The sequence below is a fragment of the Adiantum capillus-veneris genome, chromosome 20 (genome assembly GCF_014529385.1).
Source record: "Adiantum capillus-veneris isolate H3 chromosome 20, ASM1452938v2, whole genome shotgun sequence".
NCBI classification, from domain to species: Eukaryota; Viridiplantae; Streptophyta; class Polypodiopsida; order Polypodiales; family Pteridaceae; genus Adiantum; species Adiantum capillus-veneris.
This window is the reverse complement of record NC_140950.1, coordinates 9,121,834-9,266,012: the sequence shown is the minus strand read 5'-3', so window position 1 is coordinate 9,266,012 and position 144,179 is coordinate 9,121,834. Positions and strand designations below refer to the sequence as shown.

At 44.3% G+C, this 144,179-nt stretch overlaps 1 protein-coding gene across 1 annotated transcript; it reads left to right on the top strand.

Annotated features, from left to right (window-relative positions):
• Positions 1–50,171: 50,171 nt before the first annotated feature.
• LOC147432067 (uncharacterized) lies at positions 50,172–131,163 on the top strand. The gene is made up of 7 exons (XM_086491999.1): positions 50,172–50,329; positions 50,399–51,040; positions 51,147–51,392; positions 51,477–51,554; positions 51,641–51,706; positions 51,792–51,857; positions 130,135–131,163. Exons 2-7 carry the CDS (start codon positions 50,459–50,461, stop codon positions 130,888–130,890), a joined length of 1,794 nt encoding a protein of 597 aa, XP_086348125.1. The 5' UTR covers positions 50,172–50,329; positions 50,399–50,458; the 3' UTR covers positions 130,891–131,163.
• The last annotated feature ends 13,016 nt before the right edge of the window (positions 131,164–144,179 follow it).

The window sequence follows — 144,179 nt, the reverse complement described above, 5'->3', positions numbered from 1 at the left end:
ACTTTTCTCCTTGAATCATTAAATTATCCTCCAGCTGGATCGCATTGTTGGTGACTGCTTCCCAAGTGGTGATACCTCTAATGACTAGGCCATTGTAGACATCCTCATGTCGTAATCCCCTAATGAATCTATCAAGCAATTGGTTATTATTGAAGTGCTCATTTGGATCACAACGAGAATTCAAATGCTTCAAGCAACTAATAAGGTCTCTCATGGACTCTCCTTCCTCTCGTTGGGCTTTCTTGAGCTGAGATGCTACACCCCAAAGCACTCCCTCTCATATGTATTTTTTCAAGAACAATCTCCTACGAGTAAGGGTAAATCATTTTTTCTTCCACCCTTAGGGTTCTATACCAATCCCCAGCTTTCCCTCTTAAGGTTAGGCTTAAAGTATTACTCTTATGTATGTCATTGTGTTCTCCTAGAGAATCGTATATTTGTTCAAACACTTCGATATGCTTGTTCTCCTAGAGAATCGCATATTTGTTCAAACACTTCGATATGCTTGCTCACATCCTCATCTCCACTAAATTTTTGTGTGAGCTTGGCTATTTGTATTACCGTAGGTAAAGGCGCTCCAGAGACTACATGTGGAGTAGGTATTGGCATTGGGCTTGGCACATAGGAAGTCCTTGGGTTCCAAGTTTGGTACGATGTTGTGCCATGTGGTGGCCCAAAGTTCATATGTGTGGCCCTAGGCATAGTAGACGTCGGATGTGATATGCTAATGCTAGCCACTATGGTTCCATTGAAATAAGATCTTGGGTGTTGTGGTTGTGGAGCATAATTTGTTGAACAATGGGAGGGGTAGGAGCTACATAAGCATGAGGACCACAAGTGTATATTATTGGTACACACTTGTAGGTACTGTTGCAGGCATTGGGCTACCAGGTAGCGGTGCTTTACTAACAAATGAGGTCCATGGCGTGTTCCTTGGCATGCCCATCACTGGGGTAGGCATGGTAGCTGTGGTGTCATCAAGAGAAAGATGAGCTAGACTTGGAAAGGTAAAGCTATCACTTGTGGGCTCAGATTGTACTGAGACCCCTGGCGAAAAAAACATATGGAGGATCCATTGGGCTTACCGAGGGAGTCTCCATTTGCAATAAAGTTGGTTGCTTAGACTTCCCTGCATCCAAGAATCTCATGAGACCCGTTGAAGGCATGTGGATCCCCTTGTTCCATCTCTCTAGCTCAATAACCCTATGGATGACCTCACAAACTCTTTGTTGTTGATCCTCTACACTAGTAGCACCCATTGTAGATTGTAGGACATCTAACCAACCCACATGATATGTGTGACCTGTGTATAGTTCAGTTAGAGTTTTCGTTTGTAGTTTGTACTCCCAGTTCTCATTTAGGAACGCTCCATCTAGGATTGAGGTGCTAGGGGTTTCCTTTGACCTTTAGTGGTCGCTAATTCAGGAGCACTCGATTTCTCGCCTAGCATGGATGTTGACATAGGGGCTTTTGATTTTAACTCTCTTTGTTGCTCTACCCTACGTAAGCTCTTGATTTCCTTTTTCCTAGCCGTAATAATATACCGCTCAACCTCTTGCATTTCAACAAGGTTTCTACCATCAGGTAATATAACCTCGGAGGGGAATAGCTCTGAAGAGTCATGGGGTGCAATGAATGGAGTATTCACGTGCACACTCTCCAGGAGCATGGGGTCTACGTTGGTCATGAATGGTGAATTTACTTCCCCACCCCCTCATTTACATCATTAGCCCCATGTTCAGAGCAAGTGGCTCTACTAAAGGTTTCCTTCAAGCGGCTAAGCACGCTCGGCCCGACAGACCGTGGACCCATGGCATGCATGTCATAGCTTGAGCTATCAAGATTTTACCCTCCATGATCTCCTAGTCAAAGGAAGAGTCACTAGACGCAATATGTGGGTCCTGAGTGGTATACCTTGGGTTCTTGCCGAGGGCCTAGAGCCTAAGGTAGAGGAATAATGAGTGCCCGCGTAAACGGAGACACTCTCTATGTGCTCGTCCTCTATCACACAACCAGAGTGTAGGTTCATGTGACCTCAACACTCTAGAAGTGTTGGTGAGTGTCTGTGAAGGTTGCTCACCTAGTTTTTCAAATGTTTACAACCAAATTTTTTTGCTATTTTTGGTCCCTTTTTTTAACCAAGCCACGGAATATGGTGTGTGATAGCTCAAAACGAGCATCTTGTCTAGGGAGACATGCCGTGATTTACAACCCCCGATTTGGTTACGTACAGCCCTCAGAATCCTAAAACTAGTCTTTTCCTAGGTGGGGAGAGGGCTAGATTTAGTTAGTCCAAAGGGTGAGTGTGAAGGGGATGATGGAGGACTTGAGGAACTTGTCCCACATGTCCTCCCTTCACTTAAGGTCCTAGTTTTTATATATAAAGTAGTGTGTATAATATATCATAAGACTGAGGATTGAGGACTGAGGGGTTCGAGTTCGGGTTCGGGTTCGTGTTCGAGGAATGGTCCCAATCCTTTCTTTTAAGATAAGGTTTTTTAAATTTTTATTTTGAGTTTTCTTTTTAGTTCCAAATATCTCGGGTGTTTTTTAAATTATTATTTTTCTTTATTTTTTTAAATTTTTTAAAAGGATAATGTGGCCGCGTGGATGCCGAGATCCCACGCGCACACTCCTACGAACTCTGTCTAGACTCTTTTCAACTAACACAGCTAATTAACAACTAATTAATGCTAACTACCTCTGCTAACACACTGTTAAACACAGTACACTGTACACGTACAAACAGTCAACTCTATTGCTTATTGTCTACTCTACTTCTCAGTGTCTACACTCACTAACAGACCTACTAACGCCGCTCATTATACAGATCTTGCAAAACTAACAAATACAGTACAATGCAGCACTAACAAAGCTTACAGCCACTTAATAAAAGCTGACAGAACTCTGCTAATCTTCCCTTTACGGTCACTTAATAGTAGCTAACAAAAACCTGCCGATCTGTCCATTGCAGACACTTAACAGTTCTCACACAACACATCAAAACACATAAAACATATGGAAGAAAGGCTTCCCGAGGTAGCATTGAGTGCTCCTCAAGCTTAATGCAAGGCATTCCCCGTTAGCGTCGTAAAAGATGTACGCTTTGCCGCACATGTCGAAGCTGGGAACTTGCCTGTGCACTATGTGCAAGCTCAAAGGGGTAGGGTGTGTCACTCACCACTCAATGCTTCCATCGTGAAGGATCTTGTGCTACGAAGAAGAAGGAGCCGCGTGCTCAACCGCCTCACCGCTGCCGATGCCGCCGCAATGCTCGATCACATACACACACCTATGATGAGTATACGAAGGAGAAGGAGACAGAGATGGACCAAGAGCACTTCTTAGTTTACACCTCAGAGAATGAGTATTTTTAGGTCAAATGGACCATTTATGAGAGTTTGGCCCATTTACACATGGGCGCCCACAGTGCTCCGTCGTTGCAAAACTACTGTAAAAATAAGATAAGTGGTGCGCGTCTCATCAGCAATCACTTGCACACCTATTGAACCGACAAGCCCGGTCCATGACTCGATCAAATAAATAATATGCCTCCGTTGAAGGTGATAGGGTGTCCGTGAGGGTTAACACCACCAAAGTCTCAAGTACTTCATGACGCAAACCAAGCTTTCTGACAAACAAATGAGGTGGGCATATTTTCTTTCGCAATTTTATTTTCATATTGTTCACATGGTAAGCATAATCAAGTGGCCGATGCACTTTCACGACGACCAAGATTCTAGACGATGTCTATTGCAACTTAGAATGATCTATCTTCTATGATAGATGAGTATGCTCTTGACCCTGACTTCAAAGACATAATGTCAGCCCTTGCATTGGGGAAGAAAGAAGAACCATTCACCTTGCAATATGGTTATCTTCTCCATGGCAATAGGCTATGTGTTACCCACTCCCTTCGTGAGAAAGTCATGTATGAATCCCATGCTCCTCTCTATGCGGAGCATAGAGGTATTTAACCTACTCTTCGAGGAGTAGAGAGGTCCTCCTATTGGCCTTCCATGAAAGTGGACATACAAGAGTATGTTTCAAAATTTGTGGTATGCCAAAAGACCAAGTATGATAGAGGGAAGCAACATGGATTACTCTTGCCATTGCCAATTCCTAATTCACATCATGCGAGAGTATATCCATGGATTTTATCTTTGGATTACCCAAGTATATCCATGGGAATACGGGAATATGGACAATAGTCAAAATGTTTAGCAAGCAAGCACACTTTATTTCTGTCAAAAAGACTATTAAGGCACACCAAATAACAACCCTCTTCATATCTTTGATTTTCAAACACCATGGATTGCCAATATCCATCCTTTCAGATAGAGATCCTAGAATGACCAGTAACTTCTAGAAAAGTCTCTTTGAAAATATAGGTACAAGATTGAATTTCTCTTCGGCCTATCATCCACAAACGGATGGCCTAAGTGAGATAGCCAATCCTTTGATACTCGATCTACTAAAGACTTATGTTACAAAGCAGAGCAAAGCTCACAATGGGAAAAGTACTTACCTCTTGTAGAGTATGCATACAATAATACTGTTCATACTACTACGGGAAGAGCACCTTTTGAGATCATAGAGGGAATACCGAAAATTCCCTTGCTACTTAAAGTACATGGGAAGATCTTCGATGTCGATGAATATAGCCGTGACCTACAAGAATCTTTCCAAAAGATTAAGGAGGGTATATCCATCTCTCAACAAAGGAAAAAAGCTACTGCTGATAAGCACATAAGGACCTTAACGTTCAAAGAAAATGATTGGGTCTTACTCAAGTTTCCCAAGGCTTGATTGAGGCAAACGATAGGCAAAAATCCAACGGGCCATCAAAAGTATTATACTAAACAAGCAAAAAGATACTATGGTCCTTTTCAAATCTTGAAGCTAATCAATGACATGGCTTATCAACTCAAGTTGCCCAACCATTGGCTCATACACAATGCTTTTCATGTGAGCCTACTTAAGCCCTACAAAGGAGAGCCACCAAGTGAACCAATTATTGACAAACCCTCAAAAATCGAAGACCAAGAAGAGGTGCTACAACCCAAAGCTATCTTTCGGCATGAGGACAAGGTACTACAGCATGGTAAGATTATCCGACAATATCTTATAAAGTTCAAAAATTATCCTTTTGAGGATGCTAGATGAATGCAAGGAATACCGCTTAAGGGTAGTATGAACCTTGTCAATGCTTACAATGCCACATTAGAGTAAGCAAATGTAAATGTTTCCTTTAAATGATCAATGTTGTCTTATATGACTAATTCTCTTTTTATTGTGCACAAATTTAAATATTATGCATGCTTAGAATCATGTTTGTGCTGACGACGTCTCTCAAACACCAATAGAATTTGTCAATCTACTTTGGGAGAATGAAATGGACTTAAGAGTAGACATGCTTGCAGCAGCTAAGTCTCCCAAGCCCCAAATGGATTAGTCATCCATCTTGGAATGATGTCGTAGGGTAAAAAGGGATCCTCTGCCCGCTAAGAAACATTGATTAATGACTAAGTCTTTATCTCTTCTACCTCATAGTCGAGGATGAGTATGATCTCAAGAGAGAGATAATGTTATAAAGTCTAATATCTAACCAACCTAAATGACTTTCTCATATTAAATTGATCATTTAATGTGGGAGAATAAACGGGAATAAGGGTTAGAATATAGACATGTGCTTATGGATCTATCTCAACATAGGGCCAAGGTTAAAGGGGTCCAAATGAAAGATGGTTTGTCAAATAGCAAGGCTAGCTAATGGATCTTTAGTACCTTAGGGTTAGCTTCATTAAAGACCTCCAAAGGTTAGTGCTAAAATACTTTTGGCCTTAGGCAAGCTAGGGTTGTGCTTGAGGTGGGAACCCGGCCCAAGCTTGAGGTGCTTGTCGTGCTTGCTGACTAAGGTGCTTGAGGTGCTTGTCGTGGCTTAATGACTAAGGTGCTAAGGTGCTCCATGCTAAGGTGCTTGAGGGACTTGAGGAGTTCCAAAAGTCAAACTAGATCCCTACTCAAGGGGGGGGCGAGCCCTCATTGTAGGGGCATGAGAAATAACACACACACCCTCACACAAGGCAAGCTTAGTCTAAAGAAGTAACAAGGACACTTGTCCATGTTGCCCTCATTGTGTGCCTAAAGCCTATTGGTTGGCATCTCAAGGGGTCCAATGATAATTTAGCTAATTCAATTAATTGTTTATGCATTTATCAAGTCCTCTCTCTCAAAGGGGAAAGGGATACACTTGTCCCAAGGCTAGCATGGTTGCTTGATTTAACTAAAGCATGTGATTGGCTAAGCTTGTAGGGGTCCAATCAAATTCTCTCATAAGCTACAAGGAGGGGTCGACCAAGTGAAGCTAGGGGTGTGCTCGGGGGGTATACTCTCTCTCTCTCTCTCTCTCTCTCTCTCTCTCTCTCTCTCTCTCTCTCTCTCTCTCTCTCTCTCTCACACACACACACACACACACACACACACACACACACAAGCTCATTTCTGCTTGGCAAAGTGCAAGAGCTCCATCTCCTTCTCCAAGCTTGTTGAGAAGTTGAGAGCCTACACCAACACTCTTGGCTATGGAATGCAAATCCAACCAAGAGCCATGCTCCAACACTTAAGCTTGCCATCTTTTTCATCATCATTATTATGCTATTATGCTATGCTTTGCAAGAATAGTGACCCATGCTCCAATGCTTAAGCTTACCATCTTCTTCATCATCATTATTATGTTATTATGCTATGCTATGCAAGAAGAGTGATGATAAGTGAGGAAATATCTCTTTCTTGTATGTTACTTCTTCTTCGTCTTCCCTACCCTCATTCCCCGCTAGCTCTCTCCACCTTTGAAGGTGTTTACGGCCTTGGGACTGAGGTCGGGGATGGTTACTGCTTTTCCAAAGTTTATGTAAGATCGTGATACATGAAGCTTTCCATCTTCATTGCATCACCTAGGTCACAAGGAACACAAAGATTTTATTGTACCAAGTCTCTCTTTAAAAAAGAATCTATAATACAAGAGACTATTGGAGGGGGGACCGGCTCCACATAAATCCGATCCTCAACTGTTTTCAAGTTCTCTAATTATCTCTCTTGAAAAAGTATTGTTCATGCCAAGTTAATTAAGTATAATGGTTATGTTTCTACCACTAAATAAATTCACCCTCTACGTTCTCAAAGTAGTCTCATGAAAATGCTCACTCTAATTCTCTTGATTTTGCTTTTCTCTAAGTTCATAGGCCATTTCCATTACATGATTATATTCGTCCCTTGAACAAGCGGGGGATTCATTCATTGCATCAAGTTTTGAACATCCTAGCTTAGGCGATCAAGACTTTTCTCCATTATGACATGTGACTTTTGACGTGTGTCTCCAAGGAGTTGTGTTATTTCTACATCCTTCTCTGCCAGTTGTGTTGTTAAAATGCCTTTTCCTTTTTTCAAATTTTTATTAGCACCTTTAACTATTTCTGCCAATTCCTCGCGTGTGACTGTCACATAACTCTCCCTTATGTCATGTGTGGCCACAGTTGTGTCCTTTGAGGAGAAGTCTACTAGATGTTTTCTAGACAAATTTTACATATTACATTTTCAAAAATACAACGCACAATCTACATTGTGTAACGGATGGCCAAAAAATTCCGAGTAGATTCTCTCAACGTTTTTCCTAATTTCTTGGTATTGGCACTTTGAAACTTTCCACCAACCTTTCGTGATCTCGGTATCTTCACATGGCCATATTGTTTTAACCACATCCTTTGTCACTTTTTTTTAATGTCTTTCCATTGTGCATGGTTTGGATTTGCCCATTTTTATAATGGACAAGTTGTGTGTATCGCTTATTGAGCATACATTCCATGTGCTAGAGACTTCATATGCTGGAAAGCATTAACAACCAATTGATGTTGATATGTTGACTGTGTTTGTGTTTCACATGCCTACTCTTCCTCAACCATGGTGTCTCACTCAGAACTGCAATTGCCAAATAGAGAAATATTAAATAACTTAAGCATATATTTTTTACTCGTTCCACTACTTTGTAACTTTTCAGTTCAAAGTGTTCATAAATCAAGACCACGTCAAACCAAAGATATCAGGATGATCCAAATATACTTCAACTCAAATACTTAAGTTGAGCAATAGAAAACTTGATTGATTGAAGACAATTGATCCAAATATACTTCAGCTTATGTTAACAACAATATCACGATCGATTATAGACAGATGGCTCTAATAAGAAACCCAGGTGGAAAATCATTTGCAATAATCAATAGCACCCTCCAAAATATTTTAAGCTGGATAAAAAGACGACGTAAGTTCAATGAGCAATCATTGAATAGGATTAGGGTTTGTCTTTAAATGTTCTTTAAAAAATAGAAAAATGTTAGAACCATTTCTTCGTCCTTCATGTTCTCTTAGCTTCATCTAAGTGTCCATATTTTGCCATGAGAGCATCTTGATTGGGGTGATAGAACACTTCATCTAGGAAATATACTTTTCTAGATACACTCAAGAAGTCTATCAGCATCTCGTACAGGAAGCCTAATGCATATATATTGCTAGCTTTTGTGTTACACTATGGATCATATATCTCTGGAGCAATCCATGGCCGCTTTTGCACTTCATGTACAAAAGTGTTGGACATCCGCTTGGTTGGGGTTCTAAGCATCATACCCCAATTGAATAATATCAAAGCAAGGTTTATCGGTGTGGGTACAATCTAACATTACATTATAGGGATGCAAAGCACTATGCCAACATAATGAGTGGTCGTAATGCCATCAATCAAGGCATGTAAAATAGGTGTCATTTGCTCAATCATTGCTTTGAGACACGTGCGATTTCTATCTCTAATAGTTGCTGACTTGCAGGTGGAAAATTCTCTTCCAGCCATATTGAAGCTGATGCATGCAACACTGAAACACGCCATGCGATAAGGACATTAGCATATCAGATCTCCCAATGAGCCCCCATTATAGTATGGGAAGAGTGTGATCCAGGGGAACTCTGTGTAGTAAAGCCGATACATCTAACAATAGAGAGGTGTAATCTTTGCATGCCCTAGTCTAGCTGGAAGCTATCAAACTTTGCTTCTACCCCTCCCTTGTAGCATTTCCTACGTAAGTGATGCGCTTTGGAAAGAATGATATGCTATGGTGTATTACCGCCGATATGGTACGTGGCCTTTGGGAGTTGACATACTCCGCCATTTCTTCGGTTAAGCCCGCACAAAATTGTTGCTTTTGCTCTCCAAAATCCAACTTTTTGAAGATAGTGGCTTTGAGTTGTAGGTCCCAAAACTTGTCTACATATTTGTGGATGGATTCATAGGGAGAGAGCTTTAAGCTTTGCCATTCGGTGAGTACTTTGTCTTTGGCATCGGTGGCCAAGAACTGCTTCATAATGGAAGCTCTTAAAGCTTTCCATGTTCGTGGAGCTTCACCATTGGCTCGTAGGCTAGACCACCATTGTCTGGCAGACTTTTGAAAGCGCATAGCTACATGGCATAGCTTAGAGGACTCCGTGAAGCCCTCATCTCCAAACGCCACATCGAACTGTTGGATAAAGGCCAAGACTTTGTCCGTAGCACCAAAGGTACCATCATAGGTAAGGAAAGAGATGCTCTTCCCTCCCTCTTTGAACTTCTTTAGCTTGGAGGACCTCTTCCATGTGGCATAGGATTTCCTATGGCCTCTTCTTTTTGATGGTTCAAAGGTTGCACCATCACTTTCTTCAGAAGGTGAAGAATTTGAAGAAGGTGGAGAAGAGGGTGACCTCTTTCTCGCCTTTTTCTTGTCTTGATCTTCATCGTCTTCACCATCACTTTCATAAGAGGAAGAGGATGAAGAAGATGGAGAGGAGGGTGTCCTCTTTCTCGCCTTTTTCTTCTCTTGCTTTTTATCATCCCTCTTTGAATTATGATGTGCAGAAGGGTGCGATGGTCTTCTCCGCTTTGGTGGTGATGGAGAGCGTTTAGCCCGCCGTCTTCGTGGAGCCATCTCCGTCGAGGTGGCGGGAGACTCACTTCTTTCTCGTTCCTTCGATGGAGGCTCTTGAGTTCTCCTTTGGGAAGGAGATGCATCATCAAGAAGTAAATTCTTGAGCCCTTCATATGGATTCTCTTCTTCTTCCCGAATCGGAGAGAGACCTATTTTGGGAGTCTCACAAGGAGGCTTCCTAGGTGTTCTCTCGTCATGGTGATGAGCTTGGAGAATCCCTTGAGCACGGAGCTGCCGTTGCACTTCACTTTGGAGAGATGGATTGCCCATGGCTTGTTGAAGCCTAGAAACAAGATAGTTAACAAGCATCGGAGCATCATTAGTAGCTTGCTCATTAGCAAAATCAAAGATATCAACATTAATTTCACTCTCTTTACTATTGTCAGCCATTCTAACAACTTTTAGGTGTAAACTTTTTAGGTGTACTTTGGCACTTCAAGCCCTAGTTGCTACTCCTCTTTACCCCTTTAGAAAAAGCACTCAAGTTACTGTACCCGTGGCTTGAATACCATTAATTTCAAGGAATAGAAGAGAGGGTCTTTCAACACCAAAACAGCACCGGCTCCTGTCAAGCTTCTAATAGCTCAATAGTGGTTAAGCCATAGGCAAGCCCTGTAGGACTCCACTATTAAGACCATAGCTCTCGACGGTGATGCCCCGTTAACTGCACGAAGGCAGGCGCACTGCAAGGCTGAAAAATCCCTATTCTACTTACTCATAGGCAATTAATAATACCAACCATTTATAGCTAGCTTGAGGACCTCCCTTCTTGAGCAAGAAAAGAGAAACCTTGTGCTCTGATACCAATGTAACATTTAATGGCCTAAAAACTTGTGTGTAGCGAAAATTAGCATGAACATAGTGGGCATTTCATTAGAATAGATTCCTAATGAGAATTACAAGAGTGCTTGGGTGGAGAGAGCAACAAAAAGCATAACACCTAGTTAGATAGCATAAACAATACTATCAAAAGAGAGAGAAATTAAGCTATTGACAACAATTGAGGACCGTATTTGCATGGAGCCGGTCCCCCCTCCAAAAGGCTTTGTAATATGGTTTCTCCCATCAAGAGAGACATTGTACAATACAATTCTTTGTGTTCCTTCAAGACTAGCTAGTGCAATGAAGATGAAAGCTTCATGCACTAAGCAAAACACTTAACAAACACAACATCAATTATCCCCGGTCTCAGACCCAAGACCTCACACACCTTCGAAGATGGTGAGAGCTAGCAGGGTATGAGAGTAGATTGAGAGGAAGAAGGAGTATCTTACGAGAAAGATGTACATCTCCTCACATAATCACTCATATTAGCATAGCTTAGCTTAGTAATTAGCTTGGTAGAGGAGATGAGCATGCATTGAAGCTTGGCTCTTGGTTCGATTTGCATCCACATGCCAAGAGTGTGTCGATGTAGGCTTCTATCTCACAAGCTTGGAGTAGGTGATGAGCTCTCCATTAAAGCTTGGGAAGAGATAGTCTTCTCTTTCTTCACACATGAGATTGTGTGAGTGTGTGTGTGATAATGCCTTGCAAAAATCAGCCCTCTCTCTCTCTTGGGCGAGCCGTCTTGCTATTTGCTCTTGCTATCTCCCCATTGGACCTCCCCAGGGCTAGCCAATGACTATTAAGCAACATAAGTGATAGCCTTCTGACATGTGTCCCCCTTTCCCCTTTTGTGAGAGCTTTAGGTAATTTAATAATTCAACTAAACTCTCATTGGACCCCTTTGCCTCCTGGCCAATAGGAATCAGGCAAGCCATTGGGCTCTTGAATGCTCATTGGACCCCTTGGGAGACTATCCAATAGTCTTCTAGAGGACTTAATTCTCATTGGTTCTTTTATTAAGTGTTTTTAAATTAATTAAACTAGATTTACTCTAGCCTAATTCTCATTGGTCCACCTCCAAGGCCATCCAATAGGAATTGGGTACACATTGTGGGCATCTGGGCTAGGGAGTTGACATGTGTCCCTCATTCCCTTTGTGTAAAGGGAGCTTGTGTGTGTGTGTGGCTTTCTCTCTCATCCCCTACAAGAAAGGCTCGCCCCCTCCTATGTAGGGATGTGCAAATACTTTTTTGGACACACATAAAGCATCCAATTCCCCTATGGTTGACCTTTGGACACAACCTTTGAATTTTGGAACCTTAGCATTTTGGAAGTCTTAATGGGCTGAACCTTAGGGTCTTTTTAGCCCATTGTTGCACATGGCTCTTTTGCAGATGGCCCCCCCTTTGGATCCCTATTTTCCCACCTTTGGATCCCTACTGTGGCCGGTCTGCTAGCTTAACCAATATTCTAGCTTTTTCTCCCCTGGCACTTCCCCATATTAAATGATCAGTTTAACATGAGAAAATCATTTAGGAGAATTAGATATTGATTATTATGACAGCTCGATTGCACTCTCTCTCTCTCTCTCATGCATACATACACACACAAGGAGATGAAGAAGAAGATGGAGATGGAGCAAGAGCACTCTTGAATTGCACAATGAAATAATGAGTGATTTTTAGGTTTAGGTGACTTTTATATGAGCTCTCGCCCATTCACACTTGGGCGCCTATGCTTAGCCAATTAACCCATGAATGTTCGAGTGCGCCTCTCATCGGTAATCACTATTACCCTTTTCCTATTGAACCAACAAGCCTGGCCCATGACTACTAGCAGTGGACGTCGGTGGTTAACATGCCCCCCTTCCCGATGTAGATTCCACCCTCGGAATATAACAGTGCAGCATCGGGATCCACGATAGGAGTACCTGTAGTAGCAGAAGAAAAACCAGATTGTGAAAGTTCAAAGGCAGCATGTGCAAGCGTGCAATAAGTGAGATGCATACATGATATTTTAGGAAATGCAAAAAAAAATATGAATTGTAACATTGCTAACTAGAACAAGCATAGTACCTGAATAAAATGCAATTGAGTTAAGGTCTATTAGGTTGACTCTAAGATAAGTACACAAGAGCTAGGGCTAAATTAAGTACTAGATCGACCAACGTTAATTGAAAAATGTCGACTAAAGAGTAGTTAACCCTAGGAATGCTCGTCGGGGTCTAAAGACTAGTGATCTTGTCACTTATACCACTTAAAGTGTGATCAACATAAAATACAAGGAAGTTTGTGCTATTTGTTTTCTCTCTTTTTTTTCTTTTTTTTTGCTGTCATAGTTGCTACAAGTAGCTAGGGACTCGAGGTCTCAAATACCAGCTTGAGCATAAACTAGACGGGAGACTCGAGGTCTTAAGTACCAGCTTAACACATGGACTTCCACAACACAAGTCACACTTAGGTGGAATAAGCTAGAGAGAACTATATCCTCATAGCCTAAAACATTACTAAAGTTACTACAATTAATAGACTATTTAGGAATTAAAGTCAGCAATTAAGTGGCCTAGTTTAGCCTAAGGTCCTGATACCTACTTAAAGCCAACTAATAGACCAAACTCAAAGAGAAGAACAAGGTACTAGAAGTTTAAAAAAATTATAGCATCTAAATTGGCAATGTCACAACTTCATAAATTTTATGCATTGTTAGTAACTCAAATGACAAGATGCAAACATGTAACTGGGGAAAGCATAGATAAAAGGAAGTAGTACACCTGATATAATGGAGAACATCCGTTGTAACATGTAAACATCCATTGTCGTTGTCCTTTGAAAGCATCCTTATGTAGTCACAAACTGCACAATAGTCACCACCAAACATCCACCTTCCAGAGACACATCAGTGGGAAAAGACACCAACCCTTATTGAACACAATCAAACACATAAGGAACCCTAACCTAATTATTTGCACCCCCCCCCCCCCCCCTAGAGAGTCAAGGGAACAGGTTATTGTAGATATGGGGAGCCAACCCTAAGGCTAAACCCCTATCCTTGTCATCAAGGTAGGTGTAATCCTCTTCGGTAAGGCCGTCTCGTCTGTCCAATCACCATTATCATCCTCGTCCTCTTCCGTGCAGAATAGTATTAGGAATGTCATGAGGCGTGCATACTCCGCCTGGGCAGCAAAAGGGTAAACTTGGGCAATTGTGCAAACTTCCTGGATACAATAGGCATCCGTCGTAGTCAAGAGGCGGACCAGTCACTCTAACTCCTCAACATTTCTCTCACAAGCGAGTGTTTCAACAGAATCCCATTCAGAGAAAATATGAGGATAACATAAATGCATTACTTGGGACAGGTAAAAAGAATATTTGTAAGAATCAGCCATATATGTGAACACAAATAGAGGATGGTTAGGTGTTTGATGACATAGAATTCTGTTTCAGTGTACCTGATGTGACATGTGTAGGTCTAGGTCAATGATTTTGACTAGTATTGTGCACACTCGTTTGCTAATTGCTCTTGCTCTTTACTATTTTTATTTTTATTTTTATTTTTTGTTTTAAACTAGGGTGGTTAGTTACTATATATCTATATATCTATACAATCCCTAAACTCGAAAAGCTCAAGGGTCAGGGAAAGAAGGGTAAGAGGGAAATAATTCAATAGGCTGATGTAAATGAAGACTCCCCCCTTCCTTGGGTAGATCATACTTTAAAAGGATGTCATCACCTTTTGGAATCAGATATTCCAATTGGTAATTGGGTGAGAATTGGTAATTGGTAATTGGGTGAGGATTTTAGCCAATAGTTCTCTATTACCTTGGGTGCCTCATCAAGTTGCAAGGGTGGTAAGGTACTCTCCCATGAACGAACTTGAAGTAGTGCATCAGGTAATAATTGAACAATGGGAGGTGTCGAATCTTTTGTAGCTTCAGGGAGGCTGCCTATGATAGGTGGAGGTTGTGTAGAAGCTTTTACCTCTATGGATGCATTACATGAGGAGCTAGAAGCTTCATGGAACTCCCCCTTTCCTGAGCTAAGCCGAATAGATTGGTTTTGTTGTGGAACCCAAACTAGCTCTGGAATAGGTGTGTAGCATTCTATGATCTTTTCCTTCCCACGGTCTTCGTTTTGTAGTAGATAAGGAAGGACACGATTTACGTTTAGGTACCCAAATTCGATCATTTCTATCATAGTAGCCTTGGGCTTCTAATAGTTGTTTGGGAAATTAACATGATTTGGTTTTCACCTTCTTAACGTGATTGGATGCCTTCCTTTGAGGTTTTCTTTGTGAATTAACTTGAACCATAGGGGGGTCCGATAACGATACCTTGGGGACCCATTGATATGTACCCTTGGTCAGATCATGTGGAGCCTTTGATGTAGCATTGTCTATGATATCCATGGAAGTTGAAGCTTTAAAGGGTTGTGCTACTGGCAAGGATGTTGTGACTTATTGGATTGGCAATATTTTGTTGTTTTTTGTGTTATGAAGAGGTGAGATTTCAGGGTTATTCCTTGAGCCATAGGGCCATGAGTTGGTTTCTGTGTTGTGATACTCCCGGTCTCCCAATTGATATTACATTTAATTGTAGACATCCATTTGCACCCCAGGTTTATATTACACTCCGTAATACCAATAGGCATGACCAAAAAGCTTTGAACCACGGTTCCATTGTCATAAATAACATGAGTGTATAGAATTCCAAAAACAGTGGTCTTCTTCTTATTGACACCCTTGACTTGGATGGTGCTTGTGGATAGGGGTGGTTTTCCTAGCTGACACCAAACTCCATAGGATAACAAATTATGTTGAGCTCTTGTATCCAATAATGCGTTATATAGAACTTTTCCATAGGTGCTATTTAGCTCAATAGGGCACCGTAGACGTGTGTCAAATCCCAACCAATCATCCTTTGTTTCAACGTGGAATGCATGTGTAACTCCAAAGTTGGCCCCTCATTGGCGTCTTATGCGTTGTTGTGGCTCTTTAGTGTCAGCTTGAGCTTGTATCTTCTTCAATTCTGTTTGTGCCTTGGCTGCCTTTTTTCAATGGATGACACGTAGCTCCTTTTGGCTTAAAGGATCATAATATCTTTTAAATTTGTTACCATTGAGGAATCTGATGGTATCAAGAGTCTCCACACAAATGGTTCCTTGTACTCTATATGGTCCTTTTCCATCATATTTCAACTTTTTCTTTTCGTTATGCACTTCATACATAAGGACTTTATCACCAACATTGATATCCTTGTTCTTTAGATGACGGTCAAACCATTTCTTGCTCTTATCTTTCTCCACAAGTGCGTGTTACACAACCAATTGCCTTTCTTCATCTAACCTCTCAAGGATATATAAGTGCTCAACTAAAGGGTTACCATCCCAACCTTCTTATGAAGCTACGTGCAGACTAGAAATTACAAACTCCCATGGCATAACTGCTTCTTGGCCATATACCATTTTGAATGGTGTACAATTAATAACCACTTTGTAAGAAGTACGATAAGCCCATAGGGCTAAAGTCAGCTTCAAATCCCAATCTGTGCGATGAGCTTCCACCTTTTTGGTCATGATAGAGATTAAGGTCTTGCTGGTACTCTCAGTTTGGCCATTTGCTTTTGGATAATAAGTGTGCACTTATGGTTAGCTATTATGAAGTTGGTAGTGAGTTCTTTTATCACTCCATTATAAAATGAGTGCCATTGTCACTCACAATCTCAAAGGGACAACCAAATCTTGTAATAATGTTCTCAAAGAGAAACTTAGCAGTTGACCTTGCATCAGCCTTACGTGTCACCCTGGCTTTCGCCCACTTTGTCACATAGTCAATGGCAATGATAATATATCGAGATTGAGTGCTACGAGCTGCCATGCTAATTCGGCCTACAAAGTCCAAACCCCATTTTTCAAATGGTTGAGTCACTTTAATAGGATGTAAGGGCATCTTATCCTTTCATTGTGTGATCTTGTAACATTGGCATTCATCACATCCTTTTGCAAAAAGTGATGCATCTTTGAATAAGGTAGGCCACCAATAGCCTAATTGCAACACCTTTCTAGCTGTTAGGTCCCCTGAGAAATGTCCTCCGGCTATACTCATCCTTGAGAGGTATTTAAATACTCACCCTCATGGGCACAACGTCTAAGAATATCATCCTTCCCTAGCCTGTCGAGATTTCCTGCAAATGAGAGAATAAGGTTCACATTCTTTTAACAGTTTTTGAGCTATGTCCTTACGAAGCTCTTTGGGTGGAAAACCATTAACTAGAAAGTTCACAATCTTCTCACTCCATTCAGGCATGGTCTTGACTAGAAATAAGGAAGTATCGAGCAATTCATCATCAACTCCAGTAGGGGCTTCACCATTAGGTATGTGAGACAAATGATCCGCCATGACATGTCTTTTACCAGGTCTCACCAACGGTAAAATCAAACTCAAGGAGAATTAACAACCATCGTGTAATTCTTTCCATGGAACAAGGTTTATTTACTAGATACAACAAGGCTTGATGATTCACATAGAAAACAAACTTATTGGCAAGAGGCAGTAGCGGAATTTCTTTACTACATAAATCATAGCCAAACCTTCTCGCTTTGTAGTGGTGTAGTTTCTCTTGGCATCATTCAATTGACGACTTGCAAAGCTAATGGGGTAGTCCAATTTATGTTCTCCTCGTTGAGCTAGAACACACCCAATAACAAAGTTTGATGCATCAATATGCACATGGAAAATTACATTCCAATCGGGCACTCGTAGAATAGGAGCAGTAGCCAAGGTCTTTTCCAATGACTCATAAGCATGGTCACACTCCGTGGTCTAGTGGAACTCAATAAGAAGCTTGTACAAAGGACGAGCTATCTCGGCAAAGTTTAAAATAAACCGTCGGTAATAACCAACATGGCCCATGAACCTTTGAACTCCTTTATAGTTTGTAGGTGGTGGCAATTCAACAATGGCTTTAATTTTGCTCTCATCTGTGGAAATCCAATTTTTGGACACTATATGTCCTGAAATGATTCCATGTTTAACCCAAAATTGGCATTTGAAAGGGTTTAAGTGTTGGGATTAAAGCCCAAGTGGCCTCTTATGCGGATATGGCCGGCCGCCCGCCTAACTCACTTACTTCTAACTCTTTGTATATACTAACATATTCTTTGTGAATACTAAGGATTTGGGAGATAACCCTTCTAACAGATCTCTGCGTACTGTACTGTGTAAGCAAACTGTGTGTGTGTGAGAGAGAGAGAGTCGACCCACGCTCCGCTCCGCGACTTCAATTGGTATCAGAGCCTTGGTTCAGTGCGGATTTGCGCAATCGCGCGCGCGCGCACTTTTCCGGCAGATTCTGGATCCGGAGTTCGAAAATTCACACTCGGCGTTCCGGGAGCGTTTCCAGCAGGCGACCTGGAGTTTTACCCCCCTTTCGAAGCCGTTTATGCCCTCAGAATTTCGTTCTGAGCACTACAGCAGAAGATAGATTTCAGCCGCAAAGAAATCCGTCTTGTGTAGATTGGCAAGCAGGAGGTGGTCGACATCAATATCGACATCGACATACATCACTTATTCGTCTTCAGAGCATCATCTATAGACCAGGTACACATATATATCATCAGATATATATATTGCAGTCTGCATTGCTACTTCTTGTGCTTGCCAGGTTCCAGGGGAGGTGTGGCCATACGACGGCTTGACACCACTGGCATGTATTGCAGATTGATGTACTGTGATTGTGGGTCTGCTAGTTGTGAGTCACGCTAGCAGACAGACCGCCGCAGCGGTCATAGGACAGTGATTGGTCTATTATAGGATGTATGCTAGTTCTGGGCAGTTTGCTGAGCCATCTGAGAGGGTCGTGTGTGAGGTTTTTTGAAGCCAAGCACTGGGGGCTGGGTTACCCAGTGTGAGGTGGATTAGGTTGCTGGAGTTCCCCTCTACACGCATCCTCTTCGGCGACTTTTATCCCTTAGGATGTATGACTTTGTGTAGACACTGGATTGCATCTTATGCGTCAGGCCGTTGAGGCATTGTTCAGGGTTCAGTCTTGAGACAGATACAGGTTCTGTCATCGCCCAGAGAGGAGACAGTGTATGCTTACAGGATTTGTCACTGGTCAGCTATTTATGATTGTTTCTTGAGCTATCTTTTGGTTCCTAGAGCTCAGTTTACAGGGGAGACTCTGTCAAAAATTTTCAAAAATACTGATAGTTCCTGAGGAGAGGTGTTCAGCTTGTTGATTATAGCTTGTTTACTGTGTACAGAGGCCAATTTACAGGGGAAACTCTGCCGGATTTTTCTCAGGAGTAAACAGTTTGGCAGATATGACTTCTTCTCAAAGTGAGACTCTTTACAACATAAAGAAGCTGGATGGCACAAACTTTCCATTCTGGAAGAAGCAGATTTGGCAGGTTTTGGTGCAGAAAAAACAAGTGAAGCCACTGAAGCTCAAAGGGGAGAGACCAGAAGGTATGGCTGAAGATGAGTGGGAAGAGCTTGACGAGTTAGCTTGTTCCACAATCATGCTGACACTGGCAGAAAATGTTTACTTCAACGTAGCAGAAGAGACTACAGCGTATGGCGTATGGCAAAAGCTATGTGATATGTACGAGAAACAAAGTGCTGCTTCTCAGATTTACTGGCTCAAGAAATTGGTGGATTTGAAGATGAAGGAAGGGACAGCCATGTCAAATCATCTGAATGAATTTCACTCAATTTTCAGCCAGTTAACAGCACAAGAGATAGTCTTTCCAGATTCAGTGAAGGCTATGTTTCTCTTAATCACTTTGCCAGACAGTTGGGATACTTTTCGTACAGCGTTAAGTAATTCTGTCGCGCCAGAAGGTCTTACAAGTGCCAATGTAGAAGGCAGCTTGCTCACAGAGGAAGTGAACAGGAAGAACATTGACAAAGGCAAAGGCAATAGTGCTTTGGTCGTTCGAGGGAGACAACAGTTTAAAGAGAAGAAGGGTAAGAAGGCACAAAACCGAAGTAAGTCTCGTGATTCGAAGTCAAAGGATGACATAGAATGCTACCATTGTGGCAAGAAGGGTCACATGAAGCGAGACTGTACGAAGTGGAAACAAGAAAAAGGCAAAACAAAGAGTTTTGAGCAAGATGAAAAGAAGAGTTCAGTGAAGATTGAAGAGGTGAATGTCACAGGATCTGGTTCAGACAGTGATTCTGGTATAGCAGCTGGTGACATCTTCCTTACAAGCAATCTTGATTCTGTTTTCTTGACTGCAGAGGATGGACATGCTATGAGTGATTGGATTATCGACTCAGGGGCATCTTTACATGTTTCTCCGCACAAAGAGTGGTTTACATCATATGTGGCTACTAAAGACTATGTCAGACTTGGCAATGAGCAGGTTTGTGACATACTTGGAGTGGGAGATGTGCAGTTGAAGTTTCAGAATGGCTCTTCTTTATGGCTCAAGAATGTCAGACATGTTCCAGCAATCCGAAAGAGCTTGATTAGTACAGGGAAGTTGGATGATGCGGGTTATGTGACAGTTTTTGGGAACAGCGCTTGGAAGATCTCCAAAGGTTCGATGACTGTAGCACATGGCAGCAAGTCAGGAACTCTGTACACTTTACATGTTTCAGAGGTTAAAAACCATGTAATTAATGTGATTGAGCAGCCAAGTGTGTCACTGTGGCATCGTAGGTTGGGACATATGTCAAAAAGAGGAATGGAAATACTTTCTCATTATGGTTATTTGCCTGGCTTTTCATTTCAAGATTTCGAGTTTTGTGAGCATTGTGTTTATGGTAAGCAAACACAGGAACCGCACAGATCAAAGAGGAATCGTAGGGACGAACGGTTAGCTCTTGTACACAGTGACCTATGCGGACCAATGCCTAGTTTGTCACTAGGGGGAGCAGCGTACTTTTGTACATTCATAGATGACTATTCTCGCAAAGTATGGGTTTACTTCTTGAAGCACAAGGATGAGGTGCTCAAGGTCTTTAAGACATTCTTGCAGCTGGTGGAGAATCAGAGTGGTCAGAAGCTGAAGTGCTTGAGAACTGACAATGGTGGAGAGTACGTTTCCAAAGTTTTTCAAGACTTTTGTCAAGAAAAAGGGATTAAGCGGGAACTTACTGCACCATATAATCCTTCACAGAATGGGGTTGCAGAACGTATGAATAGGACCATACAAGAGAAGGTCAGAAGCATGTTGTCAAATGCTGAGTTGCCTGATGGATTTTGGGCGGAAGCAGTGGCTACAGCAGTCCATTTGATCAACAGGTCTCCTAGTAGGGTTTTGGATAAGAGTGCAGTGGCCGAGATGCTATGGACAGGCAAGGCACCTTCGTATAAGCATCTCAGAGTCTTTGGTTGTGAAGCTTATAGCCATATTCCTAAGGAGTTCAGAAATAAGTTAGAACCAAAGAGCAAGAAGTGTATATTTCTTGGCTAGGGAGAATCGGGCGAGATGGGTTACCGGCTTTGGGATCCTGAGTCCAGAAAGCTTATTCGTAGCAATGATGTGCATTTCAATGAAGCCAAGTTTCACGCTAAGCCAGAGAAGACAGAGGAGATCAGAAGAGTTGTCTTCAGGGAAGATGGACCTAGTGCTAGCACATCAAGACAGCATGGTAAGGCTCAGGAACAGCCTATAGTGGCTAGAGAGGCAGAATCAATTGTGGTGAGACGTTCTGAGCGTGTCTCCAAACCACCTGATCGTTATGTGCCATCTCTAAATTATGTCATGCTCACAGATTGCGGAGAACCATCTTGTTACAAGGAAGCATTACAAGTGGTTGACTCGAAAAAATGGCAGTTGGCCATGCAGTCAGAGATGACAGCTCTGCATAAAAACCAGACATGGAAGTTGGTTAAATTACCACAGGGCAAAAAGGCTCTACCTTGTAAATGGGTTTACAGGTATAAGATCACCGCTCATGATAGTCAGCCAAAGTACAAAGCAAGGCTTGTTGCCAAGGGCTTTAAGCAAGAACAAGGCATTGACTTTGATGAAGTCTTCTCTCGAGTGGTCAAGATGACTACATTGAGATGCTTTCTTGCATTGGTTGCTATATTGGATTTGGTGTTGCACCAAATGGATGTCAAGACAGCGTTCTTGCATGGTGATTTAGATGTGGAAATTTACATGCAGCAGCTAGAAGGGTTTGTTGAGAAAGGCATGGAACATTTGGTATGCCAGTTGTTAAAGAGTCTTTATGGCTTAAAACAATCACCGAGGGCATGGTACCATAAGTTCCACCAGTTTATGCTTTCTCAAGGCTACAAACGTAGTGAGTTCGATCACTGTCTATATACAAAGAAGGCTAAGGATGGCAGTTGGCTGATCCTTATTTTGTATGTGGATGACATGTTGATTGCTGGCAAACACTTGGAAGAAATTTCAGCTTTGAAGTCAAAGATGGCAAAATCGTTTGACATGAAAGACATGGGTGAGGCAAGTCATATACTTGGTATGCGCATTGAGAGAGACAGATCAAAGAAGTTGATTTGGTTATCTCAAACAGAGTATATTGACAAGGTTTTGCAACGTTTCAATATGGAGAAGGGAAAGGCATTGAGTGTTCCATTGCCACCATATGTGAAACTTAGCAAACAAGATTGTCCTGTGTCTGAGGAAGAAAAGGCTGAAATGGATAAGATTCCATATGCGTCTGCAGTGGGTAGTTTGATGTATGCAATGATTGCTACACGTCCGGATATTGCATTTGCAGTGGGAGTGGTTAGCAGATATATGTCAAATCCCGGCAAGAAACATTGGGAGGCAGTGAAAGGTATCATGAGATACTTAAAACATACAAAGAGTATGCGCATATGCTATGGTAGTCAGGATTTGAGTGTCAGAGGATACACTGACTCAGATTATGCAGGAGACTTGGATAAGAGGAGATCTACATCAGGCTATGTCTTTACATTGGCTGGAGGTGCCATATCATGGCGATCTCGATTACAAGATTGTGTTACGCAGTCTACTACAGAAGCTGAGTATGTTGCAGCAAATGAGGCATGCAAAGAAGCTATTTGGCTTGGTAGATTGGTTGCAGACTTGGGAATCAATGCAGATATGCCAAAGTTATATTGTGATAGTCAAAGTGCTATACAATTGGCAAAGAATCCAGTGTTCCATTCGAAGACTAAACATATTGATGTGAAGTATCACTTCATTAGGGACGTACTTGAAGACAAGCAGATACAACTGCTGAAGATCCACACCAAGGACAATCCTGCTGATCTACTCACAAAGGGACTTCCAGGAGAGGGCTTTGTGCATTGTCGTGAGTTATTGGGCATTGGATAGATGGCAGCCATGTAAATCTTTGTACATTTATGTTCATAGATTTACAGTTACTTAAAGTGCCACATTGGACTTTAAGTGGGAGGTTGTTGGGATTAAAGCCCAAGTGGCCTCTTATGCGGATATGGCCGGCCGCCCGCCTAACTCACTTACTTCTAACTCTTTGTATATACTAACATATTCTTTGTGAATACTAAGGATTTGGGAGATAACCCTTCTAACAGATCTCTGCGTACTGTACTGTGTAAGCAAACTGTGTGTGTGAGAGAGAGAGAGAGTCGACCCACGCTCCGCTCCGCGACTTCATTAAGGAGACGCAATAAAATCTCCACTTCTCAAACACTTTTCATAAGTATGATAGATGTTCTTTCCAAGAGGAATAAACACAAAGATCATCTAAGAACGCTTCGCAAAACTCCCTCAAATATTCTCTAAAAGCAGTGTTATTAATCTTTAAAAGGTAGCAGGGGCATTGGTTAAGCCAAAGGCCATAACACAAAATGCAAACACTCCAAATTCGGTTATAAAGGCTGTTTTAGCTTGGTCCTCTAGCGCAATTGTGATTTGATTGTAGCCAGAGTACCCATCTAAAAAGCTATAAGCTTCCTTCCCTGCAACTCTTTCAAGCACATGTTCTGCATATGGCAAGGGGTAATGGTCCCTCCTAGTGGCAGCATTGAGCTTCTAGGGATCCATGCACACTTTGAGTTTCCCATTCTTTTTTGGCACAATCACTATCGGAGAAACCCATTCTGAGTGCTCAATAGGATATATAAATCCGCATTTCACAATCTTTTCAATCTCTTCTTGAACGATCTTTGCATATTTAGGATTCATTGGGTAAAGTCGTTGCTGAACTGGTTTAGCCATGTTATTCATGGGGATTGTATGTTGTGGAACACCTTTCATATCATGATATATCCAAGCAAATATATCCCTGAACTCCTTAAGAAGTTCTTTAAGTACACACTCCTCAGTCTCTGTCAGATCTTAGGCAATGAAAACAGGTTTGGACTCTTCTCCTGGGTCTGCTAGATCTATTTCCTTAAGTATCATTGGACCGTCATAAACTCCATTGCTTCCATCGATAGGTTTTCTTTGAGCCTTTGTATACACAACCTTACGTTCCGCTGTGGTGTAGGATTTGAAATGTTCAGTCTGTGGGGTCTTGTTGTTCTGTGGACTGTGATTTCACTTTTGATTCCTTTTGTTGTTGAGCTAACTCTCGATTTTGTTGTCTCCTTATGGTATTTGGATCAACTTTGGCTTCTTTGTAGCCTCTAGATGTGCGATGTCAATGGGTTGTGGATTACACCACATAACGCTTTGAAGGTATTCACCCTAGTTATCTACCAACTTTCGATGAGCATCACATGCCCCTATATAATTAAGCCAATTTGCGGTAGATTTTGTTTCATTTATTCTAGCACGCACATTTTCTCGATATCGTTGCCTCTTATATCTCTTACTCTTCTTGTGTAATTTTTTATTAGGATCGATCTCTAGTGAAGAGTCACTAGATGACTCGCTACTTGTGTCTTCTGCTCCCTTGGATAGATTGTCATCTAGGGTACCATTGGGCCCTAAATGTTTTGTCCCCACATTTGCACTCAGATTCTTCGTCCTCAGAGTCAATTTCAATTGATGATTCTGCCCTAAATCGTGTGGGCCATAGTCTTGTGAGATGCTACTGGTTCCAATGCGAGTCAAACCTTCATCTTGTAGGTAATCATAAGCTATATGCATTGCTTCTAGCATATTTAAGGGTACGAGTGGTGGCATTTCATCCCCCTCAGGTGTTACCCAGGTCGTCCCCCTATTTCCCCAAGTATCTATGGTTGCTGCTAAGTGGACCCAATCCACATTATCCGACTCAGTCATCCCAGGCAGTACATCCATATAAGGAGAATCTTCCCCAACCATCAGTGTCCGCTTTACATGTGTGACAATACTGCAATGGGGCCGAGTGAACTGTGGTGTCAGATCTATGATCAATTATAAACCTGTTTTCTAGAGGATGTGCTCAACCAATTACAAGATCCACTCGAATGATAGAATCTTGGAACTGTAAAGTAGACATGGTTTTTAGACCACTCATGCACCATTTTTGCTTCCCTCATGAAAGGACGTCCTAAGATCATCTCAGATGCCATAGTGTACTTGGAGAAATCCATAAATGAAGTTATTTCTTATTTTATGTTCAAAGACCTTGATCTTGAGATCTTCTAGCATCCCAATAGGTTTAACAATAGACCCATTGGCCATCTTTACTACTATTGTTGTGGTTCCAAGGTGAAGTCTTCCCATAGTTTCCCAGCAATTTTTAGTCACAATGCTAACCCCAACGCCACCATCAAGGATTCCCTTCACAATTAATCCCTTGGTAGTGATTGGTATGGTTGTATTGGATTCATCGCCCTCAAAGTATTGTCCCAACTTGTTAACAGGTATTTCTACAACAGGGTTCTCATCTAGGTTGGGTTGTGGATCTAAGTGTTCCTCCTCTATTGGCATCTCCCTAGCTCCATCCATTTGTTTAAATTGTGGTAGCCCGACCTTCAGTTCTCCATTGAGGAAAGCTCAAAGAGCTAAGAATAGCTTAGGGTCTCCATATAGTTTGGACATGATGGTGGTTCTAACTTCTGAAGCCATGAAATCCATCAATTTGGAAATATTTAACGGGCTTCAATCCCTTGACGTGGAAAAGATGGGATCTCCATTTCTTCGATAGGGTCAAGTAATCCCTCTGTAAACATTATTTCCAACCAGAAGTGAGTACGCCCACTTTCCCATGACTTTAAGTCACTTTCTTCTTGGATGACACTAGGTATGGCTAAGGGTCTATGGACTTGGTGAGGTTGTTGTTGGGTAGGGAACATTGTGTCTGTAATCTTGATATGCCTAGGTGTTGGTTCTAGATCCCTTTGGGTATCTTCTACCAAACTCATTAATTGCTTGACTCGCTCGATCTCCTTTGTAGGGTTTGGATAAGTTCCTGTCTTCTTCTTGGATCCTGGCCATTGTGGCTCATGACGATCTTCCTTGTTGGTTTCTTTCTTAGTGGTCATTTTGGTCTCCATGGTTTCACCTGAATCAGAGTCCTCTTCAGTGTCGTTCATATATAGGGGGTCGTCACCAGTCCCTATGTTGGTTTTTGAATTGGGATCTCACTTCGCCACTTTTGGTGATCTCTTCCTTCGTGTTTTCTTCTTCTTCTGAGATTGGGAAATTGATGACGTGTCTCTTTCTTCAAGAATATAATTTTGTTTTTGGAGCATCAATCGTGTGAGTACATTTACATGTACCACAAGTGTACTTTGTGATGGCTCCTTGGTAGCCTCAATCATGTTTAATGGCGTGATCTTCGGTGCATTTGGGTTATTTGGACATTGGGCAATCAAATGATCGATGACACATCGATAACACATGAGTATCGGCATTGTAGACGTGATCGCTTGATTGGTTTGTATTATTGTGGCATTCTTTTGTAGCCTAATAGGACACTCGGCCACGCGATGTGGTCCTCCACACTCATCGCATTGAAGAGGTGGTCTCTTGGCAGTGTAATTGACATTTTGGCCTCTTGTAGCAAGAGCACTATTTGATAGACAAGTTTGACTTGTCCCCAATATTCCTCCATGTAGTATTGTGGACTTTCTTCAAGCGCATCAATCCCATAGGTAATATTAGGGTCTATATCTTTCTCACAGCCTTCCAAACAAGCAATAGATGACTCACAACCCACTTGATTCACAGAAGTGATTCTCGGATGTGGTGGTTGCGGTCCTAGCACTAGGTGTTGTTTGAACAACATTTTGGGCCCTAGGGACCTTGTGTTGTGACGTTTGTTCAAGAGGTGGGGCCGGCATCAATGCAGGCACTCGGGGTGTGTTTGTCCATGCTAAGGTTTGTCTATTTGCCATTACGTGCTTAAATACTATGCAATCCTTAGCTTGATGACCATACCTCCCATAGGCATTGCAATTCCCATTGAATTTTACTCTAAAAGTAGAGCATTCACTGGTATTATGTGGACCATAGCATATTGAGCACCATTGTTGCTCCCTTCTTGAATACATATGATTGTTTTGCAGAGCACGATTTTCTCTAAGACTCTCTTGAATGGCCTTGGTGAGATCTGCTAAAGTCATCTCAAATGTCTTTGGATCCTTAGCAATAGGCTTTAGGGTCATTGGCTGATGCCCCAATGCTTGCGAGCTAGTAGATTTAGGCTCAACAGACACTCTTTCTCCTTGAATCATTAAATTATCCTCCAATTGGATCGCATTGGTGGTGACTGCTTCCCAAGTGGTGATACCTCTAATGACTAAACCATTGTAGATATCCTCGTGTTGTAATTCCCTAATGAATCTATCAAGCAATTGATTATTATTGAAGTGCTCATTTGGATTACAACGAGAATTCAAATGCTTCAAGCGACTAATAAAGTCTCTCACCGATTCTCCTTCCTCTCGTTGGGCTTTCTCGAGCTGAGAGGCTATGCCCCAAAGCACTCCCCTCTCGTATGTATTCTTTCAAGAACACATATGAGTAGGGTAAATCGTTTTTTCTTCCACCCTTAGGGTTCTATACCAATCCCCATCCTTCCCACTTAAGGTTAGGCTTAAAGCATTACTCTTATGCAGGTCATTGTGTTCTCCTAGAGAATCGCATATTTGTTCAAACACTTCGATATGCTTTCTCACATCCCAGTCTCCACTAAATTTTTGTGTGTCCCCAGCCTTCCCACTTAAGGTTAGGCTTAAAGCATTACTCTTATGCAGGTCATTGTGTTCTCCTAGAGAATCGCATATTTGTTCAAACACTTCGATATGCTTTCTCACATCCCGGTCTCCACTTAAGGTTAGGCTTAAAGCATTACTCTTATGTAGGTCATTGTGTTCTCCTAAAGAATCGCATATTTGTTCAAACACTTTGATATGATTTCTCACATACCAGTCTCCACTAAATTTTTGTGTGAGCTTGGCTATTTGTAATGCCTTACTTCTAGGCTCTCTATCAAGCGTGTTACGCATATTCTTAGCAATAGATCGATCGATGGTTTGAGCAAATGCTGCCAAGTCACCTAAGGGAGCAGGCACCGTGGGTGAAGGCGCTCCAGAGACTACATGTAGAGTAGGTATTGGCATTGGGCTTGGCGCATAGGAAGCCCTTGGGTTCCACGTTTGGTACGCTGTTGTGCCATGTGGCGGCCCAAAGTTCATATGTGTGGCCCTAGGCATAGTAGACGTCGAATGTGACATGCTAATGCTAGCTGGTGCTTGGGTGTTGTGGTTGTGGAGCATAGGTTTTTGAAACAATGTGAGGGGTAGGAACTACATGAGTACAAGGACCTATAGGTGTATACGATTGGTACACACTTGTAGGTAATGTTGCAGGCATTGAGCTACCATGTAGCGGTGCTTTACTAACAAATGAGGTCCATGGCGCGTTTCTTAGCATGCTCATCATTGGGGTAGGCATGGTAGCCGTGGTGTCATCAAGGGAAAGATGAGCTAGACTTGGAAAGGTAAAGCTACTACTTGTGGGCTCAGATTGCACTGAGACTCCTGGTGAAACAAAATATGGAGGATCCATCGGACTTACTGAGGGAGTCTCCATTTCCAATAAGGTTGGTTGTTTAGCCTTCCCTGTATCCAAGAATCTCATGAGACCCGTTGAAGGCATGTGGATCCCCTTGTTCTGTCTCCCTAGCTCAATAACCCTATGGATGATCTCACAAACTCTTTGTTGTTGATCCTCTACACTAGTAACACCCGTTGTGAATTGTAGGACATCTAACCAACCCAAGTGATAGGTGTGACATGTGTATAGGACAGTTAGAGTTTCTGTTTGTAGTTTGTACTCCCAGTTCTCATTTAGGAATGCTCCATCTAGGATTGAGGTGCTAGGGGTGTCCTTTGAAATAGATGCAATGTGGCTCTCTATGGATTGACCCTTAGTGATCGCTAATACAGGAGCACTTGACTAGCATGGTTAATGACATAAGGACCCTTTGCCTTAAGTTCTCTTCGTTGCTCTGCCTTGCGTAAGCTCTCGATTTCTTTTTCCCTCGTAGCAAGTATACCACTCAACCTCTTGCACTTCGGCAAGGCTTCTACCATCAGGTAATTGTTGGCGGATACGCCGTGACGGACGTCAGCACAGCGAGAACTCACCTAACAAGATTTGTCAACTAAGGATGAAGCTCGACCCGCAGGCGCGTGGAAGCAAGCATAGGGTGTCAATCTACACTCGACCGACTCTTGACTAATTCCTACAGAGGTCTCTACCCAATGTCTAAGCTACAGCCTTCAGGAGTGCATAAGAGGAGATTTCCTACAATGCTTTCAAGAGCCAAATATCCATCAAACGGTCTCGAAACGCCACAGAACTTGAAGGAAACCCTACTAACACCGATAGGTCGCTCTCCCTAAGATCTATGAACCAAAATCCCCACCCAAAACACCCGGTGCAAAATCACGTAGGATGTCTGGCCGAAATTTGCAGGTCGTTGTTTTCGAAAACTAAAGTGCCTAATGTGTAGCTCTACTCAATGCGAACGTGTGGATATGCTGAAATGCGAAAACGGATAACGTATGCTCACCGAATCACCAAATGAAGCTCATAGGTCGAGCTCGCAAAACCAGACCGTACGCGTGCAATGTAGGTATTGGCGCGTAGCTCTTGTCGGGGGCAACACGCTGCACTTCTCCGCACTCGATTCCGACCACCGGTGCTCGCATAGAGTCAAGATGACACTCTCACTCTCTCTCTCTCTCGTACACAGTACGCTCACTCACAGACAATACTTTTTTTAAAATGACAAAAGGTTCTTCATTAAGGTCAAAAAGTGGTATAAATACCTTACAATCTCAAACCCTAATGTTCCAATTTTAACCATCTACTCAATCTAAATGTCAAAAATGGGATACAATATGGAAACTTCTGCAAGCCCCAATAATTACAAAGGTGAAAAGTCGGGTTTTCTCAATAAATGAATAATTACCAAAAATAATCTTCCGTCGAGCAGTCATTTTCCGTAGGGTGTGTCCAACTTCTAACACTCCCCCCCTCCTTGTTCATGTCGTCCCCGACATGGCTGTTGAGCTGCTTCTTCATCGTAGGCTATCTCTCATCTTGAGAAGTGACTCATATCTTGCATGTTGAGCCAGTAGTGTTGGGCCGAATATATCTGTGCTGATTGTGAAGAAGCCGGTGTAGAAGGCTTCTTCGAAGGCCTCGAGGTGATAAGAAGGTAAAAACATGATCCTTGATACAATGCATGTATCACCTCGTGGGATGGCTGACCAGACAGATCGTATGCACATCTGTATGTATCTTGAAAGAAGAAGATATTGTCTGTCGCATGGCCTGATTTGAAGGTCTCAAAGACTGAAGTGTTTTACATATCTTTCGCATCATGATGTAAAATAGGTCAGGCGAGCCAGTGAACAATTTGATGGCGCCCGTTAGGGTTTTCACCATGTATTGCTCACTTATTCTCTCGCCTGCCTTCGAGCCTGGCAGCTTCGGGTAATTCAGCCAAGTGGGTTGGCTTCTTTGCAAGAGCTCATGGGCCTTCCACGTCCTTGGATTCTTCAGCAAGTTGTAGGGTTAGGTTGTCCCTTTCCCTCTTTGCATCTGTCAATGACTTGCTGAGTTTTCTGTATTCTTCCTAAGCTCTTTGAAGTCTTTGATCTACTGCCTGATTTTCTCGTTCCATCTCCTGGCATCTTTGCAATGCCGTGGCCAGACTGGCTTGCAGCTCTGCTTGCTTCTCTATATGCCCTTGGCTTTGTTTTTGTAGAGTGTCGACTTCAGATTTGATAAGAATTTCAGTGTTTTTGAGATTAGCAATCTCGCTCTCCGTGGCCAATGATTTTTCCATGAGCCCGGTTAGCTTGTGCATCACCACGTCCCAGTCGTTGGTAGGTGGCTGTAGGTCCACTGTATCAGTGGCCATCTCTTTTAGTTCCACTAACCGTAGGCTCGGCTTCTGTTCTTTTGGCCTTGTGCTTGCCAGCTCAAATGCCACTGTAGCTGCCTCTTCTCGTGAATACCCCGCAGCTAATAGATCAAGGAATGTTCTGAAATTTTGTTCTTTTGGATCCATCTTTTCCTCTTTCTGTTCATCTTCTTCTTTCTGTTCTTGCTCTTGGCTCTTTTCTTGTTGAAAATCTTCTTGTTCCTCCTCCTTTTGTTGGGTTTGTGGAGGGCTAAGAGGAGGTGGTGATGGCGGTGGGCTGGACTCCCTGCTTGATGGTGGAGTTGCCGGATTTTTCTTGAAGTCCATGTCCGCCTTTGTCTTTCTCTCTCTCTCTTGGCCTTCCTGCTCTTCTAGCAGTTGCCGTCGTACTTCATCCACTTCTGCTTCTGTAAATGGTACATTTGGGATATTTTCTGTTGTAGCATCCAAAATCTCAAAATTCTTGATGTAATCTTCAAATCTATCTCTGTGCACCCTTCGAGATGATCCCGACATGGCCTCTAGTGAGGGCTTCCACACCTCGCTCAAATCTCCCTTGAGGGCTCTTTCGGCTCTGAAGCTTTCCATTAATCTTTTGAGTCGTGCCGCTTTCTGAGATTTGGTCTCCTTGCTTGGTACTTGTGCAGTTTCTTTCTTTCCTTTCTTCAACTCTGGCTGCTCCTCTTGCACAGTCTCTAACCAGCGCTTCAAACGTGTTGCTACCCTGGGTGCTTTGGGCGGTTCATCCTCTTTATCTTCCTTGAGCCTTAGCTAGTCATTCTATGATGGAGGGTCATGCCAGTTTCCTTTGGCGTGCAATGCTCCATAAACCACTTTTGTTATCAGTTCACCTGGCACAATGTAGGCAGCATAGTTGATCACCTTCGGCTTGCTCTTTTGCATTGCCCAGGTGAAGGTGGTAGCAATGGCTCCCAGCGGCATTCTGTACTTTTGCGGCCACTTTGTACACATGTGGAAATACTGGTTGTAGAGCTGGCTCATGACCGCCACTTTAGGGTTTGCAATGTCTTCAAAGGTGTAGTTGTTCTTCTTTTCGGTGTACACCTTGACTTCATCTCGGCGCTTTGTCACACTATCCCCTTTGTTGGAGATGTCTAGTGCTGCTGCCACCACTCTTTCTGTGATTACAATTATAGTGTTTGGCTTGCCCTGCAGATCAATGACTTTGGCAACTCCATCTTCTTTGATCGTGGTTACAAATTCCCACACTCGTTTTATGTCAATTCCTGCTGCAGTGCTTCAAAATAGTTATGGAGATCTATCTTCTCCAAGTACTCTCCCATCCTGCTTTTGACAAACTCATTGAGCTCCCCTAGTAGCATGGGTAGCTCTATTGCATTTCCTTCAGGATCTTTGAATACGCCTTGGTAGATCTTCAAGTCATTGGCCTCTAGCAAATCCTCTTGAATCCACGTGCTGGTTGGCTTCAGAGTTCCTTTTGGGATGACAAACAGCTCTACTTCTTCCAAGTAGTCTTTTATTGTCATTCTCTTCTTCTTTGCCGGTGATTTTGCGGCTGCCATGGATCCTGTTGCACTCAGTAGTCCGAAGTTAGCGTTTTCCAAAGAAAATGCTCAGAAACAACTTAAATGCGACTTGCATTTGGATCCCAAAACCGAAGCAACAGGAACTCCCTTCAGTACAAGCAAGATCAGCATGCAGACAAACACAACATAGAAAACCGGCAAACCGATCCATGTGGGTGCCAATCAGCAGCAAAACAATGACAACTGCGAAAGTAGCAATAAACCTGCAAAAACCACCAAACCAAAGCTATAAATGGAAAGCAAAAGAGACAAAGAATACGGCCAATTCCACCAAGACAATTCTCTCCAAGGAGACAACTACGGCCATATCGACAATGGCGGCAACAAAACCGACTTTTGCAAGAAAGACGATCAAACAGCGAGCGGTAGAGTTACAACTTTTATTTGCAAAGAAAATCTGCCGACCAAATCAACAACAAACAGGAAACCTCGACGACGAATGCCAATAAGCATCTTGCTTATACCCTCCTCTTGCACAACATTAATTTTTCCATGCATTGACCAAGTATGCATCATATAAGGCCACATTACACGGCCAAGCATTAGCACAAGTTTTCAACCCATGCACGGCACATACACCGAGGTGATACCTTGTCGTCTGGGAGGACTCCGTCTAGGAGGGGAAGAGGCATTCTCAAATGCGGACCCAATGGGAAGAGCAAAAAAGGGCATGTTTTAAACTATTTTAAAGGGTTGGCATTTGATTGCAAAATTTTTTTTAACTAACCCAAGTACATATGCCCTTATACAACATGAATCTATAAGTATATGGGGCCAAACGTCAAATCAAGCCCCTAGGTGTGTGTATATAAGTAAAAATAACCATTTTTCGGACAAAATAGTGATAAAACGGAGAAATCCGACCATAAAAATTGCATGTGAGTGTATATAGTATTTTGCGGTGATGTTTTTTATTTGTTATGATTTTTGGGGATTTTTTGGGTTTGATTTGCTATTTTCCTTGTAATTTTACTAATTTTCGGCAGAAAAACTTTAAAAATACAAAAAGCAGGTGAAAAACGGTCGTAATGAAAAACAAAAAAATATGGGGATGATCAGTGACTATAGGACAACCTATGGTACAGTGGGGTGCAATTATGAGACTGGAGCGGAAAGCGTGTTTTGGCCAGATTTTGACCGAAACATCAAATTTCTCGGAAACTGGGCAAATGGAGTCCAAATCAAGAAATTTTTGAGCCTAAACCGCATCTCGAAAGAAGTTGGGAGCACATGTCAAATTTCATGAAAAGTGGTTCGGGGACCCCCATTATAAGAAATTTTCACTTCATTTTAAGCTCATTTTCACTATTGACTTTTGAGAGATAGCTTCTGCCACCTAGAGCGAACGGAACTTCCAATAGCTTCTACGATGCGCACGACTACCCGACAGGCTTCAGACATGAGAGGTAGGCTTACCACCTTGAGCTTTTCGCGCATGTTTGTTGTTTTGTCGCGAAAACTAGCGTAGGGTTCACACAGAAAGCGAGCAGTAGAGACCTACAGGTAGTCGCAACCACCTAACGGCTAACCTAAAATGAATGAGGCTTCATCGGCAGCTTACCCTAGTATCGGAGACCACTTTTGGATGACCAAAGGCAGTAGAAAACCATCGGGAAAAACCCTAATTCCTAGAGCCCCGCAAGAGGCCACAAAATGGGAAATCGGCGGAAAGGCGCCCAAATGCTACCAAAACTCATGAGTAGGAGCATCTCGACATGCTCGACAAGTCTATATAGCCCACATGACTATACGATGACCCGAAGCGGCACTAAACTTCAGAAATGGCATCAGACACACAAAGCATCAAATAGCTCTCACGGCCAAACTACATGTCAACTTCATGAGCGGCTTTCCTAGACCATCAACAACCAAGTCCTATGGTGGTAGACCACCACAAATCATCGACGACATGTAAACACAACCACGGGTGCTTCTAGAGTGACAAATTGCCAAACGGAGCTCCGGTGAAGCCAAAGTTGGCAAAAACCATATGGCAAGGATCCCCAAGGGATCGGGAAGCTATGGAGACCAACATCAAGAAATTTCATCGCACCGAAAAGCACTCCAGAAGTCAGAACATGGCTTGGAGGCTGTGAAATCCACACAGGGAGTTTCTTTCTATCTATTTGACTTTTTTGTTGAAATAGGGCTTAAAAGGGACTCAGGCGAGCTCAGGGCAGGCACCAGTAGCACCTCCAACATTTCTCATCACACACAGCTTATGAATAGCATGTACAAGCTAGCCACCAAGTTTCATCACATTTGGACACAAAAAATGCAAAGTCGGGGCATAGAGGCAATAATGGGCCATAGACCTACTAAAACTTGTCCAAATCAAATGAAACTTGCACAATACATTCATGAGCACATTGCCAAGCTATCTGTGTGGTCACAAGTGAAAAATGATGAAATAGACATCCTACGCGTAGGATGTCTAAATGACATTTTTGGCCCCCAAATGGTATTTTTCAACTTCAGATCTCTTTATTACCCCTTCATGAGCTCATATATCAAGTTTCAAGCCATTCCCATCTCTTTTGGCCCCCAACACCTCCAAGATGTACTTTTTGAGCCCAAAAAACACTACACACGGTCTTACCAACACCAAATCTTGTCCAAATCAAAATCCAAGAGCAGGGCCATGTTCCACATGCCAAGGGCTACCCACAGAACAAATCTCAAGCAATTTTGATGAAAAAGACATCCTACGCGTAGGATATCTCCAGCATGATTTTGAACTTCTGTGCAAGAAATGACCTCATGGGAGCCATTACCATGGTGCAAGAAAGCTCATATATCAAATTTCAACCCATTTGAATATCATTTGTCACCTGTTGTGGACATCCTACCAAATATGTGGGTCTAAAGCCTCAATCTGCCCAAAAATTCACTTTTTGATGTCCAAACCCAATTCCAATCATATAGCCATGTTGCATAGGCCAAGGACCACCAACATACCAAGTTTCACCAAAAACTGATGAAATAGACATCCTACGCGTAGGATGTCTAAATGATAAATTTTAGCCAGAAAGCCACTGTGAGTACTTGCAGGGTTTCCCAAGTTCCTTTTAAGTTTTATTTTCAATTTTCAAGTCATTTGGATAGTTAAAACTCAGTTTCTCATATCTGTTTTATTCTCTTGGTTTTTGGTTGAACTGTCTGCTTCTGTTGAGTTCTTCTATTGTATTGTTGTTTGTCTGCCATGTCATTTCTATCCTTCCGCATCCACACTTGTTTTTCTCGTGTTGGTAACCTTGATCTTTTCACTGCGGTCAGTGACTTTTTATGCTTGTAGTGAACATGATTGGCAGTTCCCCGTTTGTTCTCCGTGTTGTTCTTTAGTGGCACCCAGCCTTTTTGGCTTTTATCCAGTGATTGCATTGTTGCCATCTGGTTCTGCTGTGGTTGCTGAGCAAAGGCTACAACCTGTTGTCCTTGTGCATGCTGAATCTTGACTGCTTCCGCATTCCAATCTATCTGCACATTATACACCTTTTGCCAAGGTTGTCCCAACAACATGGGGTGTTGTGTGCTTTCATCCTCGACCACATAAAACTTGTGTGGGTAAATATATTGATGTACTTGTACATGCAATATAATCCATCCCAATGTTTTCAGCGAATGGGATGTACTACTTTCCAGTACTTGTGGAGTAGGATGTAGTTGACCTTTGGGCTTGAGCTGTTTGTATAATCTGTAAGATATTAGATTTGCTTGAGCTCCAGAATCAAGCAATGCCGTCGATTCAACTTGATTGCTACCCACTTTGACTGCAATTATTGGCTCCACTGTGTTTTCATCAAAATTCGTTAGTTGAATGGCATTTATTCGCAACAGTGATCCACATTGTTGTTGTTGTCGTAGAAGCCTTCTTTTTGCAATGCGTTCTTTTGCTTCTGCTGGGCTTCATTTCGTACCCTTTGTTTCTCCTTCATCCTTTGTTTTTCTTGATGGATTTGTTGAAGCATATCCTGTGTTAGTGGTAAATGATATTTCTTTAATCGACACCCACTAATCCAATTTGGCATTTCTTCCCCTGCTAATGTAGCAAGCTTGACAGCTCCGCTTTGTGATAGATCAGTAATCACAAAGGGTCCCATCCCTCGCTTTTTAAGTTTCTTGGCATGTTGCTTCAAGGTATAAACAAGTACATAATCACCTGTTTTGAACTCTTTCGTGCACACACGTTTGTCAAAAAATTCCTTTTGTCTTCTCTTTTTAGCATAGATCGAAGCTACAGCTCGTAAGAGAAGTTCATCTAGCTTTTCAAGATCATCTATTCTTGAAGAGAGCTCATGCCCTGTCCATTCTAAGCGTTTCACTACTCGTAGAGTTGGAATTAAAAACTCTATGGGTAATATAGCATTTAGGCCAAACACCATGTTGTACGGTGTTATTCCTATCGACGTTTTGTAAGCTACCGTGTATGTCCATAGTGTTGAGTGTAACTGTTGATCCCAATCTGTTCTTGACTCTGATACAATTTTAGTCAAAACAGTGCACAATGTTTTATTTGTGGCCTCGACTTGTCCATTTGCCTGTGGGATTATATGGAGCAGATTTTCTATGTATGACCATGAATTCCTCTAGCAGATATTCAATGACTTCATTAAGAAAATGTGTTCCTTGGTCACTGACAATTCTATTGGTAACCCGTATTGTACAATGAAATTTTCATATAGAAATTATGCAGTGGTTCTTGCGTCTGCTTTTTGTGTTGCCTTGGCTTCCGTCCATTTTGTGAGATAGTCAGTAGCCACAATGATATATTGGGTATGGATGCAATATGCAGGGGGTGAAATAGGCCCCACAAAATCAATGCCCCATTTTGCAAATTCCCTTGCTCCCATCATTGGCCGTAGTGGCATCTCATCTCTCTTTATCGGCACCTTGGTGCACTGACATGCGTCACAATGCTTTTTAAACTCCTCAGCATCCATATGCAATGTAGGCCACCATATTCCTGCGGTTAAGACAATTTTTGCCGTCTTATCGCCTGAAAAATGTCCTCCACTTATGTCTCCATGTGCATGTTCTAGAATCAACAGGTATTCACTTTCACTTGCACACATTCTAAGTTGATTGTCCTTTCCTCACTTATAGAGTTGGTTCCCAATTAAATTATAGTCGCGAGCCTCCAACTCTATAGCCCTTTTCCATGCTCTTGTTATGTTTTTAGGAAATGTTCTTGTGGTTAAGAAATCAATGATATATTGACTCCATGCAGGTGCAATGTTTACCTGAAACAATGTCGCGTGATCCACTGGTTGTTTGGTACTACATATAGTACAATTGTTAAAATAAGCATGTGTGTCAGCATACATAGTTGGCCAATAAACCCCTAATTGCTTCAGTCTCTGGTGTGTTTTCATTGTTGAACAATGAAACGCACAATCCTGGACGTGTGCTTCTTCAAGATAACACTCGAATTCCTCCGGATTTATACATAATCGTAGAATCTAGTCCGATCCTAAATGATACAGCCATCCTGCAATCAACTGGAAGTTTTTTGTTTGTCGAATTGTTTGCTATTTGGATTTGTCTTCCTTGTTATCAAACCTACCTCCAAAGGAAAGAATGCTAACAATTTCCTGAGACCATTTGGGTATCATTTCAATATTGAAAAGATACGGATCAGGTATGTCATCATCTACTCCTTTAGGAGCTTCCCCGTTCTGTAACGTCGAAAGATGATCCGCCCGTAGATGAGTTTTACCCTTTTTGACCACCACTGTGAAATCAAACTCTAGCAATATAACAAACCAGCGTACAATTCTCCCAGTATTGCATGGTTTATTTACCAGATACAAAAGAGCTTGATGATCTGTGAAGAACACAAATTTGTTTGCGAGCAAATAATGCCGAAATTGCTTTACAACATAAATCATTCCTAACCCCTCTCTTTCAGTGGTTGTGTAGTTCTTTTCTGCATTGTTTAATTGTCGACTTGCATAACAAATTGGAAAATCCATTGTTCCGTCTCCAGGTTGAGCCAGAATACTCCCGATTGCATATGCAGAAGCATCAATGTGAACATGGAATATCTTTTCCCAATCTGGTGCCTTAAGTACATGTGTTGATACAAGTTTTCCTTCAGCTTTTGGAATGAAGTTTCACACTCCTCAGTCCAGTCAAAACTGACTAACAAACGATACATAGGTTGTGCAATGACTGCATACATATATATGAATCTTCGATAATATCCGCAGTGTCCCATGAAGGATTGCACTTGTTTCGCATTAGTTGGCCTGGGTAGGTCTACTATGACTTTGATTTTATCTAGGTCAGTGGTTATGCCATTTCTTAAGACAATGTGTCCTAAGATGCGGCCTTGCCTAACCATAAAAATGCACTTTTCTGGCTTAAGACAGATTCGATATGTTCTATATTTCTCAAATACCTTTTGTAAATGGTCAATATGTTCTTCTCGTAGAAGAGAGTGTACACAAAGATCATCCATGTATATTTCTAAGAATATTCTAAGGTACTCTTTGAATGCATGAGTTATTAACCTTTGAAAGGTAGCTGGGGCATTAGTTAAGCCAAAAGGCATAACTCTATACGCATATATTCTCCATTCTGTGGCAAACGTTGTTTTGTGTCGATCCTCTATTGCAATTGCCAATTGGTTATGCCCTAAAAACCCATCAAGAAAGGAATAAGCCCATTTCCCGGCCACCCTCTCAAGTACATGTTCTGTGATCGACAAGGGATAATTATCCCTTATGGTGGCTACATTTACCTTTTTGAGGTTTACACACACTCGCAGCCTTCCGTTCTTTTTGGGGACAACCACAATGGGTGACACCCAATCTGTATGCTCGATTTCATAGATGAATTCAGTATCCATCATCTTGTCAATCTCCTCTTTGATTCGTTTAGCAAATGTGTCATTATATGTATAAGGACGTTGTTTGCTAGGTTTGGCATCTGATTTCAAAGGAATTGTATGTTGGCATATCGATGGATCAACTCCTTTGAGGTCTTTGTAGGACCATGCAAACACATCTTTATACTTCTTGAGAAGTTGTGTTAGCTGTTCGTTTTCTTCAGGCTCTAAATCAGTTGCGATATAGACCGGCTGAGGCTTTTCTCCTGGTTCAGCGAGGTCTATCCGTTTTGCATTTTCCAACCCATAGTAGGATTCCTGGTTTGTTCTTTCCCTGACTGGTGGTGTCATTACGATTTTTCGGTCCTGGATGGTGAATTTTCGATAGTGTGATGGTACATTCATGTTTCCTTTTTCTGACTCCTCCTTACCATCACTTTCTTCCTCAGTTGTCCATACCTCTCGTAAAGACCGTTTTAGTTCTTGATATTTCTTTTTACGCTCCAACTTGGTCCACGGTTATTTTGTTGTTTCTTGTTTTGATTTTTGAGATTTTTTTGATTTTGTGTCTGTTTTAGCTTTCCGTACTTGTTTTATTTCCTCTTACGTTCGTTCCCTTCACACTCGCGAGAATCTTCATGATATTTGGTCTTTTACACAATCCTCTGCTTTGACAAGCATTAGATAGTGAGTTTTATCTTTTATCCTGGGCATCAGGTTCTCTTTCATTTTGTTTTCTGCTCGTTTTTTTCTATAGCGTTCCTGGCGTCTAGGGTGCTGATTGGCAAAATCATATTTACTTCTAGATGCTCATAGGTGTTATAAAGCTCTTCTTGTGCTGTTGGTTCTACATTCTCATCTTCTCCTAGTATAAGGCTTACCATGTAATAGGGTAGCACATCATAGCCATCCTTATCGCAAAATTTTGTCGTTGGGCTATCTGTAATGGTACAAACATCCAATGTTGTTAGTATGTGTTCCCATTCTAGAGGTTCCAAGGCATCTTCGAGAAAAGGTTCCGGAATATAATCCTTGTCCTCAATCGCTCTTTCTAAGACGCATTCCTCTCTTTTTAAGCTCCCACAATGTGAAGCTCCGCACATCCATAGCTCTTTTTGTTGCCCTAACCATGCTGGGAGTTCTGACCCTGCCAATGTAGCTGAATCAAACTCTTCTACTGGTGTCTGGTTCACATCCTTGTAACTATGGTCTTTCAAGTGAATTTTGATTGTAGTCTCGCCATGTCTGAGGTATATGTGGTTGTAACCCCAATCCTGGACCATCTTTAATTGTCGCATGAATGGTCTTCCCAAGATGATCTCGTAATTATTCTTTTTGTCAAAATCGACTATTGCAAATGTATGCTCATACTCGATTCCGCACAAGGTGAAAATTACTTTTTCTAAGAGTCCTAGAGGCTTTTCCATGAACCCATCTGCCAATTACAGTTTCATTCCGGTAGCTCTCAAAGCCGGTTTTCCCCATTTTTTCCAGATTTCTTTGGTGGCAATAGCGACTCCTGCTCCACTGTCAAGAATAGCTTTGGAAACTACTCCTTGGAATTCTACAGGTAGTGTGGTGTTTCCATCTTCTCCCTCGCAATACTCTCCAACCTTGTTTAAAGGTACTGCCCTAGTGTTTAGTTGAGGCCTGTCCAATTCTCTGATCCCTTCCTGAAGCTTCGAGGTGGGGTCTTTCACTCCAAATTTTTCTAAGCATTTGCCTACGGTGGTCCACATGTTTGGTCGTAACCTTAGGAGTTCGGCTAATGTGATTGTGCATGCCACAGGGGTGGACAATAACTCAATCAACCCTTGTGAATCCATCACTTTGTTAGAAGAAAATCTTTAAGATGGGATTGCTCTCACCTCAGACTTGGCTTCATACTCTCCTAAGTAAGAGGGTAGAGTTTTCAGCGAATCTGGTTGGCTGTGCCCCAAACTAGTTGATCCCTGGTCTCCCCCTTGTGAATGCATATCAAAGTTCATTTGTGATCTTGCCTCAAATTCTTCAATAGGAGGTAAGATCTCATTTTCCTCTTTTCTTGTGCTATTCATGTCGTAACTCACCCTATTAGCTTTGTTGGCATCACGGATTTGCTTCCACAGGTCATCTAGACCATTACAATCCTTACCCATTTCTACCAATGTTTTAGGTTAGAACCTGTCACTTGCTTCATCTGTTGTGTTTGACACTATGATAGGCTCTCTCCTAGACTCAGAGGCATTCGTGAGTCTCTCCTTCGTGTCTACTTGTTTCTCCAAAGTTGGTTTGATAGGGGTTGGAGCTGGTACTTCATGCCAACTTGCAGGTTTACCAAGCGGGTTTTCTATCAAAGATTGAGCTGTTTCAATCATCTTTCTACACATTTTCAACCTCTGTTTTTCTATTTTTGTATATGGATAAGTCATCCATCTTTGCTCTTGTGTTTGGTTGTTTTTGAGCCTAGCTTCGTAAGCTTTTAAAAGTGCATCTAACTGCTCATTTACCTTTTCTGCCAACACTGATCCTCCTGATCCTGCACTTTTGGGTTCTGCTATTTCCTTGGGTGCTATGGTTGCCGCAGTGTGTGAGCTTAAGCTAGCTAGATCCTCTAACCGCTCTAATCTATCCTTCATGTGTTTCAACTCCTCGGATAGAGCCGTTTGCTCTCGTTCTCTCCTGGCTTTCATATGCGTCTTTCTAGCTTTCCAAGTGCTTCTCTAATGTTTCATTTCTGAACTTGGGGCATCCGTTTTTGGCTCTTCAATTATGGGTTCATTCGACATTCTTTGAGCTTGGGCTCATGTCACTGCCTGAATAGGTATTATTGTCTCGTTTTCTGACCCTCCACTAGAAGGCACTGCTTCCAGCATGTTCAAGGTAGTTTTGCTCCTTTGCTCGGGTTCTTAGGGCAATCCGGAATCAAATGAGTAACTCTACACTCGGTGCAATATGCGTTGACTCTAATGATTTCATCATGAGGACAGTCTCTTAGCCAATGGTCTCCACCACACTTGTAGCAGGGTCCCTTAGGCTGTTGAGGTGCTCCTTGAGCTCCTCTTTGTTGGTATGCATGTCTCTGCCCTCCCATGCCTCCGTTGGCTATGAACAACAATGTTCGTTCATCCAAGCTATATCTTCCTTCTCCTGCTGCCTGTGCAACTGTTGGTGGTCCTATACTTCCCATCATGCTCCATGGTTCTGGCGTTGAGGATTCTTCCGGTGGATAATAGACAGGATTTGCAGCATATACATTGGGATCTTCGTAATATGCATGCATAGCACCAAAGCCTTCTCTTCTGGTTCAATTACTATTGGTGTGTATCTTATGCCAACTAGTCGTAATCCTGGTAGGGGTGGTTGTTGCCCCAACACTGGTTGTGGTCTTTCTACACCTACAGGTCCTGGTAGGTTGGCTGCTTGATACCTAGGCATCGATGGAAGTTGAGGAGATGCTACCTGAGCCTGGGGAGCATAAGGTCGTTCTCTCACATACCCCTTGTTATAATAACATTCCTCCGTCCCATGGTTTGTCCATTTTTGTTTAATAGCACACCACTTGGGCTGTTTAGCCTGAGGTTTTGCATACAAGTTAATCTTTTTTAGCACTTCCTTTACAAGCTGATCCTGGTTTACAGCTACTTCTCCTTTCGGTGCTGTCTTAGCGGACTTGCTTCCACTTTGTTGTGAGGATGAATCGTCATCAAGATCCTTGAATTCACCCTCTTTGTAGACCGCACAATTGCCTACAAGGTAAAGAGCCTCCTTAGTTAACTCATTTAACGTCGTGCTCCTCTTCATATGTAAGTCCTTCTAGAGATCTGCATTCCTTAGTCCTTGGATAAATATAAGCATAAGTCTGGACTGAGTTGGCAGTTCTTCCACATGACAGAACTTAACATATCTTTTTAGTCTTAGGGCTGCCTTTCGTACAGATTTCCCGTCTTTCTGTTTGAATTTATGGATTTGTGAGACAGTATTATGAGCTACCCCCCTTTGTGAGAATTCCCCAATAAACTCGTCAAACACCTCCTCCATAGACTCAAAGTCTCTGCGTTCCACAGAGTCAAACCAAGTAGCAGCATCCTCCTCTAGGGTTAGTCCAAACCCTGCAAATTGGGTAGGGAAGTATAACACCTCTTCAGCTCTAATTACACGCACAAAGGCTGCTACATGATCTCGAGGATCTTTGTTTCCCGTGTATTTCTTGTTTACCCATTTTTGCACTTGAGAAGGTCTAATTCTACGATGGTCTACAAATCTCATCATTGGATCTCCTCGTTCTAATCGATATACCTCCTCTGGCCTTCTGTAGTGGGCGAGTTCCTCTCCCAGTGGTGCTCCTAAGCCATAATTTCTAATGGTTCTTGCAAGAGATGGTTCATCTCTTCGAACTCGTTCTATGGGTGGTCTTCCAGGCTCTGTTGACTCTTGAGTTTTTGGCTTGCTCTCGCCTTGATACCTTGAATAGAGTGGTGGTTCTTGTAAATCCCTTAGCCCTCGTGCGGCTTGATAGCCCTCTCGGTTTCGGTCTTGTTCCAATGTTGCACTCTGTCGAACCATGCCTGCAATGATGGCTGGGTTGCTGGTTGATTTTGGTTGTTGAATGTTTGTTGTCGGGTAGAACATGAGGTCGCGTCATAATCTTCTGAAAAGGAATTTGTCGATATGCTAGGGGTGTAGGTGGCTCTTGGCACTTTGTCTGGGGTATATGTTGATGCTCCTGGAACTGTTGCCTTTTCTACCTCCTCTGGGAGAATACGTTAGTATTCTCGCCCGTACCTATCAACAAAAACAATATCCTTTCCCATAGCAATTTCATACGAGAATAAGTAAAGAACCTTGTCTTTGCTTAATTCGTTTGGGTAGGGTTCTTTGCATCGAAAGTAAGAGACTATTACCTCGCTCTCATGCTTGTAAATCCCCACATTCTCATTATAGGTTGAGACCCTGGTTGTTTTCTTATCATACATAAATAGTGCTCCTAGTCTATCAATGTTTGGAGGTGGTTCTTGAGTTTCTGAAACCATTTTCCTTTTCGCCACGTTATCTCCATATCGATTGTAATCCTCAGGGTTACTAACTATCAGATAGTGGTTCCCCTTTTCGTCGCGGAATCTATCTCCATCATCATAGACTCGAATTATCTCCAATCTCTGAGCAGGCGTTTCTTCAATACAAATACACTTGCGTCCTCGATAGTCAGAATAAACTAGGGCTCCCCTAGAGTTTGTTCCTTCTAAGAAGATCATAGTGAACTTGGAATCGTTCAAAGGATTTAGGGAGGTGCTTCCTCCTGGCATTGGTCCTTCATAGGAGAAACCTCCTGGCTGTTGACTACCCATCATGAAGAAGGACTTATCGGATGAAGTGTCCATATCACTACCCTCCTCAATAATCGATGCTAGTGGATCTAGCTTTGCTTGAGTTACACTCTCTTCGGTGGACACTAAGCTACCCTGATCACTTGCCACCTTTTGGTCTCTAAAAATGTATCTTCCTGATCTTAAATTCATCAAACTTAGCAATGAAACTTACACAAATCCAACCACTCACCTGGCAACGGATCAATTTCCGCACAACTTCTTGCTTTGCCGCTGAATATACCTGTACACCAGCGTTTAATTTCGGCAATTGAATCAAAGCATTTAACCGCTAGAGGTGATTTTAGTAATGATTGGTATAACTGGAGAGTTAACCTCAGCCACTACTGTATTTAAACATTTCTGATGTTATGGATTAGGTATGCTAATCTAGAACTTTTCTTCCCTCGGATGTTGGTCAATTTACATGGAAAGTCTTAATTCAGTCTTTGCTCCGTCAAAAGGTCAAACAAGGTCCAAATTCACTTCTGGAAGAATTTTTGAAATCATCAAGTCAAATGGAACATCACTGTATGTCCTCAGTCAATTTTTCACTTTCCTAATCCCTAGTAGACATCCTACGTGTGGGATGTCTCCTGCTCTATTTTGCTTGGATCTTTGCACTATAGACTCCCCTTGATGTGATGAGTCCACAACTGTTTTTACTTTTTGATTTGGACACCTATAAGCTGGTCAATGGATCAGAAATCTGTTCCAGCAGCCTGCTGTTGGTTTGACCAATCAAACCAACTCCAATTTGGACCAAAATTGACTAGGAGGCTTGCCTCAGGCTATACAACACCCTGCTATGCCCACATTCAGTTTCTGGCTTCAATTTCATGCATTAGACATTCTACGTGTAGCATGTCTAACTGATCAAAATAGCTTCACATGAAAAGCACAGACTCTCCTTAAGGTGCTGATCATTTTGGTATGCTCAAATCTGGATTTGGAGTGCAAAATCACACAGATGACATCCTACGCGTAGGATGTCTTTTTGACCTGTCTGACCCCATACGTGAATTACAGCTTCCCCTTGATGTCAGCAACCCAATGCTATGCTTAGATTTTGGTTTGGATTTCAAAAGACCGCAATTTTAGCTGTTGTAGCCCTTTTCATTAAAAAATGCTACAGTCTGCTTAGAACCCAATTTTCTCACCCAATTGAGATGAAACCTTTCTCAGGCACTCCATAAATCATGCAGATCATGCTCATGCAACCATCCTATGGTTTTGGTCTTAAAATAATGCCTTGGCACAATCTGGGTAGGATGTCTTGCAATTTCTGTCTATCTGGACTTATCCTGTCAAGATATGGTCAAATTTCCACTTTCCAAGTGAAAATAGGGTAAAACCTACCTTCTGAACACATTGGTCAACTCAAAATTCCAAAATTCCCACTAGATTAGCTTGTAGACATCCGCGTAGGATGTCTCCTGGCTTAAAATGTGATTTTTTCCTGACAGAAATGCTCCTAATGCTCTGCAGCTCTATCAGAAACACTCACAGCAACTTTTGAACTTCATTTCAGCTTTCAAACACTCTTTTGCATCTTTTACAACCTTGGGATGAACCTAACAAACAAGTATACATACATGAAGTGCTCTAGATCATGAATCATGATGTCCTACTTACCCTACTCCTACCCATCATGTGAAATGGTGATAATGGTGTTTTGGTTGCTTCTTGGCCTCTCTGGACTCACAGCTTCTACCACTCCAACTCCTACTCATCAACTCAACTAATACCTAAAACTATCTCAGTCTACCTAAGTCTACCTAAGTCGAAGGATCTAAGCCAGACACACGCTCCCTAGACTCCCTCTAAGACCTAGAGAGTCCTCCACCCTTTGATCCTATCTAAATGTAAAACGAGACTCCGGCAAGCCAGAGAATCCCTATCCTCAAGGACTAGTATCGGTCACCTACCTAGGGTTTTCGTCCCCGGCAGCGGCGCCAATGTTGGCGGATACACCGCGATGGACGTCAGCACAGCAAGAACTCACCTAACAAGATTTGTCAGCTAAGGACGAAACTCGACCCGCAGACGCGTGGAAGCAAGCATAGGGTGTCAATCTACACTCGACCGACTCTTGACTAATTCCTACAGAGGTCTTTACCCAATGTCTACGCTACAGCCTTCAGGAGTGCATAAGAGGAGATTTCCTACAACGCTTTCAAGAGTCAAATACCCATCAAATGGTCTCGAAACGCCACAGAACTTGAAGGAGACCCTACTAACACCAATAGGTCGCTCTCCCTAAGATCTATGAACCAAAATCCCCACCCAAAACACCCGGTGCAAAATCACGTAGGATGTCTGACCGAAATTTGCAGGTCGTTGTTTTCAAAAACTAAAGTGCCTAATGTGTAGCTCTACTCAATGCGAACACATGGATATGCTGAAATGCGAAAACGGATAACGTATGCTCACCGAATCACCAGATGAAGCTCGTAGGTCGAGCTCGCAAAACCAAACCATACGCGCACAATGTAGGTATTGGCGCGTAGCTCTCGTCGAGGGCAACACGCTGCACTTCTTCGCACTCGATTCCGACCACCAGTGCACACATAGCGTCAAGATGAAACTCTCACTCTCTCTCTCGTACACAGTACGCTCACTCACAGACATTACTTTTTTTTAAATGACAAAAGGTTCTTCATTAAGGTCAAAAAGTTATATAAATACCTTACAATCTCAAACCCTAATGTTCCAATTTTAATCATCTACTCAATCTAAATGTCAAAAATGGGATACAATCTAGAAACTTCTGTAAGCCCCAATAATTACAAAGGTGAAAAGTCAGGTTTTCTCAATAAATGAATAATTACCAAAAATAATCTTCCGTCGAGCAATCATTTTTCATAGGGTGTGTCCACCTTTTAACAGTAATATAACCTCGGAGGGGAATAGCTCGGAAGAGTCAAGGGGTGCAGTGAACAGAGTATTCACTTGCACACTCTCCAAGAGCATGGGATTTACATTGGTAAAAAATGGTGAATTTACCTCCCCACCCCCCTCATTTACATCGCTAGCTCCATGTTTGGAGCGAGTGGCTCTACTAAAGGTTTCCTTCAAGCGGCTAAGCACGTTCGGCTCGGACCGTGGGCCATAGCATGCATGTCTTGTCTTGAGCTATTAAGATTAGGCATTGGGTAATCCTCCATGACGTCGTAGTCAGAGAAAGAGTCACTGACGCAATATGCAGGTCCTCAGTGGTACTACCTTGGGTACCCGCCGACGGCTCGGAATCTAAGGTAGGTGGGTATTGAGAACCCACGTAAGTCGAAGTGCTCGCTAGTTGCTTGGCCTCAAGCACACGACCAGAGCACAAATGCATGTGCCTTTGGCACCCTACAAGCGTGGGCGAATACCCTCGAAGGTTAACCGCTTGATTTTTTGGGCGTTTTGCACCCCGTTTTCACTCGTTCTTTGATGTTTTTAAATGTCTTTTTACAATTAGTTTTTGGATTAGAGCATGTAATAGCTCGAAACGAGCTTATCACTCAGGGGGTCGTGTTGTGCTTTACAACACAACGTTCGGTTACCCGAAGCTCCGTTGGTTCTCAAAAGGGTCGATTTTTACTTAGGCTTGAAGCTGAAATAAGTAATTCTAAAGGGTGACTGAGGCATGAGCGTGAGCGTGGCCTTGGACTTGGGCTTGGGAAATATTTTTGATCCCGGTCCTACCTTTAAAAAATTTAGAATTTAATTTTTTTATTTTTTTGGTGGGATAAGGTCGCCGCAATCGCACTGCGTGCGCGAGCACATACACACCTAACGTACCTACTTGCAACTAAAAGAGCTATTGTTACACACTAACACAACAATACAACAACTAATTAACTAACAGATCTACTTACTACACATTATAGATTTAACATTATAGATCTAATACCTTAAAGCTAACACCTTATCAACAGAAAACAGTACCTTACAACAAAAAAGCTAACACCTTATTAATAGAAAACAACACACTGCAGCAAAAACAAAGGTCACAAACAAAGACGGCACCACCCCCCCTTAAAAAATATGATCACGCTTCAGAAGGTAGACAACAAGAAGGGTGTTGCGGCTAGCTGAGGATGACGTGTGCGATTGTGATTGGTGGGATTGGGGGTTCAAACCTGGAGCATTTGAGTCTCTCTTTTGGGCAACTCTCGTCCTTGCTTATTGGGGCTTTGTTTTGTTACACAATGAAGTGGAGTTCCCTGTCGCGCAGCACCTTCGTTGAGCCCGTGCGAAGCAGCTTCGTCTGCAAATTCTGCTCGTTCCTAGCTTTCATTTCCACCAAGCCGCGCCAAAAATCTTACAATATAACAACAGATTAGAGCCTTGCAACTTAATCATCTCTATATTGGCTCCTCTACCCTAGAGGCAGGAGGGGCCAGTACGTTGATCACACGCGCACGGATGGGAGGGGGACCGAGGCTGAGGGAGGTCGAGGCAGACTCATGGGGCGTGGTTACTTTGTTAAGCTCGCGAGTAGAGAGTAAAGGGGATAGGTAGCGGAAGTGGATTTCGCCCTGCAACGGGGACGTCGTGAATAAAGGGGGGCATCAGTCAAAAGAAGTCGAATTTCTTTTGGGAAAATTACCAAAATACCCCTCTAGTTTGTGGAAATTCCCAAAATACCCTTGTATTTATTTTGATTGGATTGTTCAAGATTTTTTAATCTTTATTGTTTTGGACAATTGAGATCCACTTTTGAGTGCTTAGCATGTAATTTGTCACAAATTACCTCACAGAAAAGGCTATTATGTCTAAAAATAATGAAGCAATTCATCTCCAAAGCCCACAAAACGAACTCAAATTTTATTTTTAGCATCTTGTATTGATAAACAATCAATCTTCTTATGAAAAGCTACAAATTTTTGTATCTTCACATAAATTTAATCTCACAACTAGGGGTATTTTGGGAATTTTGGAAAATTTGAAGGGCATTTTGGGAATTTATGACTAACTATTAGGTATTATGGGAATTTTTGAAATTTGAGGGGTATACTGGGAATTTCCATAAATTAGAGGGGTATTTTGGTAATTTTCCCATTTCTTTTTTATGAGAGGAGAGAGAGAGAGAGAGAGAGAGAGAACCGTGAACCCTTTTCACGTCTGGCGGCTGGCCTGTACCGTGAACACTTTTCAGATGGTCAGCGTGGCCAGTTAAGGGGTACCTGTCCAGCGTGGTCGCCAAATGGCTCAAAGCACCCAGAAGAGCGCCACGTGGCAAACCGAGCAAGCCAATCTCGGGCAGCAAGGAGCCAATAGCAGTCAAAGCCGTCAGATTTATTCATCGGACGGCTACGAGCTTGAGTTGTACTCCTGCCACTTCGCACGCAGCATGAGCCCTAATATCGCTTGTGGGATCCGATTTGGCCACTCTCTCGTCGTTCCTCCACATCTCTTCTTTGGGCTTTAGCCATGGCTTCCTCCTTGCTTTCTCTAATTTTGCATTTACGTTGCAATTTTCCTTCCATTCTATGAGGCAGTCTACATTTGCGCAAGGTATTGCTCTGCGTTTTGCGAGAGAGAGAGAGAGAGAGAGAGAGATAGAGAGAGAGGTTTTTTCTACAGGCAGCTGCGCTTGCTAAGTCACAACTGTCACAATGTACTTCCAAAGTCTCTGGTAGCAAGATGCTTGTGAAGGAGGAGGCAGACATGGAAACAGACGAGAGAGAAGGGGCTATAGAACAAAGGGTTTGCAAAAGGAAGAAAAGGGCTGTTCGCGAACCAGATTTCGTGTATCAGAGGAGAGGTGGGCGTGAGAGTCGTAGCTTGAAGAAGAAGGGTCGTAACACACAGGAGTTGCTTTGGGACAGCAGGCTTGTCAAAATTGAGCTAGATGCTGCCCAAGCATTAGCAGACTTTTCTCGCCTTGCCCATCTTCCAGTTCGGCACTGTCCAAGTGATCTTAAATGGTCTGTAAGGCGTAAACGAACTCCACGATCTGTTCTGAAACTGGAATCGCAAGCAATCAGCAAAACCTGTGGACCGCCATGTGAATTGCGGACAAGTGAACTCGAGAGTGCAACTAGCCTCTCTCATGGTGATAAAACATCTCCAAATTTTGACTGTCGGGCAGAGAGTCCGAGCTCTCCTTTGCCCTCCTCAAAACTGGCATGCAGAGCCTTTCTTGTCAATGGAGGCTTTACATCTAATTTGGCAATCAGAAAGAATGTCTCCGCGGAGGTTATGCGGAAGTGCATCAAAACAGAGGTTCTCCTTGACTCTTCAACGTTTTATTTCGTGCTTGTGTACCATTGAAATGATGTGAACAATTTAAATTGTGCTTGAGTTTCATACTTTGCGCCTCTTTCTGCAGATGAAAGACTTGGAACCAATTGCAAGTTCTGCGGCAAAGCATAAGTCAAGAATTCTGAAGGCCCATGTGCCATTGTGCTTGGTGAAGGTGGATCCACTGGGTGAGCAAGCAATCTCAAAAGGTGAGGGATTGCAACATCCAAAGGTGCAACCCTCGGCTAATTTGGCCTCCCAACTTGTGGAACTGAGACACGAAATGGATCTTGCGATTGTGGATAAAGACAAGTCTAAGACAACAATGACCGATGTTTGTGAACTTGTTTCATCTCTATTTGTGTTGGTCAATAATTGTCACATCAAATCATGTGAAGAGTGTGGTGGGTTGCATCAGGAGGATAAGGAAGCACGCAGGTTGCGAAGAATTCAAGCCAATCGAGAGTCTGCAAGGCAGACGATTCGGAAAAAGCAGGTACAGTAAGAATAGCTAGGGTTTGTGATTATCAAAGATGATTTAGAGGTGGTTTTTATTTTCTTATCTTTTTCTATCTTCTGTAGTTATTATGTGAAGAATTAAGGAGGCAAGCAGCCAGTCTGGAATCAGAAAATGATGCAATGAAGCAGGTCCATTTGTCAAAGGAATTGGTTATCTTCTGAGCCAGTGTTTACATACTTTAATATCTCATTACCGCTTATATTGCGCTCACAGAAGAGAGACATGCTGATGCAAGAGCTTGCTTTTCTAAGGGGTCAAAATTATCATCTTAAATTGCAGGTTCATTTCAAACCTTTTCCTGCACGTGACACACATGCGCAAAACTCACATGCGCGCGCACACACACACACACACACACACACACACACACACACACACACACACAGAGAGAGAGAGAGAGAGAGAGAGAGAGAGAGAGAGAGAGAGAGAGAGAGAGAGAGAGAGAGAGAGAGAGAGAGAGAGAGAGAGAGTATTGTAGAGACTGGCCATCATGGGCGTGAGGTGCCACATGATCAGCAGTTGAATGCTAATTGGCAGCCTGTTAAGAGTGGTAGGCTCTTTCACGAGGAGATCTTGTGTTGACCCTGATTTCACTATTGAGGAGCCGTCACTTTGGGGATTGTGGATTTGACAGGGGGAGCCCCTTGTTCAATTGGACTCGGATCCTAGGGAGTGGCAGTGGCCTTCGTTGGACAATGATGGAGTCCCTCTTTCTGTTTTCGAGTACACTGTATCCTTTGGGAGGAGGCTTCTATTCGATCCAACACACACCTCACTGTCCACCCCAGTTAGAGGTATGACAGCCCAATGCATCCTCCCTGCTTTTGAATGACAGTTTTGGTCATGCATTTGGACCCTTAGGATCAACCGTAGGATACGTTATTTCATGTGGATGATAGCGCATGCAGGATTGCTTGTTGGCACTTTGGCTGCAGTCACTGGTCATGATCCGACTTGTCAGAGATGCACTCTAGAGCCTAAGTCCTTGAGGCACCGTTGTTGGGTTTGTCCATATGTGCAGCCAGTGTGGATGGCATTTTGTTGATTGTTAATTAGAGTGGGCATACATGATGGGTTCTTGATGTGGGAGGCAATTGCATGGCTTTTACAATTTCCGGGGTCACACCCCTTTTTTCAAGGCTTGATGACGTATCCAATCTTCATGATTACTTCCTTAGGATATAGGCCGGCCACTTTACAGATGGTCCCTGATGCAAGTCACCAATTGGACTTCTTCCAGCGGGGCACAATTTTCACTATGATATGCAACGTCACTCTTTGGACCATGTGGAAGGCTCGATGTGCTCACATTCTGGGCTCACAGTCTTAGACATAGGGAGTGACTGAAGCTTGCCATAAACTTCATGCCTGTCATATTTCACTTTTTGACATACTAAACACTCACGAATATATTTTTCAATGTCTGCCTGGAGTGTTGGCCAAAAGAAAAACTTTTCGAGAGCATTAGTAGTTGCAAAATCCCTCGATGGCCTGCATAGGGAGAATCATGTGCTTCTTCTATCACCTTTTGTTGTAAGCGCTGAGTTATGCATATAGCTTGTTGATGATATATGTATTGTCTTTAATAGAATAAGGTGGCCTTGCGTGTCCTACTTGAAGATCGTAGCAAAATCTGGATCTTGAGGATACATCTCACTAAACGATTCTAGTTCCTCATGATAAATAGTGGTCAAGGCAGTGACCTTAGTACATGTGGAGAGGGCATCTACACCGGCATTCTTGTTTCCAGAAGTATGTAAAATCTGAAAATGAAATGTTGAAAGAAAGTTGGTCCATATCATCTGCTTTTTGATAACTTTCTTTGTGCGAGAAAGTAGCGAAGACCCCGATGGTCTGTTTTAATTGCAAATTAGTTCCTAAAAGATAATGTTTCCATATGGAAAGAGCATGAATTACTGCCATTAGCTCTTTCTCATAAATGGAAGCATGCAATTCTGCATCTTTAAGGCACCAGCTTTCATAAGTCATGGCGTGACCCTCTTGGTGTCACGTGCACATCTAACCCTATGTGTACGTGGACAACCTACTTCACGACATGGGTTGGGTTCAGTTCAGTTAGCCTAGCTTAGGAAGTGATCTGGCACTTCTGTGAGTCTGTTCGCATACCGTGCATGTCCAGACAGTAGATGCATTTCCTCTGGTTGCACACAGCACGATCATCAGCATTACATCAGAATCCACCAGGAGCATTTTCCAATGCACAAAACCTATTTTTCCTATTTTTGACATTTTTCACTTATTATTTTTAAGTGACTTTTGTTGGGAACTAGGTAGGGCAATTTTGCTAACATAATATATAAGCAAACCTAGCACTAGGCTTATCTGGCAGAAGAGAAGGAAAGTGTACAGGCAAAGCCACTTGCAGCAGGCATCTCCCTCTCCCTCTCAAGCAAGAACCGGCCCTAAAACCATCAGCGTTTTCAGCCCCGACTTTCCAGCATTTTTGGGCCAACAATTCAGCAGTTCAAAGACCAGCAGATCTGCGTTTTCAAGGACCAGCAGATCTGGGTTTCCAAAGACCAGCAAACCAGCATTTTTCTGCATGTTAATCAGCGTTTTTCAGCAGGTCAATCAGCATTTTTAAGCAGCTTGAAACCAGCGTTTCATAAGCAGCAAGGCAGCGTTTTCATAGGCAGCAGTCAGCGTTTTTTTGACAACAGCAAATCAGCGTTTTGGGACAGCAAGAAGTCAGTGTTTCCAGTATTCAAAGCAACATCCAGCAGATAGGAGTTCATCGCCGTCGCCATCAAACCGAGATCCCCATTGCATCATAGCCTCACAACTTGCATCAGTATCTTGTACTAGATTTGTGCAATCAATAGCGTAGACCTCTCTCGCCATCGAGAGAGGGGCCCTTGGAGGAGGGTTTGACAACTTTTTGGTGTCATATTCTTCTCTCTCTATCTCACAGTCTCAGCACCTTCACTCATAGTGTTTATCCACTATGTTTGTGATCACTTGCACTCTCATTAAAGAACGGAAGGCTCTCCCTTCCTTGAGAAAAAGAAACCTTGAGTACAGTTCGGAACACTCATCTTGAGCAAAGTTAAACATTCACTTCCGTCGCACCTTACATTGGTATTAGAACTTCGACAGTGTTCTGTATCACTCAAGAAAAGAACCACAAGAATTTTTTTTGCTTGTTGCGGTTGCACATAACCCAAGTCCTCTTGGGCGTGTCGATCGTATTTTTGAAGAGTGACAGGAAACCCAAGAAAGAAGGTCTTGTCCAGCCTCCCCTTGTTTCTCTTTTCACTCATTGAGAGCGGACCGTGTACTTAGCGGCCGGCCAATCGACGTGACGTGGGAAAAAGCAACCTTGGTGTGAGCGCAAGGCCGCCAAGGGGTGCGCCCGAGGAAAAGAGCAGAACTGGGGTGAAGAGAAGATCCTTCTCTAACACAGATTGCAAGCTAAAGAAGAACCTCTAGAACCTCAAGACCCTCAAGAACCTCAAGAACCCAAGAACCCAAGACCCACAAGAACCCAAGTTTCTCGTGAACTTAAGAACCAGTGTATGGTCATCACCCGAAGCGAAATGGATACTTCGCATGGAGGTGACGGGCATGACAGTAGCAAAGAAGAATCTCACCACCAAGGAGGTTGTTCCTCGTGAACTTAAGAACCAGTGTATGGTCATCACCCGAAGCGGAATGGATACTTCGCACGGAGGTGATGGGCGTGACAGTAGCAAAGAAGAATCTCACCACCAAGGAGGTTTTTCTGACCCTCCTCCTTCCCCATCTACGCCACGGATTGTACCAAATCCTATGGAGGCTTTGGTCAAGTCGATGATGGACATGATGGCACAACAACAAGAAGCGAATCGCATTGCGATGGCACAACTAGAAGTGAATTGCATTGCCATGGAGCGTGAACGCCAAACCAGACAGGAAACCTTGGACCGCAAAGCGCGCTTGGCGACCGAGGAACGAAAAGAAAGAAAAGCATAAAGAAAGGAGGCGGCCGAAGAAAGACGAGCGGCCTCGGAGGCAGAGCGTGAGACACAGAGAGAACTATGCATGCAAGAGTTGGTCCGACAGGTTCTCACCTCGAAGTCCGAGCCGGCCAAAGATGTTGGTAGTTCCTCAAGTGGCGCAAGCAGAGATTCGGACTCCAACAACCCATTCACAGAGAAGTTGACTTTCAGTAAGTATGATGGTAGATGGATGCTACTGTTATTCATTCTTGGTTGCATCAATTTAATGCTAATTTTGCGACAACTAAGAAGACAGGCAATAGCAAGGTTTTGATGGCAGCCATGTACCTTGCGGGTGATGCCATTAATTGGTACCACACATGGCAAGAGGCACAGTTGGCCGCGCACTTAGAGGAAGCTGACGAAGACGCGCCCCTTTCTTTCAATTGGGCCGACTTCCAAGACAAGCTCAAGGCGCGGTTTATGCCCCCACAGTACCTAGCACGGTTGAAGGACGATTGGCGCGGTCTCAAGCAAAATGGTATGCCAGTTATGTCTTTCTCTAATTGTGTTTTGCAGCTCGGCACTCAATTACGCAAATCGGATGCGGAGTGCAAAGAGGCATTCCTTTATGGATTGGACGAGTATATCAAGTATGATGTCGAGGTGCTCGATCCAATCGATCTCAACAAGGCAGTAGCGATTGCTCTCGCACATGTAAGGTGCAGCAGAAGTGAATGTTGAACTTTGCTCAAGATGAGTGCTCCGAACTGTGCTCAAGTTTCCTTTTACTTATGGAAGGGAGAGTCTTCCGTTCTTTAATGAGAGAGTGCAATGGACAAAAACAAAGTGAATGGACACTGTGCGTGAAGGTCCACGAGACTGAGAGATGGAGAGAGAAGAGAATACGACACCGGAGATGTTGTCAAACCCTCCTCCAAGGGCCCCACTCTCGATGGTGAGAGTGATCTACTATTGATTGCACAATTTGATACAATGATGCTGATGCAAGTCTAACGGCTATGTCGATGTTGATGGTGTGGACGACGAGGATGAGGCTATGTGCTACTGTGACTTAATGTGCAACAATGCTGTCTATCTGCTTGGGACTTGCTGAATCTACTGCTCTTCTGTTTGCTGAATTTGCCTTGTTGGAAGAACGCTGATTTGACAGTACAAAACACTGAAGTAGCTGTCTGTTTGCTGCTACCAAAAACACTGATCTGGGCTGTGCAAAAACGTTGTTTTCTGTGGCCTAAAAACGCTGGTTATGGCTGGCTGAATTTGTTGGTGCTGAAATCGCCATGGTGCTGGGGCTGGAGTGCTGGTTCAAGGATCCAAAAATGCTGGCTTGTTAGGGCTGAAAACGCCAGGCTATGGTGAGGGTCGTCTTGCTGAGAAGGGTCTCCAGAGGGCCTGCTGCACTTGAGTGCCTGATGCTCTCCTTTTTCTTCTGCAAGATAGTGCTAGCTTTGGTTTGCTTATATATTATCTTAGCAAAATTGCCCTACCTAGTTCCCAACAAAAATCACTTAATAAATAAGTGAAAAATTTCAAAAATAGGAAAAATAGGTTTAATGCACCAGAAAATTCCCCTGATGGATTCTGATGGGAATGCTGATGATTATGCTGTGTGCAACCGGAGGATATGTATCTAATCTAAGTGACTGGTCATGCACGGTCTGCGAACAGACTCACAAAAGTGCCAGATCACTTCCTATTCTAGATTGACTTCACTGACTGAACCCTGGTCATGCTGTAGCTTGTCCACGGACACATAGGGTTAAATGTGTCACGTGACAGCACAGGAGATGAAGCACAACAAGGGAAAGCCTAAGGAAAACAAGACTTCCACAAGTACCTCTCAGACTTCTCAGAACGATAAGAATGGTAAGAACAGTAACTCTTCTAACCAATCTTCCAATAGTCTCTTAGGAAAGAACTCTCAAAATGAACCTAAGGGTAAAGCTAACACAATTGTTAAACCTAAGCTCACTCCCGATGAAAAGGCAGAACAAGGAATTTTAGGAGGAAACATCACGTCGGAAGAAGAAAGCATTTATTCTAAGGAAGGTCGTTGTTTTCATTGTCACATCAAGGGTTACATAAAAGAACATGTCCTAAGCTTGAATCGAATGAATCTAAAGAACCCACAGAACCCACTTCCTCTGTCAATGCAATAAATGAGAACACGTTTGACCTAAGTCTCTCAAGATCCTCCCATTGATGAGTCTCTCATTAAGTGTTATGGTCATGTGAATGGTCAGCGTTTTGTCATATTGTTTGACCCAGGCAGTATGCATGATTTGATTAGTGACTCTCTTGTCGAAAGAGTCCGCTTGGAGGTTCGCAAGACATCTCCTTTCGAGGTGTCAGGTTTCTCTCCCGATATGGACTCTCTCATCACGCAAGAGTGCCTTGATGTTTTGTTCACTGTTCAACAAGTGTCCTTCCGCAAAAAATTTGTAGTCTCCTTTTTTAGGATGTGATATGCTTTTGGACATTCGATGGTTTCGTGAACATAACCCTCTCATTGATTAGGCGGAAAATACGTTCATTTTTAATGCCAAAAGTGACTCTCCCCTTGTCATTCATAGAGAGCAAGTTGTTCATTCTTCATCTCTCATTTCTCATGTGCAGGCGAAGATTGAAAGGATTCAAGAGAAGGCGACTTTCTCAGTCTCGTCTTCTCCAAAGCATGACACATGATTTGGATGATAATGATAAGCGAGATGATGAGCATGATGATTTGTAGGAAAAAGATGTGATTTCTCACAAGCATGATGTTTTGCAGGAAGATGATGTGATTGTTCACAAGGATGATGGTTTAGTTGACACTTTTTCTAGTGAAGCTAACCTCATTGCAGATTCGATCAATCATGAAGAACCGATCTTGGCTCTCGAGTCGAGGTCCAAAGAACCCCCACAGGAAGATTCGATAGATCACGAAGAACCGATCTTGGCTCTCGAGTCGAGGTCCAAAGAACCCCCACAGGAAGGATTATGTGTACGAGTGATTAGTCAGCATACATTGTTCGAGTGTTTCATTCGTGATGCTTTCCTGTATTTTAGTCACCGTCCTTATGTGATCCCTTTTCATAGGCATGACATATTGTACGCTGAGCACGATTCACTCATGAATGAGCACGGATGTATGCGGATTACTCATGAAAAGATGAAATGTTTGCACCCAAGGAATTCACATTCCATGTCTCTTCCTTGGCATGACACAGTATCAGAAAGAGCACAAGAAAGATTGAGCATCAAGCATAGGCATTTCCATTGTGTTTTGTCATAGTTGATTGATTTAGATCAGAAAGTCAAGATTCGACCCCATAGTTTGCGTGTGTTTGATTAACGGTTTGGCACTCGGTCACTTTGTTCATCTACATTACATGCACAGTTTTTTAGGAAGACTAGAATTTTTCCAGTCACTTTACATGGAATGGGTATGTCCATGTTTTATGTTGGAAGTGTTTTCAGCCTCAGAGATTCTTGAAGAAGGTAGACGCATGACCGTGGACAAAGATGAAGCATCGAAGGAGCCACAGAAGACTGTCGCTTTCGGCGCGGCCCAAAGAAGCAAGCGTTGCAGACCTTTATGAAGTTCAAGTATCGCATGACCCACGCATCAGAGTGGGCCGGCGTAGAGTCCTTTCCAGGATTCCAGACATTGTTGGCGATCTCCCTTGACGCCATGAGGATATGTCACGTGCACATCTAACCCTGTGTACATGGACAAGCTACTTCACGACATGGGTTTAGTTCAGGTCAGTTAGCCTAGCTTAGGAAGTGATCTGGCACTTTTGTGAGTCTGTTCGCAGACCGTGCATGTCCGGACACTTCGAGTAGATGCATATCCTCTGGTTGCACACAGCATGATCATCAGCATTACCATTAGAATCCATCAGGAGCATTTTCCAATGCACAGAACCTATTTTCCCTATTTTTGACATTTTTCACTTATTATTTTTAAGTGACTTTTGTTGGAAACTAGGTAGTGCAATTTTGCTAAGATAATATATAAGCAAACCTAGCACTAGGCTTATCTGGCAGAAGAGGAGGAAAGTGCACAGGCAAAGCCACTTGCAACAGGCATCTCCCTCTCCCTCTTAAGCAAGAACCGGCTTTAAAACCGTCAGCGTTTTCAGCCCTGACTTTCCAGCGTTTTTGGGTCAACAATTCAGCAGTTCAAAGACCAGCAGATCTGGGTTTTCAAGGACCAGCAGATCTCGGTTTCCAAAGACCAGCAAACCAGCGTTTTTCTACATGTTAATTAGCGTTTTTCAGCAGGTCAATCAATGTTTTTCAGTAGATCAATCAGCGTTTTTAAGCAGCTTGAAACCAGCGTTTCATAGGCAGCGTTTTCATAGGCAGCAGTCAGCGTTCTTTTGACAACAGCTCACTCTTCAACAAAACACGATTAGGAATCGACACGCCCAAGCGAACTTGGGTTCGTGCGACCTCAACAAGCAAAAAAAAATAAAATCCTTGTGGTTCTTCCCTTGAGTGATACAGAACACTGCCAAAGCTCTGATACCAATGTTAGGTGCAGCGGAATGATTGTTTGCGCTTTGCTCAAGATGAGTGCTCCGAACTGTGCTCAAGGTTCCTTTTAGTTCTTATGGAAGGGAGAGCCTTCCGTTATTAATGGAAAGTGCTATGATTACAAACAAAGTGAATGGACACTGTGCGTGCAAGTGTATGAGACTGAGAGATAGAGAGAGAAGAGAGATACGACACCAGAGACGTAAAAACCTGCCTTCGAAGGCTACTCTCGTCGGCGAGAGTGGTCTACTTTTGATTGCACAAAGTGGTACAATGCGTATGCAATGGACTGATGCAACTTGGACTATGCCGATGAGTACGATGGTGATGACGACGACGACGACGACTTGATGGCTGAAATCTGTGGTCTTCTAACTGCTGATTTTCGGGACTTCGGTGGCTGAAAATGACTGTTTTGGCTGCGTTTTTATGGCTGAAAATGGGGGTCCTTCTGCAACCAATGGGCCGAATCTACTGCTGTCCAATAGGGCTGAAAACGCTAACCTTCTGACGCGACATTGGCTGAAAACCAAAACGCTGGCTGATTGCTGAAGTTGCTGATGAGAATCAAAAACGCTAATGGCTGAAATTGGAAAACGCTAGCAGAGTCTGGGCTTGATGGCGATCATGGGGAATCTGCCAACAATGGGATGCTGGTGGTGATGGCGATCAACGCAAGGGCTGAAACGCCAAGTCTTGGGAATGCCCGGCGAAGATGGGGATCCAAAAACGCTAGGGGTGCTGAGGGGGTACTACTGAGAAGGTGCCTATTGAGCGGAAGCTCCTGCTGCCTCTTCTGCCAGAAAGTGCTAACTTGGGTTTGCTTATATATTAACTTAGCAAAATTGCCCTACCTACTTTTGTTGGAAAGTCACTTAAAAATAATAAGTGAAAATAACCAAAAATAGGGAAAATAGGCTAAATGCACTGGAAAATTCCCCTAACTGATTCTAATGGATCTTGATGGGAATACTGATGATCATGCTGTGTGCAAGCAGAGGATATGCATCTATGCTAATGACTGGGCATGCACGGTCTACGAATAGACTCACAAAAGTGCCAGATCACTTCTAATCTAGACTTGGCTGGACTGACTGAACCCTGATCATACTGTAGCTTGTCCACGGACACATAGGGTTGGGATGTGTCACATGACAACAGATCCATGACCGAGTAAATACTTAAGCTTTTTCAAAAGCTTGTTTTTGTCCAGGTCCCCAATGGAATGGAATCCGATTCTTAGTCAAATCATGGAGAGGACCGGCTATGGTGGCAAAGGCTCGAATAAAACGCCGATAATAGGAACAGAGGCCAAGCAAACTTCGAACTTCATGTATTGTAGTTGGCGCAGGCCATTCTATGATTGCTTGAGTCTTGTCAGGATCCATTCTCACCTGATTGTGAGGTAGTATATGGCCCAAATAGTGAATTTCTTTGAAAAGGAACTCACTTTTGTTGGCATTCACAAATAAGTTGTGTTTGCGTAATTCTTCAAACACTGTTGCGAGATGTTTGTAATGTTCTTCTTTTGTAATTAAACCCTTCTCCAAAAGTTCATTAATCTGCTTGAGTAGCTCCTCTTGCTGCATTAAATTGACTCTTTTAAGGGGGCTGATTTGGAGGAGAACTCCTTGGGATCAAATCAATTGTATGATCCTCCAATCGAGAGGGTGGAAGTTCAAATAGAAGTTCATTCGTGAAACAATTTTCAAAACTTTCTAACAACTTAATTTTATCTTGCTCTAAAGAGGAAGAAAGTTGTGAAGAAGACACATGTCTCTCTATTGCAAAAATTAAGTACGCTAAAATATATTTTCTTCTTAATTGCAACGTGGTTGGCGAGGGGAATACACGAATCACGTGCATCGGCAGTTACAACACAATGCTTTCCTTTATGATTAAAGGACAGGGTTTTCCGAACATAATGAGGGACAGGATGCATTTTGTAGTGCCAAGGCATTCCCAAGATTATATCACATCCCTCAAGTGAAGCTAATAAGAAAGATTCTTGATCTTTGTAGTTGTCTATCTTTAAATTCAGCTTTCCTATGATAGGAGTAGAACTTGAGTTTTGTTATTTAAAAGCAGATGATGCTTGACTGGAGACACCAAAGCGGTTGGGCTGTAAATTGAGGTCTTCAACAAGCTTCGTAGAGATGAAGTTATCCATATTGCCTGGATCAAACAATATAAGTGTCCTCTGGTTGTTAATGCTGCCCATGCGCTTAGAAGAGATCTTTCTTTACCATCCTTTGTTTTATTACCCTGTACATTTGTTACTGCATTAGAAGAAGGGGGTTGTGGGGTTTTAGTGGACAATCACCCTTCATGTGTCCAATTTCTCCATACTTGAAGCATCTCCTCTCACTCATATAGGTTCTTAATTATGCGCGAGAGATATTTCCCTCTCTTAGCTGATTAGGTTTTGCTTCTGCATTTGAGGCAGTTCTTCTCTTCTTTTGAAAAGAAGAAGTAGCAGTGGACTGATTGTTAAGAGCTTTCTGCTTAGCATGATAAGTGCTTTGTCTCAGCTTCTTGGGAGTACCTTTCTGGTGTATACGTCAGCTATGCGAGTTGATTCTATCAGTATTTGTAAATTGCTTAGTGGATAATGCTTCATAGTCTTTTGCAAGGCTTCATGCAACCCAGCTTCAATCGTTCGCATCTTCTCTGAATCTTCAATCTTCTTGAATGGAGTAACTTTCAAGAGAACGTCCCAAAACCTATCCACATATTGTGGAACAGTTTCGTTCTCTAACTGAGAAAGTCGGTTCCATTCTTTCTTTACTTCTTGCTAATAATTCAGAGGAAGGAATTGAGCATAGAATTCCTTCTTGAAGGCAGTCCAATCTTGAGGCTTGCGTTTTTCCAGGATCAAAGTCAGCCACCAACTACTAGCTGTACCTTTCAGGTCCATACTGACATGGCGAAGCTTAGACCTTTTTGTAAAATCCCCTTCTACAAATGCTACTTTAAAGTGGCGGATGAAAGCTAAAGCTTTGTCATTATCCTGCCTTGAAGGACTTTTGCTTGCAGTGCTTCTTCTTGTGATGCTTCTCCCTGTTAACAGAGGGCCACATGTCCTCTGGAGGGACTATGTCTTGGTAAATCCTTCATGAAAGAGAACTGAGAGGAATTAGAAGGATTATGGTTTTGAATCTTTGTATTAGACTGCTCATGATGTTCTTGAACATTCTTCTGACGTGCGGGAGGTTCCAACTAGAGGATCTTTCTGAAGTTCTTGCGTTTGGAGTTCTGCAATATTTCTCCCGACTCCAACTGCACTTTTCTGCCGTTTCAAGGGTATGGAGAATTTTCTGAACTTCTAGATGAGAGAGAGCTTTCTGCAACTCTGTCACTTGCTGTTGGAGGAGAGTGAACTCTTATCTCACGTCCTTCCATTTCCGCAGTCTGCCAGGAGTCTTCAATCTCTTAAGAAAGAGAGAGATGACCTTTCTTTGATACCACTGTCACAAAAGCCGGAAGCGTAAACTAATTTTTAATTGAAATTCTTATATTCAAGAGAACTGAGAAGTGAGAAAAGCTTGATACATCATTGGGGACCAGAAGACGGGTTGGTCCCCCTCCATAAAGTGAATATCTTTATTACTAAGGGAGAATTTTTACAAGCACAAGAACGGGGCAAACACCCATCCTCAATGCTTTCTTGTCCTTTTTCTGCTTTGACCGAGAGAGAGAGATAACTACTCTCTAATTGCTAAGAGGATTTTCCCCTCTTCTATGAGATTTTGGAAGCTCTCTTAAATGAGAGTCTATCTTCCACAAACCTCCTCGGAAGCTCTCAAAGAAGAGAGTCTACCTTCCGCTAATTGGTCCCCTTTATACCTTATCATTCCTGCAATGAACACAAGAAAGAAACACGCAAAATGCACACATACACTTGTTGTAATTTTCTGCACATAACCCGAAATTTTTACTTGTGCATGTTCCAATGCCGAAACGGAGGCCTTTTTCGCCATGGAATTGCACCAAACTTTGTGTATGCGTAGGATAAGTAGAGAAGACTGAGATTCTATGAGTGCTCAGCTGAAAATTGTCCTGGTGGAGATGATTAGGGGCTGAAAATAGAGAATTCACAGCCACTACGCTCTAGGAAATGAGCGTCCATTGCAACTTCTCGCGACAAAACTTCTCAATTAGGTGGCTATGGCTGTGAGAGCCCTTGTTCAAGACAATGGGAGCTGAGAGCTTCCACATATGTCACAGGGGGCTTCTCTCAAGCTCTAATAGAGAGCTCCATCGCGTAGAGCATGCTCACAATAGGGGGGGGGGGGGGGGGGGGGGGGAGGAGCACTGCCAACCTCCCGAGAGAGGGGGGTGCTGTTCTTATATAGACATGAGGAAGAGGGGGCGTTAGGAGATGAGGGAGGGTGAGTGAGAGCTTGAATGGGTAAATGTGCCACTTCGCACACTTACTTTAAAACTTTAAAACCCTTCAACTTTAAAGTTTTTAAAAGTTCACAAGTCATTTAAAAGAAAAAGTGTAACTAACTCACAACTGTTAACATTAATTCTACCCACGAGAACATTAAAGGTTCCCGACGCAATACCGCATCGGCACTACTCCTGCATTACTTGTTCATATTTGTTTGACCATTTGCTCAGGCACAAATAATTAAAATTAATTTAACTTGCTTATGAAGGCCTTAGAATCACTGTTCTAAGGACCCCATCTCATTCCTGTGCGCGCACTGACGCGCGTAATTTTTATGAGCCTAAAATTTGAGGCTACTGTCTACCCCTTATGAAGGTTGATTTCCCAATAACTAAGGCTTCAAGGTATTTTCTGCTAGGGTCTCCTTGAGATGTTCTAGCCCGCATTTAGGCACACTTGAGGCCCTAGAACTACTAGCTCACATGGTCAAGGGTTTATAACTGGGCAACTAGATGAGGATGCGTTCATGACACTTTTGCTTGTTGCTATGAATGTGTTCACTCGATTGGTGCAGAACCCCAGGTTTATGGAGTTTCTGCAAGCTTCACCAATGTCACAAGAGGCAAGGCAACTTACTCTGCGAGTAGAGCGCGTTGCCTGTTGAGGCTCAAGCCAAGGTCCCTTATGGGGCAAGGAGTACTTACATGTTGCGGAGTCAGTTGGGGCTCCAAGACAAATTCCTTCTGTCCACGAACAAGTGGTTAGGACGCCTATTCCACAGGCTTTACTGTTCATCTAGCCACCTTCCAGAGCCCAAATGTTGGATTACATAGACAGGGAGTCAATTTCCAGGCTATGCATTAGGTTTTTCCACCACTCACAGTACATTCTGGGTATTTCGGGGATGGATCTGTGTTTTAAAGCATGGTTGGTTATGCGCCTAGAAACCGATACCGTACATGCCAGGAAAAATTGTAACAAACTTGGACACCCCAAGTCAAGATTCTACCGCGACACAACAGAGATTTACTTCAAAACAGTTCACAAAGACGACACGGCCCCGCGTAGTTCGGTGCCCAGAGGTATTGGCCCCAAAGAGTGGCGCCCCTTTCGGTATTTCTTTTTATATTAATCTGTGTTCAAAGTACAAAGAGGGTCGATAGGCGCTCACTCTCAGACTCTGCGTCCAGATGCTCTGAGTAATAACGCCCAACCCATTTATTTGTACAAGGGATGCCCAAAAGCAGAGCCCCAAAATCTTTTTACTCAAAAGCAGTACTCCATATGCAAAACAGCCAGCGTAATTCGGGGAATTCCGTACTGTCAGGCCACGTCAGCAGCCAACGCTTTTTTCGGCAGTCCATACAGTCAACGTAAAACGCGGAGGTCCGTAGCCAGCGTGATTCGTGGATATCCGTACGACAACCACGTCAGCAGGTTTCTTTGCTTTATTTGAATGTGTCCCTGGGGTCCCCTCTTCACTTGACCATAAGTTGGGACAACTTCTAGGGTTGCCATGTCACCAGTTTGTGACATACCCCCCTCTTGAAAGAATTGTAATCGCCCTCGATTATGCCCGCAAACAGACAGAGGCCATAAACTGTCTTAGTAGACACTGACTGTTAGTACCGATGCACTAGACACAACACATCTAGCACTTGTACAAATCGACAGTCACATCACCGGACATCACAGGACATCACTTGACATCTGACAAATCACATTAACATTCATTCCAAATCTCAGACCATGATTAATCGGCAACGTATTTAGTAATCGCATCTAGATCCAATCGGGACCCTCACAGATGCCCGATTAACTAATCCTTATTGCAATCATGTCTATAGAGATTTATGAGACCGATCGCATTAGATCCAGTTGGGACCTCACAGATGCCCGATTAACTAATCCTTATTGCAATCATGTCATTGTGTCTTTCAGTTCCCGCAGTTAAACAAGTCAAGTACAAATCAATCAGTATCATTTTCGGGAATTCCAGTTCATAAAGTCATACAACAGAATATTGTCAGCCCAGCAGTATCCCTGAAACCCAAAGGGACATCGGTGACTCTATATCAAAAATTGGGGTAATCCATTCACAAAGGAGCGGAGCGACTTCCCTCTTGTGCAAGCCCGCTGCACTAGATTCACCCATTTTGAAATTGGGGTTCTATCGAAGTACACTATGCTAAACCGAATGCTTCAAGTTAAAGTTCCAAAATCTGAGGAGTATCTGCTAGGTCCTCCTCCTCCATCCACTTCGCATCCAATGCAGGATAGTTCTTGAATTTAACCAAGAATCGCCTAATCGCTTTACCTTTAATCTTTCTATCCTTGTGTGCCAATATTTGTTGTGGAACGAGTATCTCCTCGCTTTCCTCCACTTCGGGTTGCTCATCTGGCTCCCCATCATCGGGTACATCGCCTTTAAAAGGCTTCAAGAGACTCACATGAAAAACATTGTGAATCCTCCAAGTATCGGGCACCTTCAGTCTAAAGGAGACATCATTTATCTTTTCTTTTATCTGGAAAGGTCCATAGTATCTCATGCTAAGCTTTTGAAAAAGCTGCTCCTTTCTCTTTTTCTTTCTTAGGCGTGCCTTCTCAAAGCGTAAGAGCACCCAATCCTCTTCCTTTAATTTCAAATTGCGACGGTGTTGATCTGCTGCCTTCTTGTGTCTTTCCGGAGATTTTGCTAAAGCCTCCTGGACCTTGGCAAAAGCAGTTTCCAAGTCCCTCGTGTACTGGTCGACTTCAAAAATCTTATCTTTCGTGCTAAGGAAGAATATCATCGATCCTAGGAATCGGAAATTTATCCTTGATGGTGATTTTGTTGAGAGCTCTATAGTCGATGCACATTCTCCAAGGTCCGTCTTTCTTCAAAACCAATAACACTGGAGAGCAGTATAGTGAAGTACTAGGCTAGACAAGACCCTTTTCCAAGAGGTCTTTCACTTGGTTCATAATTTCTTCGTTCTGAGCTCGGCTCACACGGTAAGGTGGCCGGTTCGATGGTGTGCTTCCAGGTATCAGATCAATAGTATGATCCTCAGGACGAGCGGGTGGTAACTCGCCTGGCAGGCCCTCTGAAAAGCAATCGGCATGAGTGGGGAGAAAATCTTGGCGTTCTTTATCAAGTTCAGACATATTTGTCCTATTCTCATCATTCAACTCTTTCAAAAAGAGAAACAGACTGGATTTCATTAAGTTTGAAACGGCCGAAGCCGATACAATCGGGACAGACTCGCCCTTAAGTTTTACATCAAGTACAATAATTCAGCCCTTCTCTTGAAGAGTGAGCTTGGGTCGTGCATCCTTTTCTTTCTTTTCTAGGTTGCTCTTCCTCTTTCTACTTTCATTGTTCGAAGTCTGTTCGGTCCTTTGCGTCATGATTTCATCTGTGGGGTAGGTCAAGCTGCTTGAATGAATGGCAAAACCCCGTTTCGCATGACTTATCAGTTCCTGAATGGAATTTGACTTTTGCTCTAAGCAGTGATCTCGGATCTTTGTAGGAAGTCCCAAGGTAAACCGCTCAATTTGTTCTTTGAACGAGATCTTCCTAAATGAAGAGGCTGGTAGAAAAGAGCTCCAGAATCTCTTGCAATATACGTCCAATGTATCCTTCTTGGTCATCCGAAGATGGTTCCAAGCAGTTCGTTTGTCGCGTTCGTACCCGAGTCAGCCAAGAAGAAATAAAAAGTCTTTTAAATTTCAGCCATTTAACTGGCGCTGTCTTGTTCAATAAAAGCGTGGACCACCAAGTTCGAGCATTTCCCTTGAAGTAAGAGGTAGCCCTCCGAATCTTGGAGTGCTCTGAGTAACGCCCTCTAGAGAAAGCTATGTCAAACTGTTGTATGAAGGCCAAAGCCTTTGAAGCATCTCACTAGAAAACATGTCAAATTTAATTGACTGTCCACCTTCTTTGAACTCTCGGACTTTCTTGCTTTTATCTTCCAAAAAGTTAAACTGGTTGGCTTTATAGAAATTCTTCTTTTTTGCATAAAAGTTGCTGTCGTCAAAGTCCGAACTATCCGAAGACGAGTCCTCTGTAGAACTCTCTGTAGACTTCTTTGCCTTTTTCTTGCCCTTTCCGAAGCTTTGCTTTTTGCTTTGCTTTTTTGCCTTTTCTATCTTCTTCGCTCGAGTCAGAGGAGCTAGAAGAACTCGAAGAAGAAGAAGAAGAAGAAGAACAGGTGTAACAAACTGTTGTCGTGTCAAAGCCTAAAGAATGGAGCCAACTTACAGATGTGGCCGAGGGGCCTAAACCCTAAGAAGAACAAGTAATAGAAGAAGTCCTACCAACTTATGGGGACCCTGTTCGATGGGGCCCAAGTGACATAAAGGAAGAAAATAAAGCAGGATCCGGACACACGCCAAAAATTAATGACGTGGCAGATTTCGGAAAATTGCACTGGCATGATGACGTGGCAGGCTGTACAGATTTCTGTAAATTACGCTGACAGCTTTTGGCATTGCTTTTTGGACCAGAAGCTTTTGAGTTTTGAAAGCTTTTTACTGTAACTGCTTTTTAGGCCAAGGGCCTTTAACTATGAGGCTAGGGCTCATTCTCTGGCATGCTTCGTAGAGAAGGTGCAGAGTCTGGAGTACCGGCTTGTACTGTGTTGATGCAATATAAAGAAATACCGAAAGGGGCGCCAAGGTTTGGGGCCAATACTCTCTAGGGTGGAATTCTGCCACTCCGTGTCGCGTGTCGCCTCTCTCTTTAAGTTCAATTGTTATTGAAGTGCTAAAAGTCTGTTCAGTCTGTTCTTTTCTATTGGCATGTGGTGCCCGTCTTGTGACAGTGGTATCAGAGCATCAGGCGTGTGCTTTTCTGAAAGCATACCGGTCCTACAAACAAAAGAGCAAACAGAGCTTTTGGAATTTTGTTTGAGATATCTTCGCCCTCCAACCCAGACTTATTAGCCACTCCCACCTTTATTTCATCGCGCATCAAGCGCCTCCCGTCTTCAGCGCAGTGTCTTACGGGCATAAGCCAATTAAGAACCCAATACTTGGAAATCATGGATTCAGCAGAATATTTGCAGTTCCTGCTCAACGAACTCCACGACATTCTTTCGCGGCATCCTCAACAGAATCTTCCGATGCTGCAAAGTTTTCAACAATTTTTGAACTACATGTTACCCCTCTGATGCCTCAGGTGGTACCTCCTCCTCCGGCACCAGAAAGTACGAGAGCTTTCAACCGGCAACCTTCTCAGCAGTCTGTTCCAATCGGGGGAGTCTTCAGGAATATGGTGCAGCCATCTGACCCTGATCCAGTGCAATTGCCTTTGCCCCCACCTCCACCACCGCCACCAGGGTACAATGGTTGGAGCCCATATGGATACCCTTATTATCCATACTTGGGATATGCGCCTAACCAACCCAAAGATTTCAAAGATGGTGGCACGATAGTCAAATTTTTCACTTTTTCCGGGGTGAAAGATCGCAAGAAAGCATTGCAGTTCCTACAACCTTTTTACAACATCTATGCTTTGGGGAACTATACAGAAGAATCCAAGATTTCTCGAGCAGCGGGATTTCTTAAAGATAATGCTATGCAATGGTGGAGTTCAATCGCGACACAACAACATGCTCCAAGGACCTGGCAAGCTTTCAAGATAGTTTTTGCACGCAGTTACATGACTTTGATGTTTGAAGTCCGGATTTTGGCAGAGTGGGGCAACTTGAAAATGCTTGCCACCGAAACCATGGACGAATGTAACCAAAGGTTTCTAGACATGTACCTTCCGGTGTCTTTTTTTAGATCTGTTCCTTTGGAGGCCCAGTGCGAGCGATACACCATTGGACTACCATCACCATTGGAGGAATATTGTCTATCCAAGCAAGTCTCTACCATGCAAGAACTTATGGACCATGCCGCGGTCGGCTACAAACTGATGAAAGGAAAGCTAGAGTTTATCACAGAAGAATCTTCAGCCACTAACCACAACTCTCGGCAACAACGAACAAATTCTCGAGAATCTTGTGAAAGTCAACCATAAAGGCCTCATTTGACACCTCAATAACGAGACACCTTACTACAAAAAGGCTGATGTTTTGGATGCTTTCAAACAGGACATAACTATTTTGGTTGTCCCCAACGCACTGACAGACTTGCGGAGCCGACTCCCGCGTCGACGGTCGACAAAAACTTAGGACCATCTCCAGCCAAACGAGCTAAACCGGACATTGGATTAGTACTTGACATCTATGGCATACGCCTTGAAAGTACAAATGAGTTGTGTCGAGCATATGGCAAAGTCAACGGTTTGAAAGCCCTAATTTTCTTTGACCCAGGAGCTACAAAGAACTTCATCCATCCACAATTCTTGAAGCAGATGGACTTTGATTATGATGCAAAGGGTGGAGAAATTGAAGCTGAGCTAGCCACAGGGCAAACTCAAAAAGTGGTACCACTCATTGGTGCTCTTCTAGTGACTATCATGGAAAAGCCGATTTCCACATTATGAAGTCCGACAATCGTGACGTTCTATTAGGCATGCCTTGGCATGACAAGAACGATGCGACTCTCCAAGTTCGGAACCGAACCATCACCGTGATGCAGAAGGGCAAGCCAGTTGTCCTCAAAGTTCAGTTGTCCAAACAAAACCCTGAATGAACCCTCTAGTTGTTCTATAGTTAGATACTTTTGAACTTTGTTTGAGAAAGTATTGTTTGAAGCTTTGTTTGAAATGGATGGTATCTGTTTTGAACTTGTCTTGGTGCCGATTTGAATTGTTTGAGTCTGGTTTTAACACTGGTTTTATTTATTGGTGATTTTACTCTCGGGTGGAGTAGTGAGAAAAGATGTTTGAGAATGCTTGTTCATACTCATGGCCCGGACCCTTGTGGTTATTTGTGGGGGGAGTATTGCATGATTGAAAAGTGTGGTTTTAACTCATGGCCCAGACCCTTGTGGTTATTTACGGGGGGAGTATTGTTGTTGTTACTCATGGCCCGGACCTGCATGGTTATTTACGGGGGGAGTATTAAGAAGTTTGAGCAGTGGTTACTCTCAGCACCTCCAAACGACGCAGGCTGCGGTCCGGGGGCGTTTGGTTGTAAAAGGCCTCTATATCTCATGGTCCGGACCTTTTTAGGTTATTTGCGGGAGGAGTGATGAGGGAGTCGTTGAACAGCTCATGGCCCGGACCTGGATGGTTATTTGTGGGGGGAGTGTTCATCGGCGGCTTTATGTTTCTATGTCTTGTAACATGCATATGTGACCATTTGTGTTGCATTGTGATGTGCCAATTACTGAATATTCCTAATTGGATGAGATTGCCTGGGTATGTAATTTTTTAGTACATCAAGACACCTGTGGAAGATCGGTATGGTCTGGGTGCGATGACTATATTTTACTACGTCGGGATATCAAGAGTTCCAATCTGGACGAAAGGAGAAGCTAACTCCTTAATAAAAAGAACAAACTGAATGTCCCTTGGAATGACCCTCGGAAATTTTTGAGCTAACTTGAGTTGTTTTGCAGATATGCTGTAATTACGGATGATTACTCTCTTTCAAGAAGGGGAGATGTAACAAACTGCTGACGTGTCAAAGCCTAAAGAATGGAGCCAACTTACAGATGTGGCCGAGGGGCCTAAACCCTAAGAAGAACAAGTAACAGAAGAAGTCCTACCAACTTATGGGGACCCCGTTCGATGGGGCCCCAAGTGACATAAAGGAAGAAAATAAAGCAGGATACGGACACACGCCAAAAATTGATGACGTGGCAGATTTCGGAAAATTGCACTGGCATGATGACATGGCAGGCTGTATGGATTTCCGCGTTTTGCGTTGGCTGATGACGTGGCAAGCTGTACGGATTTCCGTAAATTACGCTGGCAGCTTTTGACATTGCTTTTTGGACCAGAAGCTTTTGAGTTTTAAAAGCTTTTTACTGTAACTGCTTTTCAGGCCAAGGGCCTTTAAATATGAGGCTAGGGCTCATTCTCTGGCATGCTTTCTAGAAAAGGTGCAGAGTCTGGAGTACCGGCTTGTACTGTGTTGATGCAATATAAAGAAATACCGAAAGGGGCGCCAAGGTTTGGGGCCAATACTCTCTGGGGTGGAATTCTGCCACTCCGTGTCGCGTGTCGTTTCTCTCTTTAAGTTCAGTTGTTACTGAAGTGCTAAAAGTCTGTTCAGTCTGTTCTTTTCTATTGGCATGTGGTGCCCGTCTTGTGACAACTGGGTACTCCTTCAAATCGAACATGCTTCTTCTATTTTCTTGGCGATGTAAATGTAGACTGACGACCCAAATAACCCGGGAAGTCAGTTCCTTTCTTCTGATTTTTGTCGTGCTTTTCTACTTTGTTATGCCCGTCAAAAAGCTGAGAAATCCGTGCATCAACCACCTCTTCTAATTCTTGCTTTGTATACATCCTTGGAGTAGGAGGTTTCTTGAGTGCCGGTTTGAGGGGTGGTTCTGTGGTTTGCCGCCACTATGAATGCACCTCGTCGAAGGAGGTTTGGCTCATAAATTTTGCAAATTTCGGGTCCTTCGCAAAATTTAGCATCATCTTTGTTGCATCGTCGATCAATCGTCGACGCTCCATCTCTTCGAGCTCGCCTGAGTAGGCTGAGGCGGGTGGTACTTGAAACCGGCCTGTTCAATCCAAAAAGGGCGGTAGACTTTACTTTAAACCTTGATTTAGCTTTCACCCATTATTAGTCGTCTATTTTACCTGTACTTTCAAGACACAACAAAGGGGAGAGGGATACAGGCTGCTAGATTGCACCTGTATGAGTAGACGGACACCAGATTGGCCCCTAACTTAGGCGCCCCTTTCGGTATTTCTTTATTGTTCAAAAGAGGGAATAAACGCTGTGGTTCCTACAAGCTGCCCCGCACAAACTCGGCTGAATTTCCACTGTTCCAGCCCGATTTCGGCAGCATAACTGTACTAGAACCCTTCACGGTCAGTATTCCCACGCATTGACTGACTTTCCCGACGCATACGGGCACTTTGCAAAACCTGGCGAGAATCTGCAGCACGCTGAATTCTCTGTTTTCAGCCCTGAAAATGCGCCAGATCGCCTGTACAGCGGTCCCCTTGCGTCCCCGAACCTCCTGGGGGTATTAGGGTCCGTTTAGGGCCAAAACCCTAAACCTGCAAAAATACACAGCAGGCTGTAATTCACTGTTTCGGGCTCCGTTTCGCGTGCCGGTCGCATCCCTAGCAAGTCCTCGAGCTCCCGCACCTGTAGGGCTACTTGCCCTTTGAATCGGACGAGATTTCTGGCGTGAAACCTCTCCGAATTCACCTGTACCTGCGGGGGGGATTAGCCGCTAGCTAATCCAGTACCTGTGCAAGAGGCTCTTGCCTCGGCAATCGCGCATGAACCCACACAACTGTACATTGGTCAAATGAAGAGCCCACTAGAGGGACATAACATACTGCCAAAGGGGAGAGAGAGGGCAGTGCGTAGCGTGCAGGGCATCACTCCTGGCACCGCACTGTGCATAAGAGGGAAAGCAAGCACTCCATAGCTCTTAACCTGTGACAGAGACTTGCAAAATGAGCCTCCCAACTATAAATCACGTTTTTGCCTTCTCTATAAGTAGTAAACTGGCCTCAAAGTGCCAAGTGTCACTCATTTGTGCATTTTCCCGCTTTAGACCCTCGGGTCTAAAAATATCTCACCTGCAGCCTCTGTTGACTTGGCCACAGAGTAACAAAATGATCCCCATGTCAAACTGCACGTAATGACGCGAAGACATTTTCAGGTCCCAAAATAGCAGTTCCCTAAATTTTAGGAGATGCTGCCATTGTATCTTTCTAGGTCATCCGACCCTCTTTGTACACTGCGGCCACATCCAAAACTGAAATGTAGCCTCTGTAGCAAAGGATTCCACTTTGGCTAGTCAATGACCCCACTTGGCTAACCATAGTCCTTGTCCAACCTTAGTGCTCTCTTGCCCTCAGGCCTGGACTCCCTCTGGACAGTTCCACACTAGCTATGCAATGCAGGGCAGTTAGATTTCCCGAGGGGTGTTTCCAAAAAGTGAAAGTAAATAGATAATAAGAAAGAAATCAACAAAAAGGATAGATAGTAGTCACACACTGGTGACATACCCCCCTCCTGAAATCTCAAACGTCCTCGTTTGCATCTATGTCGTACATGCTTACTGTCAACACTGATGTATTCAACACCTGTCGACACATATACGACACATACATGCTCATTGTCAACCCTGGTGTATTCAACACCTCGTCGACTCATGTATTGCCTGCGTGTGAACCCTGTCCCAATGACATAGTGGTAGCTTCGCACTCTGCCATTGCTTTGAGTCACGAACTTTCCAATGACAAAATGGTAGCTGCACATTTTGCCACTGTCTTATAGTACACGTTGGATCCCGTAACACTTGCGAGCATACCCAAACCGACAGTTTAAGAATGCAGTTACACATGTACTCTTTAATAGAAGCAATCACTGTATCCTTGACAGACTGACAAGAAATACTCACTTCTATAGCACTAACCAAACTTTTGGACATTCCATAAGAGCAATTGCCAAACTGACAATCTGTACAGCTCTAACATTCATGTAACAGGTATTTGATTTGAGCTCACTTTAAATACCATGTACATCATTTGTTTCAAAAGCCATTGTCACACTGACAATCCATTTAGCTTTGAAACTCAAGGGGTCAAGGTAGGTTGCAAATCGAAGGCTTCCAGGTAGAGTGATAACACAGTTGGTGACTCTGCAAGTTCACCTTCTTCCATCCACTTAGCATCCATTGTTGGATAGTTTCTGAACTTTACCAAGTAACGCCTAGCAACCTTGCCTTTCACTTTCCTTTCTTTGTGTGCCAAAATCTGTTCAGGGACCAAGATCTCGTCAAGTTCCTCGACTTCCGGCTGATCTTCAGCTGGCATATCTTCTGGCACATCACCCACATAGGGTCTGAGAAGACTCACATGAAACGCATTGTGAATCTTCCAACTGCCAGGCAATTTCAGCCTATATGCAACATCACTGATTATGTCGCACACTTGAAAAGGCCCATAGTAACGCATGCTGAGCTTTGGAAACACTCTTTCCTTGCCCTTCATCTTCTTTAACCTTGCCTTTTCAAACCGTAGAAGCACCCAATCACCAAGTGAATATACCACTTCACGACGGTGACGATCAGCTGCTTTCTTTTGCTTTGCCTGAGTCCTTTCTAAGGCCACTTTGACCTTCTTGTACATTTCATCCATGTCTTGAACATACTTATCTGCTTCAAATATCTTGTCCTTTGTATGCAGTATGGGAGGAACTTTCTTGCCACCTTCAACTATTTCAAAAGGTGCCTTGCCAGTTGATGAATGCACTGTATTATTGTATGCATACTCCACCAATGGCAAATACTGCTCCCACTTTCCTTTATGCTCTGACACATAGCACTTCAGCAGATCTAGGACAGTAGAATTTGCCTCTTCTGACTGCCCATCTGTTTGAGGATGAAATGACGAAGAGAATTTGAGCGTGGTACCCATATTCTCAAACAAGCCTTTCCAGAACAAACTAGTCATGCGTGGATCACGGTCGCTAATAATCGACTGTGGCATGCCATGATACTTGAAAATATTGCTCATAAACAAGCGTGCCATCTGATCTGGCTTTATCTTCTTCCTGACAGGAATAAAATGAGCCTGTTTGCTGAATCTGCAAATAATGGTCCAAATACCATCATTTCCTGTCTGCGTTCTCGGAAGATCAAAGATAAAATCCATAGCAATACTTTCCCATGGTTTATCTGGAATAGGTAGTGGTTGCAATAACCCTGGTGCCTTTTGCCTGTCAAACTTGACCTTTTGGCATATTAGGCATTCTCGCACAAAGGCATCCACATCTCTTCTCAATGTAGGCCAATAGAAGAATGTCTCAACCGCTTTAACTGTAGCATCGATACCACGATGCCCTGCATACGGTGGGACATGACTCTCTTCCATAACTTTGCGTCGCAATGGGTTTGTGACACACAATCTGCCATGCATCATCATGAACCCGTCTTTAAGAAGATAGTGTTCATGACGTTGTCCATCCATTAGTTGCTCGAAGACCCTTGCAAAATCTTCATCATTTGCATACTGTTCTCTCATATCATCAAGTTCATGATGATAAGGAATCGACACAGCTGAAATTTGTGGCTTCCTTGACAAGGCATCAGCCACAACGTTCTTCTTGCCTTCCACATGCACAATCTGAAAATGGAACATGGACAAGATATTTGCCCATCGCATATGCTTCTCAGATAACTTTGTTTGTGTCAAGAAGTATCGCAAGGTCTGATGGTCCGTTTGGACAACGAAATCTGCACCTAGCAGGTAGTGTTTCCAACTTAAGAGCGCATGAATCACATCCAGTAACTCTTTCTCATAGACCTGCATGGTCATCTCTGGCCCTTGCAAAATTCTGCTCTCATAGGCTACTACCCTGCCATCTTGCATTAGCACTGCACCAATGCTACTACCGCAGGCATCACACTGGACCACAAATGACTTCCTAAGATCCGGCAACACAATGACTGGATCTGAAGTCATCTTTTCCTTTAAGAGATTAAAAGCTGAAATCTCTTTCTGTGTCCATCTGAAGGTGACTGCCTTCTTTTGAAGAGCATGTAAAGGTGAAGCAATCTCAGCGAAATTTCGAATAAACCTTCTGTAATAGGAGCATAGTCCCAAAAAGCTTCGGACATCATGCACCGTCTTCAAATTTGGCCATGACTTGATCGCTTCGACTTTTGCAGGATCCATTCTGACACCATCCTTTGAGACAATGTGTCCCAGAAAGTGAATCTCTTCCAGAAAAAACTCACTTTTCTTTGCATTGATGAGCAACCTATGACTGCGTAGCTCTTTGAACACAATGGCCAAGTGATGCCTATGCTCCTCTTCATTCTTTGAGTAGACTATCATGTCATCAAAGAACGTACCAACAAACTGCTGGTGTGGACGGAAAATTCTGTCCATCATCCTATTAAACGTAGCAGGAGCATTTGTGAGACCAAAGGGCATCACTAAAAATTCGTAAAGGCCAAACGTTGTTCTAAAAGCAGTCTTGTGCACATCCTCTGATCTAATGCGGATCTGATGATACCCACTCTTTAGATCTATCCTGCTAAACATAGCTGCTCCTTCTAATTTGTCCATAATATCATCAATTCTAGGTATAGGGAACCTATTCTTGATGGTATTCTTGTTCAGTGCACGGTAGTCGATGCACATACGCCATGAGCCATCTTTTTTCTGCACCAACAATACTGGAGAACAGAATGGAGATGAACTGGGCTGAATCAGCCCTTTTTCTAACAGCTCCTGTACTTGGCCCATTATCTCTTTCTGCTGAGCCGCACTAACCCTGTACGGAGGCTTATTTGGTGGGCTACAGCCTGGCACCAAATCTATCGCATGGTCCTCGGGTCTCTCTGGCGGTAATTGAGACGGTAATGAATCGGAAAAACAGTCACTATACTGTTGTAAAAACATTGATCTTTCTTTATCTAGCACAGATAAATTTGATTCATCACAATCTGACACTTCACGTGCAAAAACCAAGTACGCAGAAAGATGCTTTTTCATTACAGAAGTAATAGCAGAAGCTGATACAGTAGGAATAGACTCCCCTTTAAGCTTTACATCCAGAATGTGAGTCTTTCCCCTACTCTGTACAGTGATCTTTTTGTTGTAGGCATCCATGATTCCCTGTACACGAAATAACCAAGGAATACCTAACAACACATCACATCCGTCCAGTGGCATGATGTAAAATTCTTCAGCATCTACATAGGACTGGATATGTAGACGCAACTTTCCAATGATGGGTGTCACAGCCTCTGTATGGCCAGGACATGCCAAACCTGCCTCTGCTGTATACCCCATCTCTTCAGGTCTGATTCCCAACTTTGAAGCCAATTCTTTGTAGGACAGTTGTAAGCAATGTGGCCAGGCTGCTCACATATAAAGCATTTGTTCTCTGTCCTCAGGACCTTCTTTTGCTCTTCTGACTTGCGAGGAAAACGTCTTTTCCATTTCTTTGCTGGTCCTTTTTCTGATTCAGCCGTAGCTTTGTCTTTCCCTGCGTTGGCCGACTCCTGAGTCCCTTTAGGAGCCTCATTGGGAACGTGCTTCTTGGCTGAATTTTTCTTGCCTGATCCTGCCTTGACGCCAGTGTTAAATTCACAATCTTCTCCCTTGAGCAAACCATTGCCAGTGTTTGCTACCTCGATGAGCTGCGTCAAAGTAGTGACTTTTGTCTTCGTACAGTACTTTCTCAATCCTTTAGGTAGGCCACAACAGTATTTTTCAATCTGTTCTGTCAATGGCACAAACCTATAGGAAGTTACTGGAAGTAGAGCTTTCCAAAACTTCCGATTGTAATCATCCAGATTTCTGCAAGTGGCAGCATTTAGCTGGTGCCATTCTGTCATGACATCTGCTTCGAAATCATCAGATAACCATGCTGCTGCAAAAATCTGCTTGAAGTAAATCCATGTGGACGGAGCTTGCCCTTGAAGCAATAAAGTTGTCCACCATTGTCCCGCATTCCCTGTCAAGAAAGTGGCTGCCTTGCGGACCTTTGAAGCCTCTGTAAAGTTTCCCCCTGCATAGGCCTTGTCAAACTGCTGGAGGAATGAAAGAGCCTTCTTCCTGTCATCAAACCCTGTAAAGGTCGTGAATGACACTCCTTTGCCACCTTCTTTGTACGGAGTTGGCCTCTCCAGCGGCGTTAAATTGTCATATGGAAGTGACTGAAACATGGGAACACTAATAGGGTTCATCTGTGTTCCTTGGCCGCTATTAACTTGACCTGGAAATGCCATATTTGGCTGCTGATTTGTAATTCCAGCCATACCAAAATTTGCTTGTGGCATCCCAAATTGTCCCTGAGTGCTTTGAAACCCTGGTTGCATACCCATGACACTGTACATGGGGTTAGGCATCATCGTTTGAGCACCCGCAAACACTGTTCCTGGCGTATAAAACTGATTTCCAGGTGCATGACCAGCCATGCTCTGAAATACCGATCCACCTCCAAAATAGCCAGGGTGTACTGAAGGTGGTGGGAAGACCTGTTGCATAGCCTGTAGGTTGCTTCCCTGCCCATTAGAACCAGCTATAGGCTGCTGAAAGGTGGCGGGCTGAATTGGTACAGCTTGAAAAACTGGCATCTCAGCCACCTGTTCTTGCACCTTAGGCATACGTTGTGGAGACTGCATGTTCTCCGTCAAGTGTACAGGTGTTTCCATTGACTGTGCGGTATGAATCACCTGTGTTCGAGCCTTAACAGGCTTTTGAATATGATCCAGTGACCCAACTTGCTGAGACGGAACAAGAGGTTGCAGAAAGGCTAAAAACCTTGGGTTCTGCATTACTTGTGTGAACATAGCCACAGCAGTAGCCAACTGGGTCCTGAATATATCATCATCAGTCTGTGGTGGTCTTGAGGACTCACCCACTTCATGTGTCTGTTGACCCTGTGAAGAGGAAACCTCTTCAGTCACATCATCTGGTCTGTCAGCCATAATTACAATTCCCTGTGTCTCGTCTATGATCCCTGTGTCTTCAAGCCCAAAACTGACCAAGGCTCACTTCTATGGGAAAAAGTGATTTAATCCCGTCGATGGAACCATGAAACCGGCCTGTTCAATCCAAAAAGGGCGGTAGACTTTACTTTAAACCTTGATTTAGCTTTCACCCATTATTAGTCGTCTATTTTACCTGTACTTTCAAGACACAACAAAGGGGAGAGGGATACAGGCTGCTAGATTGCACCTGTATGAGTAGACGGACACCAGATTGGCCCCTAACTTAGGCGCCCCTTTCGGTATTTCTTTATTGTTCAAAAGAGGGAATAAACGCTGTGGTTCCTACAAGCTGCCCCGCACAAACTCGGCTGAATTTCCACTGTTCCAGCCCGATTTCGGCAGCATAACTGTACTAGAACCCTTCACGGTCAGTATTCCCACGCATTGACTGACTTTCCCGACGCATACGGGCACTTTGCAAAACCTGGCGAGAATCTGCAGCACGCTGAATTCTCTGTTTTCAGCCCTGAAAATGCGCCAGATCGCCTGTACAGCGGTCCCCTTGCGTCCCCGAACCTCCTGGGGGTATTAGGGTCCGTTTAGGGCCAAAACCCTAAACCTGCAAAAATACACAGCAGGCTGTAATTCACTGTTTCGGGCTCCGTTTCGCGTGCCGGTCGCATCCCTAGCAAGTCCTCGAGCTCCCGCACCTGTAGGGCTACTTGCCCTTTGAATCGGACGAGATTTCTGGCGTGAAACCTCTCCGAATTCACCTGTACCTGCGGGGGGGATTAGCCGCTAGCTAATCCAGTACCTGTGCAAGAGGCTCTTGCCTCGGCAATCGCGCATGAACCCACACAACTGTACATTGGTCAAATGAAGAGCCCACTAGAGGGACATAACATACTGCCAAAGGGGAGAGAGAGGGCAGTGCGTAGCGTGCAGGGCATCACTCCTGGCACCGCACTGTGCATAAGAGGGAAAGCAAGCACTCCATAGCTCTTAACCTGTGACAGAGACTTGCAAAATGAGCCTCCCAACTATAAATCACGTTTTTGCCTTCTCTATAAGTAGTAAACTGGCCTCAAAGTGCCAAGTGTCACTCATTTGTGCATTTTCCCGCTTTAGACCCTCGGGTCTAAAAATATCTCACCTGCAGCCTCTGTTGACTTGGCCACAGAGTAACAAAATGATCCCCATGTCAAACTGCACGTAATGACGCGAAGACATTTTCAGGTCCCAAAATAGCAGTTCCCTAAATTTTAGGAGATGCTGCCATTGTATCTTTCTAGGTCATCCGACCCTCTTTGTACACTGCGGCCACATCCAAAACTGAAATGTAGCCTCTGTAGCAAAGGATTCCACTTTGGCTAGTCAATGACCCCACTTGGCTAACCATAGTCCTTGTCCAACCTTAGTGCTCTCTTGCCCTCAGGCCTGGACTCCCTCTGGACAGTTCCACACTAGCTATGCAATGCAGGGCAGTTAGATTTCCCGAGGGGTGTTTCCAAAAAGTGAAAGTAAATAGATAATAAGAAAGAAATCAACAAAAAGGATAGATAGTAGTCACACACTGGTGACAGTACTCCTCGCATGAATCTTCGTCGGATCTCTTCCCGCATCTCCGGATGCAGAGGAACTCAACTGATCTCTGTTTGAATCCATAAGTGCCGCGTAAAAAGGATCGGATTTCCCGGTAGGAGAGAAATCGGCCGTGCTCTGATACCACTGTAACAGACTTGGACACTCCAAGTCGGGATTCTACCGCGACATTACAAGAATTCACTTCAAAACAGTTCACAGTTCACAATTGATTTGACACGGCCCGACGGAGTTCCGTGCCTAGAGATATTGGCCCCTTTCGGTATTTCTTTTTGTATTAAATCTGTTGCCAAAGTACAATAGAGTGGTTGGGACTCACTCTCAGACTCTGCGTCCAGATGCTCTGAGAAGTGAGAGCCCAACAACACTCATAAAGAGATTACCAGGCCCCAAAAGCTGTACATCAAAAGCTTGTAAAAATAAAGCATCAAGGTTCTCTCTCTCTCTCTCTCTCTCTCTTTCTCTTGCGTAAATTAAAGCAAGTCAAAAGCTGCTACTCTCTGTCGTAAACAGCGCCGCAAAAAGCGAATTTTTGTACAACAGTGCTTTTCTCGCCGCAAAACCCGGAGCTACCCGTACGGCAGTGCCACGTCATCATTTCAGTCGGAATTCGCGGGACTGTCCATGCACAACAAGGATAGGTGTGTGTATACAAGGGCTGCCACATCACTGGATTGTGACAAGGAAAGCTGCCACCTTCTTGAAAGGAAATGCGTGTGCGTGGTTATGAAGCCGATGTCATGACGGATTGGCACCAACTCAATGCGGCTTCTTGCAAAAGCTTAGAGGAGCACAATCGGAAGTTTTGTAAAGCGCTGCTCTCAGTAACTTCCTACAGGTTCGTGCCAGTGACAAAGCAGATTGAGAAGTATTGTTGTGTGCTGCCTAAAGGGCTCAGGAACTACTATACAAAGAACATAGTGGCCACCCTTACTCAGCTTATGGAAGTTGCCAACACTGGTGAGGGGTTAGAAAGGGCATAGAAAGCTAAGGACTCAGCTGACACGTCTGGAGGACAGGCAAAGAAACAGAAAAAGAGGCCTTTGGTGCGCAAATTGTTCGAAGAGAAGAAGGCTTTAATGGTGAGAATAAATGCTTTATTTGTGAGCAGTGTGGGCATTTTACTGCAGACTGTCCACAGAGAAAGAGGCTAGCGGACTTAGAGGACAAAGAGGACAAGGAAGGGAAAAGCCCAAACCCTCAACAGGTTTGGTGCCAGACATGGTAGGTGATAGGCCAAACTCGGATGCTAGTGAGTTATGCAGAGCGTGGGGTAAAGTTAGGGAACATACATCACTTATTTTCTTTGTTCTAGGTGCTAAGGAAAACTTTATCGCACTAGAGTTGGCTATCAGATTGGGCATCAAAGTTGAAGAGATGGTACACAACAAAGGCAGGTTTGGCATGTCTTGGCCATTTAGAGTGTATTACTCCTATCATTGGAAAGCTGCGTTTGCATATCCAGTCGTATGTGGACACAAAAGAATTTTATATCATGCCATTGAAAGGGTTCAATGCTTTGTTGGGGATCCCATGCCTTCAACAAAAAGATAACCTTGCAGCATAGGGACAAAATTGACATCTTGGATGTAAAGCTTAAAGGGGAGTCTGTCCCTATTGTATCAGCTTCGGCTGTCACTTCTGTAATTAAAAAAACATCTTTCTACTTGCTTGATTTTTGCACATGATGTTTCAAATAATTGTTAGACAAATTTATCTGTATTAGATAAAGAAAGGTCAGCATTCTTGCGAGAGCTTAGTGACTGTTATTCTGATTTATCACCGTCTCAGTGGCCACCAAAGAGGCCTGAGGATCATGCGATAGATTTGGTGTCAGGTTGTAGCCCACCAAATAGACCTCCCTACAGGGTTAGCGCGGCCGTGCAGAAAGAGATTATGAGCCAAGATGAGGAGCTGTTAGAAAAAGGGCTGATTCAACCTAGTTCTTCACCCTTTTGCTCCCCAGTGCTTCTAGTGCAGAAGAAGGATGGCTCTTGGCGCATGTGTATTGATTGCCGCGCGAAGAATACCACCAAGAACATGTTTCCTATTACAAGGATTGATGATATTCTTGACCGTGTAGAGGGTGCAGCCATAGGCTATACCTTAAGAGTGGATACCATCAGATTTGTATTAGGCCAGAGGATGTGCACAAGATTGCATTTAGAACGACATTTGGTTTTTACAAGTTCTCAGGGATGCCATTTGGTCTTAAAAATGCTACTCCTACGTTCAATAGGATGATGGATCGGATTTTGCACCCATATCAAAAGTTTGTTGGCACATTCTTTGATGACATGATAGTCTATTCAAGAAAGAATGAAGAGGAGCATAGCGTCACTTGACCATTGTGTTCGAAGCATAGTTACCCGGAACGCAGAACGGGAACGTCGACGGGATCCCCTGCGGAAGGGGGGAACGGCGAGGGGTCCCGAATGGGAACGGCACGGAACGGGAGGCATAAAAACACCCAAATAATTCAATTTTAAGCTCTGTGTGATTGAATGATAGTAGTTTCAGAGTTCTTTGACTCTAATACTCACAAAAAACTTGATTTGAAGACCATTCAACCTTACTATGGCAAACGTGTGTCGTATAGGCTTGAAAGGGCAGGAGGGGCGCGGAGAGAGAGAACTTGAAACTTTGAAAGTTGAGAGAGAGAGAGAGGGAGAGAGCTTGAGAGAGAGGGGGAGAGGGAGAGAGCCTTGTAGACTCTAGAGTCTAGAGTCTAGACTAATGAGGCTAGAGCTTGAGAGTCAAGACTCGAGACTCGAGCCGTTCCAAGCCATAAAACCCCTCTGGAACGCTGTTCCGGCGTTCCTAGCCCACAGGGTGGCGTTCCCCGCTAACTATGGTTCGAAGAGCTACGCAGTTACATTCAATCCTAAGAAATGTGAATTCTTCTTATAAGAGATCCACTTTCTAGGCCACACAGTGTGTAACAAGGCGGGCACCACGTGCCAATAGAAAAGAACAGTCTGAACAGACTTTTAGCACTTCAATAACCACTTAACTGAGAGAGAGAGAGAGAGAGAGAGAGAGAGAGAGAGAGAGAGAGAGAGAGAGAGAGAGAGAGACAACACGCGACATGGAGTGGCGGAATTCCACCCCAGAGAGTATTGGCCCCAAACCTTGGCGTCCCTTTCGGTATTTCTTTATATTGCATTATCAAAGTACAAGTCGGTACTCCATCCTTTGCACCTTCGTCCAGAAGCATGCCAGAGAATGAGCCCTAGCCTCATATTTAAAGGCCCTAGGCCCAAAAGCAGTTTACATGAAAAGCCTTCAAACTCAAAAGCATCTGGTCCAAAAGCAATGCCCAAAAAACTGCCAGCTTGATTTACAGAAATCCGTACAACTGCCACATAAGTAGTACAAATCATGGAAATCCGTACAGGCTGCCACGTCACTCATGTTAGCGCAATTTTCGGGCTGTCCGTACAGCTGCCACATTATCAGCTGCTGCGCAAGTCTTTGTGTGTGTGTGTGTGTGGGTCCTACTTTATTTTAATTCCTTTATGTCACTTGGGCCCCATCAAACGGGGTCCCATAAGTTGGTAGGACTTCTTCTTCTACTATTGCTTGTTCTTCTTAGGGTTTAGGCCCCTCGGCCGTGATCTGAAGGTTGGCTCTGTTCTTCATTGACTTGACACGTTAGCAGTTTGTGACATCCCCCCTTCTTGAAAGAAAGTAATCGTCCGCAATTACAGCATACCTGCAAAACAACTCATGTTAGCTAAAAAATTTTCGAGGGACATTCTGAGGGACAATCAATTCGCTCTTTTTTTTTTTGTTAAGGAGTTGGCTTCTCCTTCCGTCCATATCGGAACTCTTGATATTCTGGCGTAGTTAAATTAGCAATCACACCCAGACTGCATTGATCTTCCACGGGTGTCTTAATGCACTAAAATTACATACCCAGGCAATCTCATCCAATTAGGAATATTCAGTGGTTGGCACATAACAATGCAACACAAAGGCTCACATATTCATGTTACAAGACACAACAAAGAGCGTTGCTGAGCACTCCCCCCATACAAATGGTCTGCGGTATGAAGCTACTTAATGACTACCTCGTCACTCCCCCCGCAAATAACCTAAAAAAGTCCGGGCCATGAGCTCAGAAGATTGTACAACCAAACGCTCCCCAGACCGCAATCTGCGTCGTTTGGAGGTTCAAGCACCCAGACATCGACCTCCGGGGTTCCGAGGTTTTCAAACATACAACGAAACGCTCCCCAGACATCGGCCTGCGTCGTTCCGAGGTTCAAACAATACCAAAACAATATTTCTCACTTCTCCACCCGGGAGTAAAATCACCAATCAGGGAAACCAGTATTAGAGCCAGAGTCAAACAATTCAAATCGGCACCAAGACATGCTTAAAACAGATACCATCCATTTCAAACAAATTTCAAAAAAGATCACCAAACAAGTTCTCAAACAGATTTCAAACTTAAAAAGCAATCTCGACATATGTTGAGCTCGAAAAGTCGATTGACTTTCCATCCTGAAACCTGCACCAAAATTTAGGGTTAGGTTCCTTCCATAAGGTCGTAGCTGACTACACCATGGTCCATAAGCTCTTGGACTGACAGTGTTCCTGTGGCGGTGATGGTAGTTCCAAGACATAGCAGTCACATCGGACCTCCAAGGTTTTTAGCTCGAAAAGAGACACCTACTGAGAGATATTGAAAAATTTCAAGTTTTAATCTTCTAGGGTTTCCATGACAAGTATTTCAGGATACCCCACTCTGCCAAAAGTTGCACTCCGAAGGAAGATATCAGAAACCATATAACTTCGGGCAAATATTTTCTTGAAAGCTTGCCAAGTCCTTGGAGTGTGCGGCTTGGTAGCTATAGACTTCCACCACTGCATGACACTGCCTTTGAGAAAAACAGCAGCTCGAAACAAATCTTGGATCCTTCTCTTGCAAGTGATCTTTATGGCTTATGCCCTGTAAGACATGAGCAGTGAAGATGGGAGTGCGCCCGATGCGCGATGAAGTAAGGGTGGAAGTGCCTAATAAGGGGCCCGAAGACTTCAAATAAGATTCCAATAGACTTTGGAAGCATTGGTTTGCTCTGTCTTCTCTTTGGTAGGACCGGTATACTTTCAAAAAAGCACTCGCCTGTGCTCTGATACCACTGTCACAAGGCGGGCACCACGTGCCAATAGAAAAGAAAAGACTGAACATACTTTTTAGCACTTCAATAACAACTGAACTGAGAGAGAGAGAGATGACACGTGACATGGAGTGGCGAAATTCCACCCAGATCGTATTGGCCCCAAACCTTGGCGCCCCTTTCGGTATTTCTTTATATTGCATCATCAAAGTACAAGCTGGTACTCCATTCTCTTCACCTTCGTCCAAAAGCATGCTAGAGAATGGGCCCTAGCCTCATATTTAAAGGCCCTAGGTCCAAAGGAGTTTACATGAAAAGCCTTCAAACTCAAAAGCATCTGGTCCAAAAGCAATGCCCAAAAAACTGCCAGCGTGATTTACGGAAATTCGTACAACTGCCACGTCAGCAGCGCAAATCGCGCAAATCGTACAGGTTGCCACGTCATCATGTCGGCGCAATTTCCGGGCTGTTCGTACAACTGCCACGTCATCAGCTGCTGCGCAAGTCTTTGTGTGTGTTTGTGGGTCCTGCTTCATTTTTATTCCTTTATGTCACCTCGGCCCCATCGAACGGGGTCCCATAAGTTGGTAGGACTTCTTCTACTGTTGCTTGTTCTTCTTAGGGTTTAGGCCCCTCGGTCGTGATCTGAAGGTTGGCTTTGTTCTTCACTGACTTGACACGTCAGCAGTTTGTGACACAATGTCAAAGGATGGTGTTCGAATGGATCCTGCCAAAGTTGAAGCAATCAAGACATGGCCAGACTTGAAGACTGTGCACGATGTCCGTAGCTTCTTGGGATTATGCTCTTACTATAGAAGGTTCATCCAGAACTTTGCCGAGGTTGCTTTTTGCAAAAGAAAGAGGTCACTTTCAAATGGACACAAAGAGAGATTTCAGCTTTTAATCTCTTGAAGAAAAAGATGACTTCAGATCCAGTAATTGTTTTACGAGATCTCAAGAAGTCATTTGTGGTCCAGTGTGATGCGTGCGGCAATAGTATTGGGGCAGTGTTAATACAAGATGGGCCTATGAAAGCAGAATCTTGCAAGGGCCAGAAAAGACTGCAAATTTATGAGAAAGAGCTACTGGCTGTGATTCGTGCGCTCTCAAGTTGGAAGCACATCATGAGCATTTCTTGCGTGTTGCGCAAGAAATCAGCTATGAATTTCATCTTAACCCCTTTGAGTCCAGTAGCATCGGTGGTTTTGGCTCATAACCATATATAAGCATGAACAAGCATTGCTACATGCATGTGGACAAGCTGTACCTACTTCTATTGTTTAGGTAGCCTAAGAAGTGTTCTGGTACCCGATAGCCAGGCTGGCCTGCCCTTGGAAGCGCTCGCTACTGCTGCCCCCTCCCCCTCGCTGCGCCTTCGCCTCCCCCCTCCCCGCTGCCCCTGTGCTGCCTCCACCCCCGCCTATCCCTGCGTGCTGCCCCCCGTCCCCCGCCGCTCCTGAGCGCTGCCCCCCTCCTGGTTTCGCGCGGGCCGCCCGCCTGCCTGCACGCTGCCTTACCCCCCCCCCCCCCCCATCCATCCCGCTTGCGCTCCCTCGCATCATCCGGCTGCTCCACTCCCCCCCCTCCCCCCCCTTCTGCACATTGGCTCGTGTAGCACTGTTCTTTTTGGGCAAGTGCTCAGCGCTCGTCTGCAGTCTCTCTCGACCGCTTGTTCGTTTCGCCACAACAGTAGACACAGATGGAGGCTCCAGCTCCGCCTCAGAGGGACTCGCCGAAGCCCCCTCGCCCGACCCCGCTGAGCCCACCATTCGACTTGCTCTTTCGCCGACAGAGCAAGCGAGCCTTGCCGCAGAGGTAGAACGATTGCAGGCGACTTTTGTCATCTGCAAGATTCACGGCACCCGACCTAGCAGAGGAGTGTTGCGTGACCTTCTCCAGTCCCGCCTTCTCGCAGAGGTGGGCAAGATCCTGGACGTGCAGATACTCGAACGAGGCTACTACCAGATCGAGTTTGAGACCTCCGAGATGGTGTCCAAGGTCATCGCCACGAGTCCACTGACCATCCGAGTAGCACGTGCCCCCTTTCGACAGTGGAGACATGTTTTGACCTTGCTTCGGATGTTCTAGTAGAGGAGGCAGACATCCCCATCTCTGTTTGCTTTCCGGGTTTACGAAGGGAGTACTTACCACTTTTGTCCAGGATCGGCTCAGCCATTGGGCCTGTCCTGGGGACATCCGCACGGCAGCCTCAGTAGCTGCCAAGGCGGCTGGCATTCCCTCAGTTCGTGTTTTGGTCAGAGACACTCACACGCTCCCGAAGGTTATTCTTCTGCCTCGGGTGAGTGGGGGTTGGTTTAGACAGAGTGTGGAGTATTCGGCTCTTCCAAACCAGTGCTTCAGTTGTCGACTGATGGGCCATCTAGCGAAGGCGTGTCCACGGAGGATGCCTCGACCTACACCACAGCATCAGCCCCAGCCTGCAAGGGCTGGCCCGTAGACACAGACAGAGACACAGCGCACAGATGCAGAGCCACTCTCTGAGCCTGGGGCTCCAGCGGAGGAGGGATGGCAGCAGGCCCGTGGTAGACAACGTCAGGGGCCACAGCGTCAGCCTGGCACTTAGAGTGGTCCTCAGGCGCCTACTCAACAGCAGTGGGTTCCCACGGGGAACCGGTTTGGTCCTCTTGAGCAGGATGAGGTCCTTGCTCCAGCCCCCACCCCAGCTTCACCTTCGACAGCCCCTCCCCCCCCAGAGTTCCCCCCCTCTTCCTCATCCTCCCCCCCGCCTCCTGCTCCCGCCGCCTCTTCCCCCCGCCCCTCTACCTTTGCCGCTCCCTCCCGCCCCTCTTCTCCACCACTCTCCCCAGCTCCTTCTCCCCCCCCTCTTGCTTCAGTTCCATAGACGACCCAGGGGGCAGGGCCTTCTCCGGCGGCTAGGAGATATCTTGGCAACGCTTTTGACACGAGTCGCTTAGCGAGAGAAGGACAACCCTTCTTGCGATCCCCTCTGCAGGTACAGACATCTTCCCTTGTAGCTATCCCTCGTGGTCTGATGAGTATTGACATCCGGCGCCGATGGGATTGCTTTGACTACGGCTTCACTCGTTTTCTCGGCGACCCCTCAGCAGACCATGAGGCAGCCTGCTTTAGGGTCCATGTTCTGTTCCTTGCCGCTAGGGGGACAGAGTCCTTGGACTTAGCAGTTGGCTTCTCCTTCCCCCTTTGCGGCAGAGACCAGAAGAGTGGACTCTCGACTCAGTGTTGGGATGGTTGCACACTCAGGTCCTAGAGTTCTCTCACCACATGGGAGAACTAGGAGTTACAGACATGCTCCAGACTTTGTGGGCACTGGCCAAGTTTGCGGTGACACCTCCAGATTCAGCAGGATGTAGACACATTGGTGGTTTACTTCTTTGTCGATACACAGTGCTTGCCATGCTATGTATACATTCATGAGGACTCCTGGAGAGAGGAGGTTGCTTTACGTACGGCCCGCTCTGCTTGGGCTTGGGCCAGGCACTCGATGCAGTCACACCTATCTAGAGGACGCTCGGATGCGGATTACTCCCTATCCAAGCCAGCCTCGAAGATAGCCCGTCTAGCTGCTGCCGCAGCATCTGTTCTCTCTCGCTCCCCATGAGGATCATCTCATGGAACGTAGGGACTAGGTGGGCCCCAGTTTCAGCGTCAGCGGAGCCGATTGCGTCAGGAGCTTCAACACTGCCTTGAGGGAGGAGAGATTGATCTCCTTATGCTTCAGGAGCACCATCTGTGGGAGAGCCGCATTAGACGTTGTGGTCAGCTCTTGCGTGGACGATATGATACTTTTTGGTCAGCTGCTTTTGGACCTGGAGGCATCCAGGGTGGGGTATGTATGACTATTGCGGACTCTTTGCAGCAGGCCATTGTGGGCAGAGGGATTATTGTGCCAGGCAGGGCTTAGTGGATTACTATGCAGGTTCAAGGTGGCCTAGTGGGTTTCCTGAACATCTATGCGCCCAATGTGGCAAGTGCTCATGCAGAGTTTTGGTCTCAGATAGTTGAGTCTCTGCCGCAGGCAGAACACTGGTGTATAGGAGGGGACTTCAACATGTTGGAGGACCCTTCTGACAGGATTGGTGGCAGCCATGCTACAGTGCATGGAGTTGAGCTGGCAGCTTGGGAGAGGTTTTGTATGACTCTGAGGGTTTCGGATGTTTGGCAGCACACTAGTTTTGTGAGGCCCCTAGACAACCTTGCCTTCTCTCGGTCGGACCGCAGAGTGGGAGGAGTGAATCTATCGTGGATAGATCGCTTCTACACTAGTGACCACTTCAGTGACTTGGGAGGGACAGTGGGCATTCTCGCAGGGACGACCTTCTCGGACCATGCACCACTGATCCTCACAGTAGCAGACAGGCAGAGGAGTGGGAGCACGATGTTTCGCATCCCAGAGAGAGTCTTGTTTGACTCAGCACTCAGAGAGCGGGTAGAGGCTCTTTGGACAGGGAGCTTGGACAGGCAAGAGTCTCCTATTGACAGAGTGGCCTCAGGCCTAGCCCAGATTAGCCGCTTTTTTCTCTAGGAGTCTCTGGCTCGCTGGGCTGCCGCGAGAGAGGAGGAGCAGCGTCTCAGACGGGGCATTGCTTCGCTACAGAGGATGCAGGAGCAGCATCCAGACAGTCCTTGGTTAGAGGAGCAGTTACAGAAGGCTCAACAGGAGCTTGCTAGCACAGAGGAGAGGCGACATGAGTTTGCTTTTCACCGACAGGCATCTTAGTGGACCTAGGTGGGCGATAGAGTGACTGGTGCTTTCTTTGAGGCAGTGGGACCTCGGCACTCACATGCCAAGGTCAGTCAGTTGAGGAGGCCAGACGGGTCAGTTGCTTCTGAGCCCGAGGATATGCGTGCAGTTGCTACTGATTTTTATCGTGAGTTACTGTCTGCAGAGCCCTAGTCAGAGTGTCAGGATGCATGGAGGGAGCAGGTTTGCGCACAGATGCCTTGTCTTGTGACTGAGGAGATGCGTCAGAGGCTTGAGCTGCCACTTCAGCTTGAGGAGCTGCACACAGCTCTTAGGGCCCTCCCCCGTGGTAGCTGTCCAAGTGAGGATGGGTTGACTCCCAGTTTTTTCTTGGAGTACTGGGACCTGCTTGGCCCTGATCTTTGTAGTGCTTTTCAATACATTTTGCACACAGGAGTGATGCCTGACAGCATGAGTGAGGGCCTGATCTACCTCATTCCGAAGGAGGGTGGCTCCTTGGATGAGATTCGACAGTGGCGCCCCATCACCATCCTCAACTCAGCCTACAAAATTCTTGCCAAGGCTCTGAGTTTGAGGATTCAGCCACTTCTAGAGTGCCTTATACGTGGGACTCAGACAGGTTTTGTCAAGGAACGCAGTATCCTTGACAACATCTTTACTTTTTGGGAGGCTTCTGCCCTGGCACGACTCCGTGGTGAGGACCTCGTGATTCTTCTTCTCGACTTTGAGAAGGCATACGACAGAGTTGGCTGGGACTTTCTAGAGGGCACTCTACACAGGATGGGTTTCTCAGATGCTTGGATCAGAGGGGTGTCAGCTTTGTACAGACAGGCTCATAGTCAGGTACTTTTGGCAGGAGGTAGAGGTGATCGCTTCATGCTTACACGCTCGGTCAGACAGGGCTGTCCTCTTGCTCCCTTCCTCTTTCTGTTCTATGCAGAGGCGATGAGCAGGTTTTTGGTGTCGCAGTAGGTTGGTCTACAGGGCTTAGCACTTCCTATTTGAGGAGCAGCGGCTTGGTCCACCCTCAGTTTGAGCTATCCTCCACCAGCAGGATGATAGTGATGTAGGAGGGGCGACCTACACTTCAGCCTGCTACAGAGCTTACTCCACAGGAGTGGTGCAGCGAGAGAGAGGAGTGTTGGGAGCTCATCAATGGCTTGACACTCTGGTTCATCTGGCGGGCCCGTTGTTTCCGCATCTTTGAGGCTCGCCCTGTGCCACCAGCAGAGACTGTACGCGATTTTTGGCTAGAGCTGATCCACACTCTCAAAGGACACTACAGGGCAGCTCCGCCCGCATGCGGGAGCGCAGAGAGTTTTCCTACGACTCTGGCGTCTTGGGCCCTTCTACACCATGGTCCAGGGTGTACTACGATGGCACTATCGACCACCTGTGTGGCTTTTCCCTCCCCCCATTTCTTGATTTAGCCCCATTGTACATATGCTGGTTTTTTCATTGGGAGAGTCTCCCACCATGGTTGTTGTAGCCCTCTCTTGAAGAGGTGGTTGTAGCCCTATGGGCAGTTTCAGTAACTAATAGAAGGATCTTTTTCTCCGGGAAAAAAAAAAAGCACGAACAAGCATTAAACCTATAGCCGAGTGCTTCAAACTGCTATGAGAAAATTCAATTTGTGGGAGATAACGTTCCCAATGAGATTGACGACGGGAAACATATATGCGAAGCATGTTCTCCATTTTCTGATTAGTGCGTTCTCTCTGTCTATCAATGTAACAGACTTGGACACTCCGAGCCGAGAATTTATCACACGCGTGAGAAAACTGAAAGATTGAACAAATCTGAGAGAGATGACAGGGCACGACGTAGTTCCGCGCCCAGAGAGACTTGGCCCCAAAGATTGACGCCCCTCTCGATGTTTCTTTATTATTAATGCTTCACAAAGTACAATGTCCGAGCGTTCTCGTCTCAGCAGTGTTCCCACGCTCATCTGCTTGAGATCGAGGCCCTGACACTTAATTTATAGGCCCTAGGCCTTCCAAAAGCATATGAAAAGCTTCAAGTCTAAAAGCATATTGGCCCAAAAGCTTGCGCTAGGGAGAGCCATCGGGATTTGTGGAAATCCGTAGAGGTGCCACGCTTGCAACGCAAATCGCGGAAGTCCGTATGGCATGCCATGTCATTAGCAACGTCATCAACGAAAATCATGGGCGTCTTTACAGTTGCCACGTCATCAGCCCTCCACGCCACTCTTACCCTTGTGTCCCTTAGGCCCCATTGGACAGGACCCCTTATAACATAAGTGTTCTTGAAGTTTTAGGCCTCTCGGAAAGGTTCTGCAAGTTGATCGAACTTTTTCTGCATCTTTCAGTAGGGTTCCGACCTCTCTTTGTCCGGAGTCCATCTTCTAGGTCATACCACGTCATCACTTTGTGACATACCCCCCTTTTGAAAGAATTGTAATCGCCTTCGATTACGCCTGCAAAACCAACATAAGCCAGAAACCAGTTCAGTAGACTCTGACTCTAAGCATCGATGCACTAGACACCACATATCCAGTACTTGCACGAAGACGACAGCTTCTACTGAACATTCATATGACATTCCCATCAGTATCCGCGTGGAGATTTTAGATGAGAATCATGATCACCGTAATGTATTTAGTAATCACATCCATATCTCACCACACTTATCATATGAATATCCACATCACCCTTGAGGTGAGCAAGACTGTAATGCTGTAGTCGTAAACACGACACACATGAGAGAGCACATATAACAAATTCATTTAAGGAATTTCCATTTCAAAGTACTTCTTTTCATAAAGTCATACAACAGAATATTGTCAGCGCATTAGTACCCCTAAATCCTCAAAAGAAATCAATGACTTTAATCCACCTGGGTAATCTGTGACAAAGGAGCGGAGCAACTCCCCTCTTGTGCAGTCCACACCGCACGAGATTCAACCCGCTGATGATCGTTAACTCTTGGAATAGTCGAAGCTAGACCAAAAGCCTCAAGGTAAAGCTCTAAAATTCGAGGAGTATCCTTCTCCATCCATTTCGCATCCAATGCCGAATAGTTCTTAAACTTGACTAAATACTGATGTATCAGCTTACCTTTCACTTTCCTTTCCTTGTAAGCCAGTATCTGTTTTGGAATGAGAATCTCCTCTGTCTCTTCCGCCTCAGGTTGCTCCTCTGGCTCCCTGTCCATTGGTGCCTCACCTTTGAAAGGTCTCAACAGACTCAGGTGAAATGCATTGTTAATCTTCCAAGTATTTGGTAGCTTCAGTCTGAAGGATACATCATTTATCTCTTCTTGAATCTGGAAAGGGCCATAGTAGCGCATACTCAACTTTGGAAAAGGTTGCTCCTTACCCTTTCGTTTCCATAGCCGTGCCTTCTCAAACCGTAGAAGCACCGAGTCATCTTCCTTCAATTGCAAGTCACGTCAATGTTTGTCTGCTGCCTTCTCATGCCGTGCTTGAGATTTCTCAAGAGCCTCGCACACCTTTGCAAAAGCAGTGTCCAGATCTTGAATATAGCGATCCGCTTCAAAATTTTTATCCTTAGTGCTTTGAATAGGTGGAACCTTCTTAGCACCCTCGATGATCTCAAATGGTGCCTTCCCCGTAGACGTATGTAGTGTGTTGTTGTAAGGAAACTCCACCAAGGGCAAATACTTCTCTCACCAAGCTTTCTGATCAGAGATATAAGACTTCAACAAGTCCAGAATCACTGAATTCGCTATCTCCGATTGCCCATCTGTCTATGGGTGGAAAGAGAACGAGAATTGTACCAAGTACTAGTATTCTCCCAGATCGCCCTCCAAAACAAACTAGTAACTTGGGGATCTTTATTTGAAACTATATATTGAGGCATGCTAATGAGTCAAAATATCTGTGAGACAAACAATTTAGCCAAATGATCAGGCTTAACCGTCTTCTTGACCGAAACAAAATGAGCGTGGTTATTAAATCTGTCGATGACTGTTTAAATGCCATCGTGCCAACTCTGAGTCTTGGGAAGGTCAAAAATGAAATCCATTGCTGTAACCAACTGTTGACGTGTCAAAGCCCAAAGAATGGAGCCAACTTACAGATGCCGGCAGAGGGGCCTAAACCCTAAGAAGAACAAGTAACAGAAGAAGTGTCACAAAGTGATGACGTGGTTACCCGAGAGCAGAAAACCTTAACCCTAATTTTTACTAGAAACCCTAATTGCTGAAACCCTAATTTTGGAAACCCTAACCCTAAAACTTGCAAACCCTAACCCTAAAGTTTGCAAACCCTAATTTTGGAAACCCTAACCCTAAAACCTGCAAACCCTATTTTGTTGCCAGAAACCCTAAAACTGTAGAAACCCTAACCCTAACCCTAAGGGCAGCAGGGAGATTTCCGTGTTTTGCGTTGGCTGATGACGTGGCAGGTTGTACGGATTTTCGTAAATTACGCTGGCAGTTTTTGGCATTGCTTTTGCACCAGATGCTTTTGAGTTAAAAGGCTTTTCATGAAAAACTTCTTTTCAGGCCAAGGGCCTTTAAATATGAGGTTAGGGCTCATTCTCTGGCATGCTTCGTGGAAAAGGTGCAGAGTTTGGAGTACCGGCTTGTATTGTGTTGATGCAATATAAAGAAATACCGAAAGGGGTGCCAAGGTTTGGGTCCAATACTCTCTGGGGTGAAATTCCGCCACTCCGTTTCGCGTGTCGTCTCTCTCTCTCAGTTTAGTTGTTATTTGAAGTGCTTAAAGTTGTTCAGTCTGTTCTTTTCTATTCGCACGAGGTGCCTGTCTTGTGACAATTGCTTTATAGGTAAAGGTTGCAAAAGACCTGGTGCCTTATGCCTGTCAAACTTGATCTTCTGGCATACTAAAGAACTGCGAACAAACTCGTCCACGTCCTTTTTGAGCCTCGGCCAATAGAGAAACCGTTCCACACCTCTCAAGGTGGTTTCCATGCCATGATGGCCTGAAAAAGGTGGACACTGGCACTCAGTCAAAACCTTATTCCGCAACGCTGGCATGACCTTTGGAATTGATAAATGCATGGTCACTGTGTTCCATGGAGACCTGCAGGATCTCTCTATGAGGATCTTTCTTCTGGGTGGTGAGATGGTTGCAATAGGTGAAACGTACAAGTATCTTGGTATCGATGTAGACTCGACCTTTTCCATTCAACTCATCCTCAAGGAGCGAGCGGACAAGGGGAGGAAAAGCCTATTCGCATGTCAGCATCTGCTGGCAAACCGAGCCATCCCAATATGGTCTCGACTGACTGTTTTAATGGCGTGCGTATATCTAGTGATTTGTTATGGCACGGAAATTGTGGGGACGCACGATCAGCGTGTCCTTCACTCTCTGCAACGCCTTGTCGCCAACGGGATGTGATTGTTACTCGGAAAGGGAGCAAGGTCAACCTCTGTAGGGACGACAACTCTCCATCACGAGTTTAACATCCCACCCGTACCTGCCTTTTGTGGGGGACAACGAGCAAGGGCTTTTGACAAGTACCGCTCGGTTTCATCTACCTGGATAGGCTCCTTGGTAAACAAGAAGCCTAAGAACCAACCGTTCAAGAAGTGGACTTGGACGACAAGAACTCAAAATTTGAATGAATAAGTATATCCTAGTGTCACAAAGTGATGACGTGGCGGACAACAGAAACCCTAATTTATGCCAAAAACCCTAAAATTCTTGCAAACCCTAATTTTTGCCAGAAACCCTAATTTCCGGAAATCGTGGAGGCGGAATATTATTATTATTATTAATTTTTTTTTAAATTATTTTTTTTGGGGGAAATTTTGAGCGATGCAAATCTCAGCTTTTCGCTTTGATTTGGGAGAAAGAAAGAGAAAAAGAGAACTTGCATTTTACTGACTCTCATTGAGAGAGAGAGAGAATCTGCTTTTGCTTTCAAGCTTTTGGGGCTCTGCTTTTGGGCATCCCTTGTAACCTTTAAATTAGTGGTGAGGGCCTCACTTCTCAGAGCATCTGGACGCAGAGTCTGAGAGTGAAACCCTAACCGCTCTCTTGTACTTTGATGATTGATTAATACAAAAAGAAATACCGAAAGGGGCGCCAGTCTTTGGGCACAATATCTCTAGGCCCGGAACTCCGCCGGGCCAGTGCAATCTATTGTGATCTGTGAATTGTTTTGAAGTGGTTATTTGGTGCTGTCGCGGTTGATTCTTGACTTGGAGTGTCCAAGTCTGTTACAGTGGTATCAGAGTACGGCCGATTTCTCTTCTACGGGAAATCCGATCCCCGATTTTTTTTTTTCTTCGGTACCTATGGCTTCAGGCAATGATCAGTCAACTCCCTCTGCATCTGGAGATGCGGGCTGGGATCACAACGAAGATTCAGATAGAGAGTATGGCCCGCCTCGGCCTACTCAGGCGGAGCAAAGAGAGATGGAGCGTCGCCAGTCGATCGGCCATGCAACGAAGATGATGCTCAATTTTGCCAAGGACCCGAAGATGGAAAAATATATGAACCAGACCTCTCTGGAAGAGGTACAGATGGAGTGGCAAAGAACCACAACACCACTCCCGAAACCCGCTCTCAAGAAACCTTCTGCCTCCAAGAAAATATACGGAGAAGGAACTGGAGAATGTGGTTGATGCATGGATTGCTCAGCTTTTTGACGCGCAAAAGAAAGCCAAAAAGCACGGCAAAAAGCAAAAGAAAAGCATTGACTTTCCAGGTTATTTGGGTCGTCAGTCGACTTTTGACAAGGCAAAGAAACAGAAGAAGCGTGTTCGATTTGAAGGAGTACCCAGTTCTTCTTCTTCTTCTTCTTCTGACAGTTCTTCTAGCTCTTCAGACTCGAGCCAAGAAGATAGACAAAGCAAGAAACAAAGCTTCGGAAAGGGCAAGAAAAAGGCAAAGAAGGCTACATCTCGCCCAGAGACTGACAATTCTACCGAGGACTCGTCTACAGACAGCTCAGATCTTGATGACGGAAAGTTTTATGCGAACAAGAAGAATTTTTACAAAGCCAACCAGTATGACTTTCTCGAAGATAAAAGCTAGAAAGTCCGAGAGTTTAAGGAAGGTGGCCACTCGATCAAGTTTGATACTTTTCAGGATACTCAGATGCTTCGAAGGCTTTGTCTTTTATACAGCAGTTTGACATCGCTTTCGCGGGAGGACTCTATTCAGAGCACTCCAAGATTCGGAGAGCTGCCTCTTATTTTAAGGGGAATGCTCGCACCTGGTGGTCCACGCTTCTATTAAGCAAGACTATGCCAGTTACATGGCTGAAATTCAAGAGGCTTTTTATTTCTTCTTGGTTGACTCAAGAGTTTGAGCGAGATATACGAGCTGCTTGGAACCATCTTCGGATGACCAAGAGCGATACAGTAAATACTTACTGCGAAAGATTCTGGAGCTCTTTTCTACCCGCCTCTTCATTCAAGAAGATCTTGTTCAGAGAACAGATTGAACGGTTTACCTTGGGTCTATCTACAGAGATCCGAGATCACTGCTTGGAATAGAAGTCAGCTTCTATTTAGGAGTTGATGAGTCATGCGAAGCGGGGCTTTGCCATTCACTCTGGCAGTTTGACCTACCCCACAGATAAGGCCATGACACAACGAGCCGAACAGACTTCTGGGAATGAAAGTAGAAAGAAAAAGAGCAACCCAGAGAAAAAAAGATGCACGACCCAAGCTTACTCCTGAGGAGAGAGCTCGCTTCATCAGAGAGGGGAAGTGCTTTGGATGCGGGGAACATGGACATATCTCCGCGAAGTGCCCTAAAAAGGCACAGAAAGAAGAGAATGATAAAGACAACGACAGGCCTGAGAGTTCGAGAGCAGCTGAGAAATGTGGCAGAAAAGGCAGATAGAAAAGCAGAACTGGTACCACATGGCATGGGACCTGCACCGAATCTAATGAATGAAAGTACAAACTTTGCCGCTTTTGGGGCAAAGTGAAGGATCAGGAAGCTCTTTTGAAGGAGCCAAGGCCAACTTCTTTTCACTTGGAATTGGCGGCTCGATTTGGAAATTACGCCCAACAGACTGACGCCACAGGCGGAGGTAGTTCGACTGGCACCCGGATGGGATGTTGCCATTACACCGAGCATTGGCAAACTTCGTTTGCAATGACAGGGGTGTTCAGGGCACGCGAGTGACGTTCTACTCAGGATCCCTTGGTACCACAAGAACTACGCCGTGGTTGACTACCGGGCCGAGAAAGCGACTTTGATAAATGAAGGGCTTAGAGATTGTACTAGATGAACTTCAATTTCTTACTCATTCTTTTGGGAGAGAACTGAACGATCGATAAAGGTTGAATATGTTTTGACCTGATCAAAAGAACGCCAAGATTTTTCTCCACACTCATGCCGATTGCTTTTCAGAGGGCCTGAAGATCAAACCATTGATATGATATCTGGAAGCACGCCACCGAATCGGCCACCTTACCGTGTGAGCCGAGTACAGAATGAAAAGATTATGAACCCAGTGAAAGACCTGTTGGAAAAGGGTCTTGTCCAGCCTAGTACTTCACCGTATTGCTCTCCAGTGTTATTGGTTTTGAAGAAAGACGGATCTTGGAGAATGTGCATCCATTATAGCGCTCTCAACAAAATCACCATCAAGAACAGATTTTCGATTTCTAGGATCGATGATATACTTGACAGGTTACAGGGATCCTTGTGCTTTAGCAGGATTGACTTGAAGAGTGGATATCATCAGATCAGGATAGCGCCAGGAGATGTCTACAAGACAGCTTTTCGGACGACTTTTGGGTTATTTGAGTTTTTGGTGATGCCTTTTGGCTTAACCAATGCTTCTACGACATTTAACCAGATGATGGACAGGATTTTTCGAGAGTACAGGCTATTTGTTGGCACTTTCTTTGACGACATCATTGTTTTCTCCAAGAATGAGGCAGAACACAGAGATCATCTGCTTCAAGTCTTTCAGGCATTACGAGATCACACGTTAGTGATTAATGCAAAGAAAAGTGAATTTTTCCTACCAGAGATAGACTTTTTGGGACACATTGTGTCAGCAGCAGCAGGAGTGCAAATGGACCCGGCCAAGATAGAGACTATCCGTGATTGCCCCGATTTGAGGAATGTCCATGAAGTTAGAAGCTTCTTGGGACTGTGTTCGTACTACAGGCGGTTCATACGAAAGTTTGCAGAGGTTGCTTCCCCTTTGCATACCTTGACTCAGAAAGGAGTACTTTTCTCGTGGGGACCCACAAAGGTGATTGCCTTTCGGACATTGAAAGAGAAATTGACTACGGGACCTATTTTGACTTTGCCGGACTTGCAGAAGTCATTTGAAGTATATTGTGATGCTTGTGGTCGTAGTCTGGGTGCGGTCTTGATGCAAGAAGGCCATCTCATAGCTTACGAGAGCCGTTTGTTCTCTAGGCCGGAGATGAAAGCACAGATTTATGAGAAAGAGCTTTTGGCGGTTATCCATGCTCTTACTCAGTGGCGGCATTACCTACTCGGAGCGGATTTACAGACCATCAAGTTTGCGCTACTTCTTGTCATAGAAGCAGCTTTCGGAAAAGTAGATGCGGTGGGCGAACATCTTGTCACAGTTCCACTTCCAGATTGTCCATGTGTAGGGACAGAAGAATGTGGTGGCAGATGCTTTGTCTCGGAAACCGTTGGTTCTGGTTGTTTCCGCGATACATCATAGGAGCTTCGAGGATATGGTCGATCAGTATGCCACAGATACAGATTTTGCAGATATTTTCACATGGATACGGGATGGGGAGACACTAGCTGGATACTCCCTTCGGGAAGGCTACTTGATGAAAAAGACTATGTTGTGCGTTACACAGCCGTTGAGGGAAAAGGTTATGATTGAATGCCACTGTCCACCTTTTACGGGTCACCCCGGCATTGCTACCACCATGAAAGGGGTAGAGAGATACTTCTTTGGGCCGAGACTCAAAAAGGATGTGGAAGAGTTTGTGCGCAGTTGCTTGGTATGCCAGAAGGTCAAGTTTGACAGGCATAAGGCACAAGGATTGTTACAGCCTTTACCTATACCCACCCACCCCTGGGAAAGTATTGCAATGGATTTCATTTTTGATCTCCCGAGAACACAGAAAGATCACAATGATTTTCCGATTACATGGCACGTCTGAGACGATTGTCTCTGACAAAGACCCCAGATTTATGAGTTTGTTTTGGAAGGCAATTTGGGAGAACATAGGCACGCAGTTTCAGTTCTCGTCATCGTTCCACTTGCAGACTGACGGGCAATTTGAGATTGCCAATTCGGTGATTTTTGATTTATTGAAGTCTTGTATCTCGGATCAGAAGACTCGATGGGAAACGAACTTACCTTTGGTTGAATTTGCCTACAATAACACGATACACTCTTCGACGGGGAAGACGCCATGTGAGATTGTTGAAAGTGCTGCGAAGGTTCCATCCTTCCTGAGCACGAAAGATTAGGTATTGGAAGCGGATGAATATTCGCGAGATTTGGATACGGCTTTTGCCAAGGTTCGCGAGACTTTGCAGGAGTCTCAAGAACGACAGAAAAAGGTAGCGGATCGCCATCGTCGCGACTTGAAATTGAAGGAGGATGATTGGGTGCTCTTACTTTTGAGAAGGCACGCCTACGAAAGAAAAAGGGAAAGGAGAGGCTTTTTCCAAAGCTTAGTATGCGATACTACAGACCTTTCCAGATCACTGACAAGATAAATGATGTCTCCTTCCGATTGGAACTGCCAGATACTTGGAGGATTCATAATGCATTGCATGTGAGTCTCTTGAACCCTGTTAAGGGTGATGTGCCTGATGATGGGGAGCCTGATGAGCAACCCTAAGTGGAAGAAAACGAGGAGATTCTTGTTCCTGAACAGATTATGGCACATAACGATACGAAGAAAGGTAAAGTTCGAAGGCGGTTCTTGGTTAAGTTCAAGAACTTTCTTGCATTTGATGCGAAGTGGATGGAGGAGGAGGACCTAGCAGATACTCCTCGGATTGTGAAACTTTACCTCGATGTTTTGGTTTAGCACAGTCTACTCCAAACGGAACCCAGAAACTCAGCTTGGCCGAAGATCTGGTGCAGTGGGATGCACAAGAGGGGAGTTACTCCCCTCCTTTGTCAACAGATGCCTTGATTTTGATACTAAAGTCACTGATGTCTCTTTGAGCTTCAAGGATACTGAGAGTTGACAGTATTCTGCTAGATGACTTTATGAAATGGAATTCCTGATAATGATACTGATTTGTTTCTTCACTTCTTTTGAGTGCAGGAACTGATAGCCGAAATGACTGCAGCATTTTGGTCTGATTGATCTCGAATAGACATGGTTGCAATAGGGGTTAGTCAATCGGACATCGTTGAGGTCCCGATTGGACCTAGATGTGATTGCTAGCTACATTGCCGATAAATCATGGTCTAAGATCCGAATGAATGTTGAATGTCATATGATGTCCTGTGATGTCGTGTGATGTGACTGTCGATTTTGTACATGTGCTAGATGTGTGTTCCTAGTACGTAGGTACTAACAGTCAGTGTCTGCTAAGACGGTTTATGGCTTTTGTCGGTTTTGCAGGCGTAATCGCGGTCGATTACAATGCTTTCAAGAGGGGGGTATGTCACAAAGTGATGGCGTGGCGGACAACAGAAACCCTAATTTCCGGAAATCGCGGAGGCGGAATATTATTATTATTATTATTTTTTGGAAATTTTGAGCGACGCAAATCTCAGCTTTCCGCTTTGATTTGGGAGAAAGAAAGAGAAAAAGAGAACTTGCTTTTTACTGACTCTCATTGAGAGAGAGAGAGAATCTGCTTTTGCTTTCAAGCTTTTGGGGCTCTGCTTTTGGGCATCCCTTGTAACCTTTAAATTAGTGGTGAGGGCCTCACTTCTCAGAGCATCTGGACGCAGAGTCCGAGAGTGAAACCCTAACCGCTCTCTTGTACTTTGATGATTGATTAATACAGAAAGAAATACCGAAAGTTGCGCCAGTCTTTGGGGCCAATATCTCTAGGCACGGAACTCCGCCGGGCCAGTGCAAATCTATTGTGATCTGTGAATTGTTTTGAAGTGGTTATTTGGTGCTGTCGCGGTTGATTCTTGACTTGGAGTGTCCAAGTCTGTTACACCTAGCGGCCGACTTTAGCTCAGTTCACTACCACGCATGGAACAAGTGGGACGAGAGGCATTCGTACTTGGCGTTGGAGCCCTATGAGACGGTCGGATTTGAACAAACTCATGGATACCTGTTGCAACTCAATAGGAGCACTATAGTGAATAGGAAAGAGGAGAGAATGCTGGCTCTCGCGAGAGTAGGTGGGCTCAAACTGGCTGATAGTTATATGCGCGGACACAACATTTGCTCGCTGTGCTCGCAGTTAGAGGGTCGTTCGCTTTCGTGTTTGCTGATGAACTGTTCGGCGGTTGATGATTCTAGGCTAAACCGATTCAACTCCACCTTCAACGCAATCGACCCTTCGTTGGACCGTGAAGAAAGGACCGTTATCCTCCTTGGTGGGGAGGCTCGCGGGAAGCGGAGCCCTTCTAGGTACGCCGTGATCCGCACTCGAGCGACGGAACCGCAGGGCACGTGCTTGTGGCGAAGTTCCTCGGTGAAGTTGTACCCCGATACTTGCGTGCTCTGCATAGGCGGATGGGGAGATAATGCTCCCCTTTGAATCCGATCCCTTCCGAGGGAAATGACGTAATTCTCTTCAAGCGAAGCCAAATGAGCTACAAGAGCGCCCAAGTGACTTTTCCCCCCGGGGGGGTCAACTTCACCTAAAAGGGGTTGGGAGGTGCACAAGGGAGACACCACCAACCTCAGCGGACACCACCTGTGAACCGACGCCCTTCCAAGTGGGTATGGCACTTCCTAGGGGAAAACCGTCGAGTTACAAAAGCCAGTTTAGTGAGGTGAGCGATAAGTTACTTGGAGGAGGCAACTCCAAAGGGAAGACTGAAGCAAGTCCTGCAGTACTTGGTCGCTGTCACGCCCATATCAAGTTAGCGAAATGGGTCTCTCAAGGGAATGGTCATGGCCCTAAGAGTGTAGATAACTCTGGCCTCTCGTAGTCCAGAGGAAACTAGTGACAAAAGCGTTTGCCTTAGGATTCTGGGTGCATAGTCCTTGTCGTTCTTCTTGTATACTTTTCCTGTGTATGAGGAGAGCGGCTGGGAGTGCCCTACCCGACTCCTAAAACAAAACAAAACAAAACAAAACCTGAGGTGAAAAGTAATAATACAAATGGTGATGGTGCCCATCTGATGAATATGTAGGTGTAGGAGGTGGTGGTGGAAGGTAGGGTTGAGGTGCAAAGGGCAAAGATAGTGGTACTTCGGGGGCCACATGCGGGTCGTTCTCCTGAAGCCATATTCTTGAAAATAGCCCTCAGAAATTGAGAGACATCTCCAGAGTTCTACCATGACGAGGTAATTTGTTGATTTCGAGAAGGGTCAAGTGGAAGAGGAGTAAATATGAGAAGGATGGGGTGGCATAATAGGGTTACCAGGGGGATTCAAGGTGCTCAAATAGTTGTGCAAAGCTTCCAAATCAATCCTGTCATCCGCTGATCTCTGTTTTTGTTGTTGCTAAATATACCAATGGTCGTACCACATATTGGGCATGTGTCTCGTCAGGTTTCCTTTGTGTGGATGGGCTTGATGGATATCCTCCTTCGGTAGTGTGATCTTCCGGTGCTTCGTCCATGTTGATAGAATCGTACTCCGGTTTGCAAAGTATCCTCCTTTAATAGTGTGATCTCCCGGCGCTTCGTCCATGTCGATAGAATCGTACTCCGATTTGCAGAGGGGAGCATGTTGTGTTTTGATACCACTTTAATCACTTCTGGTGACGGTCCGAACGGAGACACAAAAAAAATTGCAAACTACTCACTTGGCAACACTTTTAACACTTCAAAACACTTGAATAACCGAGGGAGACACGACACGACACGACTCGACGGAGTTTCGAGCCAAGACGCACTGGCCTAAGAGACTGGGGTCCCTTTCGATATTTCTTTATCATTGATTCGACAAGGTAGTGTCCGACTTGTTGTGAGATAGCGTCGAGATGCTCTTGAGAAGTGGCCCTCTAGGCACTTAAAAGAGTACAAGGGATGCCAAAAGCAAAGCCCCAAAAGCATCAGATAAAAAAGCACTTAACCCTAAAAGCAACTGCTCTCAAAAACTAGCACCAAAGCTTGTCAAAATCTTCCAGTGCAAAAGTAGAATTCTGTACAATAGTGCCACGTCATCAGCCAACAACGCAAAACATGAAAATGTGTATAGCAGTGCCACGTGGTATGTCGGTGCGATTTACGGAACAGCTCCAGAGTTCAAGCTTTTGTTTTTTGGGTTTTCAGCCCCTCGGCCAGTGCTCCATAAGTTGGTAGGGGTTAGGATTATCAATTCTTAAACCCCTATTTACTTTAGGCCACTTGACATGACTTTTTTTAGTTGGGCTTTCTTTTGTTTCTTCTTCTTGTTTTAGGTTTTAGGCCTCTCGGCCGGTTAGTCAAGTTAGTCTAAGACGCGAAGGCCCCTCAAATATCCTAACATTATGCAACTACCACCTTAGATATCCTAACATCATGTAGATGACATTCATATGCAACTAACACCCAGAGAAAACTGATCATGGCATAGAGAATTCCGTCTTTGACCAAGAGATTGGCATGGATCACCTTCCTAGGAAAAGAGAGTTTGGGGTGGGCCAAAGGAACGCATTGGACTGATGCGTCTATGACCTCGATAGAGAAACCCTAACCCTAAAACAAGGTCTTCTCCATTGAACTGCTAGATTGTTTTTTGTGCTTTCGAGACTTATTCTTGGATGTGTCTTTCTTGCTTGTCTTGGGCTCTCTTTGCTTCTCCCACCTCTTCTCATCCTCACTGGAACTAGAGAAAGAGGATTTGACTGGATTTTCTGGAGACGAATAAGTGTTGGTGTCATCCTTGAAGCGAACATGCTTCATGGATCCACTAGCCGTCTCGAAAGTTGATTTCCGAGCTAAATAATTGGCAAAATCTTTCGACTTATTTTTCTTCCTAGGGTGCTTTTTGGATTTCATCATCTAACTGATTTTCTGCTCAAGAGCTTTGTCAAACTCTTCTTGTAAGCACATTTTTTGTTTTTCAGCACCCGGCTTTGCTTTGGTCTTCATCGCCGATCTGACAGGTGAGTGGATGGCCTTGTGCCATCGAGAGTGAACCTCATCAAGTGGGTGATTCTTCAGATACTTCATGTAGTTCGAATACTTGGAGTACTTATCGTTCTCTTGGCACAGGTATTAATCTGAGGTTGACGCTTGTACTCCACTTTGTCGAGATCACTTGCTAGAAACTTGTCGTTATCCTCTCCCGATTTCTTGGAAGGAGGTTTGCTTCCATGTGAATCGCCGTTGGTTCTTTATGTTTCTCCATTGGCAGTGGAGTGCTCTTCATCCTTCTGCACACGTGTAATCAGTGTGATGTTGTCCTCTCTGTTGGATTCACCGCTTGAACCCATGTGTGCTGCAGAAACAAAGTCGGATGCTTCGTAGGAGATGAATCATCTGAGCTCTGATACCAATGTAACAAGATTGGACACCCAAGCGAGAAATAAATAACACACGAACAGAAACTACAATAACAACTGAACTTGAGAGAGAGAGAGAGATGATGAAATGAAATGTTATATTAAACATTTTCAAAAGGCCAAAATGACCTATGAGACCAAACTGATACAATCATTGTGAATCTAATCCTGTCACAAGACGGGCACCATGTGCCAATAGAAAAGAATAGACTGAACAGACTTTTAGCACTTCAATAACAATTGAACTGAGAGAGAGAGAGAGAGAGAAAGAGAGAGAGAAAGAGAGAGAGAGAGAGAGAGAGAGAGAGAGAGAGAGAGAGACGACAACTACACGGAGTGGTCGAATTCCACCCCAGAGAGTATTGGCCCCAAACCTTGGCGCCCCTTTTTGTATTTCTTTATATCGCATCAACACAGTACAAGCCGGTACTCCACGCTCTGCACCTTCTCCAGGAAGCATGCCAAAGAATGAGCCCATGGCCTCATATTTAAAGGCCCTAGGCCCAAAAGCAATTTACATGAAAAGCCTTCAAACTCAAAAGCATCTGGTCCAAAAGCAATGCCGAAAGGTGCTAGCGTGATTTACGAAAATCCGTACAACTGCCACGTCAGCAACGCCACTTGCGAAAATTCGTACAGGCTGCCATGTCAGCATAGTTAGTGTGAAACGCAGAAATCCGTACAGTTCTGCCACCTCAGTAGTCAGCAAAAAATCCGGGCTGTCCATACAAGTCTGCCAAATCATCAGCTGGCTGCATATCTTCTGTGTGTGTGTGTGTGTTGGTCCCGCTTCATCTTCTGCTGCTTGTGCTTCTTCACTTAGGGTTTAGGCCCCTCAGTCGAGATCTGCACAGTGGCTCCGTTCTACTTCTTCATTTTGGGTTTAGGCCCCTCAGCCGGGATCTGCATAGTGGCTCCGTTCTTGAGTGGCTTGACACGTCAGTAGTTTGTGACATCCCCCCTTCTTGAAAGAAAGTAATCGTCCGTGATCACAGCATATCTGCAAAACAACTCAAGTTAGCTCAAAAATTTCCGAGGGACAATCAATTCGCGCCTTTTTTTTTTTGGAAGGAGTTGGCTTCTCCTTTCGGCTCTTTTGATCAAGGAGTTGGCTTCTCCTTTCGTCCAAGTTGGAACTCTTGATATTCTGGCGTAGTAAAATTAGCCATCACACTCAGACCGCACTGATCTTCCATGGGTGTCTTGATGCACTAAAATTACATACTCAGGCAATCTCATCCAATTAGGAATATTCAGTAGTTGACACATCACAATGCAACATAAATGCTCACATATGCATGTTACAAGACACAACAAACAGCGCCGCTGAGCACTCCCCCCAGACAAACGGTCTGCGGTATGAAGCTACTCAACGACTACCTCTTCACTCCCCTTGCAAATAATTTAAAAAGGTCCGGGCCATGAGCTCAGAGGACTGTACTACCAAATGCTTCCCTGACCGCAGTCCGCGTCGTTCAAGCATACAACCAAACGCTCCCCAGACATCGGCCTGCGTCGTTTGGAGGTTTTCTAGCATACAACGGAACGCTCCCCAGACATCGGCCTGCGTCGTTCCGAGGTTCAAACAATACCAAAACAGTATTTCTCACTTCTCCACCCGTGAGTAAAATCAACAATCAATGAAACCAATATTAAAACCAGAGTCAAACATTCAGACCAGCACCAAGACAGGTTTAAAACAGATAGCATCCATTTCAAACAAATTTCAAACAATACTTTCGCAAACAATGTTCAAAAGTATTTAACTAGAAAACAACTAGAGAGGTCATTCAGGGCTTTGTTCGGACAACCGAACTTTGAGGACAACTGGCTTGCCCTTCTGCATCACAGTGATGGTTCGGTTCCGAACCTGAAGAGTCGCATCATTCTTGTACTGCTAGGGCATGTCCAAGAGAACATTGCAATTGCCCAACTTCATAATGTGGAAATCGGCTTTTCCATGATAATCTTGTATAGTCACTGGAAGAGCACCAATGAGCGGTACCACTTTCTAAGTTTGCCTCGTGGCTAGCTCAACTTCAATTTCTCCACCCTCTTCATCATAATCAAAGTGCATCTGCTTCAAGAATTCTGGATGAATGAAGTTCTCTGTAGCTCCAGGGTGAAAGAAAATAAGGGCTTTCAAGCCGTTGACTTTGCCATATGCTCGACACATTTTTATTAGTACTTTCAAGGCGTATGCCATAGATATCAGGGACTAGTCCAATAGCGGGTTTAGCCCTCTTAGCCGGAGGTGGTCTTGGGGAATTTGTCTGTCATGGGAGCAGAAGGTTGCTCGAGCTATGCCTTGTTTGGAAACACATTGGAAGCATCGACCTTCTTGTATCAAGGTGTCTCGTTGACGGTGTGTCAGACTAGGTTGTTGAGGCTGATTTTCATGGGGTTCTCGAGAATTTGTTCGTTGTTGCCGGGAGTTGTGGTTAATGGTTGGAGTTGCTTCCGTGGTAAACTCCAACTTGCCTTTCATCATTTTGTAGCCGACCGCGGCATGGTCCATAAGCTCTTGTATGGTTGAAACTTGCTTGGACAAACAATATTCCTGCAATGGTGATGGTAATCCAATGGTGTAGCGCTCGCACTTGTCCTCCAAGGGAATGAACTTAAAGGAGGACATCGGAAGGTAGACGTCGAGAAACCTTTGGTTATAGTCTTCTATGGTCTCTGTGGCAAGCATTTTCAAGTTGCCCCATTCTGACCTAATCTGGATTTCGAACATAGAAGTCATGTAATTACGTGCAAAAACTGTCTTGAAAGCTTGCCAGGTTCTTGGAGCTTGTGGTTGTGTCGCGATTGAGCTCCACCATTGCATAGCATTATCTTTAAGGAATCCTGCTGCTCGAGAAATCTTGGATTCTTTTGTATAGTTCCCCAAAGCGTAGATGTTGTTGAATTGTTGTAGAAACTGCAATGCTTTCTTGGACACCCCCAAGTCTAGAATATGTCGCGACACGAGAGAGAATCACTTAAAATACTTCACAACTTTAAAATCACAGTTCAATTTGCTCGACACAGCCCTACGTGGTTCCGTGCCCAGAGAGATTGGCCCCAAAGATTGACACCCCTATTGGTATTTCTTTTATATTAATCTTTGAGCAAAGTACAATTCCCGCAGGGACCTTGCTCTCAGACTTTGCGTCTAGATGCCTTTGATAGGACCGGTATGCGTTGAGAAAAGCACACGCCTGATGCTCTGATACCACTGTCACAAGACGGGCACCACGTGCCAATAGAAAAGAACAGACTGAACAGACTTTTAGCACACACACACAGAGAGAGAGAGAGAGAGAGAGAGAGAGAGAGAGAGAGAGAGAGAGAGAGAGAGAGAGAGAGAGAGAGAGAGAGAGAGAGAGAGAGAGAGACGACACGCTACACGGAGTGGCAAAATTCCACCCCAAAGAGTATTGGCCCCAAAACTTGGCGCCCCTTTCGATATTACTTTATATTGCATCAACACAGTACAAGCCGGTACTCCACGCTCTACACCTCTCCAGGAAGCATGCAAGTGAATGAGTCCATGGCCTCATATTTAAAGGCCCTAGGCCCAAAAGCAGTTTACATGAAAAGCCTTCAAACTCAAAAGCATCTGGTCCAAAGGAAATGCCCAAAAGCTGCTAGCGTGATTTACGAAAATCAGTACAACTACAACGTCAGCAACGCAAGTCGCGGAAATCCGTACAGGCTACCACGTCAGCACAATCAGCGTGAAACGTGGAAATTTGTACAGTTCTGCCACGTCAGCAGTCAACGAAAAATCCGGACTATCCATACAAGTCTGCCACATCATCAGTTGGCTGCGTATCTTTTGTGTGTGTGTGTGTGTGTTGGTCCTTTGTCATCTTCTGCTGCTTGTGCTTCTTCACTTAGGGTTTAGGCCCCTCAGCCGGGATGTGTACAGTGGCTCCGCTCTTCAGTGGCTTGACACGTCAGTAGTTTGTGACAAATCCAATGTCTAGGTACAAAAATAAAATGAGGTGAAGTGAAAGACTAAAACTAAAAGACTCAAATCATCAGCCTGAAAATCATCATCATCATCATCCATGCCCGAGGATGCCCGACATCGGGAGTTGTCCGAGAAAGTATTGCATTGGTCGCTAAAGAGCTTCGTCAATGTCAGCCTCTGTAAATAATCATACAGGGCGTCTCCCATGTTGTGCTAGAATAGTCCTGATTCTCTGGTGGAGCCTCCGTCGATGTCGTGGTCGCCCCCGTTGACGTGGGCATCTAGCTCTCCTGAGCTCAGTGGCTTTGTCCACTAATATACAAGTCTGTCGCGAAGCATGCTCATCCGGTTGCTGAGTCCCTGCTCTAAAAAAGTCAATGATCTCCCTCTGTGAATGTTGCCCACTATCTGGTCTCTTCAAGAGACTTTCCCTGTGTTTGCGCAGCTCTAGCAAAAACAACCCGAGGCATCTCTGAGCTTGATATCTCATGACACTAGTCAATGGTCCAAAGACCTCTGTGAATAGAGAGTGAAAGCGGCCTCGTATCTCGTAGTATACCGGACAATGACAAATGTGATGTAACTCTGTCTCTGGCTCTATATGACATAACTGGCATATCCTGACTTCTGCTCGTGCTAGTCTCAATCTCTAGCACATCTGATATGATGATGTGCACATCTGGCCAATAGCACATCGTATCCCATAGGATAAATGAGTGTGCATATAGGCCCGTCTGATCACATATCCATCCTCTGTTAGTTGGAGGAGATGCTCTCTATAGAAAGCCGTCTTCGTGCCCAACTCTTGTACTGGCTGTATCCATGTGCTTCCGGTATCTAGTTGAATCAAATCCTGACGTATAAGTCTAGTGGTCTCCATCCATGTGAGAGAAGGGAGGGTGCATCCAAGGAGTACTGGAATGGAGGCAGTCTATCTATGCTGAAGCCGTGTGACTGAAACCATGATGTCATCTGCCCATACCAACATGCTGTGTCCCCTTGTAGCGCTAGCTGTCGGGATGACTCAATTGCTAGCCGAGCATATCTGTCTCTGGGAAGTTCCTATAAATTATGCATGAAGGAAACTGATTCAGTAAGGGCCTCAACTACGAGAGGAGGGGCAGCTAGCTCAGCCCGAATAATCTCATGTGTCACTGAGGCCTTAGCCCGAATCATCCGAGAGATCATAAAGACTAGAGGCCTCTCCATACATCTCCATCCCTCAGTGCTACCAGATCTGCCCTGGTGGTCCGCTGAGGGCCCCCAAATCTGAACCCCATAGAGCATAGCTGAAGCCACTAGAGTGTCAAAAAGCCACAGCTTTGTTCGAGGTTCCTGAAACTGAACCTGCGAACAAATCTTCTCCAAACCTCCCAAGGTTGCATAAGCTCTCGTCAATCTAGTCTCTACTGCTCTCAATTGTGTATACTCCATCATCTCCTCGCCATATGTAAAAGTAGGCGCTGACCTCCTGACCCACTGTGATGTGGTGCTAAACACCATAACCTTTGGGGGGGGGGGGGGGGGGAGAGAGAGAGAGAGAGAGAGAGAGAGAGAGAGAGAGAGAGAGAGAGAGAGAAGTCAACACAAATGGTGGAGTTCTGCTTCCAGATGCATTGGCCCCAAAGATTGTGCTTCTTTCAGTATTTCTTACTTTATTGATGATTCACTAAGTACAATAGCTAAAGGAGCACGTCCTCTGCAGTCTACATGCTGTGGAGTGCCAGCATAGGCTCCAGAGGCTCATATTTGAAGGCCCAAGGCCAAAAAGCATCAAATATGAAAAGTTGGCATCAAAATAGTTGTTTCCTAGAAATCGGGGATTCCCTTTAGAATCCGCCGCAAATTCCGGGATATTCTCGTATAGGTGCCATACCATCATATTTTCAGTTTTCAAACTGGTCCCACTTTGTTTCAACTTTCAACCACTTTCGGGCGCTTTAAACAAGTCCTCTTTCATTGGAATGCCACGTCATCACAATGAGAGAAGATGCTTCCACTACGGTGACAAAGGTCACAAGAAACCCTGATTCTCCTCTTTGAAAGAAAGATCCCGACTGATTTCCTACTGTGCAAGGTAACATTGAGCAAAGAAAAAGGGAAGTGGCAACATTTTGAAAGGTTAAAAAAGGCCTCAACAATTAAAGAGTCTATCTCTCATAATTAAAGAGTCTATATCTCGTATGCTGATATTAATGAATGGTCGCGCCTAACTTGAGACCAACTAGGCATTCCAGTTACATATGGCTTTGGCTTCGTTTTTGAAGGATTGACAACGAATTAAGGACAATTCAATTTGCAGATTGGTGACGATAGAGATGAGGGATCTTTTGAATGGCTCCATTGAAAGGTGCGATCTTATTGTGGACATGCCTTCACCTTACTAGATTCATTTGGTTCGAGATTTTGTGTCAAGTAGAGGGCAATAAGCTTTTGGTTTATGCTGATGCTAGTGATTAACAAGTTCCTCTGTAAGTTACATCCCCATCAAGAAAGAAATGGAGAAGTGTGTTTCAGATACTTAAGTTTTGCAAGAGAGAGGGATGTGTTCAAAGCAAGTGTGCTCTTAAGTATAGATGTAAGTAGGGCTGAGTTTCTTGATAAGTATAAGGATTGCTTGCTTAATAGACTAACGAGAGGAGTTTTCTCACGAACACTATGAAGATCATAGGATTGATCTGGTATGTATCAGCTTTCCTCAGAGCAAACCTCAGCCTTATCAACAATAAGAGAGACACAAGTAACTGAGTTTCTAGAGAAGGGTCTAATCTGATGAAGTATTTCTCTCCCTATTGCTCACATGACTTTCGGTATTGAAGAAACAAGGCACGTTTCGAACGTGTGCAAATTTATTATCTTTGAACAAGATCACCGTCATGGTGCTCATATGTTTAGCTGAATAGATTTCAAAAGCGGCTATCATCATACGGATAGTTCTTGAAGATGCGCATTAGACAACTTTTTGCACAATCTTTGGACTTCATGAATTTTTAGTGATGTCTTTCGGCTCAACCAATGCACCAACGACATTTAACCCCGTGATAAATTGCATAATTTGATCTCAATGACTTTTCACATGAGTGTAATATTGTTAGTCTTTGAAGAAGAGCATTGGAAGCACTTGGATGTAGTGTTGCGTGAGTTAAGAAACCCTCTATGCAAAGTGAATATTTCCTCAACCAAGTGAGGATGGACCCGGCTTAGATTGAAGTAGTCAAAGACTGGCCATTGTCTACTACAATACATGACATACAAAGCTTTTTGGACCTTTGTTCCTCTGCATGATTTTATAAAGAAGAAGATCCTCGTCATTTGGTGAACATGACAAAAGGAAGCTTTTAGTAAGCATCAGTACTTTTAAGTCGGACCTATTTTGATTGTTCGGATCTAAGGAAGCCTTTTGAAGTGCATTGCGATGCTTTAGGCGAGTGCATTGAAGCAATGTTATATCAAGGACATCCAGTTACCTTTGAGAGCAGGCCCTTGAAAAATGCTTCTATTCATGAAAAGGATTACCGCTATGGCACATGGACTATTTGTTTGGAAGCTATATCTACTCAAGGTTGATTTTATCATCAAGACTAATCATAAAAGTTGAAGATATTCTCTCACACCAAAGACATGAGATAAGCTAATTTCCACTATATTTCACTCCAAATTTTTGCATACATCTGGTAGCAAGAACTTAGCAGCAGATGCTCTCCAAATGTTCGAACGAGAACACTATCTCTTCAGTCTATCATCAAACTCGAATCTCTCCTAGAGATTATCTTGTTGATCTTGATTTCTCTACTAATTTGGCCAAGTTATAGTGTAACAATGTCAGACTTTGTAAATAATTAATTTATTTACGAGAAAATAGTTATCTAATTAGTTGTGTGCACATCAGAATAGAACTAGCAGTTCTAGGGCCTTACGTGCGCCCAAACTTGGATCAGAGCACCTCAGGGAGACCCTTGCAGAGAATACCCTGAAGCCCTAGTGATTGGGAAATCGGGTCTTCAATAAGGGGTAAATAGTAGGTTCAGATTTCAGGCTCAGAAAATCATGCACGTCAGTGGGAGCACAAGAATGAGATGGGGTCGTTAGAACAGTAATCCTAAGGCTTGGATTATTTTTAAGGCCTTAGGATAAGTCAATTAAACTAATTTAATTGTTTGTGCCAGACCAAATGGCTGGACAAGTGCGAACAGGTAATGCCGGAGCACAACCGCGGTACGGCATTGTGCCGAGGAGCAGCTAACATTTTCATAAGTAGCATTCATGTGTGCAATTGTGAGTTAAATTGCACATTTCATGGAAAGCCTAGGAACTTTTAAAGTGAAAAGTTGATTGGTTTTTAAGTTATTAAGTAAGTGTGCCACTTGGCACACTTACCAATGCAAAGTGACTCTCTCACTCTCACTCTCACCCTCCCTCATCCTCTAGCACCCCCTCTTCTTGTTGGCTTTATAAGAGCCCCTCCTCTCTCACTTGAGGGGTTGGCAGTGCATCTAACCCCCCTAAAATGAGCTGCTCTATACACCAGAGCTCTCCATTGAAGCGTGAGAATCAGCCCTTGTGGTGTATGTGGAGTCCTGGAGCTCTCATCAGCTAGAACAAGGTTTCTCTTGATCATAGGCTGCTGTGGGGGAAGATTCATCGTAGAAAACTCTCTTCCTCTCGCGCTTGGCTGCTGCAAATTCTCTGTTTTCAGCCCCTAATTACCTCGATTAGGGCTGTTTTCAGCGGAGCACTCATAGAATTCCACTCCACTCTTCTTATCCTACGTCTACACAAGTTTTGGTGCAATTCCATCACGAAGAAGGCCTCCGTTTCGGCGTAGAAGTGCACACAAGTAAGAATTTCAGGTTATGTGCAGAAAATTACAGCAAGCATCTTGAGTCGATGCATAAATGATTGCGCATGAAGGGCCACACATAGCGGAAGATAGACTCTCCATTGTGAGAGCTTCCGACAAGCTTTTTGGAAGATAGACTCTCTTGGTGAGAGCTTCCAACAAAGCTTGCAGAAGAGGGGAAGTCCTCTTAGTAGAAGGAGAGTGGGAACGCTCTCTCAATCAGTACTCAGAGCAGAACAAAGAAAGAAATAGAGGACGGGCGTTTGCCCTGTTCGTGTGCTTGTAAAGATTCTCCCTTGGTAAAAACTATAATCTCTTTATGGGGGGGGGGTGTAACAAACTGCTGACGTGTCAAAGCCTAAAGAATGGAGCCAACTTGCAGATGAGAGCAGAAACCCTAACCCTAATTTCTGCCAAAAACCCTAACTGCTGAAAACCTAACCCTAAAACCTGCAAACCCTAATTTCTGCCAGAAACCCTAACTGCTGAAACCCTAATTCTGGAAACCCTAACCCTAAAACCTGCAAACCCTAATTTCTGCCAGAAACCCTAACTGCTGAACCCTAATTCTGGAAACCATAACCCTAAAACCTGCAAACCCTAATTCTGCTGCCAGAAACCCTAAAACTGCAGAAACCCTAACCCTAACCCTAAGGACAGATTTCTGCGTTTTGCGACGTGGCAGGCTGTACGGATTTCCATGATTTATGCTGGCAGTTTTTTGGCTTTGCTTTTGAACCAGAAGCTTTTGAGTTTTAAAGGCTTTTTACTATAACTGCTTTTCAGGCCAAGGGCCTTTAAATATGAGGCTAGGGCTCATTCTCTGGCATGCTTCAGTACGAAGGTGCAGAGTCTGGAGTACCGGCTTGTACTGTGTTGATGCAATATAAAGAAATACCGAAAGGGGCGCCAAGGTTTGGGGCCAATACTCTCTGGGGTGGAATTCCGCCACTCCGTGTCGCGTGTCGTCTCTCTCTCCTTTTCAGTTCAGTTGTTATTTGAAGTGCTTAAAGTTGTTCAGTCTGTTCTTTTCTATTGGCACGTGGTGCCCGCCTTGTGACAGTGGTATCAGAGCATCAGGCGTGTGCTTTTCTGAAAGCATACTAGTCCTACAAAAGAGCAGACAGAGCTTTATTCGAGGATATCTTCGCCCTCCAACCCGGACTTATTAAAGAGCAGACAGAGCTTTATTCGAGGATATCTGCGCCCTCCAACCCGGACTTATTAGCCACTCCCACCCTTACTTCATCGCGCATCGGGCGCGCTCCCGTCTTCACTGCAGTGTCTTACAGGGCATAAGCCAATTAAGATCACTTGCAAGAGAAGGATCCAGATTTGTTTCAAGTCAGTGTTTTTCTCAGAAGCAGTGCTATGCAGATGTTGATTTCTACAGCTACCAAGCAGCATACTCCAAGTACTTGGCAAGCTTTCAAGAAAATTTTTGCCCGAAGTTGTATGGTTTCTGACATCTTCCTTCGGAGTGCAACTTCTGGCAAAGTGGGGTATCCTGAAATGCTTGCCATGGAAACCCTAGCAGATTATAAATTGAAATTTCTCGACATCTCTCAGTAGATGTCTCTTCACGAGCAGATGACCTTGGAGGTTCAGTGTGATTGCTATCTCTTGGGACTACCATCGCCGCCAAAGAAACACTGTTTGTCCAAGAGCTGATGGACCATGTTGTGCTCGGCTACGACCTCATGGAAGGAACCTAACCCTAATTTTTGGTGCAGGTTTCAAGATGGAAAGTCAGTCGACTTTTCGAGCTCGATTGATGTCGAGATTGCTTTTTAAGTTTAAGTTCTGTTTGATCTTGTTTGGTGATCCTGTTTGGAATTTGTTTGAAATGAATGATATCTGTTTTGAACCTGTTTTGGTGCCGATTTGAATTGTTTGACTCTGGTTTGATACTGGTTTCAATGATTGGTGATTTTACTCCCGGGTGGAGAAGTGGTAAATACTGTTTTGGTATTGTTTGAACCTCGGAACGACGCAGGCCGATGCCTGGGGAGCGTTTCGTTGTATGTTTGAAAACCTCCGAACGACGCAGGCCGATGCCTGGGGAGCGTTTGGTTGTATGCTTGTAAAATAATTGTTGGTGTGACTCCCGGCCCGGACCTGGATGGTTATGCGGGAGGAGTATTAAGAAGTCTGAGCAGTGGTTACTCTCAGCACCTCCAAACGACGCAGGCTGCGGTCTGGGGGGCGTTTGGTTGTAAAAGGCCTCGATATCTCCAGGCCCGGACCTTTTCAGGTTATGCGGGAGGAGTGATGAGGGAGTCGTTGAATATCTCCCGGCCCGGACCTTGTTAGGTTATGCGGGAGGAGTGTTCATCGGCGGCTTTATGTTTCTATGTCTTGTAACATGCATATGTGAGCATTTGTGTTGCATTGTGATGTGCCAAACACTGAATATTCCTAATTGGATGAGATTGCCTGGGTATGTAATTTCAGTGCATCAAGACACCCGTGGAAGATCAATACGGTCTGGGTGTGATGGCTAATTTTACTACGTCGGAATATCAAGAGTTCCGATCTGGACGAAAGGAGAAGCTAACTCCTTGATCAAAACAGCCGATAGGAGCAGCTAACTCCTTGATCAAAAGAGCAAAAAGGAGAAGCTAACTCCTTATTAAAAGAGCAAACTGATTGTCCCTCGGAATGACTCTCGGAAATTTTTTGAGCTAACTTGAGTTGTTTTGCAGATACGGTGTAATTGCGGACGATTACTCTTTCAAGAAGGGGAGATGTAACAAACTGCTGACGTGTCAAAGCCTAAAGAATGGAGCCAACTTACAGATGAGAGCAGAAACCCTAACCCTAATTTCTGCCAAAAACCCTAACTGCTGAAACCCTAATTCTGGAAACCCTAACCCTAAAACCTGCAAACCCTAATTTCTGCCAGAAACCCTAACTGCTGAAACCCTAATTCTGGAAACCCTAACCCTAAAACCTGCAAACCCTAATTTCTGCCAGAAACCCTAACTGCTGAACCCTAATTCTGGAAACCCTAACCCTAAAACCTGCAAACCCTAATTCTGCTGCCAAAAACCCTAAAACTGCAGAAACCCTAACCCTAACCCTAACCCTAAGGACAGATTTCTGCGTTTTGCGACGTGGCAGGCTGTACGGATTTCCATGATTTATGCTGGCAGCTTTTTGGCTTTGCTTTTGAACCAGAAGCTTTTGAGTTTTAAATTACTATAACTGCTTTTCAGGCCAAGGGCCTTTAAATATGAGGCTAGGGCTCATTCTCTGGCATGCTTCAGTACGAAGGTGCAGAGTCTGGAGTACCGGCTTGTACTGTGTTGATGCAATATAAAGAAATACCGAAAGGGGCGCCAAGGTTTGGGGCCAATACTCTCTGGGGTGGAATTCCGCCACTCCGTGTCGCGTGTCGTCTCTCTCTCCATTTCAGTTCAGTTGTTATTTGAAGTGCTTAAAGTTGTTCAGTCTGTTCTTTTCTATTGGCACGTGGTGCCCGCCTTGTGACAGGGGGACCAACCCATCTTCTGATTCCCAATGAAGTGTCAAGTTCTCTCTCTCTCTCTCTCTCTCTCTCTCTCTCTCTCGTATTTGAAGTGCAATTAAAAGTCAATTTATGCTTCCGTTATTTTGTGACAGTGGTATCAGAGCAAGGTCATCTCTCTCTTTCTTAATGGATTGACGACTCTTGGCAGATTGCAGAAATGGAAGGACGTGAGATAGAGTTCACTATCCTTCAACAACAGGTGGCAGAGTTGCAAAAAGCTCTCTCCCATCCAGAAGTCTAGAAGATTCTCCATACCCTTGAGAAAGGGAAGGAGAAAGTGCCGATGGGATCGGGAGAAATCCTGCAGAACCCAAAGACGCACGAACCAAACAAAGATCCTTTAATTGGAACCTCCCGCATGTACGAGAGACAGAAGAAACCTCCAGAACGTCATGTGCGGTTTAATCCAAAGGTTCAAGAGCAGGATCCTCCTTATTCTCCTCAATTTTCTTTCATGATGGATCTGGATGACATAGTCGCACTGAGGACATGTTCCTTGACGATCCGCTGCAGCAGGAAGTGCAGTCAAGGGAAAGGACTCCCGTCCACAAGGAGTCGAAGCATAGAAAGGAGCATCAAAAGAAGAAGAAGCACCACAAGCAGAAAACATTCAAGTCAGGTGACAAAGATGTAAAATTTGACACCTACAACGGACGGCGGGATAATGACAATGCTTTGGCTTTCATCCGCCAATTTTAAGTTGCATTTGCAGAAGGGAACTTTAAGGAAAGGTCCAAGCTTCGCCAGGTCAGTATATACCTGAAAGGCACCGCCAACAGTTGGTGATTGACCCTGATCCTAGAAAAACGCAAGCCCCAAGATTGGACTCCTTTCAAGGAGTTCTAAGCACAATTCCTTCCTTCAGACTATGAGGAAGAAGTAAAGAAAGAATGGGATTGACTCTCACAGTCAGAGAATGAAACTGTTCCACTCTATGTGGATAGGTTTTGGGATGTTCTCTTGAAAGTCACCCCATCCAAGAAGATTGAAGATTCGGAGAAGATGCGCAAGTTTGAAGCAGGATTGCATGAAGCCTTGCAAAAGGCTATGAAGCTTGGTACTCCAAAGATGATGGAGCAAAGCCAAATCAGCCCAAGAAAGGGAAATACCTCTCCCCTGTTGAATTAAGAACCTACATTAGCGAAGGAAGATGCTTCAAGTGTGGACAAGTTGGACGTATGAAGGGTGATTGCCCTACCAAAACCCCACAACCACCTTCTTCCACTACAATCCCAGATGTACAAGGGAATACAACCAAGGATGGGAAAGAAAGATCTCTTCTCAAAGCATGGGGTAGCATCAACAATCAGCGGGCCCTTATCCTGTTTGATCCAGGCAGTACGGATAACTTCATCTCTACGAAGTTAGCCAAAGATCTCAATCTACGACCCAACCGCTTTGGAGTTTCTATTCAAGCATCCTCTGCTTTCAAAGGGCAAAATTCCAGTTCTACTCCAATCATAGTGAAGCTGAATTTAAAGGTAGATAACTACAAAGATAAAGAATGTTTCTTGCTAGCTTCACTTGAAGGATGTGATGTCATCTTGGGGATGCCTTGGCACTACAAGATGCATCCCATTCCTCATTATGTTCAGAAAACCTTGTCCTTTGACCACAAAGGAAATCAATATGTTGTAATGGCGGATGTTGGTGATTGGCGAATTCCCATCGCCAACCACATTGCACTTAAGAAAATAATGAAAAAGTGTGTTTCAACGTACTTGATTTTTGCAAGAGAGAGAGACGTGTCGTCTTCACAACTTTCCTCCTCTTTAGAGAAAAAAAGAATTAAGTTGTTAGAAACGTTTGAAGATTGTTTTACAAATGAACTTCCACCCTCTCGATCTGAGGATCACACAATCGATTTGATCCCAAGGAGCTCTCCTGTAAGGTGAAGCGGATGTGAATGTTGAACTTTGCTCAAGATGAGTGCTCCGAACTGTGCTCAAGGGTTCCTTTTACTTACGGAAGGGAGAGCCTTCCGTTCCTTTAGTGAGAGAGTGCAAGGGACACAAACAAAGTGGTGAACACTGTGAATGAAGGTGCAGAGACTGAGAGATAGAGAGAGAAGAATACGACACCAGACAAGTCGTCAAACCCTCCTCCAAGGGCCCCACTCTCTATGGTGAGAGCGGTCTACTATTGATTGCACAAATCTCTAAAATGCTTGGACTTGCCAACGATGTCGACGACGACGAGACGGGCTAAAATCTGAAAACGCTAAGGGCTGAATTCTGCAATCTTTATCTGCTGAATTCTGACTCTATGTCGGTGACAACGGCGATGACGACGATGCAACGACGACGGGCTGAAAACGCAGATGCTGAAATCTGTGTTTTCCGGGCTGAATCTGCAAACTTCGATGGATCTGACCGTACGGCGAGGATCTGCTGCGGGAAGTTGAGATCTGCAGGTTTGGGGGCTCTACTGCGGTGTGTCTATGCTGAAAACTGAAAACACGGATACTTCTGATGATCTTGTCGCGATGAATCTGCAAAACGCTAGGGACTGATCTGCAAATAAAAAACGCAAGGGCTGAATTGGAGTCTTCTGCAAAAACGCCAGGCTTGTGCTGTGTCTTGCTCTCGCCGGGTTGGTCTGCAATGCAAAACGCTGGCTGTTCTTGGCTGAAAACGCTAAGTTTCCTGCCGGGGGGTCCTTGCTGAGAAGGTGCACTGTTGGATGTGAGGTCCCTGTTGCCTCTTTTGCCAGATTGTGCTAACACTAGGTTTACTTATATACATGCTTGGTAAATTTGACCTACCTAGTTCCCAACAAAAGTCACTTAAAAATAATAAGTGAAAATTGGCTAAAATAGGGAAAATAGGTCTATGCATTGTAAAAATGCTCGTGATGGGTTCTAATGGAAATTTGATGGTCATGTTGTGTGCAACCAGAGGATATGCATCTACTCTCTGGCCATGCACGGTTTGCGAACAGACTCACAAAAACATGAACATACCCATTCCATGTAAAGTGACTGGAAGAAGACTATTCTTTTGAAAAAACTGTGCTTGCAATGAAGATGAACAAAGTGACGGAGTGCCAAACCGTTCATCAAACAATGGGGTCGAAACTTGTCTTTCTGATCTAAATCAATCAACTGTGGTAAATCACACTGGAAATGCCGATGCTTAATGCTCAATCCTTCTTGTGCTCTTTTAGATACTGTGTCATGCCAAGGATGAGACATGGAATGTGAATTCCTTGAATGCAACATTTCATCTTTTCATGAGTAATCCGCGTATATCCGTGCTCATTCATGAGTGAATCGTGTTCATCGTACAATATGTCATGCCTATGAATAGGGATCACATAAGGACGGTGACTAAAATACAGGAAAGCATCACGAATGAAGCACTCGAACAATGCGTGCTGACTAATCATTCGAACACATAATACTTCATGTGGGGGTTCTTTGGACCTCGACTCAAGAGCCAAGATCGGTTCTTCGTGATCTATCGAATCTGCAATGAGGTTAGCTTTACTAAAAGTATCAAAAAACCATTATCCTTTTTAACAATCACATCATCTTCCTGCAAATCATCATGCTTGTGAGAAATCACATCTTGATCATACAAATCATCGTGCTTATCATTATCATGCAAATCATGTGTGTCGTGATTTGGAGAAGAAGAGACTGAGAGAGTCTCCTTTTCCTGATTCTTGTCAATCTGCGCCTACACACTAGAAAAGAGTCACAACAACTCTTGCATGTGTTGGGCTCTCTGTTCGGCCGCCAAGCGCGCTTGCTTACGATTACGCTCAAAGGCTAACCGGCTTTCTTCGCGCTCACGAGCCAATTCTGCTTTTCTTTCTTGGTGCTCGCGATGCATTTCTGCTTTTCTTTCTGCTCTTCTTGCTTCGCATTCTAACTGTCTTTCTTCGTGTTCACATGCTATGGCTGCCATTCTTTCTTCATATGTACGCTCTATGGCTGTCGTTCTTTGTGCTTTTCTTTCTTCGTGCTCGCGCTCCAAGGCGGCGCGTTGCGCTTCTTCTTGTATCCTCTTGTCCATCATCGTCTTGACCAAAGCCTCCATAGGAGTTGGTGCAATACTTCGCGTAGATGGGGAAGGGGGAGGGTCGGAAAAACCTCCTGATGGGGAAAACTCTTCTTCGCTACTTTCATGCCTATCACCTCCATGCGAAGTATCCATTCCGCTTCGGGTGATGACCGTACACTGAAGTCGTGGGTTCTTAAGTTCACGAGGAACTTGGGTTCTTGTGGGTCTTGGTTCTTGAGGTTCGTCTTTAGCTTGCAATCTGTGTTAGAGAAGGATCTTCTCTTCACCCGAGCTCTTCTCTTTCCAGCAAGCGCACCCCTTGGCGGCCTTGCGCTCACACCAAGGTTGCTTTTTCCCACCTCACATTGATTGGCCGGCCGCTAAGTGCACGGTCCGCTCTCAATGAGTGAAAAGAGAAACAAGGGGAGGCTGGACAAGCCCTTCTTTCTTGGGTTTCCTGTCACTCTTCAAAAACACGATTAGTAATCGACACGCCCAAAAGAAACTTGGGTTACGTGCGATTGCAACAAGCAAAAAAATTGTGTGGTTCTTGTGGTTCTTTCCTTGAGTGATACAAAACAATACCAAAGCTCTGATACCAATGTAAGGTGCAGCGGATGTGAATGTTAACTTTGCTCAAGATGAGTGCTCCGAACTGTGCTCAAGGGTTCCTTTTACTTACGGTAGGGAGAGCCTTCCGTTCCTTTAGTGAGAGACTGCAATGGATACAAACAAAGTGGTGAACACTGTGAATGAAGGTGCGGAGACTGAGAGATAGAGAGAGAAAAATACGACACCAGACAAGTTGTCAAACCCTCCTCCAAGGGCCCCACTCTCTATGGCGAGAGCGGTCTACTATTGATTGCACAAATCTCTACAATGCTTGGACTTGCCGACGATGTTGACGACAATGAGGACGACGACGAGACGGGCTGAAATCTGAAAACGCTAAGGGTTGAAATTTGCAAATCTTTATCTGCTGAATTCTGACTCTATGTCGGTGATGACGGCGATGACGACGATGCGACGACGACGCGCTGAAAACGCAGATGCTGAAATTTGCATTTTCCGGGCTGAATCTGCAAACTTCGATGGATCTGACCGTGCGGCGAGGATCTGCTGTGGGAAGGTGAGATCTGCAAGGTTTGGGGGCTCTACTGCGGTGTGTCTATGCTGAAAACTGAAAACGTTGATGCTTCTAATGATCTTGTCGCAATGAAGCTGCAAAATGCAAGGGACTGATCTGCAAATAAAAAACGCTAGGGCTGAATTGGAGTCTTCTGCAAAAACGCTAGGCTTCTGCTGTGTCTTGTTGTCGTCGGGTTGGTCTGCAATGCAAAACTCTGGGGCTGATCTGCAATGGAGAAAAACACTGGTTGTTCTTGGCTGAAAATGCTAAGTCTCCTGCCCGGGGGGTCCTTGCTGAGAAGGTGCACTGTTGGATGTCAGGTCCCTGCTGCCTCTTCTGCCAGATTGTGCTAGCGCTAGGTATGAATTCTTAGTGATGCCTTTTGGACTCACTAATGCATCAGCCACAACAGAATGATGGATAGAATCTTCCACTCATATAGAAGATTTACAGGAGTCTTCTTCGATGACGTCCTAATCTTCTCAAAGACGGAAGAAGAGCACTACAAGCATCTCACATTAGTGTTTGAAGAATTACGCAAACACAAATTATTTGTGAATGCTAAGAAGAGTGAGTTCTTTCTAAAAGAAATTCACTACTTGGGCCATACAGTATTTCAGAACCAGGTGAGAATGGACCCTGATAAGATTCAAGCAGTTGTAGAATGGCCTACACCAAGTATAGTACATGACGCTCGAAGTTTTCTCGGCCTCTGTTCCTATTATCTGTGTTTCATTCGAGCCTTTGCCGCCATAGCTTGTCCTCTCCATGATTTGATGAAGAAGCGGATTCCATTCCATTGGGGACCTGGACAAAAACAAGCTTTTGAAAAGCTTAAATATATACTCAGCCACGGACCTGTTCTCACCGTCCTTGATCTTCGCAAATCTTTCGAGGTGTACTGCGATGCATCTGGAGATTGTGTAGGAGCAGTTTTGAACCAAGAGGGTCATGCCATAGCCTACGAAAGTGGGCGCCTTAAAGATGCAGACTTACATGCTTCCATTATGAGAAAGAGCTAATGGCAGTAAATCATGCTCTTTCCATTTGGAAACATTGTTGATTTTATAATCAAGACAGACCATCAGAGTCTTCGCGACTTTCTCACACAGAGAAAGTTATCAGAAAAGTAGATGAGATGGGTCAACTTTCTTTCAATGTTCCATTTTCAGATTTCACACACTTCTGGAACAAAGAATGTGGTTGCAGATGCTCTCTCCAAGCGTCCAAAGATCAATGTAATGACAACTATTTATCATGAGGAACTAGAATCTCTCAGTGAGATGTATCCTCAAGATCCAGACTTCACTACAATCTGTGCAGATCTTCAAGCTGGTCATTTAGGACCACCTTATTCCATTAGGGACAATATACTATATCATCAACAAATAATATGCATAGCTCAACCCTGAAGACAGAAGTTGATGGATGAAGCACATAATTCTCCCTATGCCGGGCATCGGGGAATTGTTGCTACCATGAGTGCCCTCGAAAGATATTGCTTTTGGCCAACACTCCCGGCGGACATCGAAAAATATACATGTGGGTGTTTAGTATTCCAAAAAGTGAAATATGACAGACATAAAGTTTATGGCAAGCTTCAGGCACTCCCTGTGTTTAACATGCCATGGGAAAGTATTGCCATGGATTTTACTACGGATCTTTCTAGATCCAAGAATGGAAATGATGCAATCTGGACTATAGTAGACAAATTCAGTAAGCAAGCACATTTCCTTCCAATTAAGAAGAACATCAAATCTGATCACATTGCTATAATATTTCTAGCTTAGATTTTTCAACATCATGGATTGCCAAAGACTATTGTCAGAGATAGAGATCCTCGCATGACTAGTCTATTTTGGCAAGCACTGTTCGAGAATTTGGGAACTAGCTTGATTTTTCATCAGTTCATCATCCTCAAATAGATTGTCAAAGCGGAATCGTTAATGCCACTGTTTTAGACCTTCTCAAGTGCTATGTTTCGGAAAGACAATTCGAATGGGAGCAATACTTACCGTTAGTTGAGTTTGCATATAATAATCCGATACATTCCTCAACTGGTAAAGCTCCATTCGAAATTATATATGGGATGGCACTCCTACTCCCTATTCTTGTTACCAAAGAGAATATCTTTGCCGCATACGAATTTGTGCGAGATATTGATACTACTTATCAACAAGTAAAACAAGCGATTCTTCGTACTTAAGCGCAGTAGAAGAGAAAAGCAGACAAGCACAGAAGGAATCTCAATCTTGAGAAAGGACAATATGTCCTACTTAAGTTTGAGAAAGCTAGATTGAAAAACCAGGTCGGAAAAGGGAAGGTTGTTAAACTTTCCCATAGATTTTATGGCCCTTTCAAGATTACGGATAAAGTCAATGAAGTGACTTTTAGATTGGGTTTGCCTTCTTATTGGCGCATCCATAATGCTTTTCATGTTCAAGCATCCATCGCAATATGGTGGTGTGTCATGACTTGAGTTCTAGATTGAAGCAAAGAGTAGCTAGTTGGAAGCGGAACCCAGTCGCCCAAGTTTATGAGTGCAACTACCAATGAAACTCAGCACAAATCATGATGTGAATCCAGAGGCTATACGAATGAGTGCTGACGTGATAGCATATGGCATGATGATGTGGAACAAATGTACGGAGACTGTACGAATGAGCGCTGAAGTGATAGCATATGGCATGATGATGTGGAACAAATGTGGCTGATTTATGTTGCGAGGTTTCTTTTGGCGACAGCCATGAAAGTACATGATTTTATGTGCTTTTAGCACTCTTATAAAATTAATAGGCGATTTTTAAGTTACTTAAGGACTTTGAGGCCAAAAAGTAAGAGAACTTGAGAGTGTGCTCACTTTGAACAGAAGGAACTTCGACAATTCATCAATAAAATAAAAGAATACTGCCTGGGCTAGTTCATCAATACAATGAAGGAATATTGCCAGGCCGAGGGCGCCTAGTTGTTACACCAATGCTTCTAAGGGCGGGAGAGCTTGTCCGTAGTGTAATTTCAAGTTCAATTCAGTTGAGTGTTGTTGCAGTGTTTTTACCACCTTGTCAAGTGACTCTCTGGGTAGCTGCGGTTGGGTAGTCATGACACTTCACTCACTATTTGTGACAGCATTTAGTAGGAGTATCGGACCATCCGGAACGAGCATTGTGATGTGTCACAAGACGGGTGACATGAAACATCGCTAAGGCAAGTTAGGTAAGTAAGAGACTAAGTTATGAGCATTTTTGGTGTGTCACAAGGTAGAGCAAGAACGAGAATGCTTTTTCAAGGTCCAAGGAGATTCTGGACTAAGCAAGTGTTGCATGTTGAGGACCAGGATGGGTTCTCCAAAGGCTTTTTTGAGAAGGAGATGCTTTTTTAACAAGGTGAGGAGCCACGGAGGCTTGCTAAGTTAAGGGGGGGATGAGATTTATGGAGAGTATGTTTAAATGAGTACTTACAATCACATGGAATTTTGTTGTGTTTTAATATAAAATTATATTATCTATTATACATACATAATCACAAATGGTTTATATGTTAGAAAAGCCTGGCTTAAATAATAAGGTGAATGGTGCGCATTATCATTCGAAAACAAAATAAAATGAAAAGGGAAAAATTTGCACATTGCACAATATCATTTGAGAACAAATCCATTATACATACATAATTATGAATGATTTATATTTTAGAAAAGGCTTCACTTAAATATTAAGGTGAATGGTGCACATTGCACATTATCATTTGAAAACAAACCAAAATGAAAAAAATAAAATAAAAAGACACAAAATGAAATGAATCTTTGTGAAGTCCTAAATGAAAGGATCCCTTGCAAGTCAAAAAAAAATATATATATTGAATCAATACTTCACATCATGGATCAAATTCCTATGAATACTTTTTAATCTTTTGCTCTCTAAAGCTTGTTTAGCATGCCAAAAAGATGAATGCAGCTTTGGGAAATAGCATTTGAAAAGACATGAGTTTTTTCTCTTCAAGACTTTTTAAGGCTTGCTTGAGGGACACATGTCAAATAACTAGAATTGAACGACCTTCACGCATATGATACTAAGGCCTTTAGCAGGCCAAAAAGCAAGTTGCTTTGCGAGCAGCAGTTTCTACGAAGGAATATATGTCAACATTGCATCTATGCATGAGATCGCATCTGGGAACACTAGGTAGTATGTATAATTTGTGCAAGCATAAGTTTATCTGATAACTTCTAAATGAGTTTGGGAGGCTCTTTTTAAAAACAAAAAAGCAACTTTTGACAAGTATTCGAAGGCATCCCCCCCCCCTCCCAAAAGAAAAAAAAAAGAAAAAGAAAAAGGAAAACGTTTCGTTTGCACCCATCATACCACCTTGATGTATAGATAGCACACACTTTACTCTTTACAATTGAACTTTCTTAAAGAGTTACCGTCTAACAACCAAGATCCATCAATACCAAATCCAAATTCAAATCCATAAACAACTCAGTACGCTGAACTTTGTGTTGATATATGCTCATGTGTGTGTACATGTGGTGTGTGTTGTGTTTGGGAGCATATGTTAGTACCTAGTTCTGCACCCACTATTGGGCAGTGACGACGTTAGTGGGGATGTCATAGTATTTAGCCAATACTATGCATGATGGAGCTGATGATTATATTGTCTTGTGGGTGACTAGCATGGGTCTATACCTTGCACTTTCCTTTGAGGGTGAATCTAGGCTTATCCTGGATTCATCTAGGTATATTTTTTAGGCGTATAGCGGACATGCAGACTTCACATAGTGAAGTTTTCGTCCGAGTTACGACCAGTTGATATTGTGCTAATTCTTTCTATCTCTTGTGGTGCGTATGCCCTATCAACTACCTCATTTTGTGCTAATTTTTTCGATTTAATGCTTCTTTTAGTGCTAGGCTTCATTATGGCTGAGTCTGCCCTTGATCTCCGGAGTCACTCAATACGCTGAACTTTGTGTTGATGAATGCTCATGTGTATGTGCGTGTGGTGTGTGTTGTGTTTGGGAGCATATGTTAGTACCTAGTTCTACACCCACTTTTGGGCATTGACGACGTTAGTGGGGATGTCGTGGTATTTAGTCAATACTATGCATGATGGAGCTGATGGTTATATTGTCTTGTGGGTGACTACCATGGGTCTATACCTTGCACTTTCCTTTAAGGGTGAATCTAGGCATTCATCTAGGTATATCATAAGCCAAATCCATATCCATATTAATATAAACAAATCATTTTCATAACGTACCCCAAGTTAACAAAACCACACTATTAGTAATAGTGGCTGCAATATGATATTGTAATTGGTGTTGCCCAAACCGGTGAATCAACACCAAGTGGGTGTGTTGCTTAAATCGATGAATCTCCACTAAGTTTGTGCTGCTTAAACGGACAAGTCTGCGCTCTAAGTCTTGTTGCCTAAATCTGCACTATAAAGTTGGCGTTGCTTAAACCAGTGAAGCGACACCAAGATGAAACGTACACTACCTACACCGACAAATTTGTGTACATGTGACTAATGGACTAGGTACGGCATAAACTACAAAATGTCGCTACTAACTGGACTTTAGAATTGTTTGATGGGTTCATTCAGCTTCCCTAGAGATCTACTGCACACAAATAACAGCTCCTTTTTGCCGTGTAAGCGTGCGTGCATGGGTGTGTGTGTGTGTGAGAGAGAGAGAGAGAGAGAGAGAGAGAGAGAGAGAGAGAGAGAGATTGTGCGTTTGCAGCTGGATTTGAGAGCTTCCAATCATCTGGGATCACAAGAGTCACTGCCACAGCTTTCTAGCTTAACACCCTGGCAAGCACCAAGTGTCCCGTGCTCATACACATCATTCCCTTCACATGTGTTTGGCTGGCCCAAAATGATGACACATGAAGGTAATGACTCAATTGTCAAGAAAGAAAATACAGGGGATGCTTTTCAGAAGCTTGGAAGTATGCAATGTACGGATGCGTTCGGAACTGTCCCTGGCATTCCTGCAAGTAGTCTAGGTATTTCTTCTTTCAAGGACCTTCCCTCAAATTTACCTGTAAGTGTCTTTGAGGACGGACGGAACAGTAGTCGTGTATTGGGCACAGAAACAGAGCCTCCTTGTGAGTTGGACTCCAGAACAATTGACTCTCTCCAGACCTCAGGAAATGAATCAAAGCCAGAACTTGAGAGTGCGATGCAAGCAAGGGGCTCGATAAGTCTTGATAATTCACAAGGTGATTGTGATTTGGAGGAAAATCATAGCACATCAAGAGCCCCACAAATCATTGATTGCCAAATGGGTTTAAAGCTGCCTTTGCGAGTCACATGTGGCTCTTCTTGTACTGCTAGTGTAGGTGGCATTCCTATGAGTGGGCAGGGTTTTGTTTGTTCATATCCTTGGAGGGTGACTCATGTGACACCGACAGCAGCGGCGGAGGCCAGAAAGAGGAGAAAAGAACTGACACGAAAGAAACGGCTAGGTGCAAAGGCATCGAAGCTATTGGTTTGAAAATTAGAAGCCAGCATTTTGCATATTGTCACATTGAAATATACCAAGTCACATGTAGAATTAGACAGGGACCCCTCAGAATGATGGGTTTGTAGACGTAGAAAACTCATTATTAATTCAAATTGCTCGGGCAGGTCGCAATGAACAGGTAAGGTGGGTTGCTATGTACATAGAGATATATTCTCACAAATTGAAGGGCAATTATTTTTTGCTATGGGGACTATTCTTTATAGTCAAGTTTATCAGAGCATAACTAAATTGAAGGTTTTGGTATTTGCGTTTGTACTTTTCTGCTTAAACAGCAAGAAGTTTTCCTACAATTAAAAATCAAGAGAATTAATGTTCTTTTTTTTTTGTGGGGGGGGGGGGGGGGGGGGGGGGGGGGGGGGGGGGCATTAACACTTTTACAATACTTATGAGTTTCATTCGTTCTCTTCTTATCACTCTATCCATATAGTCCATTACATATTACAAGTTTTCTTCATGCAATTGGAAATTGGAATCCTTTTTGTTTTTGTTTGAGAAATCAGATCAAAGGATAGTTGATTTGGAAAGATGCTGCCTCTTCCTGGTATAATGGCCATGCAGCTCCACGTCTGAGTTGCAACAACATTGCTTTATATGCTAAGTAGATACTATTAATGCTTTTGCGCTGCTCTGCAGCCCAATTAAGCTCCCGGAGTTCTGATTGCGAACCCAGCAGAGGTGGTGTTATGCAAGCACCTAACTTGAGAGAGACTAGTGCTGCTGATGGCAATCTCTCAGTGGCGTACTCTAGCTTAAGATCATTATCACATGGCGAGAAGGTCAAATCTGTCCGGCTCATCAAATTGTGTGATATGACAGCTACTGTCATAAACTGCAACGACACTTTGCATTGCCAAAGCAGGTATAAACAGCAGTAGTGCTATTGATTGCTGAGACAGAGAGGTCTCCCATTGAGGAGATGGCAGAGCAAAGCAAGTTGCTTGGGCTACAGGTCTGCTTAACGATCATGTCAAGTGTCCACAATTGCTATATAACCGTGTGTGTGTGTGTGTGTGTGAGAGAGAGAGATAGATAGAGAGAGAGGACCTCAAAGATATAAGATATATCTAACGAGTCTTGCCCACAAGACGTGTTACTTAAAGAGGGAACTTAATTACCAATTCACAATTATAAAAAGCAAACCCACCCACCCACCCACCCACACACACACTCGAGAAGCAGTAGGAACAATCTATCCAATGAGAGATTAAAAAATGATGTCTGATGAGAGATTAAAAAATCAATGCACTCTCCCTGGCAGGAAGGGCACAACAATCAAATACAAGAATCGGTGGAATATTGGCCTTTCTCCTTGCAGCCTTTCTATCACCACTCCTACTATTTGCAATCTTTCTTCTCCAACAAAAAGAATTTCTTGAGAGTTGCAAGGAAGGGCTTGTGGTGGGCATAGGGTTTCAAAAATAAGAGGTGGTTTGAAAAGACACTAACAAGAAAACTTTGATCTTCACAAAAAAAATTGGACCACTTGACAGAAAAGGAATGAGAAATCAACAACAAAGGAGGAGAGAGCTGCTAGAGGAAAGGAAGAGAGGCAGACATAAAAACAGGAAGAGGAGGGTGCTGCAACTGCCTTTCTTTGCCTCTACAACCTTCTGTTGGCAAAAGTTGAAGCCCAAGCTCATTGATTTTGGAGGTTATCTTATTTTCTTTGAAAGATGCCATGATATTATACTGAGATTTAGGAGGCCATTGGCATGGCTCCTCAAATACAGCAAGAGAAGAACACACAACAACAAAACAGAATCTTTGATCAACATGCTCGCCAGATAGAGATTTTTTGTACCTTAGACATTTGGAGGTGTTTTTTGCCTTGCCCCCCCCCCCCCCCAAAAAAAAAAAAACCCCATCGCTCTGTGGGTTGCTCCCCTAAGTTCATCTTTGGTGGTGTTTCCTAGTGGCATTGACTCGCCCTTGCCGCTCCACCTCGCCTCGATTCACCTTCACTTGCCATCACAACAGCATATAGATATGGAGGATTCTGCTCCGCCACAGAGGGACTCCATGGAAGCCCCCTCGCCCGACCTGTGGAACCCACCTTCCGACTTGCTCTTTCGCCAATAGAGCAAGCGAGCTTAGAGGCAGAGGTGGCGCGCCTTGACACCACCTCTGCTGTCTGCAAGATTATCGGCATTAGAAGTGCGAGATCTCCTCCAGGCCCGTCTTCTAGCAGAGGTGGGCAAGATCATCAACGCACAGCTTCTTGGGCACGACTACTATCAGATAGAGTTTGAGTCTTTTGAGATGGTGTCCAAAGTCATTGTGATCAACCCCCTGGCCATCCGAGCAGCTAGAGCTCTACCGAGAGACCACTATGTACAAGCTAGCTCCCACTTTCGGCAGTGGCACCATGGATTTGATCCGGCTATCGATGTTCTCGTTGAGGAGGCAGACCTTCCCATCTCAGTCTGCTTCCCAAGCCTGAGGTGAGAGTACCTCCCGCTCCTTTCCAGGATTGGTTCTGAAGGAGTACGAGCGGAAGTGCGACGCGAGAGAGAGTGCGAGAAGAAGAGCACGACGATATGGTGAACTCGCTCTACTGTAATGTGTAGAGCATAGTGAGTTCTTATTAGGTTTTTACAAAAGAATATGTGTACATACCTGGCGGCCCGCCCACTTACGTGGGCGACCACATTGGGCTTTATACCCCAACAACCTCCCACTTAAAGTCCAATGTGGTACTTTAAGTGTGAGAGAAGCTACTATACAAGCTAATATACAAGAGATGCAGAGAAGTGATGTACTACCCTACACCTAACTGCTTGTGAAAATGCGCAAAGCTCTCTGAGGGAAGTCCTTTTGTAAGTAGATCAACAGGATTTTCTGTGGTGTGAACTTTGACAAGCTGAAGTTGCTTATCCTCGAGCATTTCCCTGATGAAATGATACTTCACATCCACATGCTTTGTCTTTGAGTGATAAACTGGATTGCGAGCCAATTGTATAGCACTTTGACTATCACAATATAACACAGGCATCTCTTCTTTGATTCCCAAATCTGTTACTAGTCGATTAAGCCAAATTGATTCTTTGCATGCCTCTGATGCTGCAACATATTCAGCCTCTGTAGTAGACTGAGTAACACAATCTTGTAATCTAGAACGCCATGATACTGCTCCACCAGCCAATGTAAAGACATACCCTGACGTAGACCTTCGGTTGTCTAAGTCACCTGCATAATCTGAGTTTGTAAAACCCTTTACACTTAGCTCCTAACTCCCATAGCATATATGCATACTCTTTGTAGCTTTCAGGTATCTCAATATTCCTTTCACTGCCTCCCAATGTTTCTTGCCTGGGTTAGACATGTATCGACTTACTACTCCCACTGCAAATGCAATGTCTGGGCGAGTAGCAATCATTGCATACATCAAACTACCCACTGCAGACGCATATGGAATCTTATCCATTTCAGCCTGTTCTTCCTCAGACACAGGACAATCATGTTTGCTAAGTTTCACATATGGTGGCAATGGAACACTCAGTGCCTTTCCCTTCTCCATATTGAAACGTTGCAAAACCTTGTCAATATACTCTGTTTGAGATAACCAAATCAACTTCTTTGATATGTCTCTCTCAATGCGCATACCAAGTATATGACTTGCCTCACCCATGTCTTTCATGTCAAACGATTTTGCCATCTTTGACTTCAAAGCTGAAATTTCTTCCAAGTGCTTGCCAGCAATCAACATGTCATCCACATACAAAATAAGGATCAGCCAACTACCATCCTTAGCCTTCTTTGTATATAGACAGTGATCGAACTCACTACGTTTGTAGCCTTGAGAAAGCATAAACTTGTGGAATTTATGGTGCCATGCACACGGTGATTGTTTTAAGCCATAAAGACTCTTTAACAACTGGCATACCCAATCTTCCTTGCCTTTCTCAACAAACCCTTCTGGCTGCTGCATGTAAATTTCCACATCTAAATCACCATGCAAGAACGCTGTCTTGACATCCATTTGGTGCAACACCAAATCTAATATGGCAACCAATGCAAGAAAGCATCTCAATGTAGTCATCTTGACCACCGGAGAGAAGACTTCATCAAAGTCAATGCCTTGTTCTTGCTTAAAGCCCTTGACAACAAGCCTTGCTTTGTACTTTGGCTGACTATCATGAGCGGTGATCTTATACCTATAAACCCATTTACAAGGTAGAGCCTTTTTGCCCTGTGGTAATTTAACTAGCTTCCATGTCTGGTTTTTATGCAGAGCTGTCATCTCTGACTGCATGGCCAATTGCCAATTCCTGGAGTCCTTCATTTGCACTGCTTCCTTGTGACATGAAGGCTCATTGCAATCAGTCAACATGACATAGTTCATAGATGGAACAAACCTATCAGGAGGTCGCGTGACACGTCCAGATCTACGCACAATAGGTGGCTCAGGCTCAGCCACAACCTGTGGTTCCAATCTATCCTGTCCTTGCTCCTCTTGAGCCCTGACATTTTGTCTTGCACGTGCAGGTCCATCTTCTTGGAAGACAACTCTTCTAATCTCCTCAACCCTCTCTGGTTTAGAATGATATTTGGTTTCATTAAAGTGAACATCATTGCTGCGGACAACCTTTCTGGATTCAGGATCCCAAAGTCTGTACCCCATCTCACCAGAATTACCATAGTCTAGAAAGATGCACTTTCTACTCTTTGGCTCAACTTTGTTCCTAAATTCCTTTGGAACATGAGTATATGCCTCACAGCCAAAGACTCTGAGATGCTTGTATGAGGGCATTTTGCCTGACCATACCATCTCTGGCACTGAATCCTTCTGCAAAACCTTGCTAGGAGATCTATTTACAAGATGAACAGGTGTTGATACAGCTTCAGCCCAAAACCCATTTGGCAGCTGTGCATTAGATAACATACTTCTGACCTTCTCTTGTATGGTCCTATTCATCCTCTCAGCAACACCATTTTGAGGAGGATTGTAAGGAGCAGTAAGTTCACGTTTTATACCTTTTGACTCACAAAAGTCCTGAAAGGCCTTTGAAACATACTCTCCACCATTGTCAGTGCGTAAGCATTTAAGCTTCTTGCCACTCTGATTCTCCACAAGTGTCACAAACGTTTTGAAAACACTAAACGCTTCATCCTTGTGCTTGAGAAAGTAAACCCATACTTTCCTCGAGTAATCATCTATAAATGTCATAAAGTAAGAAGCTCCCCCTAGAGATAGGTTAGGCATAGGTCCACACAAATCACTATGAACAAGTGCCAACTGTGTATCTCTTCTACTGCTTCTATGCTTATGTGGCTGCTGTGTTTGCTTACCATACAGACAATGTTCACAGAATTCAAAATCATTAAATGAAAAGCCAGGCAAATAACCAGAACGAGACAAGATTTCCATTCCCTTCTTGGACATATGTCCTAACCGGTTATGCCACAAAGAAACGTTCGGCTGCTCAGTTACATTGATTACATTTTTAGAGACATTTGATACATAAATCATGTAAAGTCCTCCAGACTTTACTCCATGTGCTACTGTCATAGAACCCTTGGATATCTTCCACATGTTCTGTCCAAAAGTGGTGACGTAGCCAGCATCATCAAGTAAACCTGTGCTGATCAAGCTCTTTGTAATTGTGGGAACATGTCTCACATTCTTCAGCATGAAAGAAGAGCCATTCTGAAACTTCAATTGAACATCTCCAACACCTAAGATCTCACATGTCTGCCCATTGCCTAGCCGAACATGATCTTTAGTGGTCACATAAGAAGTAAACCACTCCTTATTTGGAGACACATGAAGTGATGCCCCTGAGTCTATAATCCAGTCACTCAGTGCATTTCCATCAGATGCTGTAAGAAGAGCTGAGTCCATTGTATTCTTCAAGAAGTAGATGTCTCCTGACACTAGATTGTCATCCTCTGCAACAGTGTTTGTCACATTTATTTCTTGAATCTTCACTGAGGACTTGTTCTTCTCACCATGGTCTTCAGCTTTCTCTTTGCCTTTTTCTGCTTTCCATTCTCTGCAGTCTCTTTTCATGTGACCCTTCTTGCCACAATGGTAGCATTCTATGTCACTCTTGCCTTTAGCACTGCGGGACTTGCTACGAGACTGATTCCTCTTTCCACCTTTGTACTTTTCTTTGGTCCTTCCCCTGACAACTAAGGCTGTTCCTTTGCCTTTGTCCATTGTCTTTCTATTGGTTTCTTCAGTAAGCAGACTTCCTTCTACACCTGCTATGTTCAAACCATCTGGAGGTGCAGAATTACTCAAAGCTGTGCGAAAAGTGTCCCAACTTTTTGGCAATGTGATCAACAGGAACATAGCTCTAACAGGTTCATCAAACTTGACACCTTGAGCTGACAACTGACTGTAGATTGTGTTGAATTCATTCAGATGATTGGGCATAGGTGTCCCTTCTTTCATCTTCAAGTCAACAAGCTTCTTAAGCCAGTATACCTGTGAAGCTGCACTCTGCTTCTCATAAAGATCACTCAGCTTTAACCATGCTTGATAAGCCGACATCTCGTCTGCTACATTGAAGTAAACGCTTTCTGCCAAAGTCAGCATAATGGTAGAAAGTGCCAATTCATCCATTTCGCTCATTCATCTTCGTCCATATCTTCTGGTTTTATCCCCTTGAGCTTTATAGGTTTTATCTGCTTCTTTTGTACCAACACGTGCCAAATCTGCTTCTTCCACAATGGGAAATTGGTTCCATCCAGCAAACCCTCAACAGACATACATCATCTCTGACAATACATCCCATGTGGAAGTACCTGCAATGTCAGGATGAAATCTGGAATATCAAGCAGCAAACACAAGCTACCTGATGAACAAGTGGATGTCGCCTACAGTCTGTGTGTAGATGCGCCCGTGTCGTATGTGACACACCTCCAAGAACTGTGAGCCGTCCTTTGATGTGTAGACAGCCACAAATCAACACTCTGGGAGTGTCGATATCCTCAGCACCTGCAGTCGTAGGCCGAAAACCCCAAATTTGCAGAGTCAGATCTGCACCCGTCGAGACCACGTAGTCGAAAATGGCCTGCGCAGACCTTTGTCGAAGCCAAACGGTGGCCGAGATGACCTCAGAATGAAATTCTGAGAACACCAAGGCCTTCGGGCTCTCCCACAGGATTTGGGGCCGTGTCTTCGCCTGTCGAATCTCACTCCAATCTGAGCAGGTGACTCTGGCTACCTGCAAGTGCTGCCCCGAGCCTCGATCTAAGCTCTGATACCAGTTGAAGGAGTACGAGCGGAAGTGCGACGCAAGAGAGAGTGCGAGAAGAAGAGCACGACGATATGGTCAACTCACTCTACTGTAATGTGTAGAGCATAGTGAGTTCTTATTAGGTTTTTACAAAAGAATATGTGTACATACCTGGCGGCCCGCCCACTTACCTGGGCGACCACATTGGGCTTTATACCCCAACAGGTTCAAAGATTGGGATTGTCTTGGAGACACCTCGCACGATAGCTTCTGTAGCTGTCAAGGCAGCTGATATACCTTCAATATGCGTTCTGGTTTATGACACCCACACCCTCCCGAAGGTCACTATACTACCTCGAATGAGTGGGGGTTGGCTCTGTCAGAGTGTGGAGTATTCGGGCCTACTGAACTAGTGCTTTATTTGTCGACAGATGGTCCATCTAACAAAGGCATGTCCATGGAGGAGGTCCAGACCCTCGACATAGACCCAGACCCAGCCTCCTGGGGCTGGCCAGATAGAGCAGACAAAGACTCAGGGAGCTCAAGAAAATCCCTCCTCCGAGCCTGGTGCGCAGGCAAAGGAGGGAGGCAGTAGGTCCGCGGCCGTCGCCGCCAGGGACCTTCACGCCAATTCAGCCCCCTATGTGGTCGCCCTACATCCACACGGGAAACTTCGGGGTTACAGAAATGGTACAGACTCTGTGGTCGTTTGCCAAGTTCTCAGTGACACCTCCGGACACAACAGGGTGTAGACACATTTTGGTGCACTTTTTTGCTGACACACAGAGCATCTCACCATGCTATGTATATTTACATGAGGACTCCTCGACAAAGGAGAAAGCCCGACGGATGACACGCTCTTCTTGGGCATGGGTTGGACAGTCTTTATAGTCACGCCTATCTCAGGGTCGCTCGGATGCGGATGACTCCCCATCCAAGCCGGCCTCGGAGATACGAGGTTGGCTGTTGTTGTAGCATCGATTTTCTCTCACTATCTCCATGAGGATTGTCTCATAGAATGTGTAGGGATTAGGAGGACCCTCATTGGGGTTGGCTGCGTCAAGAGCTTCAGCGATGCCTTGTGGGTGGTGATTGATATTCTTATGCTTCAGGAGCATCATCTTTGCGCATTAGACAATGTGGTCAAATGTTGCGTGGTTGCTATAAGACATTCTGGTCAGCTGCATTTAGACCTGGTAGTATCTAGGGAGTGATATCTATGACTATTGCGGACTCATGGAAGCATGCCATTGTGGGCAGAGGTATAATTGTGCTAGGTAGGGCTCAGTGGATTACTATGCAGGTTCAGGGTTGCCTCATGGGATTCGTGAACATATATGCGTCCAATGTGGCAAGTGCACGAGCAGAGTTTTTGTCTCATATTGTAGAGTCTCTACCACATGCAGAGTAGTGGTGTGTTGGGGAAGACTTCAACATGCTGGAGGACTCATTTGACAGGATTGGAGGTAGCCATGCGAGTGCATACGTGGTTGAGTTGGAAGCTTGGGAGCGTCTATGTATGATTTTGAGGATCTCTTATGTTTGGTAACATTCAGGCTTTGTGAGGCTCCTATATAGCTTCTTTTTCTCTGGTTCTGACCGTAGAGTAGGAGGAGTGAATCTATCTCAAATAGATTACTTCTATGCCAGTGAACACATCTGTGACATGGGTGGATCTATTTGTATTGTGGCAGGGACTGCTTTTTTTGAACATGCACGAGTGATTCTCTCTATGACAGACAGACAAAGGAGGGAGAGCATGATGTTGCGCATCCCTAAGAGGGAGAGAGTGGTGACACTTTGGACAAAGAGCTTAGAGAGAGAGAGAGAGAGAGAGAGTGGTGACACTTTGGACAGAGAGCTTGGACACACAAGACACCTCTGCTGGTAGAGTGGCCTTCTAGACTTGCTGATCTCAGTCGCTTCTTCCTCCAGGAGTTTGCAGCTAGGGAGGAGGAGAAGCGCCTCCGTCGGGGAGTTGTTTTCCTTTAGAGAATACATGACATCTTCCAGACAATCGTTGGTTGGAGGAGCAGTTGTAGCACGCTCGATAGGAGATGACTAGCATTGAGGAGAGGCGTCATGAGTTTGCCTTCCATCGGCAGTGGACCCGGGTGTTCATTGAGACAGTGGGTCCCTGCCATGCACACACTAGTGTCAGGTAGTTGAGGAGACCTGACGGGTTAGTTGCTTCAGATCTTGAGGATATGCGTGTAGTTGCTACTAACTTTTACCAAGATATGTTGACAGATGAGCCTCAATCAGAGCTTCAGGATGCATGTAGAGAGCAGGTTTGGACACAGATGCCCTGCCTTGGTATTGAGGAGATGCGTTAGAGACTTTAGCTTCCCCTCCAGCTAGAGGAGCTCCATGAGGCCCTTAGAGCACTCCCATGGGGTAGCTGTCGAGGGGAGGATAGTTTGTGTCATAGTTTCTTCTTGGAGTATTGGGACTTGCTTGGTTCAGATCTTTGCAGTGCAATTTAGTACATCTTTTACACTGAAGAGATGCCTGACAGCATGAGTGAGGGCTTGATTTACCTTATTACAAGGAGGGAGGCTCCTCGGATGAGATTCGACAATGGCGACCCATCACCATCCTCAACTCAGCCTACAAAATCTAGCAAATGCTCTGAGCTTGAGGATTCAACCACTACTAGAGAGCATTATACGTGGGACTTCTTGGAGGCACTCTACGCAGGATGGGTTTCTTAGATGTTTGGATCCGAGGTGTGTCAGCTCTCTACAACATGCACACAATTAGGTGCTCTTAGCAGAGGGAAGAGGGGAACATTTCATGCTCACACGTTCGGTCAGACAGGGTTGCCCTCTAGCCCCCTTCCTCTTTCTGTTCTATGCTGAGGCGCGATGAGCAGATTCTTGGCCTCACAACAGGTTGGCTTGCGTGGTTTAGAGATCCCTACTAGGGGAGACGAGCTACTGGACGTTGACTTTATCAACGACTCAGCCTTGTACTTGGAGGGCCAGGAGGTCAATCTGCATAGGTATGAGCAGGCTCTAGTGGTATTTTGTCGTGCATCAGACACAGTGAACAACTGGAGGAAGACAATGGCTTTCTGGGATGGCAATTCTCCTACGCCTGATTGGTTGCTAGGTGAGGGCTTTAGGTGGATCCCGTTAGGGACTCCAGTATGATATCTAGGTTGTCAGGTTGGCTTGGACTTGTCCCCTCTAAGCAACAGACTGCTCCCCTTCTCCTATCCATCAAGAGAAAGTTGTTGCATTGGAGTTCGACACGACTCTCTTTGGCAGGCATAGTTGTGGTGGCCAACCAGGTGCTGCTGGCTACTATGTGGTACATCACGTCTTGCTGGAACTTCTCGTGCTCCTGTATCATCCAGCTGGAGAGGTTGATTAGGAACTTTCTTTGGTCTAGGTGTTACACCTAGCTCGCTACGCCAAAGTAGCTTGGCATGTCATCACCTTACCATGTTCTCAGGGGGGTTGGGGATCATCGACCCAACACAGCAAAGCAGAGCCCTTCTTGAGAAGTTTGTGGTCAGAGGACTCCTTCCAGGGGAGGATCCCTAGAAGGAGTTGTTGCTTCACCGGCTTCAAGCTCGAGTGCCTCATGCACGAGTCCCTTGGAGCCCTTCCATCAGGTGGATTTTTATAGAGTTGGGCAAAGTTGGTATGAGCAAGAGGTTGGAGGATCGTTTTGCTACAAGCCCGTCGAGGTCTTGCGAGTAGTTGAGGAGTGGCCTAGAGGAGCATCAACCCACTTTCACAAAGGAGCGCTTGCGATAGCCCTGTATGGAACCCCATGGTCATCACACAGAGAGGCCACCTGGTTGGTAGTAGGCCTCATGTTTCTTGGGGTCCCATGGCAGAGGGTCGAGCCCGTTCTCTCAGTGACTGGCTCTAGTTTTCAGGTTTGTCCGAGGAGGCTCAAAGAATCCAGCTACGAGGCATGAGAGGGGTGTAGAGCATGTGCCAGGACATTACAGAGGCTTTACCAGTTGAGTGGCGCACCCCTCTAGAGACACCAGCTCCCAGATGGATGGGGGCCTTCATGCGACTTGAGGTCCTCATCGCAGTTGGGGCTAGCTCAGAGTCAGTACTCCACATGTTCTTTGAGGTTCAGGGAGAGGGTCTTCTTCCTAGAGTCCCAATAGAGGCTCCACAGGTTGCAGAGTGTTTCTTTCAAAGGATACAAGTTTTGGGCATGTGTGGGAGGACCTGTGTCATAGATCGTGACCGTGCAGATCTTGAGACAGGTCACTGGCGGCTAGCTTGGGAGAGTTGCCCTTTGGCACGAGTGTAGTGGGACCTGGAGAGTGGTTGTGGAGAGACTCCTTCTCTTAAGCGGGAATCACCCTGGGATCCCATTCTTTCAGTACAAAGTTCTACTGGGTGCCACATACTGGCAGCATGGAGGGAGGCTTGTCCTGCTACAACACTTCATTGGAAGGAGGAGGGTCTCACAACTGAGTTCTTGTTAGGTTTCTGGGAGCGGTTGTTGGACTCCAGACAACCGAGGAGAGTCACTGTTCTAGTGGCTTATTGCACACAAAGCTACAATAGTTGGGAGCTGGCTAGTACAAAGTGTCTTTTCGGCGACCTGTGCAGCTTGTTGCCATCCTTCGGAGAGTTGTCTGTGGGGTTGTCCCATGGCACAACAACACGTTTGGCTTCGGGTTCTTTGGCTGATGCCGGCTGTTTCCATAGCTCAACAGTACACTTGAGGTGTTGCATCCTGGTCCACTCTCATGAGCCCGGCGTTACATTTTGAGTTGGTTGCCACCAGCAGGATGATAGTGATACAGGGGGGTCGACCTCACGTCAGCTTGCCACAGAGATTACCCCCCCCCCCCGGAGTGGTGCAATGAGAGAGGTGTGTTGGGAGCTCGTCTATGGCCTGGCACTCTGGTTACTTTGGCGGGCCCGCTGCTTCCACATCTTTGAGGCTCACTTTGTCCCACCAGCAGAGACTCTTTGTGATTTTTGGTTGAAGCTGATTCACACTCTCACGGGTCAGTTCGAGAGACTCCAGGGCAGCTCCGACCGCATGCGGGAGTGCAGAGGGGCTTTCCTACGACTCTGCCACCCAGGGCCTTTCTTCACCATGGTCCAAGGTACACTCAGATGGCACTACCATCCACCTATGTGGCTCTTTCCTCCTCCCATCTCTTGATTTAGCCCCCATTGTACATATTTTGGTCTTTCACTGGGAGAGTCTCCCCTTGTTGTTGATGTAGCCTGTAGAGCTCCTCATGTTTCATGAAATCCTCATCATAGAAAATTTCAGTCATGATTGTACACACTATTGTATCTTTATCAAATGATTGAGCAGTAGAACTTACCTGTAGGGCTTTACACCAAGCAACTTTATTACATACCACGCTCAATGCAAACATCTATAACTCATGATATGAGGAACCCAAATGGAAATGGGTGTTTGTGTGCCTAAAGGAGAGCCATTATTTGTCATATGAATATACTATTGAGTTTAGTTATTCTCTCTAAAAACATAGGATCATTTCTACTACTAAAGAAACCTAGAAAGCATGCTTTATTAAACAAGCCAAGTTTGCAAAATAAAGCAAAGGAATATGAGTGTGTCGAGAAAGACGACAAGCTTTTAGGAACGAGGAGTTCATAAAGCTATAGGCAATGCCACGAAAGCTTTTGCAATTACGGTTGGGCAACAACATTCTCTATTATCAGCAAGACAACATCTTTAAGGGATGGCAATGCAAAGTCTCTTAGTTTGCATAGTGCTACTGTATGATTGGCAAATATGCCAAGTGTTGTGGATACAACATGTTTGGCTTCTAAGATTTATTTCTTTTTCCATCATTTTTCCTTTTTTCAGTAGTTTAGACCTGACAATAAAGTATTGTTCTCTCTTTATTGTCAAGGGGGCCAAGCATTTTCATGAGACTAAGAGATACTTCAAGCATGAGAGGTGCAAGAAATTTAGGTTCCCAAGCTAGGGGAGGGTTCGGCCACTTCTTGCCTTACTTTTATACTCCTTTTACTCTAAAATTTAAGCATCCACACATAAATTGGAATTTTTTTGTTAAATACTATGACATTAAATACTTGGACATGA

What these genes read in the sequence shown, in the direction of transcription:
- LOC147432067 (XM_086491999.1), top strand. Translation starts at nt 50,459, where the DNA reads ATGCTTGTGAAGGAGGAGGCAGACATGGAAACAGACGAGAGAGAAGGG. An exon ending in AGACGATTCGGAAAAAGCAG is followed by an intron (nt 51,555 to 51,640) that starts GTACAGTAAGAA and finishes TATCTTCTGTAG; the next exon opens with TTATTATGTGAAGAATTAAG. An exon ending in AAAATGATGCAATGAAGCAG is followed by an intron (nt 51,707 to 51,791) that starts GTCCATTTGTCA and finishes TTGCGCTCACAG; the next exon opens with AAGAGAGACATGCTGATGCA.